Source organism: Solanum pennellii, chromosome 3 (assembly GCF_001406875.1).
Source record: "Solanum pennellii chromosome 3, SPENNV200".
Lineage (NCBI taxonomy): Eukaryota > Viridiplantae > Streptophyta > Magnoliopsida > Solanales > Solanaceae > Solanum > Solanum pennellii.
In genome coordinates, this window is record NC_028639.1 from 53,677,521 (window position 1) to 53,790,966 (window position 113,446).

At 33.3% G+C, this 113,446-nt stretch overlaps 10 protein-coding genes and 1 non-coding gene across 19 annotated transcripts in view; 3 read left to right on the forward strand and 8 right to left on the reverse strand.

Annotated features, from left to right (window-relative positions):
* Positions 1–8,272: 8,272 nt before the first annotated feature.
* Positions 8,273–8,801, reverse strand: LOC107013844. Its single transcript, XM_015213723.2, has one exon. The coding sequence runs from the start codon at positions 8,666–8,668 to the stop codon at positions 8,396–8,398; it is 273 nt and encodes a 90-aa protein (XP_015069209.1). The 5' UTR covers positions 8,669–8,801; the 3' UTR covers positions 8,273–8,395.
* A 1,575-nt stretch (positions 8,802–10,376) lies between these two features.
* On the reverse strand, positions 10,377–11,131 carry LOC107014840 (60S acidic ribosomal protein P1). The gene is made up of 3 exons (XM_015214945.2): positions 10,983–11,131; positions 10,686–10,895; positions 10,377–10,587 (listed from the first exon to the last, which is right to left on the reverse strand). The coding sequence occupies exons 1-3, from the start codon at positions 11,049–11,051 to the stop codon at positions 10,534–10,536; spliced, it is 333 nt and encodes a 110-aa protein (XP_015070431.1). The 5' UTR covers positions 11,052–11,131; the 3' UTR covers positions 10,377–10,533.
* A 1,002-nt stretch (positions 11,132–12,133) lies between these two features.
* On the reverse strand, positions 12,134–18,572 carry LOC107014841 (serine/arginine-rich splicing factor SR34A). 4 transcript variants are annotated; one of them, XM_015214947.2, is made up of 14 exons: positions 18,415–18,572; positions 16,580–16,946; positions 16,318–16,435; positions 15,510–15,575; positions 15,283–15,357; positions 15,059–15,179; positions 14,897–14,943; positions 14,760–14,817; positions 14,014–14,063; positions 13,642–13,698; positions 13,012–13,109; positions 12,854–12,927; positions 12,597–12,733; positions 12,134–12,439 (listed from the first exon to the last, which is right to left on the reverse strand). In XM_015214947.2, exons 3-14 carry the CDS (start codon positions 16,402–16,404, stop codon positions 12,419–12,421), a joined length of 891 nt encoding a protein of 296 aa, XP_015070433.1. In that variant the 5' UTR covers positions 16,405–16,435; positions 16,580–16,946; positions 18,415–18,572; the 3' UTR covers positions 12,134–12,418. The 4 variants fall into 4 exon arrangements, with proteins under 4 accessions (XP_015070433.1, XP_027771469.1, XP_015070435.1 ...); XM_027915668.1 differs by lacking the exon at positions 16,580–16,946 and having other exon boundaries at positions 12,597–12,711; positions 12,856–12,927; XM_015214949.2 differs by lacking the exon at positions 16,580–16,946 and having other exon boundaries at positions 12,597–12,729; positions 12,856–12,927.
* Positions 18,573–28,339: 9,767 nt separating this feature from the next.
* On the forward strand, positions 28,340–37,124 carry LOC107014430 (polyadenylate-binding protein-interacting protein 11). Of its 2 annotated transcripts, none has more exons than XM_015214335.2 (11): positions 28,340–28,530; positions 28,641–29,251; positions 29,552–29,665; positions 29,758–29,802; positions 29,919–29,991; positions 30,086–30,198; positions 30,422–30,481; positions 30,570–30,617; positions 30,702–30,770; positions 36,610–36,671; positions 36,761–37,124. In XM_015214335.2, exons 2-11 carry the CDS (start codon positions 28,736–28,738, stop codon positions 36,819–36,821), a joined length of 1,161 nt encoding a protein of 386 aa, XP_015069821.1. In that variant the 5' UTR covers positions 28,340–28,530; positions 28,641–28,735; the 3' UTR covers positions 36,822–37,124. The 2 variants fall into 2 exon arrangements, with proteins under 2 accessions (XP_015069821.1, XP_015069822.1); XM_015214336.2 differs by having other exon boundaries at positions 28,344–28,530; positions 29,555–29,665.
* Positions 37,125–39,847: 2,723 nt separating this feature from the next.
* LOC107014431 (polyadenylate-binding protein-interacting protein 12-like) lies at positions 39,848–46,346 on the forward strand. Its single transcript, XM_015214337.2, has 11 exons — positions 39,848–40,006; positions 40,137–40,770; positions 41,204–41,314; positions 41,419–41,463; positions 41,571–41,643; positions 41,738–41,850; positions 41,968–42,027; positions 42,124–42,171; positions 42,258–42,326; positions 45,817–45,878; positions 45,971–46,346. Exons 2-11 carry the CDS (start codon positions 40,228–40,230, stop codon positions 46,026–46,028), a joined length of 1,182 nt encoding a protein of 393 aa, XP_015069823.1. The 5' UTR covers positions 39,848–40,006; positions 40,137–40,227; the 3' UTR covers positions 46,029–46,346.
* A 93-nt stretch (positions 46,347–46,439) lies between these two features.
* LOC107013454 (small heat shock protein, chloroplastic) lies at positions 46,440–47,032 on the reverse strand. Its single transcript, XM_027915178.1, has one exon. It carries the CDS (start codon positions 46,965–46,967, stop codon positions 46,545–46,547), a length of 423 nt encoding a protein of 140 aa, XP_027770979.1. The 5' UTR covers positions 46,968–47,032; the 3' UTR covers positions 46,440–46,544.
* A 1,387-nt stretch (positions 47,033–48,419) lies between these two features.
* Positions 48,420–48,500, reverse strand: TRNAL-AAG. The gene has a single exon. It is a non-coding gene; the product is annotated as a tRNA-Leu (tRNA).
* A 1,289-nt stretch (positions 48,501–49,789) lies between these two features.
* On the reverse strand, positions 49,790–52,312 carry LOC107012835 (growth-regulating factor 3-like). Of its 2 annotated transcripts, none has more exons than XM_027915347.1 (4): positions 51,675–52,312; positions 51,340–51,492; positions 50,872–51,268; positions 49,790–50,784 (listed from the first exon to the last, which is right to left on the reverse strand). In XM_027915347.1, exons 1-4 carry the CDS (start codon positions 51,823–51,825, stop codon positions 50,103–50,105), a joined length of 1,383 nt encoding a protein of 460 aa, XP_027771148.1. In that variant the 5' UTR covers positions 51,826–52,312; the 3' UTR covers positions 49,790–50,102. The 2 variants fall into 2 exon arrangements, with proteins under 2 accessions (XP_027771148.1, XP_015068264.1); XM_015212778.2 differs by having other exon boundaries at positions 49,790–50,787; positions 51,675–52,310.
* A 10,965-nt stretch (positions 52,313–63,277) lies between these two features.
* Positions 63,278–65,086, reverse strand: LOC107015119 (protein GPR107-like). The gene has a single exon (XM_015215296.2). The coding sequence runs from the start codon at positions 64,796–64,798 to the stop codon at positions 63,476–63,478; it is 1,323 nt and encodes a 440-aa protein (XP_015070782.1). The 5' UTR covers positions 64,799–65,086; the 3' UTR covers positions 63,278–63,475.
* A 34,528-nt stretch (positions 65,087–99,614) lies between these two features.
* Positions 99,615–104,134, forward strand: LOC107012314 (GRF1-interacting factor 2-like). Its single transcript, XM_015212120.2, has 4 exons — positions 99,615–99,870; positions 100,431–100,507; positions 103,433–103,517; positions 103,585–104,134. Exons 1-4 carry the CDS (start codon positions 99,781–99,783, stop codon positions 103,930–103,932), a joined length of 600 nt encoding a protein of 199 aa, XP_015067606.1. The 5' UTR covers positions 99,615–99,780; the 3' UTR covers positions 103,933–104,134.
* Positions 104,135–105,976: 1,842 nt separating this feature from the next.
* The window catches only part of LOC107014441, an 8,086-nt gene continuing 616 nt past the window's right edge, over positions 105,977–113,446 (reverse strand). Inside the window, exons 3-18 of one of the 4 annotated variants that reach the window (XM_027915424.1) lie at positions 113,327–113,442; positions 113,162–113,212; positions 112,829–113,059; positions 112,644–112,742; positions 112,504–112,559; positions 112,185–112,296; positions 110,628–110,786; positions 110,219–110,476; positions 108,849–109,061; positions 108,579–108,764; positions 108,365–108,490; positions 107,910–108,218; positions 107,691–107,789; positions 107,112–107,608; positions 106,945–107,007; positions 105,977–106,349 (exon numbers count right to left, since the gene is read on the reverse strand). In XM_027915424.1, the coding sequence (XP_027771225.1) occupies positions 106,974–107,007; positions 107,112–107,608; positions 107,691–107,789; positions 107,910–108,218; positions 108,365–108,490; positions 108,579–108,764; positions 108,849–109,061; positions 110,219–110,476; positions 110,628–110,786; positions 112,185–112,296; positions 112,504–112,559; positions 112,644–112,742; positions 112,829–113,059; positions 113,162–113,212; positions 113,327–113,442 (2,546 nt within the window). In that variant the 3' untranslated portion in view covers positions 105,977–106,349; positions 106,945–106,973. Of the gene's footprint in view, positions 106,350–106,944; positions 107,008–107,111; positions 107,609–107,690; positions 107,790–107,909; positions 108,219–108,364; positions 108,491–108,578; positions 108,765–108,848; positions 109,062–110,218; positions 110,477–110,627; positions 110,787–112,184; positions 112,297–112,503; positions 112,560–112,643; positions 112,743–112,828; positions 113,066–113,161; positions 113,213–113,326; positions 113,443–113,446 lie in introns of all 4 variants that reach the window. The other 3 variants (XM_027915425.1, XM_027915423.1, XM_015214356.2) reach the window with 3 other exon arrangements.

The window sequence follows — 113,446 nt, forward strand, 5'->3', positions numbered from 1 at the left end:
GTTCTCGGGGCGTGCGCCCTGAGGACTCCGGGGGGTAGGGGGTGTTCTCGGGGCGTGCGCCCTGAGGAATCCGGGTTCCTTACTTTATCTTTTTGGTTTGTATAGAATAAGAAAGTGTAATTGAGGCACATACTTTAATTTTCAGGATATTTTGACTCTACAATAGACATATCAATTAAAGAATCTTAAGATTTTGTAAAATGGTAAAATGTTATCAAGGCAAGCTAATTGTGAGAACGTCACAAACAAAAAGTTTAGATTGAGTCTCATGCGTTTTAAAATCGTGTGAATGTTGATAAGGGTAAACCTTATCTGACTTTCTGTCTAGACACAAGAAGCTTTCATACATTTAAGGTGAATGTCGTTACTCGACAAAATTGATATGAAAATATTTGAAGATTTCAAAGTGTAAAGCATTCGAAATTTTGAAATTCTTATTTATAATCCCCCATATAGATCACAAGCAAGAATTTTTTTTTCATGTTGTAACTCGAATTAAACTCTTCTAAATTTTTAAAGGACAATTGATTATTTGCTTAAACAAATTGAACTGTGGAACTTGCAGAATTCTTTGATCCTGAAGAAATGATTCTTAGAAGGAGATATTCGAAACACATTCCAAAACTTTTCTACACACATGTGCTCCAAAAGAATGGTTATATCAATGTTAATAAACTTGTTCGAGTGACATGTGGTTGATTTCTTCTCAAGTCTCTACCAACTACAACTTCTGAGTATATGGTGTACAAATTTGGAATGTGATGATTCAAGTCTCTGGATTAATTGATATTCTCATTAAGGAAAGTTAATACACGTTTTACTCTTTTTTCCTTACGAGGTATTATCCTACTGAACTTTCCTTCTAAGCTTTTTAATTAATAAGGCAGCCTAAATGCGTATTATTAGATACGTTTCCTATTTTAGTGAAGTTTTTACTTTTTTAAAATTCTTTTTGTAGGGTGTTAACGAGGCATGTCATCTACAGATTAGACATTCAAAAAAGAGTGCATTATAAATATATTGAATGTCTATTTAAAAAATATTAAAATTCTATCTATAAGACCAAGTCAATTTTTCCCTATAATATAATCATTCTTCGAGAGAAATACACATTGGACATATCCTTTTTTTTGGAAAGTTTAAGCGGATAAGCTTGTGGAAGGTTTATTTTCGCTGCGGTTTTAATCTATCAATAATTCGATATACTTATATGCTTAATTCGTGTGTATTGTTGCTTCTATCTAGCTTGCAATTTGCTAGCAAATAATTAACAAGCAAAGAAAATATCGTAAAATTTATCTGTATCGAGTGTTTTACATTAAGTATGTGTATATTTAAATTTTTTATTTATTTTATTTATTAAATTACATATTAATAAAAATTGCATTAACTTAAATATTGAATACGGATAAAAAAAAAATTTCCTTTTTTTAAGATAAAAAAGTGACTTTGAGTATGAAAGAAAAGAAACTGCACAAGTAAAACTGGAAACTTCTGTGAATTGAAAATAGAGAGAAATGAAATTCCTAAAATTATTCTCCCATTCGTTGAATTGGTTCGCAAAGTTTTAGACTTTTTGAAAGACCCCTAAATGGGGAGATAATATCTCGTAACTTTGTATACTTCACTTAGAAAGTCACTCAATTTTATTTATAAATTCTAAAGTCACTCAGCTATTAGTGTTTTACTTAGAAAGTCACCTAACTATTGATATTTCACTTAGAACAAATTTAAATAATTTATTTAGTTAAAATTTAACGTTTATTTATAATTATTTTCTAAGAATTTATAAGATATTTATTTTTATTTTCTTATTTATTGACCTTTTTTAATTATTAAATTACAATTTTTTTTGAAAAAACGAACAGTAATATTTTTTTAACACTTTAAATTTCTAATTTCTAGCAAAATAATTGCGAGGATAAAAAAGCATTTTTTTCTCTTAATTGCTACTACTGTACATTAAAAGTAACAATCATTTATTATTTCTTATTAAATTATAAGCAATGCTTCTATAAATTTTAATTTTTAATTTTTAATTTTTAATTTGTCAATTGCACTATGCACAGTATCAATCTTTTATTATTTTTTAAAAAATATATATTTCAATAATTAAAATTTAATAAATAGTTAAATTGCACATCTTTTTTTTTTAAATTAGTTTAAAATGAAATTACATTTCAGCAAAATTTAATAAAGAAATTATTTAAATTAGGGAAAAGGGTATGCTCCGAAACTATTCGAAAAGGTCTGGATATACCCTCCGTTTAAAGTTTGGTTTATTCATGCCCTCGCCATTCAACTTTTGGTCCAAATATGTCCTTATGGGCTTTAGTTGTCATGTTGGACATATCCAACTCATTTTTTATTTCTGCATGGAATTGACATGTCATTTTTTCCTTACTAAGACTGGCAGCGGAACCGGTACTTACCGGTTGCCGGTCCGGTCTGTCCCGGTCCGGTTCGGTACCGGTTAGTACCGGTAAGGACCGGTAATTTTCGGTTCCGGGACAGGTACCGGGACGGAAATCGGTAAATACCGAAAATTATCGGTTCCGGAAATTATCGGTCCGGTCCGGTTAATTTTTTAAAAAAAATATATCCGTTAATAGTCGTTGGGTAATGGCTAGTGGGCCCCCCCCAACGGCTATTTGAGTAGAATTTCAGCCAATAGGAGCCCTACCCCACCCCAAACTTTTTAATACCCTAAAGTTTTAAAAATTACACTTTAACCCAATTTTTTACTTATAAATACCCCTAAATTTCATTCTTTTAAATCACAAAATCATCTATTCATCTTCTACTCTCTCAACTCTCTACTCTCTAATCTCTAATTTTATAATATATAATATCTTAAATACCGGTGTTGCGTTACTTGGTCTTTGAAATTAGATTTGGAGCTTCAAAATTCAATTTTCAACTTTTCACGTTCGGCTTTCGGCGGTCATAAACGTCTACTTTTTTAAGTAGACGTTCGGTACATTCGTTCTAACTTTTATTTTACGTTTCATTTATATTTAAATAATTATTTATTTATTTTGTGATTTGTTATTTGCATAATTGCATTACATTTTTCATATTATATTTAATCTCACGTTTAATTTCTTAATATGGATTTCGGCAAAAATATTGTTCAAAAAGAAAAAGGAAAAAAAGTGCATTAGAGCGTGTAAAAAATATTTGTAACTTTACATCCTCCGATAATGCAAAAACCGGTAGTTCTTCTAAATCAAAAACTAAAGAATCTACTATATTAAGAATAAATACGGATGACTATACACATGTTGATGATACGGTTTTTAATATTGATAGTAATTCAAGATTAGATTCCTTATCATGAATATTTACAACGTCGCTTTGGTAATTTTGATGAGGATTTGCCTAGTGATAATGATAATGATATTGATAATTATACTGATACGCCTACTTTTTATGATGATGATGATGAAACTGAGCCACCTACGTTCGTTGTCCTGCCCCAGTTCCCCCAGTACATCCTAGGCCTAAGGTAGAACGTGTTAAAAAATCGGTTGTTTGACAATTTATGACACAAAACGAAGATAAAACACAAGCTATTTGTAATAAATGTAAACATAGATTAAATCATAAAACTGTTGGCAAATCTGGCGGGACGGGATATTTGAGTAGTCATTTAATGTCTTGTTGTAAAAATGAATTTTTGCATGCTAAAGCGGTAGCGGAAGCTAAAAAAACAGTACCCCCTTTCCTAATGTAGGAGTAGGCGGCTCTAAAATGGTACAAACACAATTAAATCTGTCTAATGTTTTTGGCTCTAGTTTACCACCTTCATATAGTAGAGAAAAAGATCTTGAAGAACTAGCTAAAATGATATGTGTTATGGGTTTGCCATTTAGTTTTGCTGAAAATCCCGGTTTTATACATTATATTCAAACTGTATATAATCCAAATTTTAAAGGTTTTGCTAGAAATACAATAAAAAAGGTTGTATTTGATTATCATGCACAACATTTTCAATATCTTCGTTGTTTATTTTATTATATATAATACTTGTAAAATAGCTATTACTTCTGATATGGGTCGTAGTGTAAACGGTAACGATTATTTGACTGTTACTGCACATTGGATTGATGAAAATTGGTATATGCAAAAAAGAATTTTAGGTTATAAATGTTGTCAAATGCAAAAAACCTGTAGTTATGTTGCTCAAACTATTTTAGATATTTTACAAAGTTATGGAATATGTGATAAAATAAGTAACCATAGATAATGCTTCAAGTAATAATGCTGCTGTTGAATATTTAAAACCTACACTTTGTCCTTTCTATGGTGATAATTATCATATTAGGTGTAGTGCACATATATATAATTTGATGGTTAGAGATGGTGTACATATGTATGATAACGGATGTACGAAAGTTGAAAATGCATGTCATTTTATATTTAAATGTCAAGTTAAGTCTAGGCGTAAAGATTTTCAAAATCGTTGTTTTGAAAATAATCTTCCACCTAGAAAAATTCCAAAAACAGTGGCTACTAGATGGAATACTTAATATGAAATGCTTGTAGTCGCTTATGAATATCGAATACCCTTACAAATGGTTTGGAATGCTCATAATTCTGATATGACATATAGACTAGATGATAATGATTGGCGTGATATAAATGAACTTATAGATTTCCTAAAAGTTTTTTACTTAACTACAAAAAGAATTTATGTACTTTATAATGCATCAATTTGTACTATTTTGCCTGATATTTGTATGATTTCTTTTACATTATATAAATTTAAAAATAAACCAAGATTTCAACAAACCATTGAAAAAATGATTATAAAATTTAAAAAATATTATATTCCTATTCTTCAAATTTATTTAACTGCATGTTTGTTAAACCCTAAGTATAAAGATTTAGGTGCATCAAGAATGGTTGAAAAAATGTATTTTAACTTAGATATTAATGATGTATTAGAAGAAATTTCTAGTTGTCAACAAGTTAAAGATAGCATAAAAATTGAAGCTAGAAAATTGTATGATTTATATAATGCTAATATAAATTTATCAAGTGAAAATGAACCTGAAAGCTCTAGGGTTAGATTTGATGAAAATAATATTGATGATTATTTACAGGATTATCTTGAACTTTCTCACGATAATAGAATTGATTTTGATGTCTATATTAATCAAAATACAGAACCTACTGAAGATATTCTCCAATGGTGGAGAGATCGCGGCAAAGGATTTCCAAAACTAGTACCGATGGTTCGAGATATATTAGCAATGCAAGCGTCGTCGGTAGCTTCGTAAGGCATTCTTAGTGCAGCAAGGCTTCAACTTGGAGAACATAGGCATTCACTAGCAGCCGACAGCTTGGAGATATCGGTATTATTTCGAGATTGGATTAATGCCGAGAGAAGAAATTTGGGTCGTGAACCACTACCGACCAAATTTCAAGATGACGTTGATAAAGTAATGCAGGATTATAGTGACGACGGGATTGAAGCAATGGAAGATCTTGCTATTCAACTTATTCCCGAACATGTTACTAAAGAAATGTTGAATGATTTACGAAGGGATTTATACGGTGGCACCAACTATTAGTAAAAAAGTATGATAATTCGAGATTTAATTCAAACTAATATTTTTGTAAATGTAATTGTAATATCAAATAAATATTAATAAAAATATAGGTTATTCGCCTTAATTTGTTTTTTAATATTGTTGTATTAAATTTAATTTTTAATATAGTCAATTTTTAATTTTATAACTTTAAAGTTTAAATTCAAAAATTTCAAACTTTAAGAGTTTGAAATTTAAATTTTATAACTTTAAAATTTGAATTTAAAATTTTCAAACTTTAAAAGTTTGAATTTAAAATTTTCAAACTTTAAAAGTTTGAATTTAAAAATTTCAAACTTTAAAAGTTTGAATTTAAAAATTTAAAGTTTGAAAATTTAAATTTGAAATTTTGAAATTTTGAAAATTTTAAATTAAAACTTTAAAGTAAAAATTTCAAAATTTCAAAATTTAAGAGTTTGAAATTTAAATTTTATAACTTTAAAGTTAAAAAAATTTTAATTTTTTTTAACTTTTAAAGTTTGAAATTTAAATTTTTAATTGCTAAATTATTATAATAAAAATTATATTCAATTAAAAAAATTAAATTTTTATTTATTTTTTTTAATTACCGGTCCATCCCGGTTACCGGTCCGGTATACTACCGGTTCCCTTCCTGACCGGGATGGAACAGTACTATTTTTACCGGTTTCACGGACCGGTTCCGAAAGTTACCGGTTCGCACAATACCGGTTCCTTATCGGTTCAGGTAATTACCGAACTGGTTCTCCCGGTTCCGGTACCGCTGCCAGCCTTAGTCCTTACCACATGACATTTATATGAAAATGAAAAGATATTGAGACTCATAAACACCTACTCCGACCCATAAATCAACCACCTTTTAAATAAATTATCCGATCAATTTTCAATAATTTTGTTTGATTTTTTTTTATAAATTCTGAAACTAAGTAATTGACAAATAATTATATTAACCTTAAATTCAATTTAAAAACTTGTTAAAAAATTTATTTTTTTCGATAAATCGCGAAATGAGTAAACTGATTAATAAAAAATATGAAAAAAATATAAAATTAATCTCAAAAATTAAAAAATAAATACAGTAACTTTAAATTCAACAATTTCAACATTTTTTTAATTTTTATTTTTTTCGGCAAATCCCAAAAATGAGTTTATTAACAAAAAATATTTTAAAAAGATACGCAAACAATTCACAAATAAAAATAGAAAAATATAAAAAAAAATATAAAGTAAAAAATTGTTGAAATTATTGAATTAAAGGTTACTATATTTATTTGTGAATTTTGACGTAAATTTTTTAATTTTTTTTATATTTTTCTCTTTTTATTAATAAATTACTCATTTTCGAGATTTGCTAAAAAATTTAAAAATAAAATGTAGAATGAAATGTTACTATATTCATTTGTGAACTTTTGGCATTAAGTTATATTTTTTTCATACTTTTCATATTTTTTATTAATCAATTACTCATTTTTGAGATTTATCAAAAAAATAAAAAATTTAACAAAATATAGAAATGTTAAATTTAAGGTTATTATATTTATTTGTGAATTTTTGGCGTTAATTTTATATTTTTTTCATATTTTTTATTAATCAGTTACTTTTTTCGGAATTTACCGAAAAAATAAAAATTAAACAAAATTGTTAAAAATGGGGACGGATGGTGATTTAAAAGGAGTTGATTCATGGGTCGGATTAGGTGTTTATGAGTCTGAATATCTTTTCATTTTCATATAAATATCATGTGATAAGGTCAAAATGACATGATAATTTCATATGGCATTTGCAGAAATGAAAAATGAGTTGGATATATCCAACATGACAAGTAACGCCCATAAAGGCATATTTGGACCAAAAGTTGGATGGTGAGGACATGAATGAACCAAACTTTAAACGGAGGGTATATCTAGACCTTTTCAAATAATTTAGAGGCATATTTGACCTTTTTTCCTTTAAATTAATTAGATGACTTTTTAAGTAAAATATGATTAGTTGAGTGATTTCCTAAGTGGAATATCAATAATTGAACTTTTAATTGGTAAAACAAAGTTGAGTGACTTTTTAAGTAAAATATTCAAAGTTGAGTGACTTTCTAAGTAAACTAATCAAAATTGAGTGACCATATGAGATATTAACTCGCTAAATAGGAGAACCAAACTAAGTTTGAAACCTATTTTCTCGTGTTCGAACCTATATTGAATCTCTAATTAAATTTGAGTTCGCTCTGCAGAGTCCATTTGAACGACGTTTTTAATATAATTTTTTTATACTTAAGGCTCGAATTAAAACCTTTGATTAAGAATGAAACACTTTTATCAGTGCATCACACAGCACATCTCGAATGGAGACATCTTTCACCAGTGCATTACATAGCACGGCTCAAATCGAAACATCTGATTAAGGACGAACACCCATGCCGGTTAAACAACAAGACTAAAATGGAGGCTATCAAATTTTTCAATTGATTGAAGCAAGCTTGCTTCTGGTCTAAACTATTTAATTTTAAAAAATTTGTAACATGATAAAAACTTGATTTTTTTGAGAATATTATGGATAAAAATATAAATATATCAAAGTTTAGCAAGAACAAAACTTAATTCTATACGTATGCAGATGATGACATCAAGATATTTTAGGTGTGCATCGACAAGGAGTTTTACTCTGATGTAAAACAGAGCTATGAAAGAAAAAAAGAGAGATTATATCAAAATCCATAAATTATATATATCAATCACCAAAATTTACATCATACATGACAATAATCATGGCTAGACGAAGAATAAATGAAATTTTCAATCTAGGAAATTCAGTAAAAACAAAAATCAACAGGGAATAATAGTTTCAAAACAGTGAACGCCGTCGAATTCCAGCGCGAACCTCTGCCTCTTCTGCTGCTGCTGCTGCCGCGAAGACGGCGGCGGTGATGCCTCTCCGGCCTTCTTCAGAACACCAGTTGAAGAAGTAGCGGCGGTCTTTTGATCTGATACAAGAGTTCCAACCCCTTGTTGTTCTGAAGAAGGCTTAGAAAAACTCAATTTCTGCCCAAAAAGTTCAGCAGAAAGCGCATCAAAGGAACTGAAAATTGACATCATCATCGTTTCCTCTAACTTGCAAATTACTAACAAATAGCAAGAAAATTAAGAAAGTATTGCTTTGTTGGATATGAGAAGTGTGTTTATGTTGAATTAAATTAAAACTTGAGTTGTAAGAAGAGAAGTTGCAGAAGCAGAGTATATATAGGGGAAGTGGATTAAAGAATGATCTGGAAAGTAAAACGAAATTTCGAATACTGTTTCTCTAATTCGTTGAACTGGGTCAGCGAATCAACTTAACGCGTGTCAATTGGGTCTACATTTATATTTTTTATTTTCAAACGACCTAATATATATCTTCTGGATTTAACTGGAAATTACCTAATTCCAATAACAATCACAATTTTAGAAATTAATTAAAATTAAATTTTACATAATTTTAAAATACTTAATATTATTCGAATTCACATGATGATTTAGAAGTTTTGAATCTCATAATTTTAGGTGAAAAACAGAGAAGGATGTATTATTTTTTTTTAATAGGACATTAGCTGTGGCGTAGCCACATACGAGGGCGTTCAATTAGACACCCTTCGTCAGAAAAAATTAGCATATATATAAATAAATAATATATAAAGTAATTAAATATTTTACTTTTAAACACTCTTAATATAACAAGTTGTTATTTCTGGATACCTTTTAAAAAAAATTTAACTTAAAATGAAATGAAGAGTTGTGGATAAGCTCAAGGACCATTTCTATATTGGTGGGAGTTTGGGAGTGACGTGATCAATGAAATTGAGTTTGGAGCTTGTTCAATTTGAAAAAAACTATTTCAAAAATAATATGATCTTTAAAGTAATACATTTCTAAAATATAATGTTTAATTTTTAAGAGATATTTATTTAAATAATATCATCTTAAAATGATACATGGACTTTTTTATGGGTTCTTGTAGTCAAAGTTATTGAATTGAAACAGCCATGATTGACTTTAAAGGAGTTTTGAGTCGATATCTTGACGTTGCTGTGTGTTAGCAAGTTGTGAATGAAGGAATCTTCTTCGACCGTGATTATTCGATATCTAGACGTCGGAATTTTTGACAAGGCGTATAAAAATTGTATTATTGAAAAAGAAATAGTTACAAATAATATTGAAATTAATTATGTTTAAATTAATTTTTATACATTATTTAATTTTATGTAATTAAAAATAACCTCCACATTCTTCTTTAGTTCTATACACTTTCGAAGCAATCATGTTTTGAAAAATTGTACCAATTAATGGATTAATGATACTAAAATTTAATACGTGCTTAAATACCTTCCGTGAAACACCTCCTAATTAATACAGAAACAATCTAATTAATATATGTGTTACTTTCAAACCAGGATATAATGTAACGTACGGGTAATTTGTAATCACCAAGAGTGCATATAAGGTAAGCAATCATGAAAGTGAATTTACGAAAGTGATATATTATTAGATGAACTAAGGGTAGTTATGATATTATTCCAAATGGTATATAGCTCTCATATGGTGTTTTACATACTAGCAATAAATCCTATGATGAATAGCAGTATCGACGCACCTTAATTGTAAATATTCGTTAATTTGCTTCATCTCACTAGCACATGTAACAAAGAGAAGAATCACCTAGCATTTTGTAGTTACTGAGATTTCAATCCTGACCTTCCATAGTTTGTTTTCATGGAAATGTGACATTAAGTTAGTCTCTGTGTAACAAACTCAAACACTATATAGCACAGAGTAATATTTAGAGATTAAATTTAATTTCTAATTAACACATTCCATCGTGAATATTGATAAGAATTATAGCAACACAATAATGAGCAATTAGCAAATTAACCTTGTAAGAAAATTAAAACACCTAAAGCCAAATATGTTGCATATTAAAATAGAAACTCCTAATCAAACAAGCTCAATCCCAAATCCTCGTCACTGTCCTCCTTCATCTCCTCCTGCAACCACACAATCAAGTAAATACGTCATAAATTGAGGCAGAGAGAATAATAAAAACTATTTAATATATAAATAACATTTATGACAAATTTATTACCTTTTTCTCCTCAGCTGCGGGAGCAGCAGCACCACCACCACCTCCACCAACGGGGGAAGCAGCAACAGCCACTGCTGGACCGCCACCCGTCCCAACGGTCAAAATGAGATCTTCAATATCCCTCTTCTCAAATAGCTTGGCGAAAAGACTAGGCCAATAAGACTCCACTGAAATATTAGCTGCTTTCACCACCGTAGCAATCTTCTCTGCCTGAAATTACAATTAAAACATTATGTTAATTGAAACATTATTATAAAATTAAAATTGATTAGCGGGTAATGAAAGATGATTATTTACAGTAATGGGAATTCCATCATCGAAGAGAAGTAAAGCAGCATAGGTACAACCAAGTTCCCCAACTGACATTTTTGCACAATTGATGAATTTGTTGATTAAGAATAATAAAAAAGAGATTAGAACAAAAAAAAAATATCAGTTTTGATTATAGAAAGTAAGTTAGTATTTAGAGGACCGTAAAACTAATAGATACGAAATATTAGGGTGGAGGGAGTACGTTACGGATTTCAGGTGCTACGGGTCTAACGGCTTTGCACACGAATAGCTACATTTTAAACATAGTGTTACCTTTTTTTACTATCTTCCATATTTATTTATTTGTTTTGCTACTTGGTTACCCAACTTGTGGAAGTGTAGTGTCAAATTTAGCTAGATTATATTTGTATCCTTAGTTGAGAATATCAAGTGTTGATCATCTGTAAACTTTAGATCAAGCAAATGCGATGTAACTATTTTGCACGTAGTAGTAAAGCAAATGCCATTCACAAAAATGCAATCAATTAGTAGAATTAACGTATAAAACATTATTCCTAGTAATGATTATTTACTATTTCGATGAACTGAATCAAATGTTAGCTTAATTCAGTCGAAAATACTAACTTTGGATGAATTCAAGTTCCAAAGATTTTTTACGAAATTGCCTCTTAAGCTGATTACGGTTCATAAAATTTGAAACATGGAAGTTACTTTGAACAAACCCTAACGCAATCAATATTTTTGTAAATAAATAATTTATATTTAGAAAGTATGCAATGAATAGCTTTTTTAGTACAACAAACCAAACAATCAGTAATGAATAATACAGGTTGCATAACTTATCCCAACATATTCAAACTAATTAACTCCAATAGTTCTCTCATTTCATTGAAAGACCTTAATTATACTAACTAGCTACCACTTTAACCCTAGCGAATCAACTTTTCACGATAAAATTTCATTAACAGTTGAGAGATCAGATTAATGCCTACAATCTACATAACGCAGAGTATTTTGTGCACCGAGTTATTAGATTTTTTGTAGTTAAAGACTGATCAGAAGAGAATATATTTACGTTTTGGCGAGGTATTTTGACTGGGAATATCAAAAGCTTAAACAAATAAATACCAAGTGCAAGAAGAGACGATCAAACACAGCATCACATCGACAACAAATGAAAGCAACTGTCTCAACACGCTAATTTTTAATATAGTCGGTCGGAACTAAGTTAAAAACCACTGTGCAAAAGTCTACATGTTTGATTGGCCAATAACTAATGACAGCCGAGATACTGCAGCTCTCACAGATAAAACAACACATTACTAGGACAGACCTCCAAAGGTTCCAGTCTTTAATACAGCTCTAGTCCATAGCAGACTCCCTATCAAACTAAGAACATAGAGTTTCAGATTCTCCTTTCAAGAGGAGGAGAATACCACGAAACAAATTTCGCGGCAGCATTAGCCACTGTTTGATCGTGCCTGAAAAAAGAACATAATATGCAAACATTAGAGAAGTTCAAAAATGAAGCATCCAAATTTCTGATCAGGACCATTTGCAACAAGACTAACAAAAACAGAAGTGATCATCCAGAGGCAAATGAAACATTAATTAAATACAAAAAAAAGTAGCCTTAACCTGCTGTGGTGATGCCGATCTGGACCTTGACGGTGACCTAGATTTCGATCTAGATCTCGACCTCGACCTCGACCTTGACATTGATCTGGACAATGACCTGGACCTGGACCTGGACCTGGACCTGGACCTGGACCTGGATGCAGATTATGAGTTCAAGTGTTAAAAAAGCCTTGAAGATAAATTGAAAATAGAAAACAAAAGGCTATATTAGTACCTACCAAAAAAATACAAATTTCAAGTAATATGCAATGTCATATACCTGGTCGACTTTACAGGAGATGCAGATCTAGACTTTGGCGGTGGTGATCTTGAAATTGAACGGGCAGGTGATCTGAACAAACACCCAGTAGTAAAACATCAAGAGACAAAGGAATGTACATAAACGAGTTCATTTATTATCTGCAACTTAATCTACCTCCTACTCTTCCTTGGAGTCCTGCTCCTGCTCCTGCTCCTGCTCCTACTTCTGCTGCGGCTACGACTTCTTGAAGGGCTGCCCTTGTATTCTCTCACCTATATATGAAGAGAACAGAAAATTGAAATGAGCATCAACGCAAAAATACATTGTAAGTACGAAAATTCCTACTACTACTAACTCGAGTACACACGCTCACTGAATAATTGTATCGTAAAAATTCTAGATATCCGATACTCTCTCTGTTTCAATTTGTTTAACTTAATTAGATTTGGCATGAAGTTTAAGGAAGTACATAAGTCTTCTGAATCACGCGCCCTTAAACAAAATATATGTATGATGTCCCAAAATGACCTTTAATCTGTGGCCTTCAACAAGCCACGTTGGATGTTTAAATCAAAGAGTTAAAAATTAGAAAAGAGACATTCTTTTTTGAACTGACTAAAATGATATGAAGACAGACAAGTTGAACTAAGAGAGTATTATAAACCATCAAATCAGGAAATCACCACCATACCCCATGAATACGCTGAGAGATTAAGCATCAACTTAAAATTAAAGTCTTTCCGAGAATTCAGATTGAAGGAAGAAACAAAAAAAATCTAGTGTAAATAAAAAAAATAACAATACCCGGATGTAGGTTCTTGTCCAAGGATTCCTGAACTCAGTATCATCAAGTTTTCTTATCTGAACGAAAAGAAAACATGTTAACCACAAGCTTGGTCCTTCTCCAAAGGGATAAATGAAATAAAAAACAACCACCATCAAGGGAGTTGCAGATTAAACGTTCATGAATAATGGAACTAGCAAAACACAAGAATTACTTGCAGAGGATATTAATAAAAATAACGACAAAAAACCATCCTTCCAATGGTTAATGAACCAAGGAACTCAAAAATTCAGTAAACTCCATCATGATAAAGGGTCGAACTCCTCAATGAAAAGAAGATAGCAATATTGAGTTTAAAACCCATTAGATGATGAGGCAGATAAGAAACTTACAGCATATTTCATGTCTTCATAATTTGTGTAGTCCACCAAGCCAAAGGTTCCTGATATGGACAAGAAAATTTAGAATTACAGACATAATCAAAGAGTTAGCACAAGAACAGAACTCCAGCTTTTCTCAAACGTTTGCTCAAGGCACAATAAAGGCCACAAAGACAAGCGAATTGAAGCATGGTCTCAACCTAGCCGTCTCAGAGCTTTGCTAAGAAGCGCCAATGTGTTAAGATGTACACCTCATTACAGCCGTGCACTGTCCCAAAGAGGGAAAGACTACTAGAGTTGGCAAAGTGATATATTAATCATTAAAGAACCATTTTATGAATGAATAACATAGTAATTAGGAATAAGAAATCAAAATTTAACATTAAGAGAACTCCACACTAAATCTGAAGAAATTAGAGCTAATATGCATTTGAATTAGAAATTTACTATGGTCTTCAAATGGTGAAATTCTTACTCTGAGCACTAATTTATATTTTCCAATTCTTCTATTCACATAATCAATTCTGGTCTCTCTGTAGCACTTTGTTTTCTTAAATTGCAAGTATAATTAGTTGTCCTCCATCCCTCCTTGATAAAAACACCACACTTTAGTTGCACTTAAATTCTTGGGAAATTTTCTGATCTTAACATACATGCAATTTTTTCACCACGATTCCAGTATTCTAGAGTATTGTTTAAAATTCACAAGTAAAAGGATCCTATTAGATATGTCTTCAAGATGTAAGACTAGGTCACACCTTCACTGTCACGAGAAACCTCAGCAAAGCACACATCACCAGCTTTCCGCATATGATCCTGACATATTTTCCACCAGGTTACTGCAATTGCTACAGATACAAACCAAGATAGGGGATATCCTGCCCACTTCACTTACCTTCAAATCTTGCCAAGAAGCAGAAGATGGAAGACCTCGAATAATAACTGTATAGAGATGACAAGAAAAAGTCAAGAGACATCTATATGATCAGGGACAATTACATCTACAGCAATCAAGACAAGGAACTTCACGAGACATTCAAATAAGTTATAGTGGAACCTCGGTAATCAGAATGCCGAGAAATGCCATGGCGCCCTCCACCTCCACCGCCACCGCTGCCATAACTGCCTCTGCGATCACTTGAAGATGATGGCCCTCTTCCTCCATGAGCAAGCTCAACCTATATCATGCATCTAAAATGTCAACCACATGGAAGATCATATGTCCTACATAGATCTGTGTATCTATGAATATGAGAGAATCAAGATGGAAATTGTTCTTACCCTCAGCCTACAGCCATCAAAGTTGTAGCCATCCCTACCCCTGATGGCATCTTCAGCATCTCGAGAACTTTCAAACTAAAGAATACGGAGAAGGGAAATTAGAGATAATCAGCACACAGAAGCAGCAATTGACAATAGAAAGGCAAAAAAAAAAGTAACCAACAGCAGAAGGTCAAACTTCAAACTACAGAAAACTATATCCATGTAAATATGCTAAATAAATATACCTCCACAAAACAGTAGCAAGGAGGGCGAGGTGGAATCTTCAACTCAATGTCCAATATACGACCATACTGCAATACAGGAGAGAATTTATAAACAGTAAGCACTTTTTAAGCTTAGGATAGAGTGTTTCTTTTACAACAAATCTTAGGATACAGTGTTTCTTTTAAAAGGAATCTCAGGATATAGTGTTTGCAAGAATGTATGCTAAACCAACTCTACATTTCAAGGCTGAATGCTTCCAAATCGATGCCTCCCAACTGTTTACTCTCCTCAATCGGGTAAACAGAATACTAGTGGTATTGAGCACCACTGCCTAAAGCCTAGAGTAGCAAGAATGGAAGAAAGACTGAATCTAAAATAGGAAAAATAAGAGGCAAGGAGCATGCAGTGCACGATACCAGAGAAGAAGCCTCCCTCACCATCAAACTTTGTTTTCAACCACAACCTAATATTGATACTAGTACTTCAACAGATTCTCTTATGAAACTACACTTAGGCTTTCTTGTTCTAAAATTTCACATATAAGAGGCAAATCAAAAAAATCCACTATACAGATGGCATTGTAATGAAACTCAGGGAACAAGCATATCTAGGAATGCATTCATCTGCAATATAATCTCGGGTGAGGCTGTTTGTTGTTTTTTTGATAATGATGTGAGGCTGTTGTTTTTTTGTTGTTTACAAGTATAACTTATGCATCGAAGGTTGAATCCAGAGCCCTAGGAGCTAATTACAATTGATAATAACTAACTTCTCCACAAGAAAATAAGCCTTTGCAGCTAAGTGTTTAAATAAGTGAATGTGACAGACCTTGTAGAATAGATCTTCAACTTCCAGTTCCTTTATATCTGCTGGTAGGTTGCCAACATAGATTGAGCGTGAAAAGCGGCCACTCATTCTCAGCAATGAAGGGAGGATTCACAGAAAACTGCAAGCAGATGTAACTTATAAACAATTTTCATGATTCCACTAAACACTGAAGAGAAATAATTAAACAATTATGGATAAATTTATATCATTCTGTATTTGACTTGATGATAACAGAATCGAGCAGAAAAATTCTGAAGCAAACCAAGAGAGCAATCCTTCAATTGAGCTGTACTCCACAAGCTCCATTGCTCAAATGCTCCATGATGCTCCAAAATTATAGATTCAAACAGAAAAATTATGAAACCAAGAGAAATATCCCAAGTTAAGCTAATGCTCCACAAGCTCCATTGCTCATATGCTCCAAGATGCTCCACAAGCAAAAATTATTTGAACTAATATTTGATCTCCTCATCCACTCAAAATTTTTGCAGATGATAGCTCTTCTGAGAGTGAGGAAGAACCTCCAACTATACATAAAACCCAAATACTCCACCCTGACTTGTCCCACTCCCCCAAATACATCCCTATGTATGATTCCAAAGCTCATTTTTGTTCCAAGCGCTTGAAATCTATCATAAAGAAAGCATTTATGTCATAAGATGAGGTGAGATCGCGACATACTAATGCATTTTCCCTTTTCTTAATTATTTTAAAGATCACTGAGAAATTATCCTACAAGGCATGCAATATATACCTTTCCGGTTTAAGTTAACATAAAACCAGTTTAGTGCAACTGATGTTATTTCCCTTAACCTAAGATTCGATAAGATCTCTAAGTCACCAATTCTCAAAAAAAAAAGATTTTTAGGTCACCAATGGTCAGTAAAACATTGTTTGAACTTTGAACTGTGGAGACTACAAAGATGCGAATTGGATATGAAGCAGCATATTTTCAGCAAAAAAGAATTTACTTTGGCAGATCATTGTCCAAATAGTTTTTCAATATATGGTTGGATTAAAAACAGGATCATATGGCGATCATTAAACGCGCTAGGATTGAATTAATAGATTCTGAATTTTAGAAAAGGCATCCGCATCTTCTAAAAGGGTTCTAGATAAATTATTTATTTATTTTGAGAAGGAAGAGAATGGAATCGGGATAAATTTATTTTCTTTTTGATGAACATGGTGTCCTGGCCAGCTTTCTCGCACCTCGACTAATTCCATGGATACCTGCCACCCCCACCAGCAACAAGTAACAGGTACCGGTAACTCTGTCCACCAAGGCTAGATAAATAATGCATACATATTAAAAGAAAATTTGAATATAAAGTACATGATGTGGGCCAAACCTACCAAACCCGTCAACTGTAATGTGGCTCCACCCCGGCAATCATAAAAGATGGAGGATGGTATTTTGCTGAGATATTTGTATATTAAAGTTGACAACGAACCTTATGTGTTGGATGAATCAAGTGATACAGAGTGAGATTCAGAATATTCGTAATGGAAAATGACGTAAGTTGTTTTCACCTTTTTGGTGGTGAATTTTCAACCATTGAGGAAATAAACATTGGAGAACGATTCAATGAGTAAAAAAACTATTCCATAAAATATTCTCTGCCATACCAAGCATACCCAATTTTCTTATTACAGGATTAGAAATTCATCTTTTTATTCCACTATTGTTAGTATTTTCTTCCAGATATGATGGTTGCAGCTCTCTGAAGGGAAAAACGCTATTGAAGTAAGAATTTCACTGATAAAAAAAAACTATCACACTGTTATGTAACACAAAAAACATCACAAATATGACCCATAAAAGTTCGATCTTTTCTAGCAAAAGCCAACGAACAATGAGAAGCAACACCCAGGCTAAAACAAACCCTGGGATTACGAAATGAACCCATTCTGCCACAAACAGAAAACGATCAATTCGCAGCACAGAACATCCAGAAAATACATAAATAGCTAAATTCGGTAAGATTTTTACAGATGCGTAACTAGGGTTTCTTCCACCCTCGACCCTTCTCAGAAATTAACAAATGTGCCCTTATCTTAGAACAGAGCTGTGAGAAAATATCTGCTAAATATTACCTGGAATTTCAATTAGGGCTCGGCGAAATTCAGATGAAATTGGTGTTCAACTTCTTCTCCGGTTCTTGTCGAGTTCTCTCTCCTGGTGCTGTGCTGCACTTCTTCCAGAGAGTTCTTAATTTTAGGGCTTTTTTCTGGCTATAAAACCCAACAGAGTAGGATCTGTTCCCCTTGATTTTTATTTTAGCTTTTTTTAACCCATCAGCTTTGATTTATTTACACAAGTTCCCTTTTGGAATCTCAGTTTCCTCTGAGTGTTTACGGGCAAAAATCAAATTGATCGATAAATTAAAATTAAAATAATATATTATTGATTGGTTATTATTGTGTTATTAGATTAACAATTTTTTAATGGTTTAATAAAAAAATATTGATTTATGATTTTGATTTTTGAATATTGAATTATTTGATAAATTAATAACTCATAAAACTACAGTAATTTATTACTTTATCGTACATATAATATTAAATATTAATATCAATGCATGACTAGTTAGTACTCTCTCCTTTATTATTTAGTTGTCCAGTTTAGAAATGACACACATATTAAGAAAATAATTAATGACAAAATGAATTTATCATTTTATCCCTTTTAATTATGAAGTGGATAAAAAAATTACATTTTTCAAATTAATTAGTCATTTTATTGAGGGATAGATAAAAAAAAATTGTTCATTCTTGATTTGTCAAAATGGATAAGTAATTAGGGATAACTATAAAATAAAAAATGGACAAATAATTAGGACAAGGGAATAGTTACTATCTTTGTCATTTAGCCTTCAATTTACTCTTCACAGTGATTTTGAATGGACAACTTTACATTATACAAAACGTCAAAATCTAAAGTAAATTTCTTTCCTCTTAATTTCTCTTTGTGTTACACTTGTATAATCTTTTCTTGTTAGTTGTTATTGTTTATATTTTATGAGCATTTGCAAAGTTACATTATTTTCTTGTTGAATCAAATTGTTAAAGAAGTCATATTTGTTTTACAAGCATTTTTTATTGGTTAAATCGAATACTGAGCCGTTAAGGATCAAAACTGATAAATCGTAAATCGAAATTGGTTTTAGCATATCTAAAATCGATAAAATCAAACTGATAATACATAAAATCGAATTGAATCGACCAATACACACGTCATTTGGTAGGATGTATTATAAAAATAATGCATGGATTAGCTTTGTGTATTTTAAATATTTTGTTTGGGTATAATTTTCACTTTTTGTGTACTTTATTCAGTAATATGTTATGCATAATTAATAATTTCTCCCTTCAACAATACTTGTTCACTGTACTAAAAATAGATGTCGCTATACTTTTCCACTTTATATAATCCTTGAATCACTTTACATACAGTTTCTAATTTATTCTTATCATCAATTATAATTATTTTCCTATAACATTTTTTCAAGTTATTATATTCAAATGATGGTATAGTAAAAATTGTCTTTCTATTCATAGTTTCTTCAGGGGTGTGTCAAGTCAATAGTGCACGACTATCGTTGAACAGATAGAGTACATAATGAATTGTGTCAGTTACGCAAGAGTTTATGATGAATGTACAAGCATGGTTAAATATATAATTGTCTCTCAAAATCTTTTACACATTCTTTTCGTTGTATTATGGACGGTATATGTGTAACCAATAATTACTTTTCATATTATTTTTAATACATCAAAACAAACAATATATTAGTAAATGGTCCAGTCATAACTAATATCAACATTAGTAATATATATCACTACTACTAATGCACTTTATTCAACTTTATTCTTATATACACTAGCAAATAATCCATTTATTTTATTATGTCTTGTACAACTACATGACAAATCATGGGATTAAAGATTGAATAAAAAGAAATATACAAACATTCCTATCATACTTAATAATTTTTTTCTAAAGTTTGAAATAATTTTATAGGATCTTAGTAATTAATACTTTTATATCAATGTATAAGTAACATGCACTATAAAATACGGATACATGGGAAGAGTGACGAGTAAGAAGGGCGAGCAAGAGAGGAGAGAGTCAAGCGAGATAGAAAAGGAAGAATGAGAGAATTAATGTATCTTAGGTATATGTATATCTAGTTGGATAGAATGTATCTAAAATAAATTACATAAAAAATTAATCTCATTATCCAAAATACGTATATTTAAATGCGCCAGATACATGATTTGAATATTGAAATTTAGTACAAATAATAATTTTAAAAACTCACGAAAATACACATAATTAGATCTTAAACTAATAAAATTTATGGTTTTTGCCCTTTAACCATACGTGAATTTTCAATTCATGCATAAATATGATTAAACACACAATTGTCTTTTAAAACACTTTCTCCACATATATTCACTATATTTGCGAATGAACTTATGTAAGTATTTTTTTTAGAAACACAACTATATTGAATAATTATGTATAAGAATGATTTCAACGTAATTAATAGTAGCACAATTAAAACCATCATTACTAATACAAGCTAAAACACCTCAGAAGCAAATTGGTGTACTATTAAACACTTACTAACCAAAATCTCCTACACACATCTCCATTCAGAATTGATTAAACAAAAACAAAAAAAGAATGATAATTAGATCATCTTACTAAACAAAATTAGTTAAATTATTAGTTTACTACTCAATGCTCACTATACTAATCAAACTTAGCCCAATTATTAGTTCATTATTCATGTAGTCTTATTTGTTTTTTTTTTGTCTCTACCCTTAGCCCATATTTCATGTGATTCTTTTAACTTTTTCAAAAATGTTATCTTTTTTATATTCCGTAAAAGATTTTTTTAGATTATCTAGATGGCACTAAAGAGTTTGCAAATAAATTACTCCATGGAACTCATCTCTAGTGGTGCAGTACAATAATGATAATTTTTGCTTTATTTAGTGATAATTAACTTCTTGACATAATGGTTTATCTTTTAATGAAATGTACATGAGCTGATTATCATGAAATTACTTTTATAAAAAATTACAGATTCATGATTTTATAGTGTTCACAACATGCATAATTAACAAGTATATCACGAGGTAGATTTGTCACAAACGTGAATCTTTTGATTGAATAATATACTTTTAAAAAATTGAAATATCGAGAGGAGACTGTATCTAATTTGTGACTGTTTAGAGGAGATTTGAGTTAGTTGCAACTGAAAAAAAGAAGAGTTAACTTTCAATATATACTTTATCGTATCAGCAATGTATATAGATGTATTACATATATGACATATAGTTATGCATAATTTATACACGAGTATACATTATTTAAACAATATTGATACATTATATATCGTATCAATATACTACATATACATTAACCATGTGGTCAAAAATAATTTTATTGTGTGTATCACTAATGTTAAACTATTTATTGTATAAATATAAACTTGATTATATTTAGTGCAATTTAAACTACTCTATTGTATATTTATAAAAGAATTTCCTTGGAAATATTATGGAAAAAACTGGCCCATTTTAAGCAGATAATACAAGCCCAATAAACTTCCAAGTAAATCCATAGTCCATCAAACAATCCTACTTGTTTGGGCCTTCCTTCTTATACATGTAGAGTGGAGGAAATTCTATGTATACAAAAATTGGATCATATTATAAAACTAAGCAAAAAATAATATATTATAATAATTATACTTATAAGTAAGAAAATAGACAAAAAGTGTAAAGAGATAAGAAATAAAAGTTCTTTAAAAGAAAATTCTAACTATATTTAAGTGTGTTTAATATGAGTACTGGTGAGTTTATTTATGGTGTTCATAGATGCATATAAAAAGTTGTCTCTCTCACACAAAATCTTGCTATACAAAATCAATAAGATTTTATATCATTGGAGGCATAAAATGCGTTGACAAATTGTCTCCTATTTATTCTTGTTGGTGATGTTGACTTTAAAATAAAAAAAAAAACAGTGAGTACTACAATATAATATGAAATATATTTTATATACATGGATTAAGTAATAAAAATATGCTTGTCTTTAAAAATTATACTTTGACGACTTGCTATTATTTTATTAACAATTTTATATTTCGACATATCTTTCTAAATATTATTGTTTATGACTAAATGACCTCTTTAAACCATTAAGTATGACGTTTCTCCACTCTTAATTTTTCGATACTGTATATATTTGAGTCTTAAATTAAAAATTCCTTCAAATAAAGAGTGTTTTTCTTAACGAGCTATTAAAATTATGTACCAAATATCAGGTATCGCCATATTTATATGCATGAGTTCTTCCGTGTTTGGTGCAATATTTTGATGATTTCCCTCTCATGTTGCTGCGTAATCCCCAATAAAGCCATTTTTGGCTCGTTAAATTATTATGAACATTAACAAAAGTACAAACCATCACTCAAAAAATTAATTAAAAGTAGTTAAGAATTTTATTTTTTACGTATAGCTATGTCAATTAATATGCTTAAATTAACTATGCATTTTGTTGTTTAACAACAAATTTATCTAGCACTAATTTTAAATCTTTTAGTATTGCATTAAAATGACTATACAGTTATTTATATAACTATCTTCACTCATTTTTAATTGTTCTTAATAGATTTTATACTCTTATTAAAAACAATAATAAAAGTAAACATATTTAATCATAATGCTCATATATATTAATGATGAGTAGTTTACAAAGGACTTATGAAACGATTTAGATATCAATAGTATATTTATTTTTTACTTGCTCTGTTCCATTTTCCTAGCTTTTATATCAAAATTAAATATTTCGATCTTACTAATTTAATTTAGCAAATTAAGAGAATTATTTTTTGTAAAAGAATGTATCTCTAAATATTTATAGTTCCAAAATAAGTATTAATAAAGTTTTGTAAAAAAAATATACCTCTAAATTATTTTTTGTACACGAGCCAACTGTAATTTAGTTAGTACTTATTTATATTCGCTAATCGAGAATTATTTTTTCTTCAATACTACTTTTAATATTGAAGCTTCAAATACAGTATTAATAAAATTAATTTAATAAAATATACTTTTAATTAAGAAAAATATTCGATATGTCAAATCACTAAAAATTAAAATAATATTATAATAATATTAATGCTAGGATATATGACTGATTATTGGAGGGTTTGGTGGATCCTTCATAATAAAGAGTATTGGTGCATGCAATAATCGTGCTTTAGTGCACGCCAAACTACAGACAAAATTATAATTGGGATGAGAAAACTACTCTTGTTATTATTCTGATTATTTGCATCTTTTTTCGATTAGGTTACTTTCACTGTTTCACAAAAAATAACTTGGTTTGACTTAACACAGAATTTAAGAATATAAAGAAAATATTTTTATCTTGTGATTCTAAATTAAAGTTGAGTTAAATGTCAAAATTACCTATTAATCTTGTGTCCTTAAAGATGTCAAGTGAAAAACTGATTTTGAAATGTTGCAAAAAAAAGATAATTCTTTTTGAAACAGATTAAAAAAGAAAGAAGATCATTCTTTTTGAAACGGAAAGAATTAAATTAAATTAATGACCCTGTTAATTAAATTATAAGCTTTGCATAAAGTCTTACTTAACCTAACACACCCTTTCTAAACCATCAAAATTAGTTTGGCTCTACGTACGCTATTTAATTTATCAAACAATTATGAGAAGGGTGGAATTATAATAAATAAATTAATGATGGTCCACTGAACCTTACATAGAAAAAAATATATTGCGAGTGTAAGTTATATAAAATTGTTTTTTTTTATGTAAATAAATCTTAAATACTTAAAATATTCTTCGGAAAATAGGTTTAGAAAATGGACCAAAGACATATTTATTATTATTAATGTTAAAGAGAAATTAAAGAAACAGACAACAAAATCCGGGCTAGACCTCAGCGGATCCGATCCACAAATTAATGTTTTGTTTGGCTACGTAGAACATATTTAGATTGATATGAAAATTAAAATAATACATCATATTGATACAAAATTAAAATTATATATATAATATAAAATTATATTTTTGTACATTTACTGAACTAATAATAGAAAACACACAAGATATATTTTGAGAGTGAGTTTTGAAAAATTGCAACTTTGCAACCGGCACCATGCACCCGTACCCGAATCCACACTAAATTTCAATCGCATTGCATAAAGTTAGAGGTCCCATAAAAAATAAAACTTGCTTTATTCCGTATTTATTTCGCTTTATTGTTATTGCTACTTTTATTACGAGCATCTTTAAGCGATATGTAGCAATTATTTAATATAATTAATAATTTGTTTATCAAGCTATTTTTTTTAAAAAAAAATTGATTTCAAAATAGTAAAATATTTAACAAAGTTTCACCCAATATATATCAGGAGATAAGAAATTGTGAATTAAATTTTTAAATATATTATGATCACTTGTTCTGTTGGTTCATCGTTGACGAGGCTTATATGATAAAAAGAAATCAATCTTCTTTACTTGTTTTTCTAATAAATAAATGAACTCCATAGAAGAATATTGATAATTAAGAAGAAAAGAAGTTTGTAACTTGCTTTAGCGTTAAATGTGGATTTATTTGTCCTATATTATTTGATCATTTATTAAATTATTTTTTTATTTTTATTTTACCATTATAGTTAATATGAATTTTAAAGTTTGAACAAAATATGTTTACCCAGTAGACTAATTAATATAAATAAGATTTTTTAATAATTGCATAAAATAAAATAAGTGAGTATCATATTTCATTAGTACTCTAAACGAGCATTCATGAGTTAGATATTGTTTATATTAATTAGGATTTCACAAGTTGCTTCAAATGGGAACACACAAATTCACAAAACAAGAGCAAACTTACATAGAGTCACGTTTATTGTTTGTCTTAATAATTAATTAATATAATCACATGTAAATGATTTCATTTACCTTCGATATTCTCACGTGGGCCATATTGATAATTTTGTGGCTATGGTGATTTAAAATGTAAAAATAAAAATTTAAAAATTAGAGTGACTTTAGGCTAAACAATAGATATTTTAGAAAATGAAAGTAAACAAAAAAAAATCAAGTTTTTGCATGAGAATGATTTTGACGTAGTTACTATTTTCTTTATTTTATTTTTTATTTTTTTTGTGATTGAATTGTAATTTTCTAAAATTAGATAGTTTTTTTAAAACATATAGGCTATGGAAAAATTAGTGGAATATAAAACTTATCACTGCATTAATCAACTCCAGCTTCCAACAGAGTAAATATGATTATTCATTGTTCACCAAGAAAATTGGTCAGAAAATTTTGATGATACTTATATATGTAGAATGACTTATTAATCATTGAAAATTATATACATCTTATCAAGGAATCATAGAAAACATTGCAGCAGAACTTCAAAATTAAGGATTTGGGAGAATTGTGATACTTCATAAGAATAGAGTTTTTAAGGTCTAGTATAGGAATACTCATGATACAAAAAAATATATATAGTGGAGTTAATTTCAGAATGAGAATTCACAGGAGCTAAGCCTGTTGTTGACAGAGCAACATATGAAATACATCACCATTGATTATGATAAGTACTTGCAGATAGAAATTAATGATGATCCATGATTGATGGATAAAAGTACTTTCCAAAGATTAGTAGGGAGGTTACTCTATCTAGCTATGAGTTAATTTTTGCATGATTCAAATCAGCCTCATCTGGAAGGAGCACATCATGTAGTAAGATATCTTAAAGGGAATTTTGACTTGGAAATTTTGCTGAGTAGTGACAAGGATGACACACTAACAACCTTCTGTAATTCTAATTGGACATCTTGTGTAGTAACAAGGAAATTTGTGACTGGCTACTGTGTGAAGTTAGAAAACTCTTGGAGATCAAAGAAATATGAGATGTGTCTAGAAGTACATCAGAACTGAGTATAGAAGCCTATTGCTGAAATCATTTAATTTGGCTTGCAGGTATTTTGAAAAAAATGAATATGAAGGTAAATATACTTGTGAAACTGTTTTGTGATAAAGCTATTATATAAGATTGTTGGAAATCGTATATTACTTGAAAGGATAAAACACATAGAGATAGACTTGCCACTTCGTGAGGAAAAAGATACAAAAGGAATTAATCAAGGCAATGCTGACATTTTGACTAAAGTTCTAGGAGGCCAACAACATCACTACATATTGGATAAGTAAAGGTTAATAGATGTTTTTCAACCTTTAACTCGAGGGGGTGTTGAGAGTAAAAAATTGTACAGAAATGGTTAGTTGGGATGACAGATGATAAGGGTAGTTATAACCAACTTTAGGATCTAGAAGTATGTTGAACGAGTGTCGCAATTCCTTTGGAAATATGATAGATCTTGGTGGTATTCACCTTATCAAATCGCTCGTTGAGATCTGCCCATACTTTGTGAGCATTTGATGAATACACAATGCCATCAATCTGATCATTTGATGCAATGCACATGATCCATGAAAGAACAACTACATTTATACACTTTCATTGATGGTCCATCTAACCTTCATGCATATCATTCCTGCAGGTGTCATCCACGAAATCAATTTTATTCTTCCCTAACAACGCAATTTTCATTCATTTACTCCAGAGAGTATAATTCTCTACTCCAGTGAGAATATAATGGGTTAAGTTTACACCAGAAATAGTAGAACTCTGTAAAAATAAAGGATCAAAAGAATCGAAGATTGGCCTTGAAATTCAGGCATTTTTTGATCCCGATTCAGTGACACCATTCGATGATTCACCCCCAACCACCGGTAATGAAGAGTACACATAATCAACAAGAAATTACAGAACAAAGAGAATTCAACAATCAATGAATGTATGATTGCCATTATTGGCTCTGATACCATGTTATAACAATAATTATGAATGGAAGACGAAGCTTGATTGGAAGAAAAGAAAAGGAAAATCGATAGTAAAATGCGAGAGTATTCATTTATCAAAACTAAGTACAACACAATGCTTCTATCTATTTATACTTATCTAGCCGACTTAAGAAGTAAAATATCTAACTCAATTAACTACTCCTAATTATCGTTAATTAACAAACTAACTGATCCTAAAGTTGGTTATAACTGTCTATGCCAGCTGGCATCCTAACTGACCATTTCTGTACAATTCTTTACTCTCAATTTGAAACAACATGTCATCAACTACAGGTATCTATAGAAGCTTATAAATGTTCTAAGTTTATAAAAAACTATTTCAGGAAAAATAAAAAAGAATATGCTCAAAAGAAAAATAGAAAAAAATATAAAAATAAAATAGATTAGTATTTTTTATTTATTTTTGTTGTTCTTTATATTTGAGGCTTTTTAGTGCAATAATGGAATATTCCGCTATATTCTATGAAATAAGATAGGACATTTTTTTATATTAAGTAATTACTTTCACTTTTTTGAATTAAATATGGAATAAAGTTGATGAAGATTTTATCATAAAATTATTATATTTATCTCATATACTTCCTTTACTTCATATTATACGCCCATTCATTTCCTAGCACAAATCATGTCCATTACAGAAATTAATAAGTATAATATGTAATTTATTAAATTATTCTTATTAAATAAATGTTAATTTTTGTTGTTATATTTATTTTGGCACAGAGAGATTATCAAAGGATCTCTTAAGGAAGCTGGATAAAAATTAAGTAATTTATATTATATGACTTATACGATGTTTAATAAACAAATAATTTTTTTTGTCCAAATTAGTATAATATTCAATTGACAATTTAGTACTAATTCACATAATTGATATAAGTTTGAATATTTTTAATATAGAAAATACAATTACTATTAAAATTACATAAATAAATACATAAATTTTACAATAATTATTATCTACATTATTAATATCCGTATAACTCTATTACTATTTTTCCAGAGACATAAACCAAACACAACTTATAAATCCACAGTCGATATCGAAATACTCTACTATTTTCATTTCTCTCTCTCTTGTCACACAGTATTATCTTTTTTCTGTAGACTCAGTAAAATCACTCCAAAGAAAAGGAAAAGTCTTGCCCTGTTTTTGCTCCCAGCTCACAATCTCTGAGTTTGGGTTTTGTTCTTTGATTAATGGATACCATTTAGAGTATCAGGTACAATTGTTGATTTCCAATTTATTTTCCTGAAAAAATTCTATTGGCTTATATTGTGGATATATTGGGAATGACAGGACTGATCTTTTTTCTGTTTTGCTTTTTCACAGAACCCGAATTTGGGAAAAAGGGTTAAAGGAGGAGGAGAAAAAGGAGCAGTCTTGGGTACTGTGTCTGATACATAGTTGTTGCTGAAGGAACAATCATGGCCGTGGATGAGAATGGCTCCTTGAATCGGACGGACGATAGTGCTGTAAAGAATGATTCCGCTGCCGTCGATCAGAACGGTGCGCCACGGTCAACGATACCCAGTGATCAGAATATTCAAAAGATGTCTGTTGATCATCAACCCCAGAAAACGAGTGTGCAGCATAAGCCTCAAATGGGTGTTTTTCAGCAGCAGAAACAAAGCATTAACGGCAATGGAGTGATGGGTCAGCATGATTTTCAGACTCAGCATCAGAAAATGAACGGTGTTGATTTGAGAAGAAATGGAGGGGTTGTTGATGAGGATGAAGATGGAGAAGGGTTTAAGAAGGAGATGAGGGATTTGGAGGAAATGCTTTCCAAATTGAACCCCATGGCTGAAGAGTTTGTGCCTCCCTCACTCTCCACCAACCACGGAGTTGTGCCAATTTCTCCTGGTGGAGAACAATTTGGAATTGATGCTTTCAATTTTGTAATGCAAGCTGGACTCAACGATGGAAATTTCAACAGAAGGGTATCTATCTCAGCTCTTTTTCACTTTCTTAATTTAGTAGCTACTGGAAGACAGTTCAGTTGCCTTATGTATGTTAAATGTTATCCATAACTTAAGTTAGGAAATTTCATAATTGGTTCTATATCATGCAAGAACATATATTGAGGAGGATACAGTTATTGAGGTCTAAACTAGGGAATATTGATGTTTCCTTCTGTTGTCTAAAATAAAAGACAAATTTATTGTCTCTTACCTTTTATAACCTTGTTTGTGATCACTGTCATGGAGTCCTGGCTAACAATTCTGGTTGAAATGAACTAGCAGAAGAGAAATGGCTATGGTCTTGGTAGGAGACGGACGAATGTCCGGACAAGCATGGCCCAACGTGAAGATGTTATAAGGAGGACAGTTTATGTGTCTGAAATTGATCAACAGGTACTAAAATGAGGGATATTCAGGGCACTGGGTACTTGCTCATTATTTCACCTTCATCTTTTTTGGGGACTTATTGTTCTTATTTTGTGTAGGTGACTGAAGAGCAACTTGCTACACTCTTTCTTACTTGTGGGCAGGTGAATATGTTTCCCGTTCGGTCGTGCTTCCGCATCAAATCATAATTTACAGCATTTTAAAATGTTTATGAAATAATATGTTGCCATAATCTGTTTTTATCCTTCATGTGCTGAAGGTGGTTGACTGTCGCATATGTGGAGACCCCAATTCTGTACTCCGTTTCGCCTTTATTGAATTTACTGATGAAGGTATATTGAACCATAATCTTTGGTTTGACATTTTTCGTTCCTGCTTAAAGATCTTGTTAACTAAAGGTGACATTGTCCCATGTATGATCTGCAGAAGGTGCAAGGACCGCTCTGAGTCTTGCCGGAACTATGCTAGGGTTTTACCCTGTGAGAGTGCTTCCTTCTAAAACTGCAATTGCACCAGTTAATCCAACATTTCTTCCAAGGGTGAGAATTTGTGTATATTTTTGGTATTTCCTAGTTGTAAAACTGCCTCTCTACCTCCACGAGGTAGAGACAAAGGTCGGCGTACACTCTACCCTCCCCAAACCCCACTTGTTGGATTTCACTAGGAATGTTGTTCCTTTTTGCAAAATTGCTGTTAAGGGCGATGAATGGATAGCTCTCTGTTGCTAATACTGATTTTTTTACCTTGGGCGTGGATATGTAGTCTGAAGATGAAAGGGAGATGTGTGCAAGAACTATATACTGTACAAACATTGACAAAAAGGTAATTTTAGGTTTATAATCATTGTTTTGCATAATTGAAGAGCATCTATGGAGATATTGCTTTATGACTTGTTCATGTGTATGAATAGGTTACTCAAGCAGATGTCAAGCTCTTTTTTGAATACTTTTGTGGAGAGGTTTGTAGCTTCTCACCTAACTTCTCTGCAAGTGCTTGTCCTAGTTAAGAACCTTACTCTATGTGGTTTTCTTCTCTAATGCAGGTTAAGCGCCTGAGGTTACTTGGTGACTATCATCATACTACTCGTATAGGTTTTGTCGAGTTTGTTATGGTAATTTCCATGAGCTTTTCTTGGTTTTTCTGTCTGATATATCATACTGTTCTGGACATTTGCTTTTTTCTACTCTTACGAACTAATTGAACCTCCATTCAGAATGGGTGGCCTTTCACTATCCTTGTTTGTAGTTTAGCATTATTATGATGTGATTACTTATTTGAGTCTTTTACATTCAGAGTTTAAAAACATCAGTTTTGTCCCGTTTTGGTTTTCATGTGGATGAACTAAGTTCTTGGCAGTAGTTTGTCCACTTGTGTGAATTTGAGATAAAACCGACATAAACTGAATTTGATTCGAAGCTTTTATCGCCTTGCTTGTTGGAGTGCCAGTCTAAGCTTATGTTGTTATCTATCTTCGTCACCAGAAACTAATTCTAATATACATGAGCTACGTGAGCATTAATATCTCTGGTAATAATCTTCAGAGGGGGACCTATCCTATGAGGAAGGGGGTCACAGGCGCCTGTTAACCTCGGAAAAAATCCTGTATATATCTTGAAGTATGTAGATATATTTTACTAGGCACCCTAATACAAAAATGTTAGAAGGGGTCACTGATTGATGGGGCTCCTTAGCTTTGTCCTTAGGTTCAGTGACCTATTTCGATCCTAACTGTAACCTACCCGATTTTTCGCTGTGTTGTACGGCTTCTTGTACCAAACCATATTATTGTTTTTATTGATTTTTCCTTCTTTAGTTCCCCCCTTTTGTTAGCTTCTCTTTTTTTCTTTTTTTTTGAGAAGGTAACATATTCCCGTTTATAAGTATAATCCTCAGCACAAAACCAAAATATGGGTGTTGGATAATTGCAGTCCTTGTTCTTCTTACAGGGAATCTAAAACTTCAAAAATTGAACCAAGATCATCAATAATTCTGATTTACACCAAAAACTAAAAAGGAGATTATGATATCTTTATCATCTGTATAGGACTTACCTTATCTTCGAAGAGCTCTGAATTCCTTCCCTTCCACGTTGTCCACCAAATAGTTTTTCGAACAATTTTCCATCTGTCTTTGTATGTGGTAAGCCCCCCCCACCTTGAGAAGAGTTCCGATGTTCTTCCTGGCATTCCCACATAGTACCCCTGAGATTGATGAGCAAATCCCACAGTTAGCTGGTCACTTTACAATGTAGAAACAAATGGTTGGTGAATCAACATCTTCCCCACACAAATAACATCTTGAGCAAATTTATGTTTTCCTCTTCCTTAGATTTTCCTGAGTAAGGACAGCTCTCTAGCTACAACCAAGTAAAGCGAGCTACTTCACATTGTATCTTTATTTTCTATAAATGCTTCCAATGCATAGACTGTTTTGGGATTTTACATGGTTCAGATCTTTATTTGTTTGAGCTGACTGTATACATTCACTGCTATGCTTTTGCTAGCTAAGTATATTTTACCCCCTTGTAGTCCTTTGCATTGCTCCAGATATAAAAAGAATCAGAATCCACTTCTTTTTTTCTTTTGAGTTAATCCCTACCTTAAAAGTCCCACCTCACTTCTCTGTCCATTATAGAGATAAGAAACTAAGAAACTCTTTCTCCAATTCAAAACCCAGTTTCTCTCTTTCAATCTCATATTACCAGTCCCAGGACCGCAACCCACCAAACAAAAGTATCAATTTTTTTTCTGAAAGACATAGGTGTCACCTCTAACTCAAATCCTGGTCCTACCTATGATCTTTACTATAATTGGAATGTTGTGGTATGGGAAAGGTTCCTCATCTGCAGTTCAGTCAAACTGTGGATACAACGTAACAACAACATTGTATGTTGTTGTACAATTTTACAACAACATACCCAGCGTAATCTCAAAAGTGGGGTCCGGGGTCATAGCTAAGCACATATTTTTTATTGGATGCTTCGTTGTTAGAGTAGTAGAGTGGATGACAAATATTGGATATCGTACGCACTAACTGTTCAGTAAATCTTTGAGGTATATAGTTGTGTAGTTTGAGTTGCTGGAAGGAGAAGGGGTCCTTTGGTCAGTTTCATAATAAACAGCTACAATACAAAAATTCACATAACTAGTATATATAACGTATACAATAAATAGAACTCTGTATGACGAACGTAATCTTTGCATAACTAATTCAATTTTGGTTTCTAGTGTAGAATCATAATTGATTGAATGTTTGATTGATTTTAGGTATTAAATTCAGCATTACTACTACTGACATAACTTCTATAGGAATCTATTATTATTTTATGTGGGATTTAATGTGGTGTTGAAGTGTGTGACTCTCTGATCTTAAAGCTTAAGTTGTTAGAGAGAGAGAGTACAGTTTTCTTTACTCAATTATATTCACAAAACGCCCCTTCACGTGTAGCATGGTTCTTTTTTCATGGCCAAGCATGTGGAAATTCTTTGTTGATAACAGGTGGTAGTGAGATTCGATCCCTCTACCTCTACCTCTACCTCTACCTCTATCTGCTTTGATACCATGTTGAAGTGTGACCATCTTATCTTAAAGCTTAAGCCCTTAGAGAGAACACTTTTACTTAATTATATTCTCAACATGTGGAACAAAAATGCATTTATTAGCACTATCTCTATAAGAATCATATATTATTATAAGTGGGAAGCTTCTAACCTCAAAGTTGACTTACCATTTTATCCTTATTTTACCTCTAAAATAAATTAATATTAATATCTATTTAATTAACTAAATATTAAGTAAAAGTTATATTTAAATTCATGCATCAAATAAGATCTTAATGCATCATATATTCATGTACTAATTAAATGTAGATAATGAAGAGTCTAATAACCTTTCAATTTTAATTTGTAAGATAAGTGGGAGTAATGAAGAGTCTATCAAACACACTCATACCACATTATATATATTTCTTGTTTTATTCAAGTTTGTAATCATCCTGCATTCTACAGTAGTTGATTTTCATTACCAATTTGTAATTATAAGAATTCTTACTATTTTATTTATTTGTATTCTTTAAAATTTCATTCATATTCATCTTCTTTTTGTTGAGAAATATGTAAATTATGATAGTTACAAGATGAATATACTCCAATATGAAGTTGTAAGTAAATATTTTATTTTTCACATCTCCATCGTTTTGAGTTTTTAAATATAACTTCGTAGTTGATTACTGTATTTTTGTATTCATCATTTCTTCTATTTTTAGGATATATATAGTAAAACTAATCACATTTTGTATTTATCATTAATTATTTTGAGGGTAAACATGTTAAATCCCATAGAATAGTCATTGTTTGATAATCATTTATCTTTTTAAACCAATATATTTGTACTTTTTCCTTTTTATATGTAATCTCAAATGTTTAAAAAATTCATGTACTTAACTGTTATAGAAAGGTAAAAAATAAGTGCAAAAGTAAAAATAAAATAAAAAATTCATTTATATATATATATATATTCTTTAATATATAGTTTAAGAAATATAGTTTCTTTGTTCTTAACATATTAATGCCTTCTTTTCTGTTTGTCTTATGTATTATTATTATATGATTATAATTTTTCTATATATAGATATGTTTCGTCATGTTTTGTCTAGAATAAATCTACTTTTAACAAAATGTAATTTAATTAGTATGAAAAATATTTTTATCTATATATTTTAATGTAATGTCTTTTTTTATGGATGTCATGTCTTTATTTACTTCTTCTTTTTTCGTTTGAAATTGTAATTTTTTCTATAAATTTGATGGTATACCGCCCAAACATTTTGTAATATTTTTCTTTATACGTATCTTTTTTTATAGACAATTTCTTTTTTTATTATTAAAACTTATGTTTAGTTATTAAAATATATTAATTCCTCTGATAAAATAAAATGTTTATTTTTCATGAAGTATTTAATATATTAAACCTCCAACATCTAACACAAGATTTTCATGTTATATTTTGTGCAGAGTTATATTCTTATGTTAAACTTACATATAAAAGGACTTAAATTTGAACTTAGCTATATAAATTAAAATTTTCTAATATCAATTAAGGGACAAACGTGCGATGCACGTTTCGAGAACTAGTATCTATAAAATGCCTTAAGTAAATAAATTGTATGTATAATCACTTACCATACAGTAATAATTTTTTCATTAATCAACTGGATAATAATTATTCAATAATTTATTGACGAGATATAATCTTTGCATTATTATCCACCACAGAACAATTCTTGTGTTTAGAATAGAATTGACGAGAACAATAATTTATTTTCATTTTTTTCTTAGTGATTTAGAATAGAACACGTAATGTATAGGAATTGCCATCTCAAGATTTAGAAGATCTTGTGTTGGTATATCCCTTTTATTATTATTGAATTAATATTTAATAATAGTATTAGGATTCGAATCCAGGTGGAGGGGTTTATCTTGGTTGAATACAAAAAAAGAAGACTACCTTTTTTGTTGTGCTTCGCTAGGTTGAGGTAAGTAAGGTATACGAAGAAAAAGCCTATTTGACATGGGCTATTTTTGTCTTTCAGTGTTTTAGTTATCCAGGATAGATATGGAAGGTCTCAGAATCGCTAGATTTGGATTAACTGGATATTCATTTTTTAAAAAATAAAAATGATTTACCTTATAGAAGAAACCCGACGACACTAAGAAAAATTAATCATATATGAAATGGTTCCTAGATAGCAGGAAAACAGAAGTTGCCTGTGTTGTCGTTTTGATTACTTCAACAGGCACGTGGTGTATTTGACAGCTACTGAGTTTCTTCCAGTAGATTATCAGCAATTCACAGCAATATGGGGTAAATAAAATAGCAATCTCGGTGTTTTTACGGCTGCCCAGCTCAGTCTGTTCTGCATTTCTCAGTGACCAACTTTTGAGTTGCTTTGATGGGAGCCCTTACAGCTTTATTATGTGGATTCTGTGCTTCTTTATCATTTAAATGGGACTGGAAAAGAAGTGCTCTTGACTTGGTACTACTCTGTGAGATACTATTGTTTTAAGTAGATCAGCTTTACCGTCCAAACAATCTTCACACAGGAGAAAATACTATTACTTTAGTACCTGAAATGCCGTGATATCTGGTTCCCATGACAAAGTATCTCTAACATACATGCATCAAGATATATGATTGTTTTTCTGTTCCAAAGTTGCTCTTGACCTGCATGCTATCTCCTCATCCACCGTATTAATTGAGAATGGATATAGGGAACCATATAAAGCTTCTATTAGTCTCTTCGGTGTGGAGGTTCTAGAATTGAACTTCCTCACTACACTATCTCTTGGTTGCGGTTGCAATCTGCATCTAGTTCTCCTTGATGCATTGCAAAGCTGTCTTCTGTTGTTTAACACCTCCGGAATTTATATTTTGAGGTGCTTTAAGTCAAACAGGAGATTTCTTTAGTGTCACGCTTTCTGTTTTTGGATAGAAGAATGACACGCTTCTGTTCACCTCCTCCTTGGATTAGCTGTAAGTGCAATTTGTTTCAGAGTGGACAAATTTAGCTGTGGCAATGACAAACTTTGTCGATGTTATACTTAATCTTTGTCTTGAGCTATTCTTTCTCGTCTTTGGAAGACTTATTTCTAGGCTCTGTTGCCTTGATTTAATGGAACATACATGGTGGATTTATCTCACTTTGCTTCTTACTTGAGATTAGTTTGCACTAGTCTTCCATGTTATTATGCCATTGGATCGTTACCAAGAATCAGTGGATTCATGATGTAATGTCATATTTGATGAAATTTGAAGTACAAAAATTTAAATTCCTTCATTGTACTGCTTATTTTGTTTGTTTACCCTTTCCCTCAAAGGAAATTTAGCACGTGGCATTGAAAAGCTATTGCTTGTTTAGTATAGTTTCATGATGAATTTTCTGATTGTTGCAGGCTGAGAGTGCCATTGCTGCACTGAACTGCAGTGGTGCAATCCTGGGATCTCTTCCTATAAGGTTTCTCTCTGATTACAGTAGACTTCATGTTGATGCTTCTTCTATTTTACGGACATTTCCTTTAATCTTTAACTATTTCCATACTACAGGGTGAGCCCATCAAAGACTCCTGTTCGACCACGTGCTCCTTCTCGCTCGCCTGTGCAGTGAAATATCACTCTGCATTCGTCATCTGATCTTAAATCTAAATATATACGTAGATACAGATACCATCGAGTACCTCGTGGCATTTGTCTTTTAGTTTATTTGCATTACTCAAGCCACAGGATACTTGTTCTTAAGCTTGCACTGTTGGCTGGTTTATGAGTTGTTATGTTGATGTAGTTTAAGTTTGGTATATTTATGCTCCTCTAGGCAATGCCTCGAGTACCATTACTGACTGATGTTCTAACTGTTACATTGATCCAATGAGTTCCTTAATATTCGGCTATCACATTGGTTTGTGTTCTTGTGTTTTGCTGTACATTAAAAAATGGCGTTTTGGTGGCCTGGTGTCTGAGTTTACACTGTTCATCTCCTCCTCCTTGTCTAATGGTTAATACGTTGTTCCACATAACAAGATGATTATTCAGCCCAGTAACTTCTTTGTTGGCCTAACTCGACCCTTAAATTAGTTCCTTGATTATGAAGATATCAAGGTCCAGATAGTTTGGGCGTAGACTTTAGCCTAAGAGAAATATGATCCAGAAAGGAATACAAACCTTTTACTGGTAGAAAAATTATTTTCGATATACCAAAAGTTTGAACATGTTATCATAAATAATGGATTCGTAAAAAAGAAAAGAAAGACATAAATTCCTTTTGTCATTTAGTTAACGTCTGATTCCGGACCTACTTTATTCTTTTGGAAAGAAAATGCCCCTCCCCCCTCTCTTCCCTTCCATATTTGCAGAAATCATAAATTCTAGTCTGCTGCATTTTTATCTCCTAGAACCCATTCATTGCGAAAATCAATATTAATAAATCTAACAACAGATAAATACCATAACATTAAACTGAGAATCTAAAACAATGTGAAAATAATCAAATACTGTCCGAAAGGGACTCCAATGTGTTTGCGAACTAGTCCAAGCAGCTCATCGCGGAATAGTCTAAGAGTATCATCGGTCAACCCCAATACAAAATTTGTATCGAAATTACTCACTTTAGTAAACATGTACGACCACTACAGCGATAATGCATAGTATAGCATATTTAAATATGCAAATACACAAACATTTACATGGAAATGCCAAAATTTCTGCTATATTAGAAGAGGAGGAGCTTAGGTCAAGTTTCAAAATTTACTAAGAGAAGAATTTCTATTACTTATATTAAGAGAAGAGGGAAATATTAGAAGAGGGACTAAAAGAGGAGCATAGGATTAAGTTTCGAAATTTACAAAGAGAGGAACTTTTATTTACTTTATATTAGAAGAGGGAATGTTGAAGAACTTAGTCATTTGACCGATTTGCCTTTCTCCACAAATTTCCTCATCAGTATATCTTTTTTCTGTTTTTCTTTTAATATATTATGTGTTAAAAAATTACAAAAAAATAAAAATAGTACTACTATATATTATAATATTTAGTATTTCTTCGTTTATTTTTCATTTTAGTATATTATGTAATTTAAAATTATGAAAAAGTAATATTGTAAATCACAATAATCAATAACTTAAAATATCTAGAAGAAACACATGATATCTTTTTTGATTATCTCTCAAAATTTCACGTATGCCTCCATTATATAGTAAAATTGAGACTGAAAGAGTAACATATATTATTTGAAAATCACGTTAAAGATACTATGAATCACAATAATTAACCACTTGAAATATATTAAAATTTTGATTAACTTTCGAATATATATATAAATATATATATATATAAACTAATTAATAATTTAAAATATTTAAACACATATTTAAAAATTAATTAACTCTCAAAATATCATATGTGCTTAAGATATTTTTTTGAAAAGTATTTAAAAAATATTAGAAAAATAATTAATAACAAAGAATATTTAAAAATTTAGTTGACTCTAGTAATTCTATCCATTAACATAAACTAAAACAAATTTTGTATCTGGTAGTTAAATATGCAAATACACAAACATTTATATGGAAATGCCAAAATCTAAAACTAGTAGGCAATATGTTTTCAGAAAACTATTTTTAGATAGTAAATTTTCCTAACTGTGCAATTAGTTAAATGGAAAACTTATTCCAGAAAAAGCTATATATATCTCAATCTCTAAAGTTAAAGGGAATTAATGTGAAAAATATTCTCTCTATAATTCAAATTATTTTAGCAATTGTGACATGTACCATAAAAAAATTATTATCGTAAATTTATGCTATAGATATTTTAGAATTTTTTGTTCCAATTGCTTTTTAGATGTAAATGGAAAACTCACGTTGTTACGTAAGAATAAATTAATAACGAATGTGTTATACCTCGTTTATGTATGTATGGAAAAACCTGCAAATTACACATACATATTTATTTTTATTTTTTTGTTAAAAGTATGTATATTTTATATTTTATCATTGAATACGACTTTAAAAATGAGGACAAATAATATATTATTTGTAACCCTGAAAAAAGGATCGAATTACTGAGATGTCACCTTTTCATAAATTTAAATTAATTTAAATTCTCTTTCAATGTTAACGATAATCTGCAGTTACAAAAATATGTAATATATTTTTTAGATCAATAATTTTACCAGTGTATTCCTTTTTTTGATATTAAGTCAATAATAACATAAATTGAGGTGAATAGAGTGTGAGTTATGAATAGTGTGAACAAGGTTGGTCCGTTCATACTTTTTCTGTTTTAATTCATATGTTCTTTTTATTTAATATGAGTAACATCTTAGTTTCAATATACATTCTTTTTTAATTATTATATTATTTTTTTTAAATTTAATTTAACTAAATTTAAAAATTAAATTAAATTATATTAATTTAATATCTCAAACAAAAATTTAAATATTTAAAATTTATACAAAACGTACTATAAGTTTGTAACATTTTTAACATTATTAAAACACAAAGATCTAAATTTTTTTTAGGAATTACAACATTAAGATAAAAAAAAAAAAGATTGAAGTATTATGTTTGTCCTTATCTACTGTAATAAAGTCAAAATAAATAAATAAATAAACACAGGCGTGGCGAAACGGACCATCCGAAGAAGCTCGTCTGTTTTCTCTATGAGCTAAATTCATCTCTCTCGCGTCATCACTACAAAGATAAAGAAAATTTTGTTCTATTTCCATTTTCCCAGCTCACCATCTTTGAGTTTGGGTTTTCTTCTTTGATTAATGGAGTCCACCGCTTAGACCAGCAGGTACAATTATCGGTTTCCTTTTTTTTTTTTGGCTTATTGTGGAAACTGTGATATTAAAACTACAGATTGATAAATTGGGAAATGACAGAACCGATCTTTTTTTTGTTTGTTTTGGTTTGCTTTTTGACAGAACCCGAAATTGGGAAAAAGGGTTAAAGAAGAAGGAGAAAAAGGAGCAGTCTTGGGTACTGTGAGACATAGTTGTTGCTGAAGGAACAATCATGGCCGTGGATGAGAATGGTTCGTTGAATCGGACGGATGATAGTGTTGTAAAGCATGATTCCGGTGCCGTTGATCATCAGTCGAATCAGAACGGTGAGACACGGTCAACGATACCTAATGATCAGAATATTCAGATGATGATGTCTGTTAATCATCTACAACAGCAGCAACCCCAGAAAACGAGTGTGCAGCATAAGGCGCAAATGGGTGTTTTTCAACAGCAGAAGCATAGCATCAACGGTAATGGAGTGATGGGTCACCATAATTTTCAACATCAGCATCAGATAATGAACGGTGTTGATTTGAGTAGAAATGGAGGTGTGGGTGATGAGGTTCATGGTGGGGAAGGGTTTAACAGAGAGATGAAGGATTTGGAGGAAATGCTTTCCAAATTGAACCCCATGGCTGAAGAGTTTGTGCCTCCCTCACTCTCCACCAACTACGCAGTAGTGCCAATCTCTCCTGGTGGAGAACAATTTGGGTTTGATCCTTTCAGTTATGCAATGCAAACTGGACAAGGCGATGGAACTTTCAACAGAAGGGTATCTATCTCAGCACTTTTCTCTTTCCTAATTTATCATGTTTTTCATTTAGTGGCTACTGGATAACGGTGCTTATGCAAATGTTAGGTTCTCCAGTTTGATGTTTGTTCCTCTTTTGGTTGCCTTATGTATGTTAAATCTAATTCATTACTAACAGTAGGAAATTTCATAGTTGGTATCATTCAACAACATATATTGTAACAGAGCTAACATTCTCACTCTTTAGTAACTATTTTGCCATATGCATCTTCTTGATGCCATTTGTAATACTATTTACTTCATTTAAAAGAAAAAGAGGATGTTCAATTTTTCTCTCTGTCCTGTTGTTTTAAACGGACAAGTTTATTTATTGTCCGACACTTTTTGTAACCTGGTTTGTAATGAATCATTGTCATGGAGTCGTGGCTAACAATTCGGTTGAATGCACTGGCAGAAGAGAAATGGCTATGGTCTTGGTAGGAGAAGGATGAATGTCCGGACAAGCATGGCCCAACGTGAAGAGGTTATTAGGAGGACAGTTTATGTGTCTGACATTGATCATCAGGTACTAAAAAGAGGGTACTCAGGCACCGGGTACTTGTTCATTGTTTATTGGGTTATGTCACCTTCATCTTTTACCGTGGGACTTATTGTTCTTATTTTGTGTAGGTGACTGAAGAGCAACTTGCGACACTCTTTCTTACCTGCGGGCAGGTAATATGTTTCCCGTTCAGTCATTTCTCTGCATTCAACCATACACTTTTTAATATGTTCGTGAAACAATTTGTGGCCATAATCTGACTAACCTTAATGTGATGAAGGTGGTTGACTGTCGCATCTGTGGAGATCCCAATTCTGTACTCCGTTTTGCATTTATTGAGTTTACTGATGAAGGTAAGTTGAACCAAAATCTTTTGTTTGACAATTTTCATTTTGGGTTAAAGTTTTTGTTGTCTAACACTGACATTGTCCCATGTATGGTTTGCAGAAGGTGCAAGGAGTGCTCTGAGTCTTGCAGGAACTATGCTAGGATACTACCCTGTGAAAGTGCTTCCCTCTAAAACTGCAATTGCACCAGTTAATCCAACTTTTCTTCCAAGGGTGAGAAATTGTGTATACTTTCTGTGCTTTCCTTTCACAAAATCGCTGTTGAGGATGATGAATAGATGCCTCTCTGTTGCTAATTCTGAAATCTTTACCTTTGGCGCTGATATGTAGTCTGAAGATGAAAGGGAGATGTGTGCAAGGACTATATACTGTACAAACATTGATAAAAAGGTAATTTCGGGTTTGTAATTCCTGTTTCACTTGGTTGAGAAATGAGAAGTATCTATGGAGATAATGCTTTATGAGTTGTTCATTTGTATGAAATAGGTTACTCAAGCAGATGTCAAGCTCTTTTTTGAGTACTTCTGTGGAGAGGTTTGTAGCTTTTTCACCTGACTTGTCTGAAAGTGCTTGTCCTTCTTTAGCTTCCTTACTCTATACGGTTTTATTCTTTAATCCAGGTTAAGCGCTTGAGGTTGCTTGGTGACTATCATCATTCTACTCGCATAGGTTTTGTTGAGTTTGTTATGGTAACTTCCGTGAGCTTTTCTTGGTTTTGTTGTCTGATTTATCATACTGCTGTGGACTTTGGTTTCTTTCTACTCTTAAGAACTACTAGAACCTCCAATCATAGTGCTTTATTTCACCATCCATGCTTGTTATTTAACATCATTATGATGTTCTTACTTGTTTGGGTCTTCTACAAATTCAAAGTATAAAGAGATCTGTTTTATCCCTTTTTGTATTTTATGTAGGTGAAGTAAGTTCTTGGTAATAGTTTCCCACTCATGTGAATTTTAGATATTGCTGACATACACTGAATTTCGGTTCAAAATTTTTTCCCTTGTTTACTGGTGTGCCTGTCTAACTTCTAAGCTTACGTTGATATCTTTGTCACCAGAAACTAATCCAAATCTTTTTAACTAGATAACATGAGCCATGTGATCGTTACTTTTTGTCGGGTAGTAAACCTTACTTGTGAGAAAGGTCTCTCATTTGCAGATCCGTTCTAGATGTCGATATTATGTCTTGTGTTTATTTCTCAGTGTAGCTAATGTTCGTGCCTGTTATTGCCTATTGGATGCTTGTTTCGTTGTTAGAGTAGTAGAGTGGACGACAACTATAGGATATGGTACCCAATTGTTGTTTAGTATTAAGTTGGAGGTATTTAGCTGTGTAGATTGAGTTATTGCTGGAAGGAGAGGGTTCCTCATGTTAGTCGCACAAAAACCAGTCCCAATAAAAAATCCGTATAGCTATTAGTTACAAAGTATAGCATCCATGGATGTGGCATAGTGGTTAAGGAAGTGGGTTTAGAACTGTGAGGTCTCGAAGGTTCGTATCCCAGCAGAGACAAAAAAACTAGGTGATTTCTTCCCATCTGTGTTTTTTGTCTTTGCTAGGACAAAAAACACTCACCGACAAGAAGACCCCATATACATCCCAGATTAATTCTGCACAGCTATTCTGTGAGAAAAGCACTCCTTATTTCCATAACAAGGATCAGTATGGGGTCTTTATGTCTTTCCAGTGTTTTGGACGGCGAGCGGCAACAAAAGGCGACAAGGGCCTGCCTCGCCACGCGGCGAGGCGAGCGGCGAGGCGCTTGCCTTTTTGAATTAAGGCCCCAATTAATACCAAAGATTAAAAATATTTAATTGCATATATAAATATCCAAAATCTTAATAGTAATAACACATATTAGCAAATATTCAATTCAAAAACCAATAGTAGTAAAACTTTAAAGACCAAATAATTCAAAATACAATACTAAAACTTTAAATGTCTATTCTTCTTCAAAACTATCCGACTCTTGAAGAAAAGAACTCAAGAAGAACTGAAAAGATCAAAAGAAGAAAGAAAAAAAGAGGTATACCTCAGGTCCTCAGTGCAGCAACAACTCAGATGATGGAGAACAGGAGAAGAGATGCGACCGGCAAATTTTGACAATAGAAGAGATCGCGAAGGGAAGAGGAGTCGGGGCGAAGAGATTGCGAGGGGAAGAGGAGTCGGGCAGCAGCAAATTTTGAAAATAAACAAAAAAAACCCTAATTTTGATTAATATTGTTAAGTCAAATCTTTTTAAAAAATTTAAATCAAAAAGGCGGCGCCATTTTTGTCGCCATTAGCTCGCCATACCTCGCCATGGGTTGCCTCGCCTCAGTGTGGAATGGCGAGAAGGGCTCGCCTCGCCTCGCCTCTCGCCTTTGGCGATGAGGCGCTTGCCATTCACAACACTGTGTCTTTCTATTTATTTGTTATCAAGGGAAACATATAGAAGGTTTCAGAATAATCAAATTTGGATAAACTGGATACTTGTTCTAAAAATTGAAACTGGACTACTTATAGAAGAAATCCAACGACACTAAACAATATTAATCACTTATATAATGTTTCCTCGGCAGCAGGAAAAATAAGTGGCCTGTATTGTTCTTTTAATTAGTTCGGTAGGCTTGTGTTATATTTGGTAGCTAATAAGTACATGCCAGTAGATTATTTGGAATTCACAGTAATGCAGGGTAAATAAAATTGCAATGTCGGTGTCCTTGTTGCTGCCCATCTTGGGAAGTTTTGCATCTCTAAATGATGAGTTTCTGAGCTGTTGCTTTGCGTGGGGATCATGGATATAATACACATTTAGAACTGTTGCTCTGATGGGGAGCCATTGCAACCTTTACCATGTGTATTCTGTATTTTTGATCACTTAAGTTGGAAAGCAAGTGCTTTACGCTTGGTACTCCTCTGAGAGATACTATTGTAATAAGTAGATCAGCTTTACCATGAGGTACCGTTTGGATTTCGAGAGTCAAAACTTCCAAATTTTGACCCTGAATTTAGTCATGAAATCTTTAGAATAATCTTTAACTGAAATAGACAATTCAATATATTTGTAATGCATATGAAAATATTCCTGATAAAAGAAAAACTCAATTAACTTTTGAAATCCGAAAGGTGCCATATAAATTGGGACTGGGAGGGAGTAGAGTATTACTTTAGAACCTGAGAGATGTCGTGAAGTTTGCTTTCCTTGACAAAGATCTTCAATAGACATATCTGATAATTTTTCTGTTCCTCAGTTGTTTTCATTTAGCAATGCTATTTCGTCATTCGCGGCATTCGTTGAGAGTGGATATAGGGGACTATAAAAGAGGTTCTATTAGTTTCTTTGGTGGAGGTTCTCGCTTTGAACTTCTTTACCACAATATCTAGGTTGCAGGTGTAATCTGCATCCAGTTCTCGTTGTTGCATTGCAAAGCTGTTTTCTGTTGCTTTAACGCACATGGAATTCATATTTGTGCCAGTCTTTTAAGTCAAATACGTCCCCCCTCTCCCTCATTCCAGTGATGTGACTCACTTCCCTTTTTAGTTGGTTTTGAAAATGATGACACTCCAAAATTTGAAAATTATTAACTTCACATTTTCTATTTTACACTTCATGAGAAGCTTTGATTACCACAAATGTTACAGTATGTATAGATCCCTAAGTTTCAAAGTTTTACAGCCACACAAAGGCTATAACATATTTAAGACAATTTGTTTCTTAAATCGTGTCGATTCAATTATGGTACATAAGTTGGAACGGAGGGAGTAGGAGATTTCTCTGGTGTCACACTTCCTATTTTTGGATAGGAGAATCCCAAACTTCAGTTCACTTTCTCCTTGTGATTAGCTTAGGTGCAATTTGTTTCTAGGTTACTTCTTTCTTGTGGCCATGACAAACTTTGTTGGTGTTAATGACCTCATTCTTGGTTGTTCCTTGTTGTCTTGGGAAGATCTATTCCTAGGCACTTTGCTTACATTAAGGGAACAGACATGATGTGAGTTTATCTCAATCTGCTTCTTACTCGAGATTAGTTTGCATTGGTCTGGCATGTTATGATGTCAATAATTGATACCTAAAACCTGGACGGCAGATGTGTTTCTAAGTAGAAAATTTTGAATCACTCCGTTGTATCGCTTATTATGTTTGTTCCCTTTTTCTTAGTGTAGTTTCATGATGAATTTTCCCGATTGTTGCAGGCCGAGAGTGCCATTGCTGCACTGAACTGCAGTGGTGCAATCCTGGGATCACTCCCTATAAGGTCGCTCTCTGATTCCAGTAGTCTTCTTGCTGATACTTGTTCTCTATCTTACTGACATTTCCATTAATCTTGAGACTTCTTCTATTCTGCAGAGTAAGCCCATCGAAGACTCCTGTCCGGCCGCGCACTCCCCGCTCGGTGGTGCAGTAATATATCACTTTGCATTCACCATCTGATCTTATATTTAAATATATACGTAGATACAGATACCATCGTGTACCTCATGGCGTTTGTCTTTTGGTTTATTAGCGTTACTCAACTCGGCATCTCTCACCTTCTTGATACTCTTGTACTGTTCGCTGGTTTGTGAGTTTGCTTATGTTGATGTAATTTAAGTTTGGTATGGTATTGCTAGCTATTTATGTCTCTATAGGCAATGCCTCGAGTACTAATACTGCTAATGGTGACTTCTGAGCAAGTTCCAACTTCAAACTTAAAAAAAGGAGTGTATTCTCTTCCTTTGTTCTATATGGCTGGATTACTATTCAGTCTATTAATTTCTTTCTTGTCTTGATGGTTGTAAATTGTAATTTGCCAGAAAACAAGTCTCACAGCAGCCCCTTGTTAAAGATGCACTACTTTCTTTTTATATTTATATGCGAACATTACATTTTACACAAGGTTAAAAATGAACCTGGAACAACAAAAGCATGGCAATTCTTAATGTTAGTTGATTTGGACATCAATCACCTTTTTCTCAACTTTAGTCTTTGGAATCGAGATGAAAAGAACTCCATTCTTCAGTTCCGCTTTGATTTTATCCTTCACAACATTATCTGGGAGACTTAAACGAGTGTCGTAAGAGCTATAATTCCTACCCCATGAGTGTTCATCTTTTCCGCCTTCTTCCTTTTTGTGTTCCCCTTTAATGACAAGCATGTCATTTTCTACTGATACTTTTACGTCTTCCTTGGACAGTCCCGGCATGTCGAAACGCATCTTGATTTCGTTTTCATCATCATGAATGTCCCATGGAGTGCGTATTTCCCCTGTTCCTGATGCTTTGTTTCTTCTTGGAAATGTCATTGTATCTTCGAATAATCTGTCCATAGTGTCTATCATCTGCCGCATTGTTCTCATCGGTGACATGGGATCTAACAATCCTGTCCATCACATGAAACAATTATCGTTACTAAACGAATTGAACAAATTTATTAAATGCTGCAACTACTAGTAAAAAAACAGAGGAAGGACTTACCCGTAATCACAGAAAGTGGAAATCTTCTTGTTTGTGAATGATTTTAGTGGCTTATAGAAGGAGGTATTTATAAGAAAAAATGAGAATAGTGTGGAGGAATCGTGAAAGTTTTAGATAAAACTGTGAAGTGATTGCTAAAGGCTAAACTCCATCAATCTCCCCAGCTTTCTTCTGCTTTCTCGAAAGATCGTATATTTCTATAATTTTAGAAAAATGGGGCCTCTATTTCACCATTTTTATGTTTTCGCCCCTTATTTTCTCTAGAGTTAACCCTTCAACTTATGTCCGAAATATCAGAGAAACGCTTATACTATACTAAGGTTTTAGTATCCCTAAATTTACTTTATAAATAATTTTCTACTCTTTTTGACTTACGTGACACTAATTTAAAAAAAAAAATCAATCAGCGTTGGGCCCACAAGATAATGTCACATACGCCGAAAAGGGGTAGAAAATTATTAATAAAATAAGTTCAAGTGGGTAATAGAACCTTAGTATAGTATAAGTATATCTCTGAAATTTCGGACATAGGTTGAGGAGTACTTGTGCATTATCCCATTTTTGTTAAGGTGTTATAGAATTTAAAAACCAAAGCAAGATTTCTTTTTCTTGTAACACATAAACGTGTTTTTTTAATTTGACATCCTACGATTAAATTTTTTATAAAAATGAACAAATAGACACATTCGTCCAACGTGACATCCAACATAATAATTTTAGGTCTTGTGCCACGTAAGACATGCATGTCTACTTATTTTATTTTATACAAATTTTGAGTATCTATTTATAAAGTATAAAAAAAAAATTAGAGGGCATAAATGTTAACTGAATCCAAATAAAAGGGCATTTATATTTTTTTTAAAAATAAAAAAATGTGAAAACATTCTAGGACTTAGCCAATTAACCATTTCTAAGATACGTTAATGGTCGACTTCGAAATTATGTTTCTCTTACCCCGACTTTATCGAATACTCTTCCATTTTAAAGCAATATTTAGAGTTTTGGACATATTTCTTAATAAATTTTCTTTAAAATAAAATTTATTTTTATTAATTTATCCTTCCTAAGTATGTTGAAAAAAATTATAGCTAAAGAATATTTGTTATGTAAAACTCTTTTTATTTAAATAAAGTAAAAAATTGAAAGAATATTGTTAATGTCTATTTGATGACGTGAAGTACCTAACATTTTCCTCAAAAATAAAAATGTTGCTAAGTTTTCTTATTTTAAAAAGTGAATCTGTTAATGTCCCGTTTTGTTTCAAAAACAAGTTCAACTGAAAGTGTGGAACCTTCAAGGTAAACAACAAAAATATGGCCCCTATTTAAAAAAATTATTTATTTTGTTGAGAGTGGGATTTGAACCCACGCCCTTTCGGACCAGAACCTTAATCTGGCGCCTTAGACCAACTCGGCCATCTCAACATATGTCCAATATTATTATACAAGTTAATTATTTCTAAAAAACACACCCTTTTTTTTTTCAAGATAGATTTCTTACTGTGTTTCGTAATCAATGTAAAATGTTACCCGCATCTTGAACATGTTTAGTAATAGATTAGTTTACAATGAAAAATAAATCTTACAAAATTAATACTTATATAAACTGTTTTGTAATTTTAGTTAGCTCAAGGTGATTATCTACATTTTTACCTTATTGATAAGGTCACGAGGATACATTTCCACTTTTTAATCCCCTAACCCAAGTTTTTAAAATAAATAATATAAACTGCATTTTTTATATTTGAAGAATCACACATTACGTTTAGAAATTATAGTCGAATATCTCTATCACATGACCAAATAGTGGAGCTGGGGGAGTACGAACTAGCTTATATCGTCTCCAAGTATATCCTCTATTCACACAAAACGCTTTTGAAAGTGTTTGGTTGCTTGCATGCTTGATGAAATATTCAATTTCTTTGATGTTGTATGCTACATGAGTGAATTTATCGTCGTCTATAATCCGATTTGATCGAATATTATAAGTTACTGGTTCCAATATCTCAAGGAGTACATGATTTCGTCAATATTTTTTTCCCTGACGAAGTGACATTAGTATAATGGAGGAAAATGGTTTCAATTCTTTCAAAGAGATAAGTATTAAAAACACATTTAAACTATATTTTTTTTTTGGAGTTTCATACCTACACTATTGAGAGGGTGAGTTTTCATACCTAAAGTATTACTTTTTAGTTTGAGAAACATATTTCTCTCTTTTATATCACTCTCATTATGATGTGTGTAAACTTTATTTTATTAGTACTTGTTAAAATTAAAACTTATAAAATTATTATTCAAAAAATAATAATATTTCTTTTATAAAATCCGTCACTTCCTCTCACCCCCACCCCTCGGGTAAAATAAAAATTAGAAGAGGAGGGTTAAATAGAATGGAGTAGAATTTTTATTCTTTTTCAATAAAAGTAGTAGCTATTGCGGGGTATAATTTTGTGTCTATCAAGTCAAGTGAGATATTGTTCAGCCAGAAGGCCAGAGTCCTAAAGACTAGCCAGCTAGCTCAAAAGAGAACAAACAATCGTAGGGCAATTATGCTACATCTTTAATGTAGATGTTATCTAACGTGAGGAGTAATGTTTTTCATACACTCAAATTCCAAATTCTATTTCATCAATGTTGTGTTCTAAACTGTACTGATACGGTGTTCCAAATGTGCGTAATTACATAGTTCATTTTCATGATAAACCCAAAGATGAAATCAAATCATTCTAATTCATTTTTGATGTGTCCAGACGCACACACAACACTTCAAGAATCAAGAACATAAGCAAAGCAGAAAACTATACACTCAGGAGGACATACAAACAAGTGTACATACTTGTAGGATAGTAATAGCTTAAAAGTTCTTTCATCTTTTGTTTGGGAACTGAGAATTGCCTGAAATGGAACCTTAAGATAGTCACTTCGTAAACTTCTGGCTTTAGTTGATAGAAAGCAAGAAAAAGTAAAAACAACACAAAAAACAAAAACAAAAGGATCGCCCCTCCTTTCTTTCTGGCATGCATTCTATCTTAACCACTGGAATTGAACAGTCTCAGGTGTAATATTATTACTTGGAGCTGCGAGAATTGGGCTGTTGCAAACACTGCCATCGGAGTGCGAAAACATCGTCTTCTGAAGAACCCCAGATGGTGATGAGACAGTCGTTGCTGCAGGGCTGATCGAATCGCCATTGCTTGTGTATGATGAGGTTGGGTTGTCACCGAGACTAAAAGATGAGCTAGGATGTAAAACTTCAGCCAATGGTCCTCCAGATGCAAAAGGGAAACTGTTCTCCCAGAATTTGTGCTGATTTGTATTCATGAATCTACTGTCCAATCCCATATCCTCATCAAGGACATCACCAGCAGCCATAGCAATAGACAAAGTAAGCGATGATGACGAGATATCCCCTAGCGATGGCCACAACGAAGCCTCCAAATTCTCATTGTTACTATTGTTGTAGACATTATCATTGGACCATCCGTTAATCAAGTCCCTAGAGGTATCTTTTACAAATTCAGGATTTGTCATGAAATTGAACTCACCGGTGTGCTCAGTTCTTTCCATATCTCTACTAACCAAAAAATTCAATGCCTCTTCCCTGTAGCCATGCGCTGAGTAACCTGCGTTTGAGTCCATCAAATGTTGCCATTGGTGTCCAGAACCAGCCTTTGCTACCAACTCACCTTCCATCATCCAGCCGGAACTTCTTTAACCATACAAAACACAAAAACATACATAAATTGGGACTTTAAGCTCAAACTAAAGAGTAAATAAACAGCTAAAAGAGAACCTGTGTAGTTCATTAAAAGAGGAATCAGTGGAGATAATTCCATTTCCCCCAATCTTATCAACATGGAAAGACAGGGGATTCTGAATTTGTTGAAAGGTAGATCTAAAAGGCTGCTTTGTTGAACGGTTGTTGATTTGACTAGCAGTTGTGGTGGGAATAGATTCAACTTGAAGGCGAGTCTTCTTATTGTCACTGGCGTTGCTAACACCGGCATGAACTTCCACATGCTTTCTTGAACGGGGACGACCTCTATGCATATGGCGCTCACAGTACTTCTGATGAGGAGCTACATCTCTCGAGCATCTCCATTTTTTGCCGTCCGTTCTTTTGCATCTTCCTGGCTCTAGATCCCTTATATTTGTTGTGTATCGCTGGCCTTGTACTGATCCAGTAGCCGCTGCACCCAAAAACTCCATCAATCACAGGTAAATAAATGAAAAAGAATATATGAAAATAATCGGCTATTACATGTAGTATGTGAAGCTCCAGAGGAAATTGATAAGAGGAGATCTGGAGGAACAGACATAGCTGAGACCATGTACTTATAAATCATAGCTTGCCTCTCCAGTTCCTTCCACTGTGCCCATGTAAAAGGGTACCCCAGTGCAGTAGCCATTCCTCCTGTAGAGTATAACAACAACACAAAAAACATACACCAAAAGTTCTTTTTAGGCAGCAGCAAGTAGTATTAAATTCAGATCTTTCTTTTTCAACAAAGGGTTGAAAAGGAAACATCAAGAACAAAAGAAAGTACTACTTTAGGGACAAAGGAAGAAAAAAAAAAGAGAAAAGCCTTTTTTCACCTTGGGAGTTGGTAACAACATCAAAAGGCTGCAAACTCCTTACAACAGCTGCTGAAGGAGGTGGAGGAAGAAGACTAGCTTCATCAGTAGAACAAAGCATTTTGTTAGCCCCACCATCAGAACAGTGAAGATCTTGATGATGACCCATCATAAACTTAGAAGAGAATGATTCAGTATTCTACAGTTGGTAACTGTAACAAATAGTATAGCAAATTTTTGAGTTTTCCATCATCTAGGGTTGATATTGTTGCCTTGTCCAAAAGGCTAAAGCCATTAATAGCACCCTCCTCCACTACACACACCCCTAAAAATGGAAAAAGAAAAAACCCTTTGAAAGTCACTGGCTTTCCTTGTCAATGACTAGCAAAAAGGCAAAACAGAAAAAGAGATACAAGACCAAACCCTCTTAGGAAACTCTTCACCTTAACCTCAAACTCACCATCTTTGATTTCAAAAAAAAAAAATTGTTACTATTATGATGCAGACAAATGGGGGTTAAATATTACTCTACAATTTTTTTAGTGTAATGAGGAAGATGAGGAATTATTTTTTTAAAGTTTATTTGTTTTTGCCGCCATTCTTGGCCTTTGGTTTGCTTCCATTCTTCCAACATTCGCACCGTTGTGTTTATAGACAGAAAAATACAAGTAACAAACACTTGTTCTCACTCTCTCTCCTTCATAATTGCACTATCCATCGTTTTCTGGGGGATAAAGTTTCACCACAGTACTACACCTCTTCCCATTATTTTATTAGCCTATTTGACATATTTTACGAATTAAGATATTATTATTTTTATTTAAAAAATAGTCTAATTTAATTTAATATGTAGTTTAAGAAAAAAAAGTTTTGATATTATGATTTTAAATTAAAATTAATATATAATTATTTAATATTATAATTTTAAATATGTCACATAAAAAAATTAAAATTAAAATATTACAAAAAAATTATTATTTTTTAAACGCATTATTAAAAAATTATTTTTTTTAAGAAAACGATTACTTAATATAGTTTTTGAAAATATATATTATACTATAAAAGTCCTCTAATTCATGCATCATCAATGGAATTTGAATATAAAATTTAAGAAATATTTTTTCTAACTTTAAATTGAGCAGTGTTCTCACTACTTCAAAAATATTGATCTTTTCTTCTAGTTTGTTATAAAAAGCGTAATTTATTTTCTATTTTGATAAAATATTTTAATTTTAATTTTCTATTTAATATATTTTGAACATCATAAAATTAATAAGCATTTTGTTATATTTGACATAAATTTAATTTAAAATTATAAAATTGAAATATTTTTTTTATTTTCTTTAATTCTGTGTCAAGTCAAATATATAGAGTATCTCTTTTGATAAAAAAAAGTGTGTCAAAATAAATATCGAAATAAATATCGCTATAGAACTTGGAGTTGAATTTAGTCTTATGGAGTAACTTGGAGCTGAATTTAGTCCTGTGGAGTAACTTTGAGCTGAAATTTAGTTAGCGTTTGACTCAAGTTTCTAAATATTCTTAGTAAATAATATTTATGTCAAATTTTTGATGAAATTACACTATGTAAGTTTTCTCAAGAATATTTAGTTACTTCAAAAAGTGTGATCATATTCATATATTTCAAAAATATTCATAAGTTTTTACTATTTATTTATAATGAATATGATTCGTTAAAAAATAACTTTATAACATATATAATTGATAACAACCAACAATAACAAAATAACTGTATATAAAAGACAAATACATTAATCGCATATTCAAATTTATTATAAATTCAGTTATAATTATAACACGTTAAAAGTAAATTGTTCTTTTTTTTCTCAATTTTGCCACTCAAACAAATTATTGTTTTTTTCTTAATTTTGTTACTCAAATTAAAATATTTTGAGTATTTTTATAAAATATAAAGTTAAGGTAATTGAATTTTTGGAAATTTTCAAATACTGTAACTTGGCCTAAAAATTATTTTTTTTTCAAATATCTGGAAACCTGGGAATCTTGATAAATATATTTGTAAAAATTTGTATCCAAACATCAACTTCCAAGTTTTTTGTTAGATCTGACAGATCTGTTTGAAAAATATTATCTAAATAAGTTAATCAATTAAAATAGGACAACTTTCACATATAGCAAACATAAAATTTATATTGGTATGCTATAACAAAGTTTGTATAATTGTGCTTCATAACATACTTATATATGTATAATTCGTTATACATATACAATTGAAGCGAATTGTATAAATGAGAAAGAGAGAAATTATACACAATTTGAATTGTATAAAACGAGAAAGCGAGAAAGGCAGAATTGAATTGTATAAAACGAGAAAGAGAGAACGGCAAAAAGGGACTTGTGCAGGAAATATACAATTGAATCAAATTATATAAAACGAGAAAGAGAGAAATTATATACAATTTGAATTTGTATAAAACGAGAAAGACAAAAGAGACTCGAGGAGGGAAATATTTGTATTGTATAATTATAAATGTATAGGACGAATATATACATATATACATGCATTTATACAATTTTCTCTCGCTTTATACAATTAGAAACACAATTTATATAATGCTATTGTATAAAGCGACAAGCAACATGAAAAAGCGAGCGAGAATATGAGAGAGAGAGGGACTGCCATTTATTATGAAACACAGATAAATCAAAAAATAGCTACTTATTTATTTTATATTATTAATTCGTCATTTTATATTATTATCATATTAAAATATGTTATTTTGTTAATAATATGTATTAGTCTCAATAAGTTAAAAAGACTGCATTGTTTTTTCAACCGAGAATAATATATTTAATTAAAGTAGATAAACAACTAAAAATACCTAATAACAATTCTTTAAAATATGTATAAATATTCAATTAAAATATATCATAATTATAACATCGACAAATAAAAACTCTCACTCTCATACTGGTTCATGCACAAAGTCGTTGTCGTGTTTTAACATCAACCAGATAAAATATGTCGCAATAACATTGATTTGCTCCCCTTTACAAAAACTATTGATCATGCAATATTATTTGATTTACTTTCCTTGCGATTCTTTTTTTATTCAAATTTTTTATTTTTTTCAGAAATTTTAAATTTAAAATAATTTTTAAAAATAAATTTATTTTTAAAAATTAATAATTAAATTTTAATACAAATATTTAATACGAAAAAATCAACTTTGAGCCGATGCTATGTAACTCAAGCGCTGACAAAGAGAGTGTACTGGCGGACCCACCTGATGTAGGATACATTGAATATACTTTTACCTCTCGAAACAAATTAAAAATTTAATCTAATGATTAAAATATTATGAAAATTTCTTAAACTTGTACGTTTAAGTACTAGCTGATAATAAAAAGGGCAATTTTTACGAATTACATATAGCAAATATAAAATTTATATTTGTATGCTATAACAAAATTTGCATAATTGCACTCCTTAATAAACATATAAATGTATAATTCGCTATATATATATAATTGAAGTGAATTGTATAAAACAAAGTGTATAAAACGAGAAAGAGAAAGAGACTTAGGCAGAGCATTGTGTAAAAACGAAGTATATAAAACGAATTGTATAATTATAAGTGTATAGAACAATTATATACAATTTGAATATGTATAAAATGGGAAAGAGATCAGAGAAAGCAAAAGAAAATTGGGCAGGGAATATACAATTGAATCGAATTGTATAAAACGAGAAAGAGATAAATTATTTATAATTTGAATTTGTATAAAACAAAAAAAAAAAGGCAAAAGAAACTGGGCAGGGGAGTATTTTTATTGTATAATTATAAGTGTATAGGACGAAAACATATGTATTTGCACGTGTATATATAATTTTCTCTCGCTTTATATAAACAGAAACACAATTTATACATTTCGCTTTTGTTTGTATAAGTGAGTGAGATGAGGGTGGCGAGCAAGATTAGGGAGAGTTGCAAGCGAGATCTGGGAGAGGGGAGAGAGGGGAACAAAAATATATGTATTTATACAATTTTCTCTGCTTTATACAAATAGAGACATATTTTATACACTTATATTTGTATAAAAGTGAGAGGAAGCGAGCGAGAGATGGGGAGAGAGAGGAGAGTGGCGAGCGAGAGTTTAAGGGAGAGAGGTGTTTGACAAACAATTTGTTACAGGACACAATTAAATCAAAAAATGATTATAGTAATTAATTTAAAGTTTTAGTTTGTCATTATATATAATTTTCCCTAATAAAAATTCTCGATTCGCTTAAGGAGAGAGTGTGGTTTGTATTGGAGTAGAATTAAAAGAGATGTGACAATGGACTTGTCCTTGAGAATTGTTATGGTGGACAACGCAAGAATAAAATTATAAAGGCTTAAGTCATCTGCGGCCTCCTAAAGTTGTCTGCATAATTCACTTAGACACCTCAACTATGACAAGTACCTATTAGACACTCTAATATTAATGGATATGTACTTATTGAACACAAAATAATAATAAAGCTTTTAAAATATTGTGTGTGTAGTTCACGCACATTGTCTTGAAAAATAACTAATAATACTCCAACACGTGACACATAGATCCAATTTATTGAATTTTCATTTTTGTTAATTTCAACCTTTAATTTTTTAAAAAAATGATTGAAAAAGAAAAGAAAAAACCATTCCTCCCCCCACAGGAACCACCCATCTTTCTTCTTCCTCCCCTAATGTCGGTGACACCTCCTGTGACAATTAAAAAGAAAGAAAGAAACAAATCACTCCCCAGCCATTTAGTTATATGTGCTTTCTTCTTCTTCTTCATTAGTTGTTATCCATTATTATAAATTAATGGAGTGAATATTGTGAATTTTGTGAAAAACAAATTAACTTTGATAAATTATTTTAAAATTGATTACCAAGAGAAATCGTGAGGATTTCAAAGAATTATATCAAATTTTCTGATATTATTTTACAACTTAATGTGTAGTGATGTTTGTTGATCGAAGTAGGAAATAGAAATGAAAGGGAGTTGCCTTTAAAACTCTGATATCCGATTATTTTTTTCATTCTTGCAAGTTCGATTTAACACTTAGCAGATTCAGTTTTTTTTTATAAAGAGCGAAAAAAATAAAAAATAAAAAAGCAACACAGAGTTTACAACGATAAAAATGAGGTAAAGAAGAAGACAACTGCTGATATAGCTTACAGGAAAGGGGGTGGGGGGGTTTGTTTTCTTTTTGGATATTATAATGCAAAATACTTTTTTTTAGTTATTTTGATTAATGCAATGCCAAGTGTCATTATAAGGAAAAAAAGGTAGAAGATTATTATTAATAAAAAATAAAAAATAAAAATTAGACCTGTTCACGGGCTTCCATGCAGTGAGATGCACTTATTTTGTCATATCAGCATTTTATGCTTAATAGACACGTGTTTTGAATAATTTAGGTGTTCAATAGGTATAAATCATAGTTAAAATGTCTAAATAAATTATGAAGACAATTTTAAGAGAACATAAATGACTTAAGTCAATTATAAATATACTCCCTACCTCTACATAACGTACTCCCTTCGTTTTAATTATGGATTCTTTAATGCATGGGATAAAAGTATTAATTTTAGGATAGAATTTAAAATTAATGTTATTTTATGTTTGATTTTAAATATTAGTCAATTTCAAATTATTTTGTTATATTATTTGTATTAATACAATAAAATTATTATCTCATATAAAAATAATAAAATAATCTTGTATGATTTTTCAATCAATGAAATATTTGTATTTATCTTGTCTTGTGTACCGACCCTTAAATGTATTATACATTCTTCAATAAAACAAAGAATATTATAACTTTCTCTGTTTTAACGTGTTTATCCAATTTTAAATTGACAAAAATTTTAAAATGAAGAATTATTTTTGAATTTTTAAGTTTAAATTGAAGTGTTAAATATATCATAATATTTTTTAACTTATGTAATTATAAATATGTTATGTAAAAAGTTAAATATAAAAAAAAAAACATATTTTTTCAAAATAGATAAAAAAAAATTTAACAGACAAACTGTAACAAAAGAAATTAACAAGAGGAAGTACTCCATAAATAATGAAGCTCTAATCCGAAAGGCAAAGCGAATGTTCACGATTTGATTAAAATATTTGATTATTTTTTTCATGTCACCTTTATGTTTCTATTATTTTCAAATTATGTGTCTGAATAGTTATCAGATTTATGCTGCTCACTGGTAATGGTTGGTGCAGTCAGTTAAATTTATACATTCTTTTCCTTATCAATAAGTATAAAGTAATGATGATCATGCACTATCCATCTTTCTAGTTCTAAATTTATTTTTAAAATCTCAATGGCATATTTATACTATACTAAAGTCTTATTACCTTTCTGAACTTATTTTATAAGTAATTTTTTATCCTTTTTTGACCTGTTGACACTATCTTATAGGCGCAACGCTGATTGACTTTTTCAGTATAGTATAATACGGAGATAATAGGACTTTTGAATAATATAAGTGTGTCTATAAAATTTCAAGCATAAATTGAGAGATACTCGTGCATTATCCCCTAATTCCTATAATATAACATTTTATTTATTAACTTTAACTTCAAATTAGTATGATTTTAAATAATGATTTCTTAGCATATGTCCAAATGGATCCTAATTTTCCATTAGAAAGCTACTTTTGACCTTAGCTTTAGAATTGAGATGTACCTTTTCTATTCTCAATTTAAATGTTTTATAGTTTGAATTAACCCAAGATTCTAAAAATAAATAAAATATTTAAATTTATAATTTAAAATATGTGAAATTTTTTAATCTTATAACTTAATCTTGTCACATGGAATATTAAAGCATTATATATATATATATATACTCTTTTTCAATAAACCTAATAGATTTATGATAAAACACTTATAACATTTTTTTATATAATTTATAAATATATAAATTTTGTTTCAAAAAATTTATAAACTTCATATATAAATTTTTAAAAAATATAAATTATATACTTTTCAAAAATTAAAAAATATCACATAAATTAAAAAAATAGACCTACCAATAAATAAAGGAGGAAAATGGGGCACCGTCAAATATGTAATGCAACGAACAACGTTGCTTTTTCTTTTAAAGTAAGAAGTGTTAAATTTGAATTGTAATTTATTGAGCAAACTTCAGATATAGCCAATATAAAAAATTTATTTATATTTTGTGACTATAGTTTATATAATTGTGTTTAGTAATAAATTTTATATTTGTTATAAAGCTTTTAATTTGTATAATTTATTAGATGCATATAATTTTATATAAATTATTCAGCTTTTTTTTGTGTATAAGTCCATTTATACATTGTAATTGGTACAATAAAATCTATATTTATATAATTATAAGTGTTCAAGATTAAAATATATATATTTATAGTTATAAATATATTTTTTTCTCGTTTTATACAAATACAAATATATTTAATTCATTTTATACCAAATCAAATATAAAAGAAGATGTTTATTGAAAATTACAAATAGAATAAATTATAGTTATAAAATTTATTTTAATTTAATAATATACAATTTCCTAATTTGTAAGTACAAATAAAATAAATAATAAAAGGTCTAATAAAAGCTCATGCAAACAATGAAACAAATATCAAAGCTTGAATATGAAAAAACAAAAGAGAAAAGATGAAAATGGAGAGGTACAATTAATGGGCGGGGACAGTTGTTGAGTAGCATGAGCTGTCCCTATTTCCCCTAATAAGACAAATAGGGCAAGTGATATATTTTGAATTTTTAATTATTATAACTTACAATGTAATTTATAATTATATAAATTTCATTTTAATAAAATTAAAATTTTTAATTTAACTTAAATTATTTGATTATTAAAAAAATAAAATATATCACATAAATTAAAACAAAAATAATTTTATGTATTCCTTATTTTGAAACTTGGTAAATTGGGGCAAGAGGAGTAAAATTTATTTATGTATATAGTAACTACTCAATATAAATTATATAAGCCAATATAGATATTGTTGAGCTACATTAAATATGAAGGAATCAAGTCCTACGTAATAAACTGGATTAAGAAATTAGATTCCAAAATGCGAAAAGAATTTTGTTGAATGCCTTGAATTGGACCCATTACAACAGAAAGGACGGGGGTCTTGCCTCTCCATAATAAAACTGCTCCCCTTCTTCCCGTGGACGTAGCCAATTTATTGGTGAACCACGTAAATCTGTTGTCTTATTTTTCGCGTTTATATTTTCTCGTATTATATCGAATTCCGCACAACAAATTTCTTTAAAAGATTAATTTAACTCTGACATAAACACGCGGGGATTAAGAAATAAGAACTCAATTAACATTGAAACATTAGCATAATTGCATGAAACGAAAGGGCTTTAAAATTAGGAGAAGTCATGTGTGGAAGTTGAAATAAATATGAAAACCAGTTATAAAAGAATTGTAATTTAAAATTATTCAACTTTTAATGAAAGATATGAGGAGAATCCTATGAAGTAGTCAAGTAGATCATGGTTTGTAGTCACTAGACTAGAATAAAGAGTTTTTTACGGTAATTTTTTTTGTGTTAATTATAAAAAAGCACTTTATTTTTTATTTTAGCGTACTGAAAAATCTGATTCTTCAATATAATGCATAGATGAAATATGAAATACTTCTTCCGTTTAAAAAAGAATATCTCTATTTTCTTTTTAATTTGTTTAAAAAAGAATGTCCTTTTCATTTTTGGCAACACTTTAATTTTAGCTTTCCACATGACATGTTTAAGACCACAAGATTAAAAGTCATTTTTGTACATTTCATATAACTTTAATTTAGAATCATAAGATTAAATGTCTTCTTTTTAATCTTAAACTTCGTTCCAAGTCAAACTAGACAATTCTTTTTGAAACTGAGAGAGTAATAGTAATAATTTGTTAAAAGTTTTTCGAAACATTTTATTAATTTATTTATAATTCTCAAAATATTCTACCCAAACAAAACTCTTAACTTTCTTTGTTCTTATTCTCCTGAGATATTTTGTATCTTATAATTTCTATTTTATAAATATATAAACAATAAAGTTGTTGCTCAACCCTAATTTTAATTAAACTCATCAGTTTCTTAATATTACAATTAGTTTCAACAATATTTTAACAAATATACATGAGTGCTCAGTTGTAACATCAGTTTCAACATTAATTAATGTAAAATGTCACTTGTGCAACTTATTTTACTGTTTTCTTTTCTCTCAATTTTAAGATAAGGAGTTTGTTTTTCAAAATTTGGACCAACCATACCCTAACGATAAAAAGAAAACTAACGGCTTAACATATAACAAGCTGATTCTATAGTTAGATATTTTTTTGGCAATGTTTATATAGTGATCAAATAAAGCATACCGATATGACTAATGATTGAACAAGAGTACAATTTGAAGATTGTTCGGATCTCTTTTGCACCTAACTAGGGTATATATAACAATAATGTACCTAAAAAAAAGGTGACAATAATTCAACATGTATTATTACTCTTGATGTTGTTGGGGGATGGGGAGCTAGGGATCTTTTGGTTGTGATATTAACATGATAACTTGTGTGTGGATGGGAAGAGGGAGACAATGTATATCAATAGTCAATAGTTTAACATGGGGGTACTCTAATTTGATTTACTATTCCCATTCCCATAAAGCTACCTCCCTCAAGGGAACACTCTAAATTGACATGAGATTCCCAATTTCAAATTATTTTCAAGGAAAGAAGAAAGAGAACCTTGAGAAGTTATGGTGATTGATTCAAGACGGAGTCAGAATTTAAAACTTATGAATTCAGATTTCTAATTAGTCCTTTGAAGTTACTGGATTTGAAATTTTTATGAAAGTTTTTAATTTCGACTGAACTAGCTTCACCCCTTGAATTGGACATGGCGATGATAGTGAGTCACTAAAGTTAGATAGTATAAAATTAGGAGAAACTATCTAATTAGACAAATATATCTATCATATTTACTAATTCTCGTTTTAGTTAAAAATAATAACAACATTTAATCTAACTAATTGATAATTTCACATCAAATTTCAAGTCAGACACACGTAGATACACATTTGCTACTAGATAGATCGAAATAGGAAGAGAGCCGAATGAGATCATGAGGTAGACGATTGAGATTTGTGTATGTTTCCAGATACATGCGAATCATACTAGATACATGTATCTAGAATACCAGATACACGAGCGAGATGGGAGGAAGGCGCGAGCGGATTTGTTAGTGTATCATAGATAAATTCGAATCGACTTAAATGCAGAGTATCTAGAACAAATTGCACCTAATTGTGACCCATGCATATCGAGATACATGTATCTAAACGAATCTAAACTCATAAAAATCTGGTAAGATTTGTAATATTGCAAACTCGTATATATCTAAGTAATTAGCTCCTAAACTAGTTAGAAATTTTTGTAAGTTACCCATACAATTATTGGTTAATGGAAGACAACAGACTAAACTGCCCTTCTACACCAATGGATCATGTTCAAGATTAGCACAATCTTGCAACATTTAGTTAGCACCAGGAAAGTTGCTCTTCTTAATTATTGGAATACAACTTGTGAAATAGTATTATATTAAATATGTACAATATATTGCAGATTCTCAAGCTTGCACATTGATCTACTCGCAACTTTACGTTTTCGTTGCAATGGACATGCACACTTTTGACTTGTACACAATATATTTCACATTTGAATAATATATAGATCCCTGCATAACTTATACATGTATTATGATGGTGGAACGTAATTTAGTAACCAAATAAAGTATTAGATATTCTGAACTATACGGCGCATTAACCAAATGGCCCTTAAAAAGTTTCAATGGGCTTGGACTGATTCATTTTGCTTGCTCAAAAGGGACAACTCCAGTCCATACATTATTCAGAAAAAGCTTAATTGACACTTGCTAGTGAAAAGTTTTAATTTTGACAGCTACTTATCCAATTAAATCGTATAGGTAAAAGACAATCTTTACGTTTCAACTAGTCAGTCATCTTCCTCCGTATACGACCTACTTAGCCTAATCGAAAATACACTAGGCTTCCTTTTGTTTTTCACTTATTTTTCATTTATAAATCAACTACTAATAAAATATTTTCTAATCTCCGACCAAACATGAAAAAATAAGTAAAAAACAATATTTTCCATGAAAACGATTTCCTTTCATAACAAACACACCCTTTATCTATGCCACATGCCTCTCGTCTTTGGAAAAAATGGAGAGGAGCAATAATCATGAACTCCAATAATTCCCATCAGTAATATTAATGTGGCGATAACAATGTACAATTTCCATAAACTAAGAACCATGGGTTCGCCATCACTATAACAGTGCCACTTATATCTTTGGCCATTTCCACACACAGCATAACCGGCTTTTAGTTAGCTATCATCGATCTATTGGTCCTCGAGTAAATCCAAATGCAATAGACACACCATCTAGGAGAACACCATTTATTGCATACCCTTAACTTAGCTAAACATGTGAACTATATACTGCAGAGAAGTCGGTTCAAAATGATACAACACAAAAGAGTAATCCCAAGTGATGCCACCATATGAAGCTGGTGTCAAGATTAACAACAAAGCTAATAACATTTTTATGACTTGATATTCGAAAACCAGAGTTCAATTCATAACAGAATAGTTCAACATTGTAATAAAAGCAAACCAGATATCTATTAGATTGAATATACACACTAATGAACAAAATATGTATTTTCAATTGCGCCTCTTCAAACGTATCTGCATAGAGTGAAAAATGATATCTATAATTCAAATTCATCTTCAAGCTTGAGTGCCTCAGAAGCAGCTTCTTCCTCCTCGTCATCAATCGCAAAATATGGATTGTGTGCCTTAGGCCTGAAGTTATACCCCGTGAAGGCATAGAAGGCAAGTGTTGCAGCTTCAGCAGCCACCACACTAGTCCACTGATACCGATAAGAGGTGATGGTCTCCAGAGCATAAACCACAACTCTTGTGAAGTAAATGTAACATATCACGATAACGTAGTACTGCCTGAATAATGTCAACTTCATCAAATTCACTGCAGCTTTGCCATCAGTCTTAGCTGCCTCTCGCAAGTTCTTAATCGACCACACAATCGGAAACAATACAGCACAACAACACACAATATCAACAAGCAAGAAAACCTGCTTCCATGTGTATGAATTTTCACCAAAGGGTCCAGTTTCATCAATCACAACCTGTGCAAGATTGGCCACAACTTGCAAAGGAATAACAATCATCAAAACCTTCTTCTCTTTATCTTGCAAGTAGGGCTTCAAAAATGACCAACCAGTTCCAATCAAAACAATCAGAGTGAACAGAGTAATACCCTTCAAGAAGCTAAATATATAGAACAAAACATCCCACCCATGAGCAGTACCAGTTTTCTTAATATACGATTTATCCTCGGCCTCACACAGCAAATTCAATGCTTTCAAGATCACAACAGCAAGCATAAAGAAATGAATTCCATAAACAGATAATCTTTTCTTGTAAAGAGCAAAAACCCAAAAAGCCCCCATCAACACATAAACTACGAAAAACAAATAGTAAATCGCTGGAAGAGCAGTCTTGCCTGCCGACAGAAAATCAAGCTGCCCACTTTTCGGGTTGAAATTGTACATAACCGAGTGAACATTCATTGAAACCACCAAATTAGGCATGCAATTGGCAAAAACGAGAGTGAATTGATTCGCATCAGATACACTAAACGAAGTTGTGAATTGGCGCGCAGAGGGTTGCAATTGATCGAAAGTGAAAACCCTTTTGACGAGATCTGAATGGAGAGTACACCGGATATCACCATCTTGAAGTTGCTCAAGAACATGCTGCCAAGCTTCACGGGTGACGAGGAAGAAACCCAATTCGGATAAAACGGGTTCGGGTCCGGATTTGGGGTTGGAGAACGAGATATCGGTGACAGTGAGATTGAGACGGCCGAAATGGGTGTACCCAAATTCGTCAAAAGGGATGGTAGAACGAGAATCGGATCGGATCTGGGTGGATCGGATCTCTGCAATGGCGGTGGCAATCAAGAGAAGAAAGACTAAAGAGAAAAGTGAAGAATTGTATAGAGCAGCCATGTTTTTGGAATTGATGAGAACTGAGAAGAGGAAGAAGAAAGATCAGCTGCAACTGTAAGAAGTGAAAATGAGAATGGACTTTGTGGTATTTGAGGAATACTACAACACACTAAATTCAAGATCCATCTTTGGACTTTGTAAAGTGGAGGTGGAAATTGACACCATTAAGACTTGGCCAGCAGTTGGAAAGTATTTTACGAGTATCTAATGGTGTTGGGATAAAATGTAAAAATTATTTTTATTGTACATTTGATTAGAATTATTTAGTATTAAAATTTTTAGATGTCCTATAACTTATTTAGTATAACACCAAAAAACCCTTTCAGCATTTAGTTTGACCTAAAGTAGTAGAGATGAGATGAACTTATTTAGATCATAAATAATACTTGTATCTAGTCAAACTAATTCATATAATATGAGATGGAGGAAGTATACTATTACTTTAATTTTGTTGACTATGGTAAATTATTAATTACTTTATTTTTTTATGTAATTATATGAGAATTACATTTTATTGTACAAAATTGTAACTTTCTCATGTAAAAACTTTATACATACTCATTGCACAAAATTTAAACTCGACAATTATTCATATGAATGATTTTTTTTTGTTTATTTGATAGTATACTATCATTGAGCTTTTTCACATAACGTGATACTTATATAGTGAGTACTCTGTGATACTTGTCCTGGTCTGTAATGGATCAAAATGAACATGGCCAACAAACATATTATAAAAACAATTGTGTGCATCAGGGGCGGACTCACATGGAGTCTGCCAAATGCTCGAGTATCCATTAACTTTATTACGAAATATATATATCTATGTAGAAATTAAGAGGCAGTTGTATAAAATTAAGATAGAGCTTCCGATGAATAATTGATCTAATTGGCCTAATTGCTCTTAGATTGGTTGCTTAAGTTTCTTTTAGTGTTGTTGAACCAAGGTTCGAATTTCATTGTTAACATGTATGAAAAATATCAGGTTATGTAATATTCTTACTAACAAAATAAAAGAAAAATTAAATAGTCAATCTAAAATATGATTAATAATTTTTTGTAGTTTTCAAATATTTTAAATAAATGTACTAAAATAAGATGAAATCAAGAATATCTAATTTAGATATAAAACATTAAATATTTAAATAAGAATATTTAAATACTGGAATAATTAAAAATATCAGATTTGATAAAAATTTATGTGTCTACATATTTTTGTTTTAAAACATTTCGAACAATTTTGATAGTTTAGATAACAATTGATAACATTGAAAAAGTTTTCAAAAATATAATCAATAAAAGAGATTTAAACATTTGTTTTGTCATGTAGCATACAATAGTTTATATATGTTTATTCTTGTCTTACCTAATATTACAATCAATTGAAAAAGAAAATTAATAATTAAAGTATAATCAATTAGACTATTTTTTAGAATTCATCTCTCGTGGCGTAGGCAGAAAATCCAAAAGGATGTCCAAAGTAAAGTTAACATAGAAAAAAAGGGAAAATGCACAAGTACTCCTCAACCTATACCTGAAATTTTAGAGGCACACTTACACTATACTAAGATCCTATTACCTCCTGAACTTATTTTATAAGTAATTTTCTACCCCTTTTCGGCCTACGTGACACTAGTTTGAAGAAAATAATTAATCAGCGTTGGGCCCACAAGATAGTGCCACGTAAGCCGAATAGGGGTAAAAAATTATTAATAAAATAAGTTCAGGGGTAATAGGACCTTAATATAGTATAAGTGTGTCTCTGAAATTTCGGGCATAGGTTGAAGGGTACTTGTGCATTATCCCGAAAAAAAATATTAATCAATTTTACGAATCTTTTTTTCATTAATTCAATTTTATTTTTTCGATTTTTAAATCTCAATTTTTTCACAATATTCATTTTTATTTCATTTCAAAATTGTAATGGTAAAGTTGTTTTCACAACTGACATATTCATTGAAAGCGTAGATACAATAATATAAAAGATCAAAAACATAAAAAAAAAAAAGAGTTACATCACATACATGAAATAAATAAATTAGATACATAGTATATTTAAAATCAGACACAATTCTTGATGGTGAAAGCGGAGCAAAAAGAATTAAAGATTATTACATGCATTGTGTAGTCACCTTTTAGCAAGAAGTATATATGCGCACAAGAACTTTAGATATACTTTTTAAAGGAATGAATTGTATTAGTATTGAAAATTTAAATGAACATTACGAGTTAAAAGATAAAAAGGATCTTACTTCATCAGGACAGAGGTTTCCAACGAATTTGTATCGTTGTCAACATTTAGTTCCCAACTCAAGCCAAACTGCAATTAATCGATTGCACTACAGCTTCATTCATCAACTACAACCTTCGCTGCAATTAAGTAAATTGAACTCCGAATCCAATTGAAAAATGTTCATTAACATAAAACTGTAAATGAGATTATTCTATGCAGGGTAATTCGAATAACAAACAAATCAATAGTAGCGCCAAATATCTCAGATTTACATCTTTGCATATACAAGTAATGTGAGTATGGTATATGAAACCCCATTCGTGTTACAAATCAAGAGGACTTTATTTGATTTCAAGCTGAACTTTAATATACGTCTATTAGCAATACATGGATGATATTCTAGATCTCAAAGCAAAATTAACTGTAAGTGTTTTCATGGCATCAACCTACCCACTAATTAAGCATCATTAGTAACCTGAGCAAAAATTAGTTCCTACTCTTCTCAAAGAAATTGAAGTGTTTAACATGTCAAAAATGTTTTTGTTTCTGGTTAATTGTATTCTCTTCTTTGCCAATATCTTTGCATTTTTTTCGGTGTCATTGCCTCAAGATTCTATTCATCTAATTGAGTTTCGAAACAGTCTTCCAGAGCGCTCTCAACAATTGATCCTTTGGAATCAGTCTGTTTCACTCTGTCGAATCATTGAATTTCAGAAACTTCCTAATATCTAGAAATTTGAATAAGACCTTTTACAATATTGCACCAATTGATTGACAGAGTTATGAGAATCAAAAGCAAACTGAAATTATAAAAGACAATAAATAGCAATAATAATTACTGTATCTGAAATACATACAAGTTCATTTCTGAACATAAATATTTGATTGATATAATCTTCTCAAGGGAGTTAATTGGAGTAAAGAGAGGTTACAAAACTTAATGCCACAGACTTAGAATATTTCCTAAGACTCCGTGCGACACTTGATAACTTACTCACGAATCTTTCACGATCTTGTAAGCTCAAGTAAGCCCTTTTATACTAACATTGCTAATCTTTCACGATCTTTTAAGCTCAAGTAAGCCCTTTTATACTAAGATCGCTAAGAGAATGAAAGGAAGACTTGAAGACTTATATTGCTTGGAAGATTGCTTACAACTTTCTTGGTTGGTTTACAAATGAGAGCCCCCTATTTATACTACTACATAGTGGCTAAAGTGTAAATAAAAATTACTTATAAGTTAATAAAAATTACTTATAAGTTCCTATTCTAGAAAAGTCTACACTTTCTAGGATTTTCCAAAGCCTTTCTTGAAAAGTCTAAGTTATTCTAGAGAATTCATTCTTGATTGATCTAGAGTGTTGACACCCAATTTTGACCCCTCCATGATAGGAGTTGACTTTCGAGCTTCTTAAATTCCAAACTATTTAAAATAATTGACTTTATAAAATTCAAAATATTTTCACAAGTTATTTTAAATGGTTTATTCACCTTCTACAATTTTCAAATAATATGTATGCTTAGTATATCTCATAACTATCCGAAAATCAACTCATAAAGATTTTCATTTTTTAATAAGTACTTTGTTAAATTAGTTTAGTTAAATTATGGTTATAATTTTGAATTATTAGTTTATAATTAAGTTAATTATTTCATATTGTTAAGATTAAGAAATTTGTTAGTCAATTTTGTTAACTCATCTTACTTACTTACTAGCCGGATTTACTAAAAAATATATATATCGATTTGGTTACTTTTCAAATTCGTGTTACAATTGACCACTCAATTCGATTAAAATTGCAACTCATTAGCAAAATCCCCTAAACCCATTTGGGACAATTATTTTTTTTGTGCCTTCTATTTTCAATTTGCAACAGTCCACATCGGTATTTCATCCTTTTTGAGGATTTTTGGGTTTCTATATAAACCCACTTCATTCAATGTTTTAAGAGAGGATTTTGGGGGAAGACCAAAGAGTACCCATAAAATTTTGAGAATTCTTGGTTCCATAGTTCAAAATTTTAAAGTGTTTTTGTGGTTTTTCGAGTTGAGGAGGTGGAGTCGTCTTCTTCAAACTCGTACTTTCGGTTCGCTTCTTCAAACTCGTAGTTTCGGTTCGCTGCCCAGAACCAGGTAAATTTTTTCTTAGCCTTGTTTTATTTAATTCTCAGCTCTATTATGCTTTCTGTTTATTATATGTGCTTAGCTTTATTTTAGTAGTCATGTGTTAGACTTCGCTTTGACCTTTTAATAGTTAATAATGTTTATTTTTTCCCTACTGTTTTATTTATTTTTGTATAGTTGAAAATTTCCTAGATCCTTTGATGTTCTGTTCATATTTATCGCCTGTTTTGGTATTAAATATTAATGTGCGTTTCGGCCCTAACCTTTTGCTTGTTCCTATAGTGATAAGAATTCAATTATGTGTTTACGCAACTGATTCATACAAATATTAAATGTTAGTTCAAGTCCTCCGTTAAGGGTTGTTGCTTCAATTTTGAAAATGGCATGAGTTGTTGGTTTGTCTCTTCACTTATTTTCCGAGATATTTTTCCAGTAATCTCCCAATTTCATGTCTTTGTTTCTTCATGTTTCACTCATGTGTTTCTTGACTAAAATGTAGACTTCATAGTTAGTAATAAAAGAGGATTCATTAAGCTATAGCTATATATATATATATATATATATATATATATACACATCCGGTTATTTTTTGAATATATGAAGTTGTCTTCTTTATAAAAATTCCATTAATCGTATTGCTAGAATTTTCATTAGTTTACTGTTAATATTCAAGCTTCCCTTTTGAATACTAGTTGCTTATGTTACCAAGGATCTATATCCGTATTGATATTTATTTGTATTCTCTGTTATAATAGTGCATAGGTTAAAGATATTTTACTCAATACATAGAGCATTTTCCTATTTTGTTGGAGTCAAGGCAGTGTTTTTTTTATGTTAGTAGTTTTGGTTATTTGGTTTGTCTGATAGCAATTTGTGTTTTGTGTATTTTTGCTTGATAGTAGTTCATTTTTATCTCCGTCTTGTTCAAGACGCATGCTATTAGTTTATCGTTCAAAGTGCTAATTCTCTTTTGTTTGTTTGATTGCATGTGAAAACTATTCTCGAGTCCTTATGGACTTCACTCGACTACCCTGCATTTCCTTTTAGATTGCTTCAAAACTGGCGTACATGTTAAACATAGCAAAGGCGTTGCAGGAAATTACATCGCAGAAATTTAACTGCAGTTCTTTTGAAGCTGTATATCATCTATATACATATTTTATACACAGATATACAGGATAAAATGTGCACAGGAGGCAAAAGTCGAAATCTGGGTGGATAGAAGTCCAGATATACTGCTGAAATGGAATTGTTAACTTTCGAAAGTTGAAAAAAAGGCTGATATACAACCTGTATACACTGGTATACAGTCTCGCTACACCATAAATAGGTGTAAAAAATGCGAATTGCAGGTTAGCGTACAGGGAGGCCGAATTCAGATATAATACAGGAATAGGCAATGAATACATGCGTAGGATAGCCCGTATACATTGGTATACATCTTTTGAGCAGCGATATACAATTGTTAAAACAGGATAAAAGATGGTACAGGTACAAAGGCGCTGAAATAATATGGAAAATACAGGGGAATCGCGAGAAATGTGTATTCAAACAAAATACAGGGATCAAAAGTCAAAAATGGAATTGGATGTATATCATATAAATCAGTATACATCATTGTATACCTGTTTCTTTTTTTTTTCAGGAAAATTGGGCCAGGGCCCTTCAGGAATTTTTAAATAGGCCCAAAGGTCAAATGTTTTTGCAAGTTTTAATTTGTTAACGGGGCCCAAGCCCAATTTTAAAAATCAGTATAGGACACGTGGGCCATAGCCCAATTTTGATGAATTTGGGTATTTAGCCCAAATTCAAATGTTCTTTTCTCTTCCTCTTTTATTTATTTATTGTTTGAATTAATTAATATTTGATAGAATTTTAATAATCTCCTAAAGGGCAGCCATTTCTTTTATTATTATAAATTTCACTATTATTTTTACTAGTTTGTTTTTATTGACTTTTTGTCAAAAGTTTAGGTTATTCCCGTTAGAAATTTCCTCTAAATATTTCCCCTTAGAAATAATAAAAAAAATAAAAAATGAAATAAATATATATAAAACGAATTTTCTCTTTACTTAGTTAAAATTTTTAATTTATTTAAGAGTCATTTAGTCAAATCGCCGGTCAACCGCAAGTTAGCGGACATCCCGAGGGCCTAACACCTTTCGGGATGTACATTTGAACTTCGAACCTTTTTGAATTGATTTTATCTGTTTTGAATCTTTTGAAATTAATTTTTTCTTGATTTTATCAAAAATCAAGTGGCGACTCCGTAATTTAGAAAGTCGATTTTCTTTAGATAATAAAATTAATTGATTTTCCGAAACTTAGTCATTTTTCACTATTTTTACCAAATAAAATATATTTTTTAAAACATTAAAACAACTAGATTGTGACAAGATGTGACATTAAGGCCAAAATATATTTAGATTCAATTTGTTTCTTTTATACCTCAATTTTTATTTAATTTTTAGTCCAAAAAAGAATGTTTTTTAGTCAGAACAATACTCCGTGATATTATATAGGAAATGTGTCAAGGAGACGTGGAATCTCTGAGTGGGTTGAAGACCTGAAATGCACATGACCGACAGACAATAAAATAATCGCATGTACGGATCTAAAAACGTCCTGTATTATATATATTTAAAAAGAAGAGAGAGAGACTGGCTCCCTCATTTAGAATTATTGAACAACCAGCCAAAACAAAGCATTAAATATTCTCCAATTTTGGTTGTTTCCTAAGTCATTCATTACCTACTACCTCATTAATTAAGCATATCATTAGCTGAGGACACACTATGAAACAACATTCTCAGGCGCCTCAGCCCAAAAATAATAGTTTTTGAACTAGAAGCTCAGTGTTTTAAGATGTCAGAAATGTTCTTGTTTATGGTAAATTGCCTTGTCTTCTCTGCCAATTTCTTTGCAGTCTTTTCGGCCTCATCGCCTCAAGATTCTGTTCATCTACTTGGGTTTCGGAGCAGTCTTCCAAATCTTTCTCAACAATTGCTCCCGTGGAATCAGTCTGTCTCACACTGCCAATGGAAAGGAGTTTCCTGCTATTCAGACATTACTTCTCATGTCAAATCATTGAATCTAACAGACTTATTTCTACCTGGAACCTTGGACAAGGCCTTTCCTAATCTCTGCCGTCTTCCTCGCTTAGTCTCTCTTGATCTCAGTGGCAACCATTTCACTGGTGGCATCCCTGATATGCTCGCCAACTGCAGCCAACTTGACACGGTTCTACTCAATGACAACAGATTTTCAGGATCCATCCCACCAGAGATTTTCAAATCAAGCAAACTTATAAAACTTGATTTGAGTTTAAATCAGCTCAATGGCACTATTCCCTCTGAGGTAAGCCTTTCTACAAACCTTCAACATCTCGGGTTGTGGAACAATTTCCTTAGTGGAAATATTCCAAAAGAGCTATTTCATTTGCAAAACTTGACACATCTCCACATCAACACCAACGAGCTGACAGGACCTTTACCCGAGTTCCCATCCTCGTGCTCCCTTTCAGAGTTGTTTATTTATGAGAACCGTCTCTCAGGTTCTTTGCCAATTACCCTAGGCAATTGTCACAACCTTACTTCATTCTCTGCATCATCTGCTCATCTTGGAGGAGTTATTTCCCCAGAGGTTTTTAGGGACCTTTCAAATCTTGAATTTCTCTATTTAGATGATAACAACTTTGAAGGGGAAATTCCCGAGACCTTATGGAATGGGAGGTTACAAGAGTTAGCTCTTTCCTTGAATATATTTAATGGTAGTATATCCGAAAAGATTGGTGGTTCTTATCAGATAAATTACATTGATTTGTCAGTTAACAATTTAACTGGTCAGCTTCCAAGATCAGTCGGACGTCTGAAGAATCTGAACAAGCTTTTTCTGTATAATAACAAGCTTAGTGGTTCATTACCAGCAGAAATTGGGAACTGCACTTCTCTTGTTGCGATAAGTCTCGCCACTAACTTCATTGGTGGGGAAATTCCTCTAGAGCTCTGCAATCTTCACTCCCTAATAAATTTTCAAGTGTACGGAAATCAAATTCAGGGCCAAATTCCAGAATGCATTGGCAGAATAAGTGGACTGGAGGAGCTAGATCTTGGAGAGAACCTATTGATCGGCAAGATACCACCCGGAATCACAAACATGACGAAACTTGTGTTACTCTCTTTGGCTCATAATAAGCTTACAGGAGAGGTACCACCTAATCTTGGAAAAAATAATTTTCCTGGCTTATTTAAGGTTGATTTAGGTTATAATAACTTCAGCGGACCAATTCCTTCTGAACTATGTAATGGCAAAAGGCTTGGAGTCCTGGTTCTTGAAAACAACAGTTTTGATGGCAGCTTCCCAACATATCTAGCAAAATGTGAATCCCTCTATAGGGTGAAACTCCCCAACAACAATCTGCAGGGGAGTATTCCTGACTACATTGAAAAGAATGAGAAGATTTCTTACTTGAATGTTCGAGGAAATATGCTTGCAGGAAGGATTCCAGCAGCATTTGGTTATTGGACCAATCTTTCAACAATTGATCTTTCAGAGAATATGTTTTCTGGTTCCATACCTGCCGCAATTGGGATGTTGCAAAATCTTGAAAGACTGAACATTTCTTCAAACAGACTGACAGGAAAAATTCCTCTTCAGTTAAGTTACTCTCCAAAACTGGCAGAGTTGGATCTCAGCTACAACAATCTTTCAGGAAGAATTCCGAAAGAAATTGCTTCATCTACAGTACTGACAAATCTTCTACTCCAAGACAACAGACTTTCTGGCGCTCTTCCAGACACTTTCTCCTCCTCACAAAAGCTTGTAAAGCTACAGCTCGGGGACAACTTGCTTGAAGGCTCAATTCCATGCAGTCTGAGTAAACTTAGGGAACCTAATGTTGCACTGAATCTGAGCATGAATAAGTTTAGTGGTCAAATTCCTAGGTGTCTGAGCAACCTAGACAACTTAGAAATCCTTGATATATCAAGCAACAACTTGTCTGGTGCCATACCATCAGAAATGGACAAGATGAGGTCCCTTTCGTTTCTCAACATATCATTTAATAACTTGTCAGGGAAGGTACCCATTTCATGGGAAAAACGATTAAGTTCACATCCAGGAACTTCCCAGGGAAATCCAGGACTCTGCTTATCAGACACTGAAAGTAGCAACTGCAACCATGTGAAAAAATCACAAATAAACTGGAAGACTTTGGCAGGTGTAATTAGTGGATGTGTGCTTTCCATGGCTGTCATAGCTGCGGCAATATACTTGCTAGTGACTCGGATTCAGCACGCTTCCCTACTGAATAAGCATCCGCTCGTCAAGTATCAGTCAGAAATTGAAGATCTGCCAGATCGTGTAAATTTTGAGGACATTGTACATGCAACAGAAGGCTGGAGCGAAAAATATGTAATTGGAAGAGGCAAGCATGGAACTATTTATAATATGGGATCTGCAAAATCCAAAAAACTTTGGGCTGTCAAGAAGGTTGACTTAGCTCATAGAGCATTCAGCAATGAAATGAGAACCCTAAATTCTGTCAGACACCGCAATTTGGTAAGAGTGGGAGGATACTGCATCAGACATGGATATGGCTTCATTCTAACAGAATTTATCCCCGGAGGAACTCTTCATGATGTCCTTCACCAGAGAAAACCACCTGTAGTCTTGGACTGGGAGGCCCGCCATCGTATTGCTCTTGGTGTTGCTCAAGGTTTGTCTTACCTTCATCATGATTCTGTCCCTCAAATCATTCACAGAGATCTCAAATCAGATAATGTAATGCTGGATACTGAGATGGAGCCAAGGATTGGAGACTTCGGGATTGCTAAAACAGTATCAGACTCTGATGAAAACTCGACAAACTCCAAAATTGTTGGGACACTAGGATACATTGCTCCAGGTTAGCCACACGGTACCATGCTAGTCTTTAGTAATAATTTATTTGGCAGATTACTTTGATGATTTAATAAATTTTATTACTTTCTCTCCGATCTCTCATCCCTTTCCTTGTCTGTCCATCAATTCAGAGAATGCGTACTCAGTTCACTTGACAGAGAAAAGTGATGTCTATAGCTATGGAGTTCTTCTACTGGAGCTCTTCTGCAGAAAAATGCCAGTAGACCCCAGCTTTGAAGAAGGATTAGACATTGTATCCTGGATGATGACAAACTTGCACAGAAGCGACAACAATTTCCTTCACTTTCTAGATGAAGAAATTAGTTTTTGGTACATAGAAGAACAATGGAAGGCCCTGAAAATGGTGAATCTAGCGCTTCAATGTGCTGAACTCGAGGCCAGCACCAGGCCTGCAATGAGGGATGTAGTAAGGTCTCTTGTCGAGTTAAATCAGATGTAAAAGAGAAGAAATGAAACTTTGAATAGTGAAAGCTATAATCAACTTTTTCATATTCCAACGTCTTTCTTTTTTCTTTGCTTACATAAAATTGAACCATTTCTCGTTTTGTGTGTGTCAACCTTGCATTCAAGGGCTAAATTCCAACATAAACCTGATCCTGGGTGTTTCTGTTTAACTTTGTGACATCCACTGCAACAATATAGACTTTTCGTAAAAGCGGTTTTCGTGTTCTAGCCATAGCTCTTTTCATAGTGGGCCACTGTCCTTAATCAACTTTTTCTTGTTACTTTCTCCAGCTGCTCCAAAATCTGAACAGTTTTGAGGTATAATAATTAAAAAAAAAGTACTAAAGAACAAAGGTTTGCTACAACCTAGTACTTATCTTATGGACTATGACAATACGGATTATAAAAGAAAATAGCACTTCATATTCAGCAGAAAAAGATGAGCTTTTGTTGGATTTGGTCATAATAGTGATGACATCCACTTTACCAGTCTTATTTGCATTCCAAACTTCCATTGACTAAATTATTTTTGACAAAGAAAATAAAAAGTAGATATGATGAATAGAAATGACTTATGGACAATCATTGTATTTCATGCACATGCAGATACTTAAAAACAATGTAGATATACCTCAGGTATGGGTTACCACAGGGCTTCTAACAAGACTTGACAGAGGAATGGCAAATACACAGGAAAATCAGATGAGAGAGTCCGGCAATAGTCCTTGGAGAATTATTAATCAGAATTCAGTAGAAAGGAGATATGCAAGAGGTGAAAGAACAAACTGGCAGGACTACGGCAAGTTACAGATAGATGAAAGACATACCTCAGTTACGAAAACTGCAGCGCTGGAGCATAATACAGCGTACACCTAAATAATCATCAGAGTAGAAGAAGCCCAACTAAAACATTGCAGATTTCTGTTCCGGATATTTTATCTAGTTGATTTGGATGTGCATTACAAGCCAAACTGCACAAGATTTGACTACTTTTCAAGCTTAAATTAATCAAAGAATTTGCATCGGACATATTCACGCAGCAACACCATATATGCTGACAAGTCTAAGACTTGCTTCCAACTGAGTCAGATCCACATTATAAAGATTCATATCTCTGTATTAATACTAAATAAAAGCTAACCTTTGCAAAAGCTCGAGTTCTATAACTTGCTTACATTTTCTTGAAAAGAACTATTCCAACCAATCATGATAATGATAAATATATATTCCCACATGAATATATCAACGTAAACATATATTTTTCAATTGATTGTACCTACGTTTAATGAATTTGGGAACCTAGTAGTCAGGTTACTAGACAATCGACAATATATCCCTTAAGCTTTTCACCTCAAACTCTTTTGGTCAATCAATATTTTTATTGATGACAAGGCAACAAAATTAAAGGACAATACGATACACAGGGGTTTTCATATAGTTGGGTGACATATGGAACCAACTAAACATATTCCTAGAAACTTATTGAAGTCCATTGGCCCCCATATTGGGTGCTCAATCCCAGTTCTTCTTTCAATGTAAAACTAAAATTTGAGAAAACAATTAACTAGACTAACAAGGAAACATAGATTTAACAGTACAAACATGACTGAGGAGTAGAGATGAAGAGCAATAGTCCTCTCCCGCACTCGAATTTTGAAATTCTAAGATAATAAAAGGGGTTGTCCGCTTATTAGAAAACTATACATTACCCTTAAAATCCAATACTCCGTCCAAAAATAAGGTGAAAATAGGAACGGCGGTGGTACCTGAAGATTGATGAAGTCATCGGAATCAAAAGTAAATCGAAGACAGTGCATAGCAGTAGCAACCATCCGCAGTCAATTGGAGGAAAGAGAGGACACCAGAGCTTTGGCGGAATTTTTTTTTGTAATACAAGATGTAACCGGGCTTTGCGCATGAATATCGAAAGGACATATATTTATATATGATGTCTCTATATTGGAAAAAACTAACCAAATATTATACTATAAGCTATGTTGAATTTTATAAAATCTAAAATGTATAGTTATAAATAAAATGTTGGAGGTGATAAATATGGTAATGAGTGACATTGATTGTACTTGTTAGTGATGATTGTGATGACATATGTGGTTGATTATTGGTGATGATAAAGAAGATTGATAATGATGGTAGCGATGATATGATATAGTTATTATAATGATAAAAGTGATAGAATGATAGTGTGATAGCGACTGACAGTAACAGTTGTAGTGATAATGTTTAAATGCGATAACATAGGTGATTGATTGTGTTGGGAAAGACAAGGCACTAACAAAGAATGCCTGACAGGATAACAGCGAAAGAATACCCAAGTCTATACTTTCCCTTTTCGATTTGAACCAAGAGAAGACAAACAACCACAAGCAATATGATAGTAAGGCAGCAAGTAATTCAACCAAACAAATATAACAAGGCAATAATAAACCAATCACACAAGACACCAAGATTTACGTGGAAAACCCTTCGATGTGAAGAGTAAAAAACCACAGGACCAAAAAGCTCCACTATAATCACCAAGAGTTACAATATTGTGCTCCAAAATTGGCCACAAAACAAGTGCCAAACAACGAGCAACAACAAAATAAGATTGCACCAAATCTAGAGAATTAAAGGAGCAAAATCACCAATTTCGCAGCTACTGTTCACGACAGCAAAACTGAAGCTGCAGGCCACCAAATCCAACTCTGTCAGTTCCTAATCAAAGATTGAGATGAAGATAATATGCTGTCCAAAAATCAGCTCAATCGGACAAGAAACGAAGCGGGATTCGCAATTTGAAGTTGGCTGTTAGGGCTGAATTTTGACTGCGAAAACTGCTCTCTTTCTCTCTTTTTGGCTGCTGAAAAAACTCTCTGTGTATATGAAAATAAGACCTAAATAGGCTTATATTTGCCTCATAAGAATGGGCCTATGGGCAAAAATGGGTTGGTCCAAATTGGGCTTTTATTTATCCACATAGGAAGGGAAAAAGACCCATAACCCAACAATTCTCCCCCTCACGACTATGTGGAGGAGACCGCCATCCCGGCGACCATGCAACAATCTTCAAACTTCCCTCTTGGCAAAGCTTTAGTCATCATATCGGAACCATTGTCATTTGTATGAATCTTTTCAAGCTCAAGCAACTTAGAATCCAACACATCTCGAATCCAATGGTATCTCACATCAATGTGTTTAGACCGACCATGGAACGTAGAATTCTTGCCAAGATGTATAGCACTTTGACTGTCACAATAAAGCACATACCTCTCTTGAGCACAACCAAGTTCCCCCAAGAATCTCTTCATCCAAAGCAATTCTTTACAAGCTTCAACGACAGCAATAAGCTCAGCTTCTGTAGTAGATAGAGCAACACATTTTTGCAACCTAGATTGCCAAGACACAGCTCCCCCTGCAAAAGTAACCAAGTACCCTGAAGTAGACTTGCGAGTATCAACATCACCAGCCATGTCTGAATCAGTATAACCACAAAGAATAGGCTTCCCTGTACCAAAACACAAACTCAGACTAGAAGTGCCACAGAGATATCTCATAACCCACTTCACAGCATTCCAATGTTCTCTTCCCGGATTAGAAAGAAAACGGCTAACAACTCCAACAGCGTGAGCAATATCCGGTCTTGTACAAACCATCGCATACATCAAACTACCAACAGCTGAAGCATAAGGAACTTTCTTCATATCTTCCTTCTCATCATCACTAGAAGGACACTGTTTCGTGCTCAATTTGAAGTGCATAGCTAAAGGTGTACTGACAACCTTAGCTTTGTCCATGCTGAATCTGCGAAGTACTTTCTGAATGTACTTCTCTTGTGATAATACCAATTTCTTGGCCTTTCTATCACGGACAATCTGCATGCCAAGAATCTGCCTTGCTGGTCCTAAGTCTTTCATAGCAAAAGACTTACTCAACTCTTGCTTCAACTTCTGAATCCTGCAAGTATTATGACCAACAACAAGCATGTCATCAACATAAAGCAACACAATAATAAAGTCACCATCAGAGAACTTTTGCACAAAAACACAATGGTCTGAAGAAGTCTTCTTGAAGCCCTGCTGACTCATAAAAGAACCAAACTTCCTGTACCACTGCCTGGGAGCTTGTTTCAAACCATACAAGCTCTTCTTCAATTTGCAAACATAATTCTCTTTACCCTTGACTTCAAAACCTTCCGGTTGCTCCATATAAATTTCTTCATCTAAGTCACCATGGAGGAAAGCAGTTTTAACATCCATTTGCTCAACCTCTAAATCTAGACTTGCAGCCAAGCCTAGAACCACACGAATGGATGACATCTTCACAACTGGAGAGAATATCTCATCAAAATCAACTCCCCTTTTCTGATTAAATCCCTTGACAACTAATCTAGCTTTGTACCGTGGAACTGGATTACCATCTTCATGTTTCACCCGAAAAACCCACCTGTTTTTCAAAGCTTTTCTGTCTTTAGGTAACTTAACCAAATCAAAGGTATGATTATCATGCAAGGATTTAATCTCATCTTCCATAGCATCAAACCACCTTTCTTTTTCTTCACTTTCCATGGCCTCATCAAGACTCTCAGGTTCTCCCCCGTCAGTCAAGAGTACATACTCATTGGGAGAATAACGAGATGAAGGAATTCTCTCTCTACTAGATCGTCTGAGAGAACTCTCTGGAGCATCTATAATTGGTTGTTGGACAACCACATCATCTTGCACTGGAGCATCAACAACATCATGCCGGTCATTCTGAACATGATCACCATCTTCATTATCAACTTGATTTTCATCATTATGAAGATTTTCTTCCGGTGCAATAGTCAAAGGAACTGGATCAACATCAACTAAGCTCTCACTACTCTGAAAATCAGCCTTGTCAGCTTTGTCAAAATCTTCAATTGTTTGGTCTTCAAAGAACACAACATCACGGCTTCTAACAAGTTTCTTCTCAACAGGATCATAGAAACGATAGCCAAATTCATCTTGACCATAACCAATGAAGATACACTGCCTAGTTTTAACATCCAACTTTGACCTTTCATCCTTAGGAACATGTACAAAGGCTTTACACCCAAAGACTCTAAGATGATCATAAGAAACATTCTTACCAGTCCAAACTCTGTCAGGGACATCACCATCTAAAGCAACAGCAGGAGATAAATTGATAACATAAGCAGCAGTATTAAGTGCTTCTGCCCAAAAGGAATCTGACAGCTTAGCATCTGAAAGCATACATCTAACCCTCTCAACTAGAGTTCTGTTCATCCTCTCTGCTAAACCATTTAACTGAGGAGTCTTTGGAGGAGTTTTCTGATGCCTAATACCCTGCTCTCTGCAATATCTATCAAAAGGACCAATATACTCACCACCATTATCTGAGCGGATGCATTTCAATGTCTTCCCTGTTTGTCTTTCAACCAAGGCCTGAAAACTCTTGAACACATCAAGTACTTGATCCTTGGACTTCAAAGGAAATACCCAGAGTTTGCGAGAATGATCATCAATAAAAGTCACAAAGTAAAGTGCACCACCATGAGATCTTACCTTAAAAGGACCACACAAATCAGAATGTACCAACTCCAGCAAATCAAGCTTTCTTGAAGGCGGATGACTCTGAAAAGAAACTCTTTTCTGTTTACCGGCTAAGCAATGAACACATTTCTTCAACTTTGCTTGTTTCACTCCAGAAAGCAAATTTTTCTTAGCCAAACTATCAATCCCCTTCTCGCTCATATGACTCAGCCTTCTATGCCATAACTCTGATGAAGTATCATTCTCCACCAAATTTACTGAGTCTCTGGACATGGAGCCCTGAAATACATACAAGTTAGACAACTTGTCACCACGGGCCACAACCATCAAACCTCTAGTAAGCTTCCACTGGCCAACACCAAGTGTATTAACATAACCCTCATCATCAAGATATCCCACAGAAATCAAATTCAAGCGAACATCTGGAGCATGCTTGACATTATTGAGAACTAGTTTGGAACCATTGTTACTTTCCAAACAAACTGTCCCAATGCCAATAACTTCAACTTCATGATTATTGCCCATTTTCAACGTTCCAAAATTACCTGGAGTATAAGAAGAAAATAATTCCTTCTTTGGCGTGACATGAGAAGTAGCACCAGAATCCACAAACCAGCTAGACTCATCACGAACAAGATTAATGGCATTTGCATCACAAGAAACAAGAAGATCATCATTAGCAACAACAGCAACACGATTTTCATTATCGCCTTCTCTCTTTTGTTGTCTCATATCTCTCTTGTGCTTGTAACAATATTTCATGATATGCCCATTCTTGTGGCAATAGTCACATGTAATATTCTTGTATTTAGACTTTGACTTGCTTCTACTTTTACCTCTATCATTCTGACCTCTGGACTTGTTTCTCCCCCTATCTTCAGTAACCAAAACATCGGAGTGTGAAGCTGAAGAAGATGAGGCTTGAGATCTTCTTCTCATTTCTTCATTCAAGACACCACTCTTAGTATATTCCATGGTTACAACACCACTGGGAGCAGAATTAGTCAAAGAAACTCGAAGAGTTTCCCAAGAGTCTGGCAGAGTATTAAGAAGCCAAAGTCCCTGTATCTCATCATCAAACTTTACACCCATTCCGGACAGCTGGTCAAGAACACCCTGAAAATCATTAATATGATCAGAAATAGGAGTGCCCTCTTTATACCTGATATTCATTAATTGTTTCAATAGGAACAACTTGTTGTTGCCAGTCTTCGAAGCATAAAGTGTCTCGAGCTTGTCCCACAAACTTTTGGCATGTGTCTCATTCACAATATGATTTCTAACATTATCTTCAACCCATTGTCTAATATAGCCACAAACCTGCAGATGCTCAAATTCCCATTCTTCATCATTCAAAGACTGAGGCTTATTAGAAGCAAACACAGGTAAATGCATCTTCTTGACAAATAGAAGATCTTTCATCTTGCCTTTCCAAATATGATAGTTACTACCATTTAAACACACCATTTTGCTCATATTTGCCTCCATCATTCAAAACGACAATCAACAATAACCAATGCTCTGATACCACTTTGTTGGGAAAGACAAGGCACTAACAAAGAATGCCTGACAGGATAACAGCGGAAGAATACCCAAGTCTATACTTTCCCTTCTCGATTTGAACCAAGAGAAGACAAACAACCACAAGCAATATGATAGTAAGGCAGCAAGTAATTCAACCAAACAAATATAACAAGGCAATAATAAACCAATCACACAAGACACCAAGATTTACGTGGAAAACCCTTCGATGTGAAGAGTAAAAAACCACGGGACCAAAAACTCCACTATAATCACCAAGAGTTACAATATTGTTCTCCAAAATTGGCCACAAAACAAGTGCCAAACAACGAGCAACAACAAAATAAGATTGCACCAAATCTAGAGAATTAAAGGAGCAAAATCACCAATTTCGCAGCTACTATTCACGACAGCAAAACTGAAGCTGCAGGCCACCAAATCCAACTCTGTCAGTTCCTATCAAAGATTGAGATGAAGATAATATGATGTCCAAAAATCAGCTCAATCGGACAAGAAACGAAGCGGGAATCGTAATTTGAAGTTGGCTGTTAGGGCTGAATTTTGACTGCGAAAAATGCTCTCTCTTTTTTTGGCTGCTGAAAAAACTTTCTGTATGTATGAAAATAAGACCTAAATAGGCTTATATTTGCCTCATAAGAATGGGCCTATGGGCAAAAATGGGTTGGTCCAAATTGGGCTTTTATTTATCCACATAGGAAGGGAAAAAGACCCATAACCCAACAGATTGATGGTTGGCGACATTAATAGTGATGGTGGTTATTATGACTAAGGTGATTTATGATGATGGTTGGTGATTGCGGATTAAGTGTAGTGATGAAAATTAATCATGCAAAAATATATTTTAATGATATTAAAACACTGCTAAAAACAATAATGACTAAGAGCATGTTTCAGTAGTTTTATAGTGTTCGACTTTTAGATTAGTTTTCAAGTAGTTTTATATTGTTCGGCTAAAATAATAAAATAAAATACTACTTTTTAAGTTATAATAATAACTTTTAAGATTTGTTCAGACCAAATGAATATTTGAAATTTAATTAAAACAAATATAATTAATATTGTCAATAGTATAAGAGCTGAATCATTCAGATTCAGACCTACATTATGCGCACATACACGAACCTTCAACCTTTTCGCTCTCCATGCAACCTAAACAACCCCCTCCCTCATGACCATAATCGAGCATCTTATTTAAACTTTTTTCAGCTAAACGCCTATTACCCCTAGGGAGTAGAACATATTTTTTTAAATTGTATTGTTGTAGTACCGTATCACATAAAATATAATGTTAAATGACATAAACAACACGTTACACGATTTGATCAGTGGGCAATTGAGGACCCTGCTAAGTGCTAAATCCACATCTTACTGTAAAATGGGGAGAATAATGTGAAAGCGATGCTTTTTTAGAGGACAACCAGATGAAAAAGACATCACTTTAGTCACTCAACTTGTCAATTTTTGTGATAAAATTATTATTGTACAACGTTGAACTCATTAGTTAAGCTGATGAATAATATTTAGTTGACTTTGCTTTTTTTCACTCAAGTGGTGTATTAGATATTGCTGAAATTTGTAAATTCGTCAAAAAGCACTAGCGGCCACTTGCTAGTCCTAGTCGTAAATAGTCGTAAATCATATTCATGGCCATTTTTTTAAGCACTATCGTCCACCTTCCCCAATATTTTTTTTTCAACACCAATGGATGCTTCATTTTACCACCTATTCATTATTATTGACCTTTCAAATCTAACTTTCAAAAACTAACTACTTAAAATAATCTCCTATTTTCATTATTCCCTCGGACAGTCGTTACCTACTACCAACTTAAAAACTAAATAGTAGTCTAAGGTCCTAGTCCAAAAATTAGTTTTTGAACTAGCTCCTTATTGGATGCAGCTTCTTTAAACAAGTGTTAAAAGAGTTCAGAAATGTTCTTGTTTGATCTTGTTCATTGTTTTATCTTCTTTGCCAGCATTGTAGCAGTCTTTTCGGCGTCATTGCCTCAAGATTCTGTTCATCTACTTGAGTTTCGAAGCAATCTTCCAGAGCCCTCTCAACAATTGCTCCCTTGGAATCAATCTGTCTCACACTGTAAATGGAAGGGTGTTACCTGCTATTCAGACAAAACTTCACAAGTCGAATCATTGTATTTCAGGGACTTCCTTCTATCTGGAATCTTGGACAAGGCCTTTTCCAATCTTTGCCGTCTTCCTCGTTTGGTCTCCCTTGATCTCAGTGGCAACCGTTTGACTGGTGGCATTCCTGCTATGCTCGCTAACTGCAGTCAACTTGACACGATTTTCCTCAACGACAACAGGTTTTCAGGATCCATCCCACCAGAGATTTTCAAATCTAAAAGGCTTGTATACCTTGAGTTGGGTTACAATCAGCTCAATGGCACCATTCCTTCTGAGGTAGGCCTCTCCACAAGCCTTCAATATCTTGGGCTGTGGAACAATTTCCTTAGTGGAAATATTCCAAAAGAGCTATTTGGTTTGCCAAATTTAACAGAGCTCTACATCCACACAAATAATCTAACGGGACCTCTCCCAGACTTCCCGTCCTCATGCTCACTTTCCCAGCTTCTTATACATCAGAATCGCTTTTCGGGTTCTTTGCCAATTTCCCTAGGTAATTGTCACAACCTTTCTGCATTCTATGCAACATCTGCTCATCTTGGAGGAGTTATTTCCGCAGAGGTTTTTAGTGGCCTTTCAAATCTCGAATTTCTCTCTTTAGATGATAACAACTTTGAAGGGGAAATTCCTGAGACCTTATGGAATGGGAAATTACAAGAGTTGGTTCTTTCCATAAATAATTTTAATGGAAGTATATCCGAAAAGATTGGTGGATGCCATCAGATGACTTACATTGATTTGTCAGATAACAAATTAAGTGGTCAGATTCCCAAGTCAGTTGGACGTCTGAAGAATTTGTACAAGCTTCTTCTGTATGATAACATGTTTAGTGGTTCATTACCAGCAGAAGTTGGGAACTGCACTTCTCTTGCTGAGATAAGTCTCGTCAGTAACTTCATCAGTGGGGAAATTCCTTCAGAAATTTGCAGCCTTCAAAACCTAGAAACATTTAATGCATTCAAAAATAGAATTCAGGGCCAAATTCCAGAATGCATTGGAAGAATAAGCGGGCTGCAGGAGCTAGCTCTTTATGAGAACCGATTGACCGGCAAGTTACCTTACGGGGGAGGTACCACCTGATCTTGGAAAATATAACTTTCCTGGCTTAGTTAAGGTTGATTTAGGTTATAATAACTTCAGTGGACAGATTCCTTCTAAACTGTGTAATGGCAACAGGCTTGCAGTCCTGGCTCTTGAAAACAACAGGTTTAATGGCAGCTTTCCAACCTATCTAGCAAAATGCAAATCTCTCTATAGGGTAAAACTTCCCAACAATAATCTGCAGGGGAGTATTCCAGACGACATTGAAAAGAATGAGAATATTTCTTACTTGGATGTTAGACAGAATATGCTTGTAGGAACGATTCCAGCTGCATTTGGTTACTGGACCAATCTTTCAATGGTTGATCTTTCTGAAAATATGTTTAATGGCTCCATACCCACAGAACTTGGCAAGCTTCAGAATCTTGTAAAACTGAGCTTTTCTTCAAACAGACTGACCGGACAAATTCCCTTTCAGTTGAGCAACTCTGAAAAACTGGAGGAGTTGGATCTCAGCAACAACAATCTTTCAGGAAGAATTCCTAAAGAAATTGCATCATCTTCAGTATTGACGAATCTTCTACTCCAGGACAACAAACTCTCTGGTGCTCTTCCAGACACTTTCTCCTCCTCACAAATGCTTGTAAAGCTGCAGCTGGGAAACAACTTGCTCGCAGGCCCAATTCCATGCAGTCTGAGTAAGCTTACGCAACCTGGTTTTTCACTAAATCTGAGTATGAACAAGTTTAGTGGTGAAATTCCTAGGTGCCTAGGCAATCTTGACAAATTGGAGGTCCTTGATATATCAAGCAACAACCTGTCTGGTGCAATACCATCAGAAATGGAAAAGATGAGTTCCCTTTCGTTTCTCAACATATCATTTAATAGCTTGTCAGGGAAGGTACCCAATACATGGGAAAAACTATTAAGTTCACGTCCAGGATCCGCCTTGGGAAATCCAGGACTTTGCTTAATGGACACGGAAGGTAGCAACTGCAAGCATGTGAAAAAATCACAAGTAAAATGGAAGACTTTGGCAGGTGTAATTAGTGGATGTGTGCTTTCCATGGCAATCATAGTTGCTGCAATGTACTTACTAGTGACTCGGATTTGGCACCCATCCCTGCTGAATAAGCATCGGCTCGTCAAGTGTCAATCAGGAATTGAAGATCTACCTGATGGTATAACTTTTGAGGACATTGTACGTGCAACAGAAGGCTGGAGTAAAAACTATGTTATTGGAAGAGGCACGCATGGAACTGTCTATAAGATGGAATCTGCCAAATCCAATAAACTTTGGGCTGTCAAGAAGGTTGACTTAGCTCAGAGAGCATTCAATGATGAAATGAGAAGCCTAAATTCTGTCAGACACCGCAATTTGGTAAGATTGGGAGGATATTGCATCAGACATGGATATGGCTTCATTCTAACAAAATTTATACCTGGAGGGACTCTTCATGATGTCCTTCACCAGAGAAAACCACCTGTAGTCTTGGACTGGAAGTCCCGCCATTGTATTGCTCTTGGTATTGCTCAAGGTCTATCATACCTTCACCACGATTCGGTGCCTCAAATCATTCAGAGAGATCTCAAATCAGATAATGTAATGCTGGCTTCTGAGATGGTGCCAAAGATTGGCGATTTCGGGATTGCTAAAATGGTATCAGATGAAGAAAATTTGACAAACTCCAATGTTGTTGGGACTCTAGGATACATTGCTCCAGGTTAGCCACACGTTACCATGCTAATTTTCAGTATAATTCAGTTCGCAGATTACTTTGATGAACTAATAACTTTTACTACTTTCTTCCCTGGCCCCCTTTCTCTTTTTGTCCCTCCATCTATTCAGAGAACGCATACTCAGTTCAACTGACAGAGAAAAGTGATGTCTATAGCTACGGAGTTCTTCTTTTAGAGCTTTTCTGCAGAAAAATGCCAGTAGACCCCAGCTTTGAAGAAGGATTAGACATTGTTTTCTGGGTGAGGAAAAACTTGCAGAGAAGCAACAATATCCTTAGTTTTCTTGATGAAGAAATTAGGCTCTGGAATGTAGAAGAACAATGGAAGGCCCTGAAAATAGTGGATTTGGCGCTTCAATGTGCTCAACTCGAGGCAAGCATCAGGCCAGCAATGAGGGATGTAGTAAGGTCTCTTGTCGAGTTATGAAGAGAGGAATGCAAGATGATTTGAAGGCAGGTGCAGTTCAATCCAGAAGATCAAGAGCTCCTGCATTTCTCTTCTTTATTTTTGGTGTAAAGAACAGTTAGTTGATGATGTTGAATCATTACTAGACTCTGTGGCCTCTTTGTAAGTTTTGTTTGAGGCTGTATCTGTAGATATGATATACCAGGTCTTTATTAGGGTGCTGATGAATATAACATGTTACCAAATTCAAAAAGAGAATAGATGTAAAGATAAGTAATGAAACTTTTAGTAGTGAAACCTACTTTCCAAATTCCAACATCTCATTTTTTTCTTTTTTTTGCTTACATAAAAAAATTGGACAAAGAAAATACATGATGTTTCAGTTTAACAAAATCGTGATCTTGGCTTTTTCAGTTTAACTTTGTGACATCCAATGTAGCAGCATAGACTAAGAAAATGCATGATGTTTCGAATCAATTTTTGGTAATAGCAATTTTCACCTTCTAGCCATAGCTCTTATCATCATGGATCACTGTCCGTAATCAGTTTTTGCTTATTATTTTCTCCAGCTTCTCCAAAATCTGAACAATTTTCAGGTATCAAAATTAAAATGAGAGTGTGAAGGAACAAGGCTTTGCTACAAGCTAATATTCCGGATTATAAAAGAAATCAAAAGAATAACCCCCACCCAAAAAGATAAGCTTTGGTTGAATTTGGTCATAGTAATGATGGTTCCTGCAAAAGAGTGCAGAAGACCTCTGCCTTACCGGTCTTTCTTTGTGTTCCAAACTTGCAGTAGCGGAATTATTTTCAGAATATTAGGTATGATGAATAGAAATGGCTTGTGGAAAATCATTGTATTTCAAACAAATGCAGATATTCAAATAAGGTAGATATAACTCAGATATGAGCTACCAACAAGACTTGACAGACGAATGGCTAATACATAGGAATATCAGATCAGGAGAGTAAAATAATACTCCTTGAAGAATTGATCAAAATTCAATAGAAAGAAAATATGAAAGAAGTGTATGAATAAACGGGAAGAAATACTCTTGCAGGTGACAAATAGATGAAAGACATACCTCAGTTACGAAAACTGCAACACCAGAGCACAATACGATGCGCACCTAAATAATCATCCAAGTAGGAGAAGCCCAACTTAAATGTACCAGATTCTTTTTCGTATTTTTTATGTAGTTGACTTGGATGTGCATTACAAAACAATCGTCACAAGATTTTGAAAAAATTTTCATTTAAAAACATCCACCAGAATTTGCATTGGATATATTCGCATGGCACCACATCTGCTGACAAATCTCAGACTTCTAATAATAGATCTTCCATTCTGAGACAGATCCACTAAATTCCCAAGTTTCTGCTCTTAGCAAGTGCACTTTTGTGCAGGACGATTAGAGATGAACTCCAGGAAGTGCTTGCTCTAATACCAAAGTTACAAGCAGCTCAAAAGAGAAAATATAAAACACTAAACCACATTAAAAAAAAAGCTAGGAAGCTAAAACCAAGATTGAAGAAGAAAAAGTTCCACACAGTTTCTCTTAACAGAACAGGTGAAATCTCTCGTAAAGTAATAACAGATAGTATTAAATAAATAGTATTAAATAATATTAGTATTTACTGTGTACTAATCCTAGTCCTATTAGGATTAGTACTCCTTAATCCTAGTCCTATTAGGATTAGTACTCCTTCCTATATCTCCTATATATATCTCCCATGTATTCCCTTATTAGGTTAACACTTCAATACAATCAATATTCCTTCATGGTATCAAGAGCCAGAAAACCTAGATCTTCTTTTCTCTAGGTTTTTTTTTTCTCTCTTTAGGGCACCGATCGTTCCCTCTCTTCTCTTGGGCGGCGGCAGCCATGACAACCGAGGTGGATCCTCTCGATTCACTTCCTTCTGGCGTTAAACTCCTTCTCAGGCATCTTCATGCCCTGATTCCCGAAAAATTATCAGACATAAATTACCCTACATGGAAAATCACCGTTCTTACAACCCTTGAGGCCAATTACCTTCTCAAATACGTCGATGGAAGCACAGAACCGCCGCCGGCAGTCATCACCGCCACGGACAAATCAGAAAAAACCAATCCGGCCCATGCCGCCTGGAAAGCCGTGGATGGCCAGATCCGATCATGTTTGATTGCGGTCATCTCTCCCACGGTTCAGAAACACGTCCGATCCTACACAACTGCTTCAGCCCTGTGGACGGCCCTCGCAACACGCTATGCATCAATTTCCCACTCTCATATTTTTCAATTGCGTGATCGTCTCCACACAATTACCAAAGGCACGAAAACTATGGCGGAGTATTTAGACGAGGTCTCCACCATCATCACAGCCCTCGACACCGTGAACGAAATCATTCCCGAAAAAGATCTCGTCATGTGCGTCGTTCGGGGGCTCCCATCAGCTTACTCCTCCATTAAACAGGCGGTTCGCATCAGTCCAACGCCCGTTGACCTGGCTACTCTCTCCTCGTGGCTAAAAAGTGAAGAAATCAACGTGGATCTGGAGAGCAAACTTCTTCTCCGAGAAGCCGCTGTTATGGAGCCGGCCACCGCCCTCACCGCAAGCCAGAACTATCGCGGGGGGCGTGGTGGCGGCCGGCAGGGGAGCGGCGGCGGCTACGGCAGAAACAGCGGAGGCCGCGGGCGCGGCGGTCGGCAGGGCAGTCGTCCGCCGTACGACGGTCAGCAGCACGGCAGCAACAACAGCCTGCACTCCTTCGGCAGCGGCGGGCAGTCATCTTCCAGCGGCGGGCAGGGCACTTACGAGCGGGATCGTCCAACTTGTCAAATCTGTCAGAAAACAGGACACACCGCTGTTCGTTGCTGGTTTCGGTATGAGGAGAGCCGAAATAGTGATAACCGTGCCAATTATGCATCTCAAGCCGGCCCTTCCTCTGAATGGCTGTTGGATACTGGGGCCAACATGCACGTTACTTCTGATCTATCCAAGCTTAACGCTCCAAATCCATATCATGGCTCCAATGGTATTACTGTTGGCAACGGTGAGTCCCTTAATATTTCTCACACTGGCACGGGTACCATTAAAACCCCCACTGCTATCTTTCACCTAGGTAACCTTACCCACGTCCCTTCTATTAAAACCAATCTCCTTTCAGTTCACCAATTCACAAAAGACAATAATTGCTCACTCTTGTTCACCTCTAATGATTTTCAGATCCTAGACAATACTACCAAGAGGGTGATTTTTCAGGGCCCCTGTGAGCATGGTCTGTACGTTCTTCCTGGCACAAGTTCGTCTGCCCACCCAGTTTCAGAAAGCGTTCCTGTGGCTCCGGTGGCTCTTTCGGCTGATGGCCACAGTCTGTTGTGGCACAGTCGTCTGGGTCACCCGTCTACTCAAATAATAAATTCTTTAATGTCTCAATTAGGTTTTTCTTCCATTCATGTAAACAATTGTGACTCCTGTTCAATTGCTAAATCTCATAAATTACCTTTCACTTTATCTGAGAAGCGTACAACTGCACCTTTTCAACTTATTCATTCTGACCTATGGGGTCCTACTGCTGTTCCTTCATTTGCTGGTTTTCGCTATTATATTTGTTTTGTGGATGATTTTACAAAATACACTTGGTTGTACCCACTAAAACACAAATCACAGGCATACACCACCTTTGTCACTTTTGAAAAAATGGTCAAAACACAATTCAATTCTCATGTTAAACTTTTTCGAAGTGACAATGGAAAGGAATATGTCAATAACATCTTTGGCCAGTTTCTGCAATCCCTGGGAATTATACATCAAACCTCCTGTCCATACACTCCCGAACAGAATGGGGTGGCTGAGCGTAAGCATCGCCATCTCATTGAAACGGTGGTTACTCTTCTACATCAATCTCATCTCCCTGTCTCCTTTTGGGTAGAAGCTCTAGCCACCGCAAACTACCTCATTAACAGAATGCCCAGTCACACTCTCTCCAACAAATCACCCTATCAACTCCTTTACCAAGAACTTCCCAATTATACCAACCTCCGCGTCTTTGGGTGTCTTGCCTACCCTTGGCTACGCCCTCATATTACTCACAAATTACAACCCCGATCCCGTCCTTGTATTTTTTTGGGCTATCATCCTACCTCCAAGGGTTATCGCTGTCTTGACCCACAAACTCATAAAGTCTACATATCTCGTCATGTCAAATTTGTCGAAAATGAGTTTCCCTACGAGTCTATTTCCTCCTCCACAAATACATCATACATTGGCGTCCTTCCCCTTTTTCCAACATACTCACAGGGTCCCTCACCACCTTCCCCCACACCTCCACCCACTACCCAACCACCCTTCATCACCCCTTCGACCGTCACCCACAATACACCCGCAACCACCACCCACACTCACAACCAACCCGAACCACCCCATACCCACAACATCTCCAGCCCGATCCGTTTTGGGTCCTTCCCGGCCACCCCCGAATCACCACCGCCCGTGCCACCCCCCAATACTCATCCCATGTTAACCCGTGGCAAAGCCGGTATCTTTAAACCCAAAACCTTTCAGGCTACCATACTACCAAATACACCCCTTCCCGATAGTGAACCAACAACCTACTCTGTTGCCTCAAAAAATGCTTATTGGCGTCATGCTATGGATGACGAGTTTAAGGCTTTGACTGATCAGAAAACTTGGGTTCTTGTACCTAAGCCCCATGGGCGGCACCCAGTGGGCTGTAAATGGGTGTACAAAATTAAACACAATGCAGATGGCAGTATTTCCAGGTACAAGGCTCGTTTGGTTGCTAAAGGCTACAATCAGGAGTATGGGCTTGATTACTCCGAGACATTCAGTCCTGTTATTCGGCAGGAAACCATTCGCCTGGTACTGTCACTCGCCGTGCGCAACAATTGGCTCATCAATCAGTTGGATGTTTCCAATGCTTTTCTTCATGGCATGCTTGATGAAACTATCTACATGACGCAACCACCGGGCTATGTTGATCCCCGCTTCCCTCAACATGTTTGCAAACTCCAGAAGTCTCTGTATGGGCTCAAGCAAGCCCCCCGTGCTTGGTACACACGTCTGAAAACGTTCCTCCAGGGACTCGGCTTCACGTGTTGCGTACACGACACGAGTCTGTTTACTCGACATTCAGCACACGGTACAGTCATTCTTCTTGTCTATGTAGATGATATCATTATTACAGGCTCTACTGCAGCTCTCATTCAGGATGTCACTCGAGCTATGCATACTACCTTCAAAATGAAGGACCTTGGCCCGTTACATTATTTTCTGGGAATGGAGGTTTCTCGGACAGGCAGCGGCTTGTTTCTTCATCAGTCAAAATATGCTCGAGATCTGTTGCAGAAAGCTGGACTGGAAAAATGCACCAGTCAACCAACACCGATGGCAGTCTCTTCGTCTACGAATGGAGCCGACACCCCCTTTGCCGATATCACCCACTTCCGCAGCCTCATTGGGGCTCTACAGTATCTGGCCATTACCCGTCCTGACATCCAGTTTGCTGTCAACCGAGTTGCTCAGCGCATGCATCAACCAAGTGAACATGATTACCATTGTCTAAAACGCATTCTCAGGTACATTTTTGGCACTCTTGGTCGTGGTTTACTCATTCGACCCGGGGACTTGGAGCTTCGGGGTTTCTCAGATTCAGATTGGGCGAATGATAAAAATGACAGAAAATCTACATCGGGGTTTCTCGTTTTTTTGGGACCGAACCTGATCTCCTGGTGTACAAAAAAACAACCCAAGGTCTCTCGGTCCTCGACTGAAGCTGAATACCGCGCCCTTGCTCTTCTTGCTGCTGAGACCATGTGGGTCACATATATTCTTCGCGAACTCCGCGCCACTCACACTGTTCCTGCTCTCTATTGTGACAACAAATCAACCATCTGTGTGGCCAAGAATTCCGTCCTACACACCAGAATGAAGCATGTTGATACCGATTGTCTCTTTGTTCGCGATGAAGTTCAGGCCGGCACCATGACTGTGCAGTATGTACCCACTGAAGAACAACCGGCTGATATTCTCACCAAGCCTCTCCCGAGCCGACAGCACGATTACCTCAGTTCCAAGCTTCCGTTCGCTTCCGCTCAGCTCAGCTTGAGGGGGGATAATAACAGATAGTATTAAATAAATAGTATTAAATAATATTAGTATTTACTGTGTACTAATCCTAGTCCTATTAGGATTAGTACTCCTTAATCCTAGTCCTATTAGGATTAGTACTCCTTCCTATATCTCCTCTATATATCTCCCATGTATTCCCTTATTAGGTTAACACTTCAATACAATCAATATTCCTTCATAAAGAGCTGATCATATCCTACATCCAATCATTTTACTGAAATTAGAGTACAGATAAATGTTTGAAAACCCTAGTGTCCAAAGATAGGGACAATATAAATATGAAGCTATAAAATGCTCCAACAAAAAAAAACTCAAATTACTGAGAGGATTTCCGAAATGACCTCAAGGTGAGATATTTATACAAGGTTAAACTTGTCTGCTTCCTCAGTCCAATAAGGCAGGGTTCAGGAGTTTGACTTTGAAGAGACTGAACAAATTTAGAGAAAGCTCAATGTGCATAGATGTGGCTTCTTGGATTAATACTCAAGACCAGCTAACTTGAAGAAGAATTCATTAGTATACATGGTTATGGACTGAAGGACAGAGCAACAGGACAATATTTTAACTTAAGAAATTAGATACCCTATGGAGCTTGCGGGTCTGTTTAATTAAAATTAAACAATATTAACTATTGCAAAATGCTCGAGTTCACAATTTTAGGTTAAATACATAAATAGATCCCTAAATTTGTTAGATTTTTTCCTCAGGTACCTTAACCACGTCATTTTTTTATTGATCATTGAACCACACATAATTTGTTCTTTTAAAACACTGTTGGTTGATTTTGATCGGCTTTTCTATTGTAAATGTCTTCAATTGTGTTCGAATTGTAATAATTTTGATTAAATGAATAAAGACAAACCTTGTTAGTCTCATTTGTTTTCTAATGCGTTCAAATGACTTAAGTAAAAAATAATTATTCTCGAACATTTTCACTATCAATTGGACTAATGAGTTGTGGAACAACATATGTATCCTCTATCAATACCCCTCACAAATCTGGTTCCGCATCAGACAACGGTGTTTGTTTAAACGGAACAAATTATGGGGGTTTAATAATTCAATAGGAAAATGACGTAGTTGAGGTACCTGAGGGAAAAAACCCAACAAGTTTACGGATCTACTTATGTATTTGGCCCACAATTTTATTTATATCCTCTCCACTTGAATATTTTCATGTAACATATTTTTGTCATTTGGATGTATGCATACATGTTGTCATGTTGAATGAAATTAGGGAACCTAAAAGTCTGTTCACCAGACAATCTATAATCACTTATCTACCACATTTTTTTACCTAAAACATTTTTTTGTAAATCAACACCACTATTTTGTAAACATTTTTTTACCTAAAACATTTTTTGTAAATCAACCTATGCCAGAAATTTTAGTATAAATTTATCCTACACTTAATATAATATAAGTATATATATGAAATTTCGAGCATACGTCGAGGTTATATATGCCTTTTTCCTTCAAATAAATAAAAATTTCATTTGTGAACTCAAACTAAACTGGATGGGAATAATTTTGTGAACCCATTAAGCTTTTTTCTCTAATTTGCTTGCGGGTAATGACGACAGGAAAAAATTTCAAGCAGGAAACTAAAATAGACATATATATATATATATACTTAAATTTATATAAAATTGAATAAAATATTTTACACGATAATATTTTGTATAGTATCTTAATTATATTGTGTTAAGTAAAATATATTTATGGAAAAACTTCAGAATGTGGAAAACATCCATATATATTCAAAAAAAATAGCTATTTTTTATTTTTTTCATGTTATATGGATATAATTAGACTATAAAAAGCAAAGTTAATTTTATGTAAGTAAATGTTTTTTATATATTTAATATAATAAATAAATATTGAATAGAAAAGTAATTATAATTGTATGCCTAAATAATTATGACAGACACATCTATGATCTTTTTTCATGTTTACCATTATCAAGTTTTTTTTCTTTCATCAATATTCATACATTAATATTTTTTGCCCCCTCCCCCCCTCCAAATTCATTCAAATTCAATATACTTTACGTCACCGCACGAGTGATTTTTATGATTTTGTACCCATCAGGTACTTATTAATTATATAATTATCTCGTATTTATTTGATACTTATAAATTGTATTTTTTTCCGCTTGTTTGTCTAATGTATCCATACTTATACAGTTTGATACCCATAAATTGTATCTTTTTTGCTCGTTTGTCTAATGTATTCTTACTTATACAGTTTGATACTCATAAATTGTATCGTTTTTGCTCGTTTGTCTAATGTATCCATACTTATACAGTTTGATACCCATAAATTGTATTTTTTTTGCTCGTTTGTATAAAGTGTCCATATTTTTTCTTAACAACAGTGTTGAAATGTATCTATATTTATATACATAGATACTTGTAGTATTATACAAGCACAAGTTAAAATATTGATTTATGAAGACAATTATAACTAGATATATAAGTAATATATCCAAGATAAAAAGTTGAAACAAGAATATAAATATAGTTGTATCCAACGTATTCATTTTTGTGTTTAACAACAATGTATTCATATTTTATATCGGTGTATTCATTTTTTGCTTAACAACTAGTGTATCTATTCTCCTGTAGTTCACCTATTCAAAATCGAAATACTTAACATTCATTCACAAATTCAACAAGTTGCTTACAACAATAACTTGAATTAACAAAAAAATATATAAATACCTTTACGACAACAAAATAAGAAATGTGAGATCTAGACAACAAGAAAATTGAGCATTGACAACAAGAAAATTGAGCATGATGTATCCCAATTTTTATTAAACTGCTAAAAAATATGATCTTATATGTCTTTAAATAATTAATTTTTAGTTATAAAGTTAATTATGGGAAGTTGCTCATTGTATGGATGTAATGGAAGGATAGAGGGTTATATTTAGAGTCAAATCCTTTTTTATTTTTTTGTACTTAAAGATGTATTAATGTATAGATAAAAAAAAATAAAAAACTATACAAAAGTACAACTAAAAATTGATATAAATTATAGTCATTTATTGTAAATAACATAATTATAACTATTGATATTTATTAATTCTATAAATATAGTTATTTTTGTAAGTTGCTCTTTATTTATTCACTTTTGCACATTTTGAACTCAATAATATAAATATAAAATAATACTAAATTAAAGAACGCATTTATTTCTTTTATGTCAAAGTAAATCGGAGAAAGGGCCATAATCCTAGAGTAGTATCGTCTTTCATTTCAATTACTTTCTGTTAAAATAATGGAGGCTGGCATACAATGTTATGCGTAGCAAGACTTTAAAGGTAAATTTCAATAGGTGATAGTTAGATCAATAACAATATTGGGTGCAGTATTGGCGAATTAAAAATTTATCTTAAATTATGTTCAAATGAATTAATAATTTTGATATTAATTTAATTAAATTGTTATTTTTATTTATAATATTTGTATAATATTCTCTCATTTTCAAAATATTATTTGTGAAATTTCATTTTGCTAATGATTGCGTAAGGTGACTTTATGAAATTGTGCATGTAAAAGGGTTAATTTGAGTGCAGAACCGACGAAGAAGTCATTGTTATCATAAATAATTGATTTATAATAATTGTCATTTTATAAAATCAATACATAAATTATAATATTTTTTTTTATTTTATCGTTATGAGTTATTAGCTTTAAAAATATATATTTGACTAATATAAAAGTGCTAAATAAATAATTCACGTTCACAACTCACAAGTCAAATTAATTAATAAAAAAATTATATTCATTAATTGATAACTAAAAAATTTAAAGTAATAAATTTACTTAATTTTTAATTATTGATGAAATAAAAATGATAGACACATAAATAAAAACGAAAAAAATATATCATTGATGAAATGTCTTTATTATAATGTACCTCCCAAAAATATTCTCTTTTTAATTCGGGTCACGTGGAGCAACTTGCCTTGTGACTCTGGTCGTACTAAATTAGCATTTTGGCGTTTTCGCCTGTAACTCCCGCCGTGGTTTTACAATTTTGTCCCAAATAATTGAGGTGTTTTATTCCATAAACAATTTTTTTTCTTATTAATATAATTATTATTATTACTATTATTATTATTATTATTATATACTCCTTGTCTTTTATTTTATTTTAAAATAAAATTAGTGATAGTTTCATATGTGGTATTTAAGTTTATGCGATTAAAAATATCTTTCCGATATATTTGGCATATCAAGTTAAAACAAAATATATATATTAAAACGAAAAAAATTCTTTTTAGAAATGAATAATTTTCTTTTAAAATATGTTAAAATTAGAAACACGCATTATTTTAAAAAGAAGGATGTAGTATTATTATGATAGCATGATCCACTTCTTCGACTTAGTATTAGTGTTGTTTATTTTAATATCTTTAAAAATTTTGTTGTCAATTTCTTTTTCGGCATTTTCGTAATTTATTTACCCTTGCATTTGTTTTTTTCTTCAAAAGTATGTGAAAAACAATTATTTGTTTAGTTTTAATTTGTTTATCTAATTTAATACAATTTTTTAAAAATAAGTAAATTTTTAAATTTTGTAATTTTAAATTAAATAAAATTTAAAATGTGCCAAAATATTCTTGTACATATCAAATAAAAAATTAAAATTAAAGACTTTTTTTTAAAAAAAAAAGACATCTTTTTAACAAATTAAAATAATAAATAGGATATACAAATTGCGACATAGGCGATACTTATTTCAGAGGATATATAACCAAATTTTGAGTTTAAATTTGAATAATTTTTTATTTTCAGACCAATAACAAAAGAGGACGAATTCAAGAAAAACCAAATTTTATAACTTTGTATTCAATATAATTAACCTTATACAAGATTTTAAAAGAAGAAAAAACTCATTCACATGAATTAATCATCAAATTGAACAAATCAGATGAATTTAATAATTGTGTATCAATGAATCATCTTCTTCAAGAAATGTCAAAATCTAGCTATTTTTATTTGAGTATTTCTTAAAAATTCTTTCCTTACATAAGTTACATAAATAAGAGTAATATCTATGTACATTTATTCTTAGTTTCTTTTAGTTACATTTATATTATATGAGTATCTATGAAAAGCTTTCTCTCATCGTATAAATAATGTGTTTTTCTATTTTACTGAAATTTATATGAAAATATTATTATGCTCATTCATTTTTTGATATTTTAATTTTGCCCACAAGTCAAGCTTTCATAGTTACATTTATATTATATGAGTATCTATCAAAAGCTTCCTCTCATCGAATAAATAACATATATTTTTGATTTTATTGAAATTTAAACGGATATTTTATTATCCTCATTCATTTTTCGACATTTTAATTTTGCCCACAAGCTACTCCAGCCGAGCTTTCATAATTACATTTATATTATATGTGTATTTGCGAATCATGTATCCTCGAATTTTTAAAATTTCAATGAATATGTTATTATTAGTAATTTGGTATTATAATTTTGCCCAAAAGCCACTCAAGCGGAATAATATAAAGGAAATAAGTCTTCTCTTTCTCTTTCTTCTCTGTCCCTTTTAATCAGACAAATTCTCCTTTTACTCACAGCCCCCCTCTTCTTCTTCATTATTTCTTCTCTCAGAAAAAATCACCAGTAAAGGGTTTAAGCTTCTTCTAGGGCTTTTATTTTGAATTTGGGTATTAATTTTCTTCAGCAAAAATGCAACAGCAGCAGCAGCCACAACCCCAAACCTTGAACTCTGCTCCTCCGTTGCCACTAAGTGCTATCACCACCGAGCAGATTCAAAAGGTATATCTTTTTTCCTCTTCTTTTTTTTGTTATAATGTTTGCCTGTAATAATTGAAAATTTGTACTCTAAATTATATTTGTTTACCGTCACTACTGAAGTCAAACACGTTATCTGGGGAAAAATTATTTTTCTTGAAAAGGGTTTTTATTTGTTCTCCGATTGCTCAAAGAGCTATTAATGATATATGTTTGTAGAAAATGTCAATATTTTTCTATTTGTGGGTATAACTGTATCAGAATGCTTAGCCAATGCTTGTGTACGATTTTCTGCAGCCAAATACATACACGCTTGTTCTTTTTTCCCAATCCAACAGGTCGAATTTAGATGCAGTAAGAACTAAGGTGTTTTTGGATGGTCCTACACATCAATGATTATTTGTTTGTGTTTTTGACATTTGATTGATACAACTTTTTGAAGTAGTTTGCTAGATTGCACAAAATTAAGGGTTTGCTTGATGATTTGAACTACCAATGTATGTCAGCCGAAGTGCACGCGCTCACGTGTATATTATGTTTGGACTGTAAAATGTTCTATCTAATACGATTTTTTCTTGATACAGTTCTTGGATGAGAACAAAAATTTGATTCTTGCCATACTGGAAAACCAGAATCTTGGAAAACTCTCAGAGTGTGCCCAGTAAGTTAAAAGTTCAATACTTCCTACTGATAACATTGAGATTTATGAGCATTATTTAAAAGACATGATTAGTTTTGTGTATCTAACATATCAAGGTGGCATTATTTTGGTCATATTGTTTTCCTGTTGTAATACATCATTGCATCTATATAAAGGAATGTGCTTGATTTGAAAATTATTGGATGGTACAGATAAGGAACATAATAGGTAATACCTCGTTGTTCGATGATCAAGGACGTATACCACACACTCTTGCTAGATAATCTTTTTTGACAGTTCAATTATGGTGCTTCATTTGAATTATTTTTCTTGATCACAAGTTTTCAGCAGCTAGATTTTGAGGGTCTATAGATTTCCATAAGATTATTGGGCTTGCCAGTTGTAAAACCCTAACTGCATTGAAGGGCCTAGAGGCAAAGGAGTTTGATTCATAATTTCATTCTAGAAGCTCACACCCTTGTCATGAAACATTTTTGAAGTGTTGTTGAAAGCACTAAAGTCTGATCAGTGTGTTTAAGTAAATTGACTCTGAGATTGTTATCGTAATTTTCTGATTCCTGTGTTTTCTTTTTAACTTTTTAGTATGAAATCTCAAAATTCTATCCTCATTTTCTTATAAAAAAAAAGAATTATCCCCTTTGTAATTCCAAGACCTAAATGTTTTGCTAAATGAGGAGCTCTATTATAAAATTAAGTAGAACAGCATTGCTCTGGGTTTAGAAACTGTATTATTCACACAGTAAAAGCGTGTGGCGTTAGAAGTCTCAAAATAGGCAGTGGAAAAATCAATGTTTGAGCTTGCAACATAATTTGCAAGGCCACGAAGTACTCGGGAATTGGAAGAGAAAGAGAATGTGTCAAATGATGAATGAGATTGGAAATGCAAGAATAACCGTGATTTCATACATGTTCCAAGTCTACCTGAAACTTAAGCAGGTCTGAAATGTTTTAGGCATCTCGTGGGGGTCAGATGAGGAAAAGACCAAGGGACTAATGAAGCTAATATAATGGAAAAGGCAAGAGATGGTGAACCATGTAATAAGGACGGGAAAAAACAGAAGCAACAAAACAAGAGTGTGAACTTTAAAGGTTCGAATGCAGTTTCCACATGGAAAAGAAGCTATTAGAAAATTAAATGTAGGGAACAAATTGTTTTTGGACGTATGTCTTTGCATAGCTTGGTATGCTAGGAGATAGTTCTGATGTTGCTATAAAATAGACAGGGTGGGTGGTTCAGGTTTATGTAGTATGTTTGTTATGTATACTAGTTTCTGCACTCGCTGCATCTTTTTTCACACCCAAATGCAGATTAAATCATGAAATTAATGATAGAATTGCATAAAAATGCAAAGTTCAAGGTTAGATTCTTAACCCCCCACCCCCCACCCAACCACACACACACACACACACAGTGAAATCATGAGAAATCGCCTAAACCGAGCTCCCAAAGTTGAGTTAAGAACAAATGAAATTGTTATAGGGACTTGAGGGTTATTCTGCCCAGGTACTTTCGTAGAAACAGAATTCTCATCACACCTGTTAGCTCACAGAACTAGAAAACAAAGCGTAGAGGCAGAGGCCACTTATCCTATATGACTTTGTTGACGCGAAAAGACTTGCCGTTGCCAAACACCTTCAGTAGAAGCGGTACTAGATGCACAATGCATCTTCTGTAAAAGAGGAAATTTCTTTGAAGGTGTGACATTGCAGAACCGGGGCCCTTCCGCACCTGTGATTCTACACAAGCGGGTTAAGGTAGCTAAAGTGACTCCATCAGAACCCCTGTTACCAGCAACCAAATCAAACTTCCAAAACATGGGATCAACCCTCAGAACTCATTCAAAAACTCCTAGGTACAAACCAAAAGTGCAGACCACTCCTAAAATGTGTTCCAAACCTATTGATATCACCGATCTAAGGTTTTCTTGATTAAATATTAAAGGTGGTCAACTAAAAATTTCCAAATAACTAGAATCTCTACAAGTGATATAAATCACTCCAGAGCATCTGAGGATCTCTGCAAAAATACCTGACGAAGTCATATATCACCCTCTAGATCTAATGGAATCAACATACCCAATTCCAAGGTTGTTACCCAAAATATTGACTGTACTCATTTGTGAAACCTAAACCTCCAGATTGAAAATCTTCTAAAACACATCTAATCACCTAGTGAATCATTTAACTCATTCCCCCAAGTCATAAATAGCATGAAGTTACGAGAAGGGGCAAATTGGGGAAAAGAGCTGAGAAAATTTGTACTTACAAAATGACAATTGATAGAGGAAATAGTACTGTTGTAAAAATTGCTGGAGGAATATATTTCAGGCATCCAGACTTGAACCAGAAGTTTAATATAGAAGAAACAGCATTATGTGTACAGATAGCTAGAGTATCAAATGCATTGGGGAAATATATTCTGAACAGACTATAGTTTATCTATTCTGCATGATGTTGCTGCATTAGGAAATGAGAAAACATCGCCCCAAGTTTGAATGGACCATTCAACTTATTGGCTTGTTCATCTTCACCTCTGAGGATGTGTTCTAGTGAAAGTATTCATGAAGTCCAAATCAACTTGATATAAATGTTGAGAATAATAGTTTAGTGATTCTGACATGTCCTTGGGTTTTGCAATCATGTTTTCTACTGTTTGTTTAGTTGTATGTGGTAGAAAATACATTTTATAATCTTGTCCGACAATGAGTCTTTTCATGCAACACGTATTTAGAAGTTGATTGTGTTTGTTTAGAAGGGGGGCACTTTACTCTTCTTGAAGTTGGATCAGGAAAAAATCATGTTCTGTCCCTAACAGAAATATAATTGCATATTCACTTTCTATCTTATGGACTCTGTTTGTTTTGCATCATCAATATCATGGCAGAGTATTGTTTCGCACTATTACAAGTAGCTTTTATGTCATAGGTATCAAGCCATGCTTCAGAAGAATTTGATGTATTTAGCTGCTATCGCTGATGCCCAACCACAACAATCAGCAGCAACCTCACAGGTGGATTATATGTTTGATTCAGTGTTTCTTGTGATAATGTCTTTCTCTAATATGTAAGTAGCTGCAGGCTCAATCTACTCCTCAACTTGGAAACCAGATGCAGCAAACTCAGGCTGCTCTGCAACAGCAACAGCAACAAGGTGTCGCTATTTCCAAACTGCCTTTCCAGCTCAATGCCCTTCCGACCCAGGAGCAGCAACAGCAAATGCTCCAGTTTCAGCAGCAGCAACAATTCCAAGGCCAATATGGTTTTGGACCTACTGCCAACAATGCAATGCGTCAACTTATGCAACCTGGACTAAACAGCTCAGGAACTATGGATGTACGAGGAAATAAGCAAGGCAGCTTAGAAGGTAATCCTAGTGATGGCCTTGGAAAATCAGGTGGAAGACATGTTAACGGTGAGAGGGAGTAGGCTTTTTTTTTAAAAAAAAATCTCAAAATTGTTATGCACCCTGTTTTATCGGTGTAGGTATGTTTTATAAGGATGTTTTAATCTGAGGAACGCCTAAGATTATGTTGTCAAAGGCCACTCATGGCAAAGCTTTGTTATAACTTGTAAAATCTTGACCTATTGGCATCAAGTTTACCTTGCACAGGCATGGCTTTGGTTGAAATACTCCCTCCACCCCCGAGTCCAACCCACTCTTTTTGCATGGCCAAGTGAAGTTTTAGAATCATAGGTCACTGTGGCTTGTAGAAGTGACTCTTTTTACGTTTTCCATGAAGTTCAGAAGGAACCAGCAACGTTTCAGACCTAATTGCAACAACTTGCCTTTCTGTATTTGACACTGTGAACACTACTCTTAACCCATCATTTTTATCATAATTTTATATGGGGCTGTCTGATTGAGCGTAATGACCAAGAATCAAAGTTGATTTGCATGAGTATATGGCCCCTCAAGCAAGTTTTTAAATAGCTGTGCAGAAATTATTTTGGTAACAAAAAAGTGAAATATTGATACTATATGACGATTGAGTGAAAAAAAATAGGCTTAATCCATCGGTAGCCCTCTAAGGTTGGCACCATGTTTCACTCAGACACTTCAACTGGACATATTGATTGTAGACACTTTATGTAGGATTCTATTGTGTCATTTTGACACTTTTTGCTTACATGGCATAATGAGTATGATATACTCACTGACCTGCCCGTGAATGGTTCTTTAGTCAATTTTTTTTCTTCTTCTTCCCCATTTTTCAGCCACCGTTTTGTCCAAGTTAAATTTCATCCATTATAAATGAAAGTTTCAGCAAAATGACGGAGTGAATTTCATTAAACCAAGCTAAAAGAATTTTTTGAACTAACAAAAATCTCCTATTCTCTATTAAGTTATGTATTAGGCAAAAGAAAAGGGAGAAAGTGATCGTAATTTATTTGTAAGATAAAAAAAAATACTATGATGTGCAGATTCAAGGTGACATGTATTCTTGTTATTAAAGAGAATCAGCATCATACCTGCAGGATGTTCGATCATGAGAAAAATTCAAAATGTTGTTATTATAAAATATTAATCCTGGCTACTCAGATATATCATTATTTCTTTGTTCGGTTGAACTAATGTCATTCCTCAACGCATGAAATGTGGATTAAACATGCATTACGAGTTCAAAGTTTGCAAGTGCATGAAAAACTTGATATGTTATACTTGATGTCATTTGTTTGGGCATGGAATTTAAGGTTCTTTTAAACGAAAAGATAATTAAAGTTTACATTTGAATAAATTAGAAATGTTTAAAAAAGATTTAAGTTTCAATATAAAGTGAACTGCTGGCTTATCTTTTTTCCATATCCATTCTTTGCCTTTTTGGAGTAGTTGTTCCTCTTCTTCCTTTTTTTTTTTTTTAAAAAAAAGTACTGAAGTAGTAACTAGAGCCACCTAATGAATGCATCCTACTATACTTCTATTGCCTGAACCAATAAAGAAAGGAACACTGCTTCCCTCCATTTTACTTTACTTCGTCTCTATACTAAAAATAGATATTTCATCTTATTATGAGTTATTATAAAAAGTCTTACGTCAAACTAGGAATTCGTAAAAGTTTCAATTAATTTAAATGCATGTGTTCCTACAATTATAATTCTTTGCAAGTACAGTACAACTAATTATGAATTTTCCAGGATCATATTCATTTTTTCAATTTCTAATTAATCACAGAAAAACAATTGAGTTTTGAAATCTAACAAATGGGATGATGTTATTGTATATTTAAGCACGTAAATTGGCAAGCATTGACCTATTAGACAAATGCTATAGAAAAATTTGCCCCATATAAAAGCATCTCACAACCTTCAGACAAAAGTTGCTACAACTCAACAGAAATTCAATCCAATTTTAACCAACCGAAATATAGCGCAACCTGTCCCTTTTGTTTACACCCCCCCTAGCTAGATCCTGCAATTAACCTAGGTCATGCAGATCATTACATTCTTCTAAACATTAAAATTCGACAAGATGTAGTTTGCAAACCAATGCCATTATGAGCAACTTAAGTGTACATCCCCAGTAATATGATCGGTGACCATTTAACAGCTAGATTCCCAACAAAAAGAGAGGATGCATACTAAGATTGAACAATTGTTTCCACTTGATATGTGAAAGGGAACATTACAGTACATTTCCAATTTGAATATTAAAATTTATCCCTCTGGATAATTTCAAATTTAAATGATCAGCCATACCCATCAACATCCAATAACTGTCCTGCCACACCTACCTATCAGCATCCAAAATCTGTCCACCACACCTATCGGCGTCCAATATATGCCCTGCCATACTCGTCAGCATCCAGTATATGCCCTGCCATACTCGTCAGCATCCAATGTTTGCCCTGCCATCCCAAACATGACTTCTTAATCACCAAATAAACTGAAGGAAACCATGCAAGAAGCAGCAGCTAGCTTTCAGCAAACCATAAACAAGAACCTTTTTTTTTTTGGAATAACAGGAACACGGGAGATTTCTGGTATTCAAAAGTTCTGCCAATACAGAACTTTTATTCAACCTCAATGATGATCGTTTTTAGTTTGAATATAATAGTGCTGTCTCTTTCAATCTAAAAGGTAAGTACTAAAAAGATGGCAGGTTTTTTCAGCAGCAATATAAACTTGCTGCAGTTGAGCAGGCAACAACTCAGAGATCTTAAAAGAATACAAGTAAAACATTGTGTTCAGTTTATTTCTCGTGTTCAGTGAAGTAAGCAAAAACTATTTTCGAGGATGTCGGCTATAGGGATGTGGGGATGAAGATGAAGTGTGTTGGAGAGTGGGGAGGACACAATCAATGTGCAATGTCACTAGTAGAACATGTTTTCCCTACTTCCATTAGGGAGCTCATTTTCCACATTTTTAAGGAGTTTGTTTTCCTCGAGAAAATATTAACCGATCATATGAAAATTTGAAAGCATTCCTTCATAGCAAACATACCCATTGTCCAGAATCTTCATTAATACTTACTATCTTCTAGAGCCTGATGAAATCCCTGCATTCCTGAAAACATAAAAATAAAACATTCGGTATGAGATTCTCCTAATGATGGCACTGAAAACAAAACAATAGCTCTTGGTAGTTCTAAACATGATGATAATGGATACCTGCCCTGTCTACCCACTAAATTTGTGCCAGGTCGCCCATGAGATGAAACCTTGTTCTGTGAACTACCCATGTCATTTTTGTCAGCACTAGCTCCATTTCTGAGGTTCAATTGCACAGATGACGCAGTCCTAGCTTCAGATGCATTTAGCTCCATCTGGTCTCTCGGCTTAGTCAATATTTTTACATTTGAGATGCCCCCAGTACTGTTGAAAGAGGCCCCATTAGAAATCTGACTTTGAAGGTTGTCACTAGAATTTGCAGGTCTGACAACAGCATAGTCTTTGAAAACTGCCTTCTCAGATGTTGGTTCAACTGATGGTACCCTCTTCAAGCGGTGATTTTGTGGCATAGGGGTGACTGCAATAGGAGGCAAAAGAGAGGAGTACGACGAAGGAGCTGCAGCTGCAGCAGCCACTTTAGCAGCTGCAGCTGTGGCTGCTATAATTTCTTGAGCACCTCCTCGGAGTTGAATGAAGTCTCCGTCAATTACAAATAACTAGAAAGGTAGAACAACTAAATTAGTTACTAAGCACCAGCTCAATACAGATCCACTAAACAAAGCATAAAGCTATACATACTTCTGGATGGTTTGCCACAAATTCATCAAGTTTTCCATACTTCTTTTTGTAGTCATGCCAGTGCAAGGGGGCAAGCATTTTACCAAGTCTATTCGGAAGCTGCACATCAGGCCGTGCATTAGGAACTGAAATCATAATAGACAAAAACAAAGAAAGAAACAACTATGGACTAGAAGAAGTGACAGAATCCAAAAACAGCTTTCACAAAGTATTACTAACCGTAGAACTAATCCTGATTCTACCACCAGAACCAGGAGGAACAGTACGGACTATGCAAGCCAGCAATGCCTTTTCGTCCAGGAGATTAACCTCTGCTGATTTACCGACTGCATATGCATTCTTCTGTCCTCCAGCAACATATGTTTCTGTCAAAACAGCGCTTGACACAGTGTCAACCACAGATTCAGTTGAATTACGCACATTATTTGAAATTTCGGCTGACGATTTATCAGCATTCGAACTAAATTCTCCCATTCTTAACCCTTGAGGCTCTAGCATGTAGTTAGCTGAAGAGTTGACATTGTTCACCTGCAACATTGGCAACGAGTGCAAGATGATTCTGCTTATTCACACCGTTTAAACACCGCCACCCAAACCCTCCCGCCAAACATAAATAACACAAACACAAGTAGCAACCAAAAATAATCGGGATGGCTTCCCTTTCAGAGGAATACCTCTGTTTCATTGTTATGTTCATGTGAATCCAATCTTAAAGCACCATTGAATTGAGAAGAAATCTGATGCAAAGTCTGATGTGTCTGTACACCTGAGAGATAATTCTTATCCACAGACTGAAGTTCCTACAAATTATGATGGATCAAGATATCAGCTATACTGAACAGGAGAAAAATGCAGGTAACTGCAAACAATAGAAGTCTGGTGCTCAACCTGTCCATCTTCACTTGAAGCTGGAACGACTGAATCCTGAGTTTCAATTCCTTGGTTCACATTGAGAAGAGATTGTCCATTGACAGTTGTTTCATGATCATACTGAGAATCTGATCTTGGCAAGGTTGACTGAGGTTGCAAAGTGTACTGATTGTGATTAGAAATATGTGAACCCTCTGGTGCAGCCTTGAAAACCATACAACTAACAATTTACTTTTACAGTGTAAACAAAAGTAACAAGGATAACTAGACCAAGATACTCTACTTTACCTGTTGGTTTGGCCAATGCTGAAGAGATGATACTGCTGGTACCGAGTGAAAATGCCCAACATGAGATTGAGGAACATGTGATGGTAAAGGAGGAGGAATTCCCTGTTGATGCATTACATATGGATGCAGAGCAGCAATTTGTCCAGGCGGAAGGTAGGTTGTCATCCCAAGCACGGATGAAGGAGCAACTGGCATACCATGTACATGATCCGCCTGGTGGAAACCAAGAAAAGAGTATTAAATGTTGTGAACACAGAAGCAAGGACAAAAGAGACTTAAAACAATGTATTTTCCTACTCTTTGTTATTTTCTTTATGAGAGTGTCGAGATGGGGGGTTAGTTAATAAGCCAATCAAAACAGACAAGGATGGAGCAACTGGCATACCATGTACATGATCTGACTGGTGGAACACAAGAAAAGAGAGTATGAAATGTTATGAGCACAGAAGCAAGGACAAACAAAAGAGACTTAGAATGTCTTTTCCTTCTCATTTTATGATGGTGTGGAGGTGGGGGTTAAGGTTCCCAATCCAAACAGGTTCTTAGTCATTTAGAGTCACCACAACGTAGTCAGCAGCAGCTCCAGATAATCCAAATATTGTGTTACATAGGTTTTGTTTAAACACAAACCCAACAAACCCTTGGCAAAATTAGAGGAAAAAATCTATATTAAGACCACATGAAACGTTGAAAAAGACCTCTCTTTTCTGAAGCCAATTAAGCAACCCTCGAATCTCGATACACACAGTTACACCTCTCACGAGTATCTATTGACCAACTTAGAAGCTAATGTACCTACAAACTAGGCATAATTCATGCTTTTTCTTTTCAAAACATAATTCACGGTTCTATTATCAAAAACGCAGTCAAACTTAGCTATTGATAAAACTTCAAGTTTTATGAGAATGAGGACTTTGCGATTCAGCTCATCAAGTTAAATTTTCTAGTTCTTTGACAGCCTTGGTGGAATTTTACACAAAAGATAAAAAAATCCTATGTGTTTATACACCAAAAGAAAAGATGGAATCAAATGCAATAGACCAAAAACAGCTATAACTAATAAGTTGTTGCATCATAGTGAACTCATAAATAACTACAGCATAATCTTTGACAACGCTTAGTGTTTATTAAAATACAATATAATACACCAAAGATGAGAATAAGCACCCATTTTCCAATTTCAGACCATTATGACCCATAAACGACAAATAAAACAGACAGACAAGGCCCTTGAGTAGTACTTCCATAGCAAATCATCAAGCCCTAACCGACCTCTTATTTACAGTGCCGATAACATCAATATAACCAACATAATCCCGAAAACGCAAAGCTGGTCAAAAGAACAATTTGAACAGAATCGTGATTTGTACCTGAGTTGACACATGCCCAGTTGAAGCAAAAGATGGAGCATTTTCAACAGTTCCATTCTGTAGGCCTATGGAACTTTCACCAGGTGTACTGCTTCCGCTAGCATTAAGTTGGCTTCCATTGCTCTGCCCAAGATGACTAGCATCTTTAGAATTCAGATTAGAGACTTGTGAACCCTCAGAGTAAGTTCCACCTCTTGCCTCAGCCAATTCAAGTTGGAGCTGTTGCATGTGCATATGCAAGCGCTCCATCTCACCAAACTAATGGGAAAAAATAAAAGAGATCATGTCAGCAGAAGTCACTGCAATATAAGCATTTAAATCACTGCAATTAGGACCATATAACCAAGGATATTCCTAGTTAGAGCAAGTGAATCAACTTAAGTCGATGAATTATCCATAGTTGAAGCACCTGTCTTTGGTAGGCAAGCCAAAGCTGGTTATACTGTTCTGTGCGCTCCCGCAATTCACCTTGCTGCACAGCATCAAATTCCTGAACACGAGTCATCCAAGTTTGGGCCTCCCTTATTTGTTCATCTTTGAACAGGATAGTTTCCTGAGCTATCCTATGCTGAAAAATAACAGTTGTGACAACTAGTCAGAAAATGACATACAACTTAAAGAGGTCAAAAATGACATTATAAACATGGTCTTCTTACGCTACAACAAATCAATAGGCTCCAACTGAAATTTAAAAAAAAAATTATAAGTGGAACACAACAGCCCAAATATTATTGAGTAAAACATTTCACAAATGAAACACACAAAAAATGTATGCAAAGCATTAACAAAGCTCAACATAGTCTACCCTGGCGAGAGGACTAAAAATTCGAGTAATATAGAGGTTGTGAAGAAAGGTTGTCAATCCCCCAACCTAGCACAAATTTAAGAAGCTGCAATTTTGAACTTATGTTACCCGAGAATCAAAAAGTTTAAAGTGGTTGTTACTTGATCAATATAAGAGAAACAAAATAGGAACTCCATGAAGAGAACTTAAACTTAAAGAGATCAAACTTAAGCAAAACCAATAAGATGAAGTTTAAAAGGTCAAATGAACTTTATGTTTGTTGATGATGATTTTAAATTAACAAGAATTCCAGGATTCCTGTTCTCCAAATGTTAAAATCATTCTTTTATGGAGTCATGAACAAATACTGGTAATATTAACTACCTTGAAATTCCTTACTTTTAATGACCCTTTCAGATGGAATCTTCACTAGTACAGCCAAAAGAATATTGTGTCCAGTTTGTTTGGAAAACTGTGGAAAAGAAATTACAAAGTTGGAAAAGAACAGTTCTTTGTTTTTGAAAATGAAAATATGCTTACAAGAAAATTGAACATGAAAAAAGAACTCAAACAAAGTTGAAGAAGAACTTGAAAAACAGCATTCCAAAGTTGATCTTTTTACTTCAATTTTTTGCAAAATACAATTGCATCTTTTGGCAAGTTCTTGAACCAAACACATGGTCGCAAAAGAAAATTGCAAAAAAATTAAAAAGAATTTGCAAAATATGCAACCATAAATGTTTATGGCACTGTATTTCTCACCACACAAATCTCCAGAAGACAATATAGTTTAGTCGATTTAGCGTATATTCTATGTTTTTTTCTTATAAGTAAGGCTTGCATTGATAGAGTGCACCAATATGATGCATATTCTATGATTTATTGTGTTCACTTCAACTTAATACTACACTTCACTTCCCCGAACCTAGCTTTAGTTACATTAATCCCAGTTAAACCATGTTTGGTTAACTGAACACAAGTAAACCAGATTTTATGTTGCATTTCACCACCCATATATAATATGCACAAAAACAATATACATGCACACAATGAGGCACAACGATGAAACTTGATTAATAACATCAAAAGAGAAACACTAGTCTTCGTTACAAATTTAAAAAGTAAAGAATCAGGAACAAAGATAATCTTCATCATCCCTGTGTCTGAAAGAGAAAAATGTACCTGTTCCTGCAGTTCAACGAACTGACGCTCCTTTTCTTGAATATGCTCTTGGAGGTCATGAATTTGCTTAATATGCTGAGCTCTTTCTGCTTCAGAGTTGTCCCTCTCTCTCCTAAAAAGTGATAGTCTTATTCAGATTATGAGATTGATACTACAATATTAGGCCAAATTTGGAAGGTAGATGTAAAATCATTTGTAAACTTCAATTACTGAACTAGACAAGAACAACAGAACATAACTTCAATACTAAAATGTATGATGCCCACAATACAAAAAAGTAGAAGTTGTTCCTCATTAGCACCAAAAAAAAAAAAGCAACCTGTAAGTTTGTAGTTCTTTACTCTGTTCTCTAAGGAGATCCTCTTTTGCCCATGCCTGGTAAAGCAATGAAAAGGATCATCAACTACACTCCAGAAGAATCAAGAAATAAATATATAAGAGTTAGAATTGTCAAACAACCGCTTCATGGTCCAGTCTAATTGCATTCAGTTCCCTTTCTTTCTCTTCCATCCTCCTCTCCAACTCATAATTCCTCTGGTCCCTTTCATGTATTTGGTCCTTAAAAAGCATTAAAACCAACAATTTGATCAGTAAACCCATTAATGTCCTAAGCAGTAATCAAAATATATCAAAGACTATAGAACCTGCAGCTTAACATTGGCAGTGACATGTTCTTTTATCTGAGCATCAAAACTATTCCGTATTTCCATCATCTCTGATCTTGCAATGAGCTGAGCTCGTAGTTCAACCTCCATTTGATGAAACTCTTCTTTTTGTTTTACCACAGCAAGTAGTCTCTGTTGCAGTATATCATTGTTTGGAGTTCCATCAATAGTGATTGAACAGAAGTCCACATCAACCGGCTCTCTCCCTTGCTGCACCTTAGTCAAAAACAAATTATACTCACATTCAAGTTACAAACCCAAAATACTAAAGCAAATTTATCATAACGTTTTCTCTTAATTTAAAAGCATTACCTCATATATCAGCCTCTCGTCGGATTGACCTAATCTGGACCTTTCCGTTTCCTACATCAGATACATCGACAAAAACGTATAAATCGAAAATGACAATAAAAACACACCGTCTAGATCAGAAATAAAAGCAATGCGAGAACAATTTTGCATCATCTATAAAGTTACCTCACTACCGGAATTCCGAACCGATTGCTCAGAGACAGCACGCCACTCTTTGCGAGCAGCTTGAGCCGATGAAACAGGAAGAGCAACACCGCGTGCTGCGGCGGCTGCGGCGACACCAGC

Coding starts and splice junctions, on each gene's coding strand:
- LOC107013844 (XM_015213723.2), bottom strand. CDS start 8,668: ATGATGATGTCAATTTTCAGTTCCTTTGATGCGCTTTCTGCTGAACTT.
- LOC107014430 (XM_015214335.2), top strand. CDS start 28,736: ATGGCCGTGGATGAGAATGGCTCCTTGAATCGGACGGACGATAGTGCT. Junction 29,666..29,757: donor TGTCTGAAATTGATCAACAG/GTACTAAAATGA, acceptor TATTTTGTGTAG/GTGACTGAAGAGCAACTTGC. Junction 30,618..30,701: donor TTGAATACTTTTGTGGAGAG/GTTTGTAGCTTC, acceptor TCTCTAATGCAG/GTTAAGCGCCTGAGGTTACT.
- LOC107014840 (XM_015214945.2), bottom strand. CDS start 11,051: ATGTCAGTTGGGGAACTTGGTTGTACCTATGCTGCTTTACTTCTCTTC. Junction 10,896..10,982: donor ATGATGGAATTCCCATTACT/GTAAATAATCAT, acceptor TTGTAATTTCAG/GCAGAGAAGATTGCTACGGT. Junction 10,588..10,685: donor CCGCAGCTGAGGAGAAAAAG/GTAATAAATTTG, acceptor GTGTGGTTGCAG/GAGGAGATGAAGGAGGACAG.
- LOC107013454 (XM_027915178.1), bottom strand. CDS start 46,967: ATGTCACCGATGAGAACAATGCGGCAGATGATAGACACTATGGACAGA.
- LOC107014431 (XM_015214337.2), top strand. CDS start 40,228: ATGGCCGTGGATGAGAATGGTTCGTTGAATCGGACGGATGATAGTGTT. Junction 40,771..41,203: donor ATGGAACTTTCAACAGAAGG/GTATCTATCTCA, acceptor ATGCACTGGCAG/AAGAGAAATGGCTATGGTCT. Junction 41,315..41,418: donor TGTCTGACATTGATCATCAG/GTACTAAAAAGA, acceptor TATTTTGTGTAG/GTGACTGAAGAGCAACTTGC.
- LOC107012314 (XM_015212120.2), top strand. CDS start 99,781: ATGCAACAGCAGCAGCAGCCACAACCCCAAACCTTGAACTCTGCTCCT. Junction 100,508..103,432: donor AAACTCTCAGAGTGTGCCCA/GTAAGTTAAAAG, acceptor TTTATGTCATAG/GTATCAAGCCATGCTTCAGA. Junction 103,518..103,584: donor AATCAGCAGCAACCTCACAG/GTGGATTATATG, acceptor AAGTAGCTGCAG/GCTCAATCTACTCCTCAACT.
- LOC107014841 (XM_015214946.2), bottom strand. CDS start 16,404: ATGAGTGGCCGCTTTTCACGCTCAATCTATGTTGGCAACCTACCAGCA. Junction 15,358..15,509: donor CTTGCTACTGTTTTGTGGAG/GTATATTTATTT, acceptor CGTATTCTTTAG/TTTGAAAGTTCTCGAGATGC. Junction 12,734..12,853: donor TCCTGTAAAGTCGACCAGGT/ATATGACATTGC, acceptor CATAATCTGCAT/CCAGGTCCAGGTCCAGGTCC.
- LOC107015119 (XM_015215296.2), bottom strand. CDS start 64,798: ATGGCTGCTCTATACAATTCTTCACTTTTCTCTTTAGTCTTTCTTCTC.
- LOC107012835 (XM_015212778.2), bottom strand. CDS start 51,825: ATGATGGGTCATCATCAAGATCTTCACTGTTCTGATGGTGGGGCTAAC. Junction 51,493..51,674: donor TGTTGTTACCAACTCCCAAG/GTGAAAAAAGGC, acceptor TATACTCTACAG/GAGGAATGGCTACTGCACTG. Junction 51,269..51,339: donor TGGAGCTTCACATACTACAT/GTAATAGCCGAT, acceptor TTTTGGGTGCAG/CGGCTACTGGATCAGTACAA.